Source organism: Malania oleifera, chromosome 8, assembly GCF_029873635.1.
Source record: "Malania oleifera isolate guangnan ecotype guangnan chromosome 8, ASM2987363v1, whole genome shotgun sequence".
Taxonomy (NCBI): Eukaryota; Viridiplantae; Streptophyta; class Magnoliopsida; order Santalales; family Ximeniaceae; genus Malania; species Malania oleifera.
In genome coordinates this window covers 83731505-83875683 of record NC_080424.1, presented here as the reverse complement: position 1 = coordinate 83875683, position 144179 = coordinate 83731505, and the positions used below count along the sequence as shown (strand labels likewise).

The 144179-nt window shown below is 35.8% G+C and overlaps 3 protein-coding genes and 1 long non-coding RNA gene across 7 annotated transcripts; 2 read left to right on the top strand and 2 right to left on the bottom strand.

Annotated features, from left to right (window-relative positions):
• Positions 1 to 34645: 34645 nt before the first annotated feature.
• On the top strand, positions 34646 to 82389 carry LOC131161884 (uncharacterized). Of its 3 annotated transcripts, none has more exons than XR_009138637.1 (4): positions 34646 to 34937; positions 39348 to 39424; positions 57860 to 58077; positions 81719 to 82389. It is a non-coding gene; the product is annotated as an uncharacterized LOC131161884 (long non-coding RNA). The 3 variants fall into 3 exon arrangements; XR_009138638.1 differs by lacking the exon at positions 34646 to 34937 and adding an exon at positions 36894 to 37236; XR_009138636.1 differs by lacking the exon at positions 81719 to 82389 and having other exon boundaries at positions 57860 to 58260.
• On the bottom strand, positions 73827 to 74943 carry LOC131161883 (ethylene-responsive transcription factor RAP2-1-like). The gene has a single exon (XM_058117898.1). The coding sequence runs from the start codon at positions 74703 to 74705 to the stop codon at positions 74265 to 74267; it is 441 nt and encodes a 146-aa protein (XP_057973881.1). The 5' UTR covers positions 74706 to 74943; the 3' UTR covers positions 73827 to 74264.
• Positions 82390 to 92767: 10378 nt separating the features above from the next.
• Positions 92768 to 116948, bottom strand: LOC131162500 (uncharacterized). 2 transcript variants are annotated; one of them, XM_058119057.1, is made up of 3 exons: positions 115186 to 116948; positions 105981 to 106062; positions 92768 to 93048 (listed from the first exon to the last, which is right to left on the bottom strand). In XM_058119057.1, exon 1 carries the CDS (start codon positions 116809 to 116811, stop codon positions 115546 to 115548), a length of 1266 nt encoding a protein of 421 aa, XP_057975040.1. In that variant the 5' UTR covers positions 116812 to 116948; the 3' UTR covers positions 92768 to 93048; positions 105981 to 106062; positions 115186 to 115545. The 2 variants fall into 2 exon arrangements, with proteins under 2 accessions (XP_057975040.1, XP_057975039.1); XM_058119056.1 differs by lacking the exon at positions 105981 to 106062.
• LOC131162781 (uncharacterized mitochondrial protein AtMg01250-like) lies at positions 108150 to 108515 on the top strand. Its single transcript, XM_058119382.1, has one exon. The coding sequence runs from the start codon at positions 108150 to 108152 to the stop codon at positions 108513 to 108515; it is 366 nt and encodes a 121-aa protein (XP_057975365.1).
• Positions 116949 to 144179: the final 27231 nt, after the last annotated feature.

Sequence of the window (144179 nt, the reverse complement as noted above, 5' to 3'; positions counted from 1 at the left end):
GTTATTTTTGCAATCAGAATCTGTAAACATGTAGTTTACGATTGTATGTATGTTTTGGTTACTTATTTGGGAAAATCTATCAGGTGAAAATGCGGGATTTTTGGGTTACAGTTTTGGGGAAAATTGGGGGTTTCGGGTATCATCTCTATTTTTATTGAAAAATCGTATGTTGTATAAAACTATAGTAATGAGATGATCATACCTGTATTTGTATCAAATTGTATTCTCGAATTGAAAACGATATGATTGTTGTATACTCAAATAAGTGTGGAATAAACTATTGTATGTAAAACGTTCCCAGTTTTGTAAAATAGTTATGGCGGCTAATTACCGTAAGCTAATGGGTATAGGAACATGAGTTCCAAAATTGTTCCAGGTTTTGTGAAATTTACCACATCTTAGCTAATTACCATGGGCAAACGTCATGTCTCAGCTAAATATCATGGGTGAGAGTGTCCAACTCTATATCTGAGGGTGTGAAATATCGCATGTTTGTTTCAAATAGTCACCGATGGGTGTGAGTGGACATCGTATTAGCACAATATCGCCGTGAGGGTTTGGTTATTACAGGGCATCAGGTGCTTGAGATACTTACCGTATGTTTGGTATCTGTTGACCTTATTGGTCATATCCCATTTTGATTATGACAAATACTCTGGTATTTAATGGTTGATGAGTTTGTGTGCAGGACCAATCAAAAGTATCATATGGTGCACGCACATGGCATATGAAGTGAAAACCTAAAGACCCTGAAAATTATTTCATGTTGTATTGTAATTTAATCTTGTATTTGGGTCTGTAATAGTAACATAGGAACATGATCTATAATAATTAATGTCTTACCTACATGGTAGGATGGATAAGCTCAAGACTATGGATGGACCTTTGGGAACACCCTTCGGTCGACCGATGCCAGATTTTTTGGCTTAATTCTCAAATACCTTAGACTGACCTTAGGACCCAAAAATCTGCATGAAAAAATTCCCTATTGCATTAAAAATAAACATCATATGAATAAGGTTAAGGTATAAGGGACTTAGAACCGAAATGCATTAAAGATGCATGTTCAGTTGACCATACTTTCATAGTGTAAATCTATCGGTCGACTGAACCGGTCACCAGGTCAATAGTTTGACCATAGCACGGTCGACCAACCAGTAAAGTACTTCAATGCCTTGGTCGACCGAAGGTCCTCGGGAGATGCCACAACTGCCCGGTCGACCGAACCACTTAGTTCAAAATCACCTTGTCAACCGAACCGCATAGAAATGGAAAAATCACCTTAAGACCCTTAGTTTGGTCGACCGAACTCTTAGTTCAAATTCTCCTGGTCAACCGAACTCGGTCACTTGGTCAACCGAACCTCACGTCCGGTTGACCGGTGCTATCAGGTTGGACAATTATTTTTACCGCGGTTAAATTTTTTAAAAAGTGTTAATAGTGTTAAAATGTTTTTAAACAATCCTAAAATACCCTAGATGTCTTGAACGGTTATATTTTTGGGGAACTCTATATATATCCCTTCATTTGTAAAAATTAGCATGAGATTAACAATAATAATTAGCAAATATCTTTTGATTTTCAAAAAGTCAAAATCTCATATTCAAGTCATATACTACTCCTCTTACTTTTTCATTTTGCAAATACTCCTTTGTAAGAGTATTCTTGTATTTTATATCATCAAGTTTAAACTCTCTCTTGCCTGTTCTGATTGAGATTTATTTTTTATAGAGAGTAAGCTTCTAATTTTTCTAAGGGGCTTCATAAATAAGCCTTCCGTAGAAAAGCTTCTTAAAGCTTCTGAGTTTTGCATTTTCATTGCAATACTCAACAGTTCATATTGTATTTTGGTTGTGAAATAATATTTTACAAATCGATTTCAAATATCTTTTGTGGTTTATTTTGAGAAAAATATTTGTTGAAGGTATTTGAAGTGTGCTTCAAGATAAGCACTATTTTACAAACTAATTTCAAATATCTCTTGTGATTTATCTTTAGAAAAATATTTTGAGATATTTGTTAGTCCGCTAAAGATCTTTGTTGCTATAATTTTTGATTGATATTATCATCTTGATACAAAGATCAAATAAATTTTTGCAAACCCTTTTTGAATATCTCTTGTGGTTTATATTGAGAAAAATTATTTGTTGAGATATTTAAAGTGTGCTTGTGATCTTTGTTTGTGCATTGTGATTGAAATCATTATTTGACAAAAGATCATATCATTTACACTCTTACGCACTGATTGCAATATTTGCATAAATAATTGAGAGTAGACACTTAGACTACACTGAGCTTATCAAATCCTATCTTTTGGTAGTGTATTGATTATACTGTGCGTATTATAGTACATATCTGCTTGTGAAGAAGCGTATTTCCATGTACAAAAATTTCATATCATTTGTTGTATTCCAGGCGTGGGCCTAAAGAGAGAGACTAGCCCTGTTGAATAGTCTCGGACTGGTTTAAACCCGGTTAGGAAAGCTAGGTGCGCCATCCTGGTAAAAGCGTGTTGGTTGAGGTCAGCCCCTTTAATTGACCTGGTTATAATCGGTGTCGCTCCACTCGTTTAAGTGAGCCGTAGTGGAATCCTTGTGCTGGTGTAGCCAAGGCAAGGACGTAGGCACTTTGGCCGAACCTCAATAATATATTGCGTGTATTGTTTACTTTTTCCGCACTTTACTTTACTGCACGTGTATGTTTATTTATTGATTGCATTGACATACCCTAGGTTGTGTAACACTATTGTTAAACCAATTGACCTAGGCGATAATTTTTAAATACCCAATTTACCCCACCTCTTGGGATTGCACCAAAACTAATAGTATCGTATGTACTGGAACTGGATTGTGAAAATACTGGAACTGTATCGTGTTATGTTTTATGTCGAAATAACACTTGTATGCCACACACTGATATAACCTATTTTCTTCCTTGCTGAGAGGTGTCTCACCCCAAATATACAAATGTTTTCCAAGTCCTTCGAGTAGCCGAAACTAGCATCCTAGTGTTCGGGAGCGTGGGTGTCAATTAGCTACGTTTAGTACTTAAGTACTGATTTTGTAACTGGGTTGTCATTGTTGGGTTTTGTAGACACTCGGGGTATGTACCGTATTTTGGAGTGTAGACTCTAGTCATATATAGACTCTGGTATAGTACGTCATATATGTTAGAAAGAATATTTTCGCTGTGTATTTGATGTGTATGTATGTGTATGTGATTGTGTATAGGGTTTACGTGTACCCCACAGGGTCGGACCCTCATTCAGTATAATATCATGTACGTTTTAATTGATACAGAGATGGGTTAGATTACTAAATTCACACCTGGGGCCCATCTAAGGGCTCGGGGCATGACAGACTCCACTAGACTTGTTGATATTCGCTCCTTGATCCTTGTGGTAACTTATAATCGTTGAAATGGGCAATGATCGGAGATGGATCGAAGAGAGAGAGAGAGAGAGAGAGAGAGAGAGAGAGAGAGAGAGAGAGAGAATGGGCGCTGGTTAGAGAGAGAGGGAGATATTTTGATTTCTTAACAATGAAGCAATTGAAAATCTATTTATACCCTTGACCCAGTCAAATTCGTCGACGAAATGGCGCCTTCATTGACGAACTACAAAAGGTCATTCGTCAATGAAAGAAGGGCTTCATTGATGAACCCAAAACCTAATATTTTCAAACGTTCTGGATCTCTTCGTCACCGATGCTCTGAATTTCGGCGACGAACTACATAAGGGTCTTCGTCGACAAGAACATGGACCTCGTCGACAAAGCCTGTTTAAATCCCCTTTTTCCTTTTCTTATTTAATTTCCTTATTTTCTTGGTTTGGGTCTCTATAGATTATAACACTAATATAATTTAAAACTTGTTCTTATGAAATGTATTTTAAATATAAGATATTTTATTTATGAAAACATACTTAAAAGCTCATTTTGATGTCTTATATGCTAAGTATGCTGGACTTTCTTAAGACTTTAGGACATAAAACATGTTTTGACAAAACTGGAACAAAGTATGTAAATGTTTATAAAACCAAGATGTTAAAAACTTGTCGCTTTGAAAACATATTTTGAGTTTAGGATTCTTTTAACAAACTCTTAAATTTAACTTTGAAAACTATGAATGTTGAGTTTGTGACTTAGGTGAGATCCTATAAACTCAAGTGTCCTCGTATTCATGCATTTGCTCAACTCTTACTTAAAAATTGTGTATGAAACAAAATCGCAAGAGTTTTAGAAATTACTACCTCAACCGCAATCCACATAACATATAATTTTTATATTATGCCTCCATGGATGTGCTTGAGTCTTTTCCGAGTGAGTGTCCTTTTGATCTTTCCTTCTTGATGTCTACTCAGTCCAATCTTTGCCTTTAATTCAGTACTTCATGAATTCATCTTTTGAACCTATACTAAACATGATCTGTAAAGATGGAATGCACTAGGAACAACATATAAGTTAATATCATCAAAACATATAAACATGATTATGTCGCCCCCAAGGCTAACATTCAATCTTTCAATTTGGGGGGGGGGGGGTGTTCCAACTTCCAATGCTGATAATGCCATTGCCATATAATGCTGAACAAGAATTAATTTGGTGTTTTAATAGGCATTCTAACTAGACCTGTTAAAACAGATCAAGTCAAATAATACATGGTGGATTATATGGGTTATCGGGTGAGGATATTACAATCCATATTTGACTCAATTAAGTGGCAGATTTGTGATGGTTTAGATCGGATAATCCATGGTGGATGACGAATAATTCGTCATTCTAATTCCTAGTATAATTTTTTTTACCATTCAATGAAGAATTTGTTTGGTAACATAATAATTGAAGCTATTTTTAAAATTATAATTTGGTAATTGTTAAACATTTAATTAATTTAATGACTGTTTATATCATCGTGGTCTCTTTGATTTAGCAAACACGAGCTATTGTATGTCATGGTGCAATCGCCATGAAGGGGTGGCTCATAGTTGGGCTAAGCTTGATCGACTTCTTATTAATAATGCTTTTTCCAACCTATATGGTTTGGATGAATTCAAATATCTGAGTCGGAAGTCCTCAGATCATAGTCTTATGGTGGTGTTACGAGTACATCATTCTCTTTGTATGACCCTACCCCATTTTGGTTCCTTAATATGTGGAGTTCACATGGTTTGTTTTTGTTGTGCGTTAAATATGCCTAGATCAGGAATGACTCGGCCTTGTGTCTTTTGAAACTTGCTATTCATCTTAAGAAAACTAAAGTTGCGTTACGTGCATGGAATAAAAATGTCTTTGGAAGAGTGGGAGAAAACCTACAAGCTCTAAAGGAAAGGATGGAATCTCTAGAAAATTAGATGCAATTAGGTTTTTCTAAGGAGTTCGAAGCCGATTACTTGACTACTAAGTTGGAGATTCAGGTGTGGGAGAATAGGGAAGCATCTCGCCTAGGACAAATTGTGAAAAAAAAAATAGTTGATTGAGGGGGATCAAAACTCTAAATTCTTCCATGTAGTTATCAATCAGAGACGGAATAAGGGCCGTATAGACCGCATGGTTCTAAATGACGGGAGGATTTTGGATGGTGTAGAAGGAATACATAATGAAACTGCAGCTTTTTTTTAGAATTTTCTCTCATAGGCTTCAGTATTTGAACCTTGTGATCTCTCCGAGTTAATTCAAAGGCAGATTTTAGATGCTGATAATAATTTTCTCTACGATAATCCAACGAAAGAAGAAGTTAAAACAGTGGTGTTCTCTATTCCCAAAGAAAGCAATTCGGGACCAAATGGATTTGGCTCTGAATTTTATATTTCTTGCTGGGACATTGTTAAAAAAGATGTCTTGGATGCAGTAAAGAATTTTTATCAGGGCACTCCTCTTTCTAGGTTCTTTTCCTCTTTGTTTATTGTTTTAATTCCAAAGGTGGACAATCCTTCTAGCTTTGATAAATTCTAGCCTATTAGTTTGTGCTTTGTGGTTTACAAAATTTTTTCCAAGATTATTGTTTTTAGGCTAACTGAAATTGTTTTTAAGTTGGTCTCACATGAGCAAGGTGCTTTTATTCCCGGGTGAAGTATTTTTGAGAATACTACGCTTGCACAGGAAATGGTTCATTCTTTAAACAAAAAAATGGTTGGTGGCAATGTGATGGTAAAACTGGATATGGCTATGGCTTATGACAGAGTGAATTGGAATTTTCTTCTGGAGGTCCTTAAGGCTTTTGGATTCTCTAAGAAGTTTTGCAAGCTCATAAAAAATTGTGTGGAGTCTTCGTGGTTTTCCGTTATGATGAATGGAACTTTTAAAGGGGCTTTTCAATCGACTAAAGGCGGCAAGGTGTAACGACCCAAAAAATTTTATTTATTTAAAATAATAAGAAAGAAAATAAAAGGAAAAGGGGAAATAGAAGAAAAGAAAAAGAAAATGTAAAAGGATATAAAATAGGTTCTCGTCGACAAGCAGGATTTTCTTGTCAACGAGAGATCTACAGAAACTTGTAGTCGAGTATGTATGTCTCGTCAACGAGGATTAACCAAGAGGGTTTGAGATGCTCTGAAACTCGTCGACGAGCTCACGGCCTTATCGACGAGTGTTCTTCATGGGATCGTCGACAAGTCCACGTGTCTCGTCAACGAGGTCCTACCTATAAATAGAGTTTCTTTAATTTTCAGCGAGAAACTTCAGAATTTTACTCTCTCTCTCTCTCTCTCTCTCTCTCTCTCTCTCTCTCTCTAAAAAATGGATCCCCAACCTTCTTTCTTCGATTTCGGGTTGGATTTGACGATCCGGAACCACCACGAGGCTCGTAGGATCGTTCTCTACAAGACTTCGGGAGCTGATCGTTGATTTGAGAGGTTTGGGAAACATCCCAAAATCAGGGTAAGTGAGTTATTTTGGAATTTTCTTAACGAATATTGTTATTTGGAGCCTAGAAAGTATTAAATAAGTTTTTTTTTTTTTCTAAGATTTGAGTCGGTTGGGGTTTATTTAATTAAACTAGGGTTTTTAAACCAGGGTCCGGGTGAGCATCACAGGCATCAGATTGGGATACTTGTTGGTGTAGTTCGAGGATTCAAGCAAGGGGGGAATTTATATATTAAATCAGGTTTTTCATGAACTAAATAAAATGGACTATATCATATATATATATATATATATATATATATATGTATATATGTTTTTATATGGGTATAAAGTACCAACCATGTAAATTATCTTTCCTGAGCTTAGGGCTGCCTATTTAGCTATGTATATGTGCAAATAAATTGATGAAAGTGGAAAGTATTTCCAAGTTAATATGCAAGAAATGAATGTATATTTCCAGTATATAAACGTTAAAATGTTGGTTGGCTTATTATACAAGCAATGTATGAATTTTACTGCTAAAATGTGTGGCATGAGTGGATAGTAATGTTGTTTAAACGTATATAAGATGCAGGCTATGTAAGAAATGCATTGATAATGAAATGTTATAAGGACCATGTTGTTTGTGTTTAATAATGCAACCATGCATGCAATGATAGCTAAAAGGAGCTGTAGACTAATTGATGATAGCTAAAATGAGTTGTGTTAGAAGATTCTAGCGCATATCTATGTGGACTAACTGATGTACAGCTAAAAGGATCTATAGTACGAATGAATGAAATGAAAATGAATGAAATGGAAATGTGAATGAAATGGATATGAAATATGAAATGTGAACGATGTAAAATGTTAAAGGTTACGTAAAGTGAAATGCCAAGAAATGCTAAAGTTATGAATATGAACAGTTATGGACGTTTGAATAACGACAGACAGAATGATGTATTATTGTATTATCAAGTATTTATGCTAGTAGAACATGTTATGCTAGGGTGGGGCAAACTCTTCGCCTGAGGGTTTGTTGAGAAAGGCGAGTGCACTAGTAGTATCAGATATAGTAGTAGGCTGCATAACGCACTAGGGAAAAGGGAAATTACTTGTATGGGCGGGTAGATTTCCTTATTCTTGGGGGCATTCGCTGGTAAACTTTGTATGAATTGTGTGAGTACAAGATTAATCTATCACTTGAGGGCTTACTGAGTAAGGTGAGTGCTCTAGTATGCTTCTGTTGTGACCTTTGGGTTACCTATTGTATCAGAGCAGAGGGGTGCTACTTCTATAGGCGGGTAATCACCCTTATCCTTGGGTAGTCTCATGGGTAAATACTTTGCTTGTGTATGAGTAGGTTCAGGAAATGTTTTCAGGAATTTATGTTAATGATTTGAAAATGATATTAAAATGTTGATTATAATCTCATGTTGACCACACGATGTTTTAATATATATTGTTTATTTCCCTTACTGAGATGTGTCTCATCCGGTTATAAATTTTATCTTTTCAGGACCACCACATAAACGAGCTTAGAGAAGCTCGGGGTTGATAGCATTTTTGGGGTTCTAGATAAAGAAAAGGGTATAAATATTTTTTATGTTATTTGGGATGTATATAAGTTATGTTTTAAGTTTTATGTCTTAAGTTTTCTAGAATTTATGAATGATTGTAGTACATACTGATGGTGTGGATAATGAATGTTTTTGGACGTGTGTATATATGGAAATGCAAATGATGATGGGTTATTATGGATTATGGATAGAAATAGTAAACTTTGATATTATTTGTAAGATTGAGGATCATAATTATGTTTTCCGTTGCATATGTTTGAATATATTTATGGATTACTAGGATTTTAATAGGTATAACACAACGGACCGGGTTTAAGGGTTTGGGGCATTACACAAGGGGATCCATTTTCTCCTTATTTATTTATCATAATGGAGGAGGTTTTAACAAGGTTGCTTAGGAAAACTATGAGATAGGTTGTATTGGACAATTTAATCATCCGATTAGGGCCCCTTTGGTTCACATTTGCTTTATGCGGATGATATTCTTATTTTTGCAAATGGTGGGAAAAAGTCTATTAGAAATTTGGTTTACACTCTGGAGATGTATGAGAAGTGGTCGGGTCAAAAGTAAGCAAGACAAAGTTTGCGTTATTCCTTTCAAAATATTACTCCTGCTCGAAAACGTGGGTTATTGAGAATCATGGGTTTCATGGAAGGTAAATTCCCAGTTACATATTTAGGTGCTCCTTTAGTTTCTGAAAAATAGTCTTCCAAGATCTTGGAGCCTCTTGTGGAGAAGATTAGGAAGAAAATTGCAAGGTGGAAATTTAAGTTGCTCTCACAAGGTGGAAGATTGATTTTATTAAAACATGTGTTGTCTAACATGTCGATACATTTGATGTCGATTATTAATGTTTCATAGGTCACATTTTCTCGTATAAACTCTCTTCTTGCTAACTTTTTATGGGGAGAGGTGAAAGGTAAAAGGTAAAAGGTAAAAGGAAGATTCATTGGCGCTCTTGGGAGAAAATTTGTAAACCCACCTCGGAAGGGGGTATGGGCTTGAGAAATCTTAAAGAAGTCCAAAAATCACTTCTCATGAAATTTGCCTTCAGACTACTCACTTCTAACAATCTATGGTCAGGTTTTTTCAGGGCTAAATATTGCAGAAATGATCATTTATTAATAAGAAAAGGGAGACCAAATGATTCTCGATTCTTCTTTTTGTGTCAATAGGTGGCTTACATCAGGCCCGTTAGTAGTGCGCGTTGAGGATATTTCAAACAAAAAACTGTGTATTAAGGATTGCTTGCGGAATAACAACTGGAACTCAGATTTGTTAATGGAATTGGTTGGGGCCAACAGAACTATGGAAATCTTGCTTAATGTGCCAGTTGATAAAAGTGGTCAAGATATATTCATCTAGAAGTCTTCCACTGACAGCAAATTCTCTACAAAAACAGCATGGGAGGCAGTGAGGAGTAGAAGTGATAATTTTGAGTAAAATGACTTGTTTTGGCATTCTCTATTGCCTAGAAGAATCTCAATGTGTTTATGGAAAGCCTGGTTTAGATGCTTGGCAGTAAATGATAGAATTCAAGCAAAAGAAATATCGATGGCTTCGGCTTGTGATTGCTGCGTGCAGAGAAGCCAGGAAAACATTGATCACATTCTTTATTTACGCGAGGTGGCTTCAAAGGTTTGGCGTCGGGCTAGTGTGGTGTTGGGGATTCCTTTCCAATAGTTCCTTCACTGGAAAAACAGAATTGCAAAATGGTTCCACTATGATCAAAAACCATCTATTAAAGGTATTTTAATCAGTCTGATTTCGTATTTGATTACATGGTGCCTCTGGAATCGAAGATGCAAAGCGAGAATGGAAGGAGTTTACCAAAGTGCGGATCAGACGTGGAGAAGTGTTCGATACTAGGTTAGTTCTTTAACTGAGAGCTCTAATTCTTTTCGAAAATTGAAGATATTGGATATCACGATTTTGAAAGAGTTTCAAATTCAACATCAGGGAGTTTGCGCAAGGCCTGGAAAAATTATCTCGTGGGTTAAACCCCCAGTAAGGTGGATAAAAATTAATTATGATGGGAGCTGTAGGGGCAATCCGGGTACTTCAAGAGGTGGAAGAATCATTCAGGACTGTCATGGCATGGTGAAAGCGACTTTTCAAGCTATTTTGACAATGGTACGAACAATAGTGCGGAGTTAAAAGCAATCCTGGAAGGAATTCGTTTATGCAAATGACTTCATTATTTTTATGTGATTATTGAAAGTGACTCAAGAATTGTTATTGATTGGTTTCAAAAAGGTAAATGTACCTTGTGGTATCTTTAGGATTTTTGGGAGGACCTCATGGCGGAGTTAGAAGGAGTGAACTTCATGGTGATCCATCAATATAGGGAAGGCAATAGTGCGGCTGATTTTCTCGCTAGAGAAGGAGAAATGGGAAACTATATCATCTACGAAGTATAACATCTTTTACCACGTTCTCTGTAAGGTATCCTTTACATGGATAGGTTGAGTTTCACTTCCCTTCGTCATTAGTTCATCCTTTAGATTTTTGTTTGGTTGGTTTAGATTTTTTTATTTTAGTTTATTTTTTTATGTTTGTTTTTTGCTAGGCCTGTTTAGATTTGCTTCTTATTTAGCTTGGTTTGGATTTGTAGTCCTATTTTTTTTGGTTGTTGGTGTTTGTTTTTAGGGGGCCTTTAACGTCGATTTTATCTGTTGTTGACCTTATAGGTCACACCTGATTTTGATAATGACAAATACTTAGGTATTTGATGGTTTTCAAGTGTACGTGCAGGTTTAGATGAACATCTTAAGGAATGACACTTGAAGCAAGACATGAAGACCCTAAAGATTCTATTTCATATTGTAAATTGAATTTATGTAATATGGGTCTGTAATAGTAACTAGGGCTATAGTCTGGAATAATTACCTGCATGTCGTGCATATAGGATATATGGTAAGCTCAGTAAGACCCTAGTATGACTCTAGGTCCCAACACTCATGCACATATATCATAAAAATTCAGGAGTGTTAAAAATGCTTTTAATTAAATATTATTAGGGTGTTTAAGAGAGCTCGGGTAACCGAACCCCAGGAGTTCAAAACTCCTCGGGCGCCCGGACTGTTGAGAAGTCAACAGTTGACCTAAGCTCTCAGGCGACTTAACAATTTTATGCATACCTTCCACGGGCGCCCGAACCCTTTGAAAGGAACTCCTCACCAACTTAGGCTACCAAGAAATCTAGTTCAAATTAAGCCCCGGGCGACCGAACACATGCGTTCGGGCTACCGAACCTAGGATCGGGCACCCGAAATGTTTTTGACTTTTGTTCAAGCCACCGAACTAGGACTCGGGCAGCCGAAATAATTTAAAGACCTTTTATAAATGTGTCTGTTCGGGCGACCGAACCACGGTTCAGCCACCGAAACCCCGCCGAGTTAAAAATATTTTAACCGAGGTAAATACAGGTTAATATGGGGTAATTGTGTTTAAACATTTTGAAACTTTTCTAAGAATTCTCAACAAGTTCCAAACAGTTATAATTTTTACCTTGCTTATATTTATAGGCTCATTTGTGAGGATTAATAATTAATTAGCAAATTCATTAGCCAAGAATTCTCTCTTTTGTAAATACTCTTTTTGTCCAAATACTCTCAAATTTCCATTCCCTTGATACATTCTGAGATTGTAAGTGCGTATATAGTGTGCTTGTGATTGCTAGATTGTGCTAAAACACTCATTTGCTTGTGTGATTATTAATATTCTTTTTGGGGAGGTTGGCTTAATTTTATCCACTGATTTCATATTATAAATCTTTGTTGGGATAAACTAGAAAGCTTAAGGGTCTTTGCATAGTTGTTGCAAGACTTTTATAACTTTGATTTTTGTTGTGAAAAAATATTTTCAACAAACAAAAATATTTTTTAAACTAGTAGTGTGCTTATATCATTGAAGAAAATTTTCTTGAGCTAATTTGAATATCTGATTAATATCTTTAAAATCTTGATTTGCTATTGAAATTTGCTTTGCTAAATTCCAAGATATTGCTCGTATTGAACACTCTTGAGCATTCCATTGATAATACCCTATTGAGTATTGTTTGCATCACTAAGCTTATACTATTTCCATATTGTTGATGTATATGTGATTATGCGTATTGGGTACATATCTGTTTTACATGAAAGTATAATCATTATATCAGTTTGATTGAGAAAAATACTGTTGTATTCCAGGCGTGGCCTAAATGAGCAGTAATCCAGTCCGATAAGGATTGTGTGTAAATGTTGAGGTCAGATCTGTGCTAATTGACCTGATTGTTTAGATGTCACTTCACCCACTTAAGTGAGCATTATAATGGTAATTCTTGTGCTTGTTAGCCAAGGCAGGGATGTAGGCAATTTACCGAACCTCGATAACACTTCTTGGTGTCACTTACTTTTTACTGCTTTCTGGAGCATGTTTAGTTGATTAGATTGTGCTATTTAATTTCTGCCACATACTGCAATTGATTTATTTTACTTACACTAGATTGACTTTAGGGTTTTGAAAATACTACTATTAGGATATTGACCTAGTGCATCAATTTTAAAACACCAATTCACCCCCTCTCTTAAGATCACGATAAAGTTAACATCTGTAATCTCCCAATGTTTGTCTTGCAACCATAATATTCCTCCACCAAAAGTGAGGGTATATCAATAAATAATTAGAGGTGCTGCTCTCCTTTCTAAAAAATTTAAAAAAAAAAAAAAAAAAACCAATAACAAAATTAATTTTAAAATTTTTTTTATATAATTAATTTATGGGCTTTTGTTTTGATCACCAGATTGAGTATTTGGGCTTAAGCTTGTATGTAAGCATGGAGGCAGATCCAAAGGCTCATATAGTAGTGCAGGAGTTAGAATGTAGGACTAGTTCTTAGTCAACAGAGCTTATGCTAGTTGAATTGATATTTAATAAGTATGGGCATTTGAGATTATCAATAAATTTAGACATTAGTTGTTAACAGACAGGTGGATATCCTTCGAATAAAATTCAAAATCCATCAACCAACTCATTTAGGAGTAGATAAAAAGAATTTAAATCATATTCGATTTATTTAATATACGAATTCATTATGAATCAATTTAAGCAGGTCGGACGTAATTCAAATTAACAAATTTTTATCCGTTTTGGCATATATAATCTAACTTGGTACCTTGAGAGCACATGTAAGTTTTTTCCTCACAAATACCCTATCTCATACTTTAAAATCATAAATTAAACAATTAAACGTTCAACTAGGGCACCACAAGGGTGATGCTAGCCCAACATGTCTTCTTGGCGTAGTCTAACGGGCGTCTTTTACGCATAATTAAAACGTTCAAAGAAAATTGCTCAAAATTAGTCCACGTTTACAAAAAGTCCACAATGCAGACAAAATAAAATTGATTAACGTGAAATCATTATCCAATAAATGAGAATTTGTGCTTTAGTTATAAATGATTTGCTTCTCATTGGAAACTCATCTTCTGATTTTAAAGTATTAGTATGACCCATCGCTGCACTTGATTGATTTCATTGAAAATTTTATTTGTGGGCTTGTCCTCAATTTTTTTTTTTTTTTAAATAAAATTAAAGATGGATGCTTATATATATACATGATTGGACCTAAAATTCAATAGATTTAAACTTTTGAATCAAACTGGTGCTGATTCATATATATCATGCTCATCTATGGACTCTTCAAGTCCTAACAAATATTGTATTTACAGTTAATACTGTAATAAAAAGAAGTTACAATTTGAAGATTTGTTGTTGAAATTATATTCATCGTAAAAATAAAAAGCATTTTTACAATTAATTATAATTGCTCTTCTAATTATATTTAAATGCATTCCAACTCCTATTCATTTTCTTTATAATTTTAAAAAAAAAAGTCGAGGAGCTCATCGAGTGCATACTACAGCTAATTTTAATTAAAAGAAGTTGCAACTTGCAAATTTTGTGAACTGCTGATTTTTATGACTTTGTTAGCTTTTTTTTTTTTTTTTTGGGTCACTTTATACAATAAGAAGTAATCCATTCCACATTCCATAGTTCCTCTCATAATTTTAATGATTCAAAGTTGGGACCTGGAAAAAAATTTTAACTCTTAATTGTTGGGATGTCCCATAAAAAGAATATTTTATATATATATATATATATATATTAGCTTTTGACAACCCTAAATTAAAAAAGTTGGACCATCACAAAATATTTTTTTTAAATATAATTTAACCGATAAAATCATGAAATGCCTAAACTAATTAAATATTGAAAATATTGTGAAATCATACCCTAAAACTATGTGCACACACACAATAATTATGAAAAATAGAGAATATCAAAAGAAAGAAGAACAAGAACGAATTTTACATGGTTTAGCAATGTCTTACGTCCATGGAATTCCTATGTAATTTTCACCATCATCAACGAAAACTATGTTAAGATTTCAACTCTTAGATATTTTATTGCACTGGGAATACAACACTCACATTTGGGACTCTTTTCTTCAAATCTTAAATTTGAGATGGGTAATAACATAATCAATTACTTAATTGCTTTCAAGTTGGAAGTTATCTACCCTCAAAGGCAACCGCAAGAAAATTAAGTTTGTTATGCTTGCAGTAATGTGTTGGGAGATATGGAACGAGAGGAATAACAGGGTCTTCAATGATGTTGCTGCTACTATTTCAATAATATTCTGGAAACTCCTCTCAAATTCTTTTTTTTCGGTTGTCGTAACTATTCGGAGTTTGTAGTAGCAGATTGGAATACATGCTTGAAGTTATGTCATTCATTGTGGTCGGCCCCTTCCCCGGATCCCGCATACATGGGAGCTTTGTCCACCGAATATATGCTTGTTTAGGCTGATCTACCAAGCTCTTTGCTTGGTCTTCAACCGTTAGTTTAATAATATATTTATCTTAAAAAAAAAAAAAAAAATTTAACTCTTGGTTATAATATGTATATATAACTTGATATAAAAAATTTCAAAATACCCTCATATGATAGTACAATTATATTACACTCTAACTCAAATATACTACACCATATCATGGAGGGCAAACACTGAACTTAGTTGAAGTAGACAGAGAGATTTCGCACATCCTCCCATTTGTATCAAGTTTCAAGTAGATATCCCCTCTAACTTGGCTAATAACTCACTAGAAAATAACCCTCCATCTCGTTTGCAAAATGAAATTGAAGTAGGAAAGGAATTGAGAAAAAATGGAACCAAGCAGGAATGGAATTACTTTTGGAATGTAATTACTGGATTTGGTTAGTATCATGAAATAATTGCAGGAATCCAACTTCAATTTCTTACCAGCATTTGGTATTCTTCAATGATTTCTATAGTGAAATGAAAAATTAGTCATCTTTTTTTATAAAAACCTCGAATACATAATTATTTTATTTTATATTTTCATTTTATTTAATATTAGTGAATTTTTATTAGTGTTACTAGTATTTTTTATTGTTTTTATTATTATTTTTTTGTTGTTTATACTAATTATTATCCTAAAATAATAATAATAATTTTTTGCTTTTATTATAACTATTTTTTTGTTATTATTATTTTTTATAGTAATAAATATTATTGCCATTGTAATTAGTATTAGTTGTTATTATATTTTGTTATTATCTTAATAATAATTATTGTCCTTAAAATAATAATAATTTTTTCCTTTTTTATTACCATTATCGTCCTTTTTGTTGTTATTATTTTTATAGTAATAAATATTATTGTCATTGTAAGAATAGTATTTATTAGTTATTTTTTAATTGTTTTTATAATAATTATTATCCTAAAAATGATAATTATTATAGTTTTTACCTTTTTTATTACTATTGTTCTTGTTGGAATTAGTGTGTTCTCAAGTTGGGGGGTGAAATTTGGGTATTAAAAAATTGTCAAGGTTTATCCAAATCAGCAGTAATAATACACAACGTAGGATCTGTTTATATAAACGTAAACCCAATCAATACATGTACAACATATAATGAATCAGACATATAACATATGTGTTAAAATGAAGGTGTAGAAAATAAATTATGGAAATATAAAGTACACATATGATATGTTATCGGGGTTTCGCTAATACTGCTTGTGATGACCCAAAAATATATATACGATTAAAACATAATAATAATAATAATAATAATAATAATAGTCATTAAATTAATATCAATACAGAAGTATTTTTCTGAAAGATCTTTGATTCCATATTTGATACCTAAGAAATACCTTATCTTAACGAGTGCTCAAAGACCATTGCGGTTCAATCGCTCCTTGGAGGTCAGCCCGGTCAAAATGAAATTTCATAGGATAAACATCATAAACATTATTTGTATACGTAAATAAGTACATATACATAAAATAGTATTTTGAAAGACATAATTTGTAGAAATATACGGTATAATAATTATAATAATAATAATAATATAGGTATTCTATGTAGGGCTTACAAGACTGTGTGGAGTCCACATGAGGTCCGAAGTCGTGTGGGGTCCACATGAGTCACGAAGTTATATAGGACTTATAAAATCGTGTGAGAACTAATGGAGTTACGTAAGACCCACTTGAGTCTCGAAGTTGTGTGAGGCCCAAAAGACCATGTGGGGCCTTCATAAGTTTTCAAAATTTGAATTTAATTTTTTTTTAAAAAAATACTAAAACATAGTTTAAAATAATAATAATAATAATAATAATAATAATAATTTTAAAAAATTTAAAAATAAAATAATTAATTAATTAAAAAATAATTAAATGGGAGTGGTGACAAGCACTCGCACATGACCTCCATCCCTATCCTATACCTAACCCATGCCTAACTCATCCCATGTCCATTCATTAATTTTTAAAATTATAATTTCACCACTCTCCCCATACTTTTATAAATTCAATTTTCTTTTCCAAAATTTTCCTATAAATAGGAAGTTCTCAACATTCATTTTTTAAAAAAATTTCCAAAGTAAGAGAAGGATTAGTGAGTGAAAAAATTAGTGGTGGAGAGAAAATTTTTACTATAATTAAAATTCTCACTCACTCACTCTTTTCGATCTCATTTTTTTGAGATAGTCATTATGTTCGTTGCATAAGGTAAAGGAAGAGGTAAGTAAATTTGATTATGTTAGGATTTTTATTTAAAATTTATACCCGAATTTATTTGTAAGTTAATTTGATTATGTTATATTTTTATTTAAAATTCATACCTAATTTTATTGTAAATAAATTTGATTATGTTAGATTTTTATTTAAAATTCATACCCGAGTTTATTTGTAAGTAAATTTCGATTATGTTAGTTAATTTCATAAAATTCTCTTGAATTTATTTTTACACATATTTAATTATACTAATTTTATCTTTAATATACTTGCATTTATTTTTTGAGTTAAAAAATATTCTAAATCTCTCAGGTATTTTACATCATTAATTTCTATTTAAAAAATATTTTTAACACGAAAATTGTGTGGCATGAGTTTATTTATACGTTGCATATTTCAAGAAAATATGAGTAAAGATTACATGAGTTAAAATTTTTTATGTTGCGTATTTCACGAAAATATGAGTAAAAATGATATTTTCATGATATTATTTTAATTGTACAATTTATATAATACGCAGTCATGGGGGTAAACATGACTTACGATTAACAGATCTAAAAGTGATTTTTACAGTATATGTATATACATATTTAATAATGTATACAGAGTTATTGATGATTTGAAGGTAAAGTATAAGTTTATATGAACATGACCATTATTATGCCTAAATGATGATTTAAAGGAAACGTATAAGAAAAAATATATATATATATATGTATATAATTAAAAATTATAATTACAGTTTTTAAAGTTAAAAGTTTAATTTAATAGTTATAGTATATAATTATAAAATTTTACTGTTGTAATTTATGGTAAAAGTTTTTATACAAAAATTTTTAAATATATATTTTTTTAAAAGCATTTTTTTTTTAAGTTATAGTATTAAATATTATTTTACAAAATTATGAAAGTTCATTTTGACCACACACTAATAATAATCTTATTAACTTACTGAGCGTCATCTCACTCCAATCATTATTTTACATTTCAGATCATTTTGAGAAGCGTACCAGAAATCTAAAGTAACAAGCGCGTGGGTGGGAGTAGAAAGAGTAGAGTAGAAAAAAAAAGTTAGCATAATACAATTTAGAATATATTTGTATATTTTAGAATTTAAGAATTTTGCATTTTAATAGTTGAGACATATATTTGTAATAAAACTAATTAGTGCTCTGGTAATAAAAATAATTTAGATTTATTTGCGTTAACTGAAAAATTTATATGTAGAAACTCACTCTGATTCGGGTCCTTACAATTGGTATCAGAGAATAGAATAAAAGTTCTGCATACTCTAACATATAAATTTTATCAGAGCTTATGCATAAAACATGATTTGGGTAGGATTTGGTAGTTTAGAATATTTATTTTAGTTTGTTCTACATTATTAATAGATTTATTATTTAAATATAACATTTGATTATTATTTAATAATGGATCCTAAAGATAGTAATATTTGAGGAAATAAGATTAACATGAAAACTCCCAAAGACAGGTAACAATCTTATATTCTCAAAGAAAAATGGTAATATTATTGAAGACACGTTAATGTTATTTATATTTGTAGAAACACATACCCATATTGATGACTCATAATTAATTGTCAAATCATATGCATTATAATATAATAATATCCAAGATTTATTTATTTTCGATGTTATTATTTTCACTAAAAATATAAGAAGTAGCATATTAGGGTCTATTAGGTTTAGAGGTGTTACACATACAAATAGATATGAATAAATGGTTTATTCTGAAATCTGAATTTACCCAAAATTTCTTTGCATGTGCAAGTTGGATATGAATATGTATTTTTACGTTGCATATTCAGTTCTTATCAAAATATTCAAGCTTAATTTAGGAATATATATTTTGACAAAATCTTTATTTTTAATTTTGTATTAGTTTATAAGAAATTAAATACCATTTAAATGTTACTATATTATATTTAACTTCAAAAAAAAAATCTCTTAGCATGTGCAAGTTAAATATATATATATATATATATATATATATATATATACATTGCATATTCAATTCTCATCAAGTATCCAAGTTTGATTTATGAGTACAAATTTTGACGGAATCTTTAATTTTTATTTTGTATAAATTTATAAAAGTAAATACGACTTAAATTTTTCTATATTATAAAAAAAATCCATTAATAAAAGCAATATAAAAATTAATTAATCTTCTTCAAATAACTAAACAATGTCAAATCATCGATCGGTCAAACATAACCAATATATATTTGATCTAATATAGTAATAATAATGATAATATTGGAATATAAATATGTATATATAATGGGTACTCTCGCAGTAAAAAAAAAATAGCCTCATGGGTAAAAATCATCAGCTATAGCTCACTTTCCCCTGAAGTAAGGCCAAGGCATGAGACCACTTGGGCATAGTGATGAATGAACCAACGATCACATGAATGCACGGTCGGTTCCTTACCACTAAGTCACTTACCCAAGTGGTAACCTAAGGATGAGATTAATTATAGTTAAAGCATTAATAAAGATGTAAAAACATAAACAGATCCTTAAGTCCGCAAATTTTGCTATACGCGTCACTCGCTCAATTTTCGCAGCATGCGTCACTTTCTCTTAATTTCCGTGACACATATCGCTCTCCCTCGATTTTTGCATAGCGTGTCACTCAAGGCACATGTCGCTCTTTCTCAATTTTTGCGACACACATCAATTTTCCTCTATTTTTACAAAACACGTAGCTCGATATCGGTGACACATGTCGCTCTCTCTTTATTCTCGCAGCACACGTCGCTCTCCCTCGATTTTTGCAAAACGCGTCGCTCAATTTCCATGACATGCGTTGCTCTCTCTCAATTCTCACAACACATGTCGCTCTTCCTCAATTTTTACAAAAATGCGTCGCTCGATATCTGTGACATGCGTCGCTCTCTCTCGATTCTCGCGACACATGTCGCTTTCTCTCAACAGGTGGCTATTCTCTTATAAAAAGGGTTTGCCTCCTCGAACTCTAAGTATCACAGCTTTCTATCATCTTGAACAATCACATTTCAATTTGTAGAGATTAGCTCTTCCCAACTTTTCTCTTGGTTGTCTCATTACTTGAAAATGTTGTTAAATCACCCAACTCCCCAAGTTGCTGAGAGCAGCACTAGATCGCCAATCTAAATATGGAAACCCAGCAAGGCACAACTGGAGATTTTACAGGAGGCCTTCCGCAGCAGTCGAGGGGAACTCCCTTCTGTGGAGCAGGTTATCTTGCTTGCAGCACGACTTTGACGGTATGGTCTAATCGAGCCGAGAAATGTACACTTTTAGTTTGAGAACCGTAGGCGTAAGCCGGGATCAGTTGAAGAAGCCACTATTTCAACTACTGCCCCGCCAATTATCCATCTTACCTCCTCCGCCACTACCGCCCCTAGCATTGCCTCTGTCATTTTCCCAACCACTTGTACTCTCGTCCCTATCGATAATATTCCATCTATGAAACTCACAACTAACATCACACCAATGAGCCATATCCCTTACAATGGCAGCATCGCAGTCACTACACTAAGGGTTTGTGACAATGCTGGCCTATTCCACCATTGCAAACAGATCCAAAACACATTGAGACTCATGTACGAGCCACCGATGGCTCAATATGAGCATCCCCACCAAAGGCCACAAGGGGAAGAGGGCAGCTCTTCCTCCCTTGCCAAACAAACGAGTGTTCTCTCCCTTTTTCCGACCCAAGTCGGTGACATTACAAGAGGTCAACTCTACCAAGAAATAACCTAGACTGTTAGTAGTGACACCGTTAACACTTCGATAGATGTTGACGTTGAGCTAAGACTTTAAAGACTAGATTTTGTTTCATTTTGTTATATATATATATATATATATATATTTAATTTATAGGACATGTATAATATATATATAAAATTATCCTTTTCCACATCTTCTCAATTTTTTTTTCATTTCAACCCCTATTAGATCGATGATTCACACTTCAGTTTTCAAAATAAGATATTTCGCCCAATTGACCCTCAATCTATTATAAGACTTAGTCAAATCGTTCATCAATTTATTCTTTCAAATAGTACAACCAATTGTACAACACTTATTTTAAATTAACAAATTTCGATGACGAAATTTTTATAAGGAGGGGAGAATGTGATGATCCAAAAATATATATATGATTAAAGCATATTAATAATAATAATAATAATATAATAAAAATGGTCATTAAATTAATATCAATACAAAAATGTTTTTCTGTAGGATCTTTGATTTCATGTTTGATGCCTAAAAAAGACCTTATCTTAGGGAGTGCTCAAAGATCATTGCGGTTCAGTCGCTCCTTGGAGGTCGATCTGGTCAAAATGAATTTTTATAGGATAAATAGCATAGACACTATTTGTACACGTAAATAAGTACATATACATAAAATAGTATTTTGACAGACATAATTTGTAGAAATACATGGTAAAATAATAATAATAATAATAATAATAATAATACAGGTATCTTATGTGGGGCCCACATGAGTTCCGAAATCGTGTAGGGTCCATATGAGTCCCGAAACTATATAGGGCTCGTAAAATCTTGTGAGGACTAATTGAATTACGTAGGACCCACTTGGGTCTCGAAATTGTGTGGGGCCCACAAGACTATGTGAGGTCCACATAAGTTTTCGAAATTCAAATTTAATTTTTTTTAAAAAAAATATTAAAACATTGTTTAAAAATAATAATAATATTAATAATGATGATGATGATGATGATTTAAAAAAAATTAAAAATAATAAAATAATTAATTAATTAATTAGCTAAAAATTAATTAAATGGGAGTGGTGGCAAGCTCTCCCACATGATATCCATCCCTATCCCATACCTAACTCATGCCTAACCTATCTCATGCCCATTCCTTAATTTTTAAAATTATAATTTCACGCCTCTCCCCACACTTTTACAAATTCAATTTTCTTTCCCAAAATTTTCCTATAAATAGGAAGTTCTCAACATTCATTTTTCACTAAAATTTCCAAAGGAAGAGAAGGATTAGTGAGTGAAAAAATTAGTGGTGGAGAGAGAATTTTTGTTATAATTAAAATTCCCATGCACCCACTCTTTCTGATCTCATTTTTTTGAGATATTCGTTGTATTCGTAGCATAAGGTAAAGAAAGAGGTAAGTAAATTTGATTATATTAGAATTTTTATTTAAAATTTATACATGAATTTATTTGTAAGTAAATTTGATTTTGTTAGATTTTTATTTAAAATTTTCATACCCGAGTTTATTTGTAAATAAATTTCGATTATGTTAGTTAATTTCATAAAATTCTCTTGAATTTATTTTTATGCATATTTAATTATACTAATTTTATCTTTAATATACTTGCATTTATTTTTTGAGTTAAGAAATATTCTAAATCTCTCAGGTATTTTACATCATTAATTCTATTTAAAAAAATATTTTTAGCACAAAAATTGTGTGGCATGAGTTTATTTATACATTGCATATTTCACGAAAATATGAATAAAGATTACATGTGTAGTGACCCGAAGAATAATAGCATTTTAATAATAATAAGAGGGAGGAAAATGGAACAGAAATAGAAGGAGGTCGTAGATTTCGTTGACGAACGCTTGGTGTTCATCAACGACATTGCATTTTTGGGGATAATTTTAATTTTAGGAAATTGCCAGGACTCGTCGACGAATACAAGGGTTCGTCAACAAGTGCAGAAGAAAATTCATTGACGAATACAGGGCTTTGTCGACGAGAAAATACCGAGAGACGGTTTAGGCTGCTCTAAATTTTGTCGACAAATACAGGGCTTTGTCGACGAATTTACTGAAAGATTTGTCGACGAAGTGACGTGTCTCGTCGACGAATCTGACCCTATAAATAGATAAAAATCATATTTTTATTCATTTCTCGCACCGCTCTCTCTCTCCTCTCTTTCTCCTATGAATCCTCTCACTTCTCTCTTCGATTCTGGCCCCGCTAATCACCGGATCAAAGATTTGAGGCTACCACGATGCTCCTGACGAAGTTCTCTACACGTCTGCCGGAGCAGATCGCTGGGGAAACGAAGTTGGAATTCATCCCAAATTCAAGGTAAGACCTTTTAGTCCGTTTTTAGCCTTATGTCAGTTATAGGAAATAATATAGGCAGAAAAATACTGATATTTTGTTTTGGCACATGTTGGTTTCAGGGTATTGTGTAGGAGGCCCTGCGGGTGTTGGGCTAGTATTCCATAGGGACTTTCTAGTAGTCATGTAAGGGAAATATGCTATACTACGTATTTTTAAAACATTATATAGTTTATTAAATGATGAAAATTATGTATTATAGTATCGTGTGGCTTGTGAATATGATTACAGTACGGAGTTATATTTTATGATATTTCAGTATTCTGATTTAATGATATTTCAGTATTCTGATTTTACGATATTTTAGTACCATGATTTTATGAATCCCAGTACCATGATTACACAAATATCAGTATCATGATTATGCAGTTTTAGTATTATGGTTATGCAGATGACAGTGTTATGATTATACAGTTTTCAGTATTATGTATGAACTACAGTTACAGTTTATGCAGCATCATGGTTATTTCAGTACTTCAGAATCATGATAAATCAGATAGATATGTATAAAAATATATTATACGATATCAGACCCTATTGGACTTGCAGCTACAGAGCACGGTACCGTTGCTACAGACATTATGTTACTTTATGAGTGCAACCACCTATTTAGATAATACGTGATAAGGTCGATCACCTAGGCCCTTGAAGAGGTTAGGCTCCCCATCCAGATATGGGTTGAGGTGGGCAGATCGACAAACGGAGTATAGTGATTTATTCCTGGTTGGCTAGTCAAGGTAAATCCAGCCTATGGGCCGCACAACCCTGTCATGAGAGGGTAAGTCATGACGCACAGATAGCCACAGGAAACATTTTCAGTTATTATTACGTATGTATAGATTTGCAGAAACAGGGAACATACTTACATATACTAGAAGTACTTTGAATTATAACCCATAATACTGATATGTTAAGCAACATGGAAAGGGGTGATGTATTTTATTACTTGTAATGTATCTTTGCATCTAGTTATTCATGATTATATGAAAATGGATTTTCATAGTATAGTAGCTCATTTGCCACACACTAGTAATAACATATTTCGTCTTACTAAGCGTTGGCTCATCCCAGTTTTGAAATATTTTTTTCAGGTGATCCAGGTAAACGAGCAGATCAAGCTCACAGATAGAGGGGCTTCAGTGGTGCCCTATCAGAGAGTGAGTACATTTTGGGAATGATTTTGTACACCCTAGCTAGTTGAGGGTGTTTTTTTTTTTTTTGGAATAGTGATATGTGTATATTCTGGGAAAAACATATAGTACTCTTGTATTGTATTGAGTGGTATTGGTTTTTATATTGTATATATTTACATATGGATATGTTTATTCAATTTCTGCTTCTTGCTACTTAGGTTTATGATTGGGTTTACCCCCAGTATGGTATTAGTGCATGTAGAATATTATTGTATAAAAAAATATCGAGTTTATTAAGCAGGTCGTTACAACATGAGTTGAAATTTTTTATGTTGCGTATTTCACGAAAATATGAATAAAAATGAGATTTTCATGATATTATTTTAATTGTACAAACTATATAATAAAAATATTTTTAAAACCCCTTATGGCTCAAACGATATAGAAAATTATGAATGCTCGGTACTACAACTTAAAATTTAAAGGGATCAGAGTGCACCCACACTGTTTGTAAAGTGGTTTTATATGACAGTGGATTTCTCCTGAGTGCACACCTGGGTCGGACCAGGATTTAATAGGGAAAATCTCACTCAATGATGATGTACATTGATTTAGTTTGACCGGCCAGTCAGCTAAATCCAATTTTCGGATCGCATAACCCAGTCATGAGGGTAAACATGACTTACAATTAACAGGCCTAAGGGTGATTTTTACAGTAGATGTATATACATATCTAATTATGTGTATAGAGTTATTGATGATTTGAAGGTAAAATATAAGTTTATATGAACATGGTCATTATTGTGCCTAAATGATGATTTAAAGGAAACATATAACGAAAAGTATATATATGTATATAATTAAAAATTATAATTACAGTTTTTAAAGTTAAAAGTTTAATTTAACAGTTATAGTATATGATTATAAAAATTTTATTGTTGTAGTTGATGGTAAAAGTTTTTATGCAAAAATTTTTAAATTTACATTTTTTTAAAAAGCATTTTTTTTAAGTTATAGTATTAAATATTATTTTATGAAATTATGAAAACTCATTTTGACCACACACTAATAATAATTTATTTACTTACTGAGCGTCATCTCACCCCAATCATTATTTCATATTTCATATCATTTTGAGGAGCATACTAGAAATCTAAAGTAGCAAGTGTGTGGGCGGTAGTAGAAAGAGTAGAGTAGAAAAAAAAAAAAAAGTTAGCATAATACAATTTAGAATATATTTGTGTATTTTAGAATTTTAGAATTTTACATTTTAATAGTTGAGACATATATTTGTAATAAAAATAATTTAGACTTATTTGCGTCCGCTGAAAAATTTATATGTAGGAACCCACTCAAGTTCGGGTCCTTACACTGCCTACGTCCCCGTCTCAGCTTGTAAGCCCAATGATTCCACTAATGTTCACTTAATAGGTGGAGCAGCACCAGTTACAACCAGATCAAATTTTCGACGCTGACATCAACCTTTACAAGCTCTCATTGCGGGGCGGAGAAGACCCTAACAACTGATCCTTAGGGGCTAGATCAATACCCCCTCAGGCCACGCTTGGAATACAATCAATGAATATGAAATTTAGTTACAAATAAAGATGCTTCTCCAATAAGCAGATTTGTACTAATACGCACACGCACTAATCAATGCACCTCAAATAGATATGAACTATAAGCTCAGGGCAAACAATGTGTAATACTACTTTAGGTAATGTCAATACTCAATCAAGTGTAAGAGTGTATTACCAATCCATCTTTGAAAACAATATGTAAATATATTTCAATCACAAGTAGGGTTTCAAAGATTTCTAATAGTATGATCAAATATCTCAAAAATGATTTTCAAAAATATTAAGCATAAAAGATATTTTGTAAACCAATATTGTCAAAAGATATTTACTTCACAACACAAGATAAGCTTAAGAGTCTTGTAATCAAAATGCAAAGACTCACAAGTTAAAGAAGGTTTCCCTAAAAATGAATTTATAGATTAAATCCCAGGGAAAACGTTTTGGCCTAACTCTCAACAAAATCAACAATTAATCAGGTCAATAAGAGTATAAGCAATGTAAGGTCTCTTAAGATACACTCACTCAAAATGGTTTTGCAATGAAATGAGTAAAAGTGAGGAGTATTTTGGCTTTGAGCAAAAAGAGGGGCTCTTAAAAATTCAAAGAAAATTTTAGCTAATTAAATCCCTAATCTCCTTTTAATTTTGCAAATGAGAACCTATATATAGAAATGCCCAAAATTTTTACCGTTGGGGACATAAGGGTAATTCTTAAAAATATTTTAAACATGTTTAAGTAAAATAACCCTAATTTACCCTTAATTATTCGTGGTAAAAATTGACCAACCTAAGAGTTTTGGTCGACCGAGCCATAGGTTCGATCGCCCGAACAAACACATAAGCAAAAAGGTGCTTTTGAAGTTCTGGCACTCGTGAACAGGTTTGGGTGGCTGAACTAGGCGATTTTTCAACCTGCTCGAGGTTCAGTCGCCTAATCAGAAGTTCGTTCTGCCGAACTTTAACATTCGGTCGCCCGACCTCAAAATGAACTTGAAGTTCGGGCGCTCAAGAACGTTGGGAAAAGTTAAGGCTTGGGTTCGGTCGATCGTGGACGTTTATTTCAAATAAGTTCGGTCGCCCAAGCCACAGTCAACATTTTGACTTTTCACCTGTTCTGTCGATTGAGGCATTTTCAACGCCATGGTTTGGTCGCCCGAATCCTTTATCATTTTATGACCTAAGTTAAATTTGTACCCCTGATTGCATAGATGATAGTAGACACTTATTCTAAGTGTCTGTGTAAGGTCCTAGAGTCTTTCTAAAGTCTTTTTACCTAGACCCAAAAACCCAGTGTCGGTCGACCGAAAAGGTCATTCAACTGTCTTGAGCTTATAGTTTCTTACATGCATGATATGCATCAATTATTACAGACCGTTGGAATTTAAATAATATTACAGACCCGAATTAAAAATACAAAGAAATTAAACACTTTGGGTCTTCTTTTTCTTCAAGTCAATATGTGCCGCCATATGATTTTGTCAATTTGATCCTACACAAAAACTCGGCAAACATTAAAAACCTTGTATTTGTCATTATAAAAAACAATATAAGACTCAAAAAGTCAACAATCTCCCCCTTTTTGATAGTGACAAATATAAATGTAAAAATGGGTAAAGCCAAATAAAACCCCCCTAATAATAGACATACCAATTTTTGCAAGTGTGTTTCTCTCCCTTTTGACATCAACAAAAAGGGTTAAGTAAAACATATTGAACATTTTGAAAAAATATTAGCTTAAGAGAGCATCCCCTATTTAAAAGAGTTTTCGGCATATGAAAAAAATAGTTTTTGAAAAGAATGACAAATGAGCACACAAATAGTATAACTGGTCATTTAAAGATTTAAATGACATGAAAACATAGTCAAACCAGAAATATTCTCAAACCATTACAATTTAAGCACTTCATAAGACCCGTAGAAAATTGGAATTTGAAGACATGTGACATATATAAAAAAATAGGTTTGAGCATAAACATGATCTAACAAGTTCGCATGCATTTCATGTGAAGTTACCGAACTAGTTATGCAATTTAAATATATAATAATAATAATAATAATAATAATAATAATAATAATAATAATAATAATAATAAATATATCCCCCTTTGATGTTTGAAAAAAGGTACTGGGGGTTGCTTGCTGAAGAAGAAACTTTAAAGATCAAGCAAGCACAAATTTTCTGGTTTGTCAATTAAGTACATATTAAAATATAACCATAAAACCACAACCATAATCATCCTAAAGATTTAACAATCACATGCAAGATCATATGGCAAACGCAAACAACATGAGGTAAAACAATATATATCAACTTAAGATTTTCACAAAGATCATTTCATTTAAGCACATGCCACAATGAATTCACAATATCTAAGCTAAAAATATTTGTGAGCAAAACAAAATAGGAATTTATGTTTAGATGCTCCCCCTTTTAATTAGAATTATACCTTAGATGAAATAAACTACTTATACTCATCAAGATTGATTTCACAAAGTATGTTAAGAGTATAAGCCATTCATTTTAAATCTCTTAAAATAAATATACTGGTAAAGATTAATTTACTCTTCTATGCAACCAGTATAGCTTTCCCTATGGATTACACATGCATACGAAAAGATATATTAAGGCATGATTTTGTGTTCACAACCAAGAACAATCTATATCTAATTATATAGCTTTAAAAGTGGGATACGATGTTCAAGGTTCTTAGAAGAGCCTCAATATTCAAAAAGTAAAGCATGATGCACATGAGTTCTTTATGCTCTTTCTCTAGGGATGGAACTGAGCTCTTCTAACTATTCAATGATTATGCTAGGATGAAAGTTAATATTTAATTAATTTTCACACATCCTTTCAAAAATATTTTATCATTTATTTTAACATAATCATCTTTAGCACAAGGTTTTATTTTGGGAAAATTTTACGAAATTTTGACAGCGTGTTGTCTGTAAATTAGACATTTTACCATAAAACATGTACTTGATAGATGGTTGTTCTCAACAAAATATTCATATAAGGCAAGGGACAACATATAATCCACTACCAGCATGTAATTCACATCCACTACATCCGTCATGCAGGAGACATTTTAAACTAAGCATGCAATTAGGTAATAGTTATTAATTAAATAAAAATAATCTATCCATCAAAGAATATAAATAGTAAAGAGCAGTGGATAGATTTGCATTCAATACAATGTTGATATTCATTAAGGCATATAAAATATGATCATGAGAGCATTTTAATTTAATAGTCATTAAAGATGAATGCTCCCCCTGAGTTATGCACTCGATTCATTTTATGCCTTTCTTTCATCTCCAAGTTCAATAACTAAGAGTTATAATATTTTTAGTGATTTTAGCTTGGCTTTGAGTTCTTAGGGTTATGGGACCAAAAAGTCATAAACAATACTTCTTTAGGGTCATAAGCCAACACACGCCTCTTTTCTTATGAATTTCAATATGTAAGAGGCTCAAGTTCAAATGGCTTTTCAATTTTAAAATTCATTCATAGGTTTCTCAGTCATTTGCGTTTCTATAGATGTTGAAACTTATAGCAATTATATTAGTCATTTAACTTAGTTCACAAAGATGAAGTTCTAAATGATTTTATATAAAGTTTGAGAGCCAGTGAAGCGAATTAAAATAAATACTCTTAAAGTTTTAATCTCTATTATATTTGGAAAAGTATTTTGGTAGTAGCAAGACATTGTACAAGATAAGCATTCTAAAGAATATGTCCTAACTTATTCTGACAATGAGCGTTGTGGAGGATATGAATAACTAGTAACCGATGCTCTTTGGTGATTGGAATGTATCCTTTAGTTATGATTACAATTTTGGAGCAAGGATACAAACCAATGAGAGGATGGATCTTTACCTGATGTGATCGTGGTATGGTAAAGGGTCCTATGAATGGGATGATTAACCAAAATAGAGGATTTTTATATTTTGAACTCAAAGGGAACAATCCCCAGTGGATGCCTCTAATTTTGATTATGAGAAGGATGTCTTTTAATAAGCACTCGTAGAATAGGAATTTATGATTATTAGTGCTTAAGCCTAGAGTAATGACTGCTACTCGTTTAAGGCTTTCAAGACAAACAAGAGAGTTTAGGACTAAATGATATATAGTGTAAGATGGATCCCCTAAACTGAAAACTTGTGTGATGGACAAAACGTGCTTAACTTAAGGTGTTATATTTAAGCATGGGTTAGGCATTTGAAATTAATTACTTGGAAAAGATGTCATATCCAATTGGAAGTGGATTCAAATACTAGGATTATATATCTTAACCCCGAACCACTCCCTAAGCCTACAGTAATCACAACCCCTAAATCGAGGAACTAAGGGAAGAGTAAAATATTTAGGTAATTTCTATTGGAATTTGACCTTCCTTAGATCTTATGAGGTTTGCCTTCATGATCACCCACATCATTTCCTTGTTAAAGCCCTTGACATCTTTAAGTGGATAACTATATTTAATGTGTCATTTCTTTCCAATGTATAAGCAAGTTTTATATGCTCGTGAAAGATTATATTTATTTATTCTGCTTTTACTCATTGAGACATTACTATGGGTTTGATAAATAAACATGAACCCTTTTTGAGAATATTTTTCTTTTTAACTGCGAAAGGTTTATCAAAGTAGTCTTTTGCATTTGTGGATTTGAAAATCATTCCAAAATAATTTTCAGTTTTTCTTTGTAGACAGAGGATTTTCAAAACCTTCACAACCTTTTTCTTTTCAAGGATATAATGATAGTCTTTTAGTTCTTCTAATTGTGTTACTACCCTTTTTTTTTTTCATTTTTAAAAAATGTTTTCTGTTTATTCATCCTAACTAGAAGCTTATGCATTTTCGATAAAGCATTTTCTAATTTTTCATTCAAAAACATGCTTCCATCAATAAATTCATTTGTGATTCAATACATAATTTAACACAATAATTATCATATGAATCACTGCATGAATTATCAATCAAAACATCACTTGAGTTATCAGATGATTCATCACTAGATATGTCACAACATTTGTTACAAGAATTATCGCATGCATCATCAATAGATTTATCATTAGATTCAGTATATGTTATATAGCAGCATTCACAACAGGAATCATCAAAAGAGATAGAGTGAGAATCATATATCTCACTGACTGCAAATGCTACATGCTCATGATATGCCACTACCTGATCGTTTGATCTTGGAGCTTCTAGAGTGACAATCTCCTTTCCATGGGTCTCTCCATATTTCTTTTTCCAGTTCAACCCAGATATCCCTCACAAAATCACATGTCATAATCTCAAAAAAATATTAGAACTTAAAGCACAGTATAACATGTCCATGACATATGAATTCACATGCATTAACTTAATATCATTTTCATCTAAGGGCATACGAATTCCATTAACAATCACCCGCCAAGCCATCAAATCCATTGATTTTATAAATACGCTCATTCTAATTTTCTAGGCGGTGTAATCGACACCACAAAATACAGGAGGCTTAGAAGGTGATTGTCCCTCTCCGAATGGGGATACACCAATGTGAGCCATTGCGATCTTTTGCAAAAACTTTTAAGTCAATACAATGAGGCTCTGATGCCAATTGTTGGAATTGGTGTGTTTCTTAGAGGGGGGTGAATTGGATACTAAAAAATTGTTCCTAGGTTTATCCAAATCAGTAGCAGTAATACACAACCTAGGGTCTATTTATATAAACGTAAACCCAATTAACACACGTACAACATATAATGAATCAGACATAAAACTTACATGTGCTAAAAATGTAAGTATAGAAAATAAATTGCGGAAATATAAAATACACACACAATATGTTATCGGGGTTCAGCCAATACTGCCTACATCCCCGCCTCAGTTCGCAAGCCTGAGGATTCCACTAATGCTCACTTAATGGGTGGAGCGGCACCGATTACAACTTGGTCAAATTTCCAAGGCTAACCTTAACCTTTACAAACTTTCCTTGCGAGGCGGAGAAGACCTTAACAACTGATCCTTATGGGGTAGATCAATACCCTCTCAGGCTACGCCTAGAATACAATCGATGAATATGAAATTTGTGTACAAATAAAGATGCTTCTCCAATAAGCAGATTTATACCAATATGCACACGCACTAATCAATGCACCTCAAATAGATAGGAACTATAAGCTCAGTTTAAACAATGTGTAATAGCATTCTAGGTAATGTTAATAATCAATCAAGTGCAAGAGTGTATTACCAATTTTTATTTGAAAACAATATGTAAATATATTTCAATCACAAGTAGGGTTTCAAAGATTTCTAATAGTATGATCAAATATCTTAAAAATGATTTTCGAAAATATTAAGAACAAGAGATATTTTGTAAACCAAGCTTGTCAAAAGATGTTTACTTCACAACACAAGACAAGCTTAAGAATCTTGTAATCAAAATGCAATAACTCACAAGCTAAAGAATGTTTCCCCAAAAATGAATTTATAGATTAAATTCCTGGAGAAAACCTTTTGGCCTAACTCTCAACAAAATCAACAATCAATCAAGCCAATGAGAGTATAAGCAATGTAGGATCTCTCAAGATACACTCATTCAAAATGATTTTACAATGGAATGAGTAAAAGTGAGGAGTATTTTGGCTTTGAGTAAGAAGAGGGGCTCTAAAAAATTTAGAGAAAATTTTACCTAATTAAATCCCTAATCTTCTCTTAATTTTGCAAATGAGAACTTATATATATAGAGATACCCAAAATTTTTACCGTTGGGGACATAAGGGCAATTCTTAAAATTGTATAAAACATGTTTAAATAAAATAACCCAAATTTACCCTTAATTATTCGTGGTAAAAATTGGCCAATCTGAGAGTCTCGATCGACTGAGCCATCAGTTCGATCACCCAAACATACACATAAGCAAAAAGGCGTTTTTGAAGTTCGTGTGTCCGTGGACAGGTTCAGTGGCTGAAATAGGCGATTTTTCAACTTGCTCGAGGTTCAGTCACCTGATCAAAAGTTCGGTCTGCCGAACTTCAACATTTGGTCGCCTGAGCTCAAAATGAACTTGAAGTTTGGGCACCCGAGCATGTTGGGAAAAGTCAAGGCTTGGGTTAGGTCGACCATGGACGTTTAGTTCAAATAAGTTTGGTCGCCCAAATCACAGTCAACATTTTGACTTTTCACTTGTTCGGTCGACTGAGGCGTTTTCAAAGCCACGGTTCGGTTGTCCGAATCTTTTATCATTTTAGGATCTAAGTTAAATTTGTACCCTTGATTGCATAGATGATAGTGGACACTTATTCTAAGTGTTTGTGCAAGGTCCTAGGGTCTTTCTAAGGTTTTTTTACCTAGACCCAAAAGTCTGGTGTTCGTCGACCAAAAAGGTCATTCAACGGTTTTGAGCTTATACGTTCCTACATGCATGATATGCATCAATTATTACAAGCCGTTGGAATTTAAATAATATTACAGACCCAAATTAAAAATATAAAGAAATTAAACACTTTGGGTCTTCTTTTTCTTCAAGTCAAATATGTGCCGTCATATGATTTTGCCAATTTGATACTGTACACAAATTCGACAAATATTAAATACCTTATATTTGTCAATATAAAAAATGAGATACGATTCAAAAAGTTAATAGTTCTTGTTGTTATTATTATTATTTTACAATAATAAATATTATTTTTATTGTAATTATTTGTTATTATTTTTATAATGCATTATCCTTGAAATAATTATATAATTATTTTGACATTTTTTATTAATATTTTATTCATTATTATTTTTATAATAATAAATATTATTATTGCAATTTTTGTTATTTATTATTATTTTTACTATTATAGTAATAATGATTTGCATTATTGGTATTCCTTGTTTCTAGAATATTTTTTTACTCCAACTATATGTACAGGAATCATGATTCCTCCTTTATAAGAATTGTATTCGGACGGAAATTCGATTCCACACCTAATTCCGCATATCAAATATAAGAATATAATTTTATTACTGATATTTAATTCCATTCTAGTTCTCATTTTACAAACCGTAATACTCAAACGGGCCCTTTAAAATATAACTACTCAAATTTCTTGAGTTACGAATGAATTGTTATATTAAAAGTCGGATAATATTATTAGCAACCGAACCCGTAAGTATTTTGAGTTCAGGTGAGGGACACAGAAGAATACTGCAACTCTTTATTTCTTTCTCTTCTGTTGTCGTGGGCCCGGTAATGTCATGAGCCCGGAATCCCAAGTCCAAGCTTTTATTTTCAAGCCTGAAGCTATGGGTCGTGTACCACCCTAATACCCTGGATTTTGTCAGGGGCCCCGATTTCTGTTTATCCGAACCCGCCCTCATTGTGATTCGGGTCGGGGGCATTCGAATCCAACTCGGTGTTCCCCCCTAGCAAGATTTCAAGTTCAAACCACGCTGTTCTCAGTCGCCTAGCCTTCGTAGGCACTTCTCCAACAATTCAAAAGAGAGCACTGCTCTACGATGAAGGCTTCCACCCTCTCCCGTTCATGACTCTTCGTTCCTTGCCGGAGTGGCGCTTCGACGGTCGATGTCGCTCCGGCCAGTTATATCCTCCATTTTTTCTCAGTTATTACTGTTTTGTTCGATCGCAGTTAGTTTTGTGCGGATTATTTTATTGTTATGTCATATTGTTATAAGATATTATACGGCGATTAAAGTTCCTTCGTTCGCTTAAATCAATTGTGTTTATGTAGAATTCTTGAGGCAGTTCGAAGAATTTTTTTGATCAAACCCTATTTGTGAGATGTTGGAGTCTTTGAAGTTATGACTGTCTTTTTATTGCTATTGACGGGATAATCATCTTTATAATGTGTGTGACGTGATGTATTAGCATGTTCCTGGTATTATGCATGCTTAGTCAATGCCGTAATCTAATGGCTGGATAGGTTTATTTTCTATGCGAGGAACTGTCTAACATGTGCGTTGAGCATTGGTTTCAATATGGAGCCAATGGAAATGTACAATATAACTTTGTCAAATATGCTGTCATCATCGTATTTTTTTTGGATTTCTCTGGAAGCGAATTATGCTAGAATGTGGATCAGTTGAAGGATCCTGTCTAATCTACCATCGCTGAATTTACTTGCACTTTTAGCTGCCTTAATTTGTATAATTTTGGTAATTTCATCCCTCAGATGAGTTATCATATTGCAAAAAAGTTGTGATTCTGTGCATCTCTACAGCATGGTGCATGGTTGTCGGCACACTCTGGTTAGAGTGACTTCATATCCTGCTAACATCATATTGTTTTCACTGCTACTACAGTCTTCTGTATCCGATCTAATTCTTTGTTTGGGATGTTGGATTTGAGGGCTTGTTAATATGGAGGCCCCAACTCCAGGTCCATGGTTTGGGACCGCAAATTGAGAATGGTATTGATTCCAAATGAAATTTTATGGTGTCCAAATCCACAAAACTAATTCTAACACTTGGGTGGCATTTTATAAATCTAAATCCATGTGATCTCAAATAATCTAATCCTTCCCTTACCCTACGTTTGGGAGCTTGAATTTTGGGCCATGGATTTGGATTTGTCCGACTTGGACAAAACACAGTACAAAATTGTATTGCATTTCATCCAAATCCGCATAAATCCATATCCAAGGCCCAAAAACTATACTCCCAAACACTACCTTAATGATTTTTAAATGTTATGCCATGCATTTATAAATTTTATATTGGTAAAATCATGGTCTATGTTTTATTGTGAGTTCTTGTTGAGATGTGGTTATTTTCCTCAGATATTGAGTTGATATAGGCTGATGATGAACATAGTGGATGCTTTTATTATGCTTGTTTTTTTAATTATGTCAACCATGAGAAACATCTTGTTTTATGCTTTAATATTTATATAAATATTTTGTTCATTTCCAGAAGGTAATGTTCAAATTCACAATTACTTTTTTTTTTTTTGAGGATTATTGATGAGCTGATATTTAGAGTGTATGGATGATTAAACACCCTCCCACTGTGTAGATATAAGATGATCATTGGCTTCGTAAACCATTGATGAATTTTGTTGTTGGTTGGATTTATTGCAGTTGTCTAGGATCTTGTGTGTCTTACTTTTTGTGCCATGGAAACTAAGGATGTAGGATATGTTAGATTGGCAGTTGTAGACACCTCATTTTGTCCGGGGCACTATATAGCAAAATTTGGGTTTTTCTTGTTTAAATTTTAGTGCCCTCTTGGGTCTTTTCTTAGGTATGATCTTTCATTCAATTCCAATTTGTATATTGTTTTGTAAATATTCATTAATACAATAAAAAATGAATAAAAAATACATGAAAAATAAAAAATAAAAATATAAAAGATAAAAAATCTGGTGGGCCAGCTCCTCCATCCTTGCACTTGCACACACATCACAAGAGAAATTTTAGTTAGTAGTAAATTGGTGATTGCAAATCAAAATAAAAAAAAAAAAAAATCAACCAATCAATCTTAAATTTGATTGATCAATCAGAGTTAATTGGTGCCTTTCCCCTTGGCCTATAAATAGTGATCTTCAAAGAGTTGAGGGGAGAAAAATTTGGAGACGAAAAAGAATGAGATAGAAAAGGTTGAGAGATTGAGAAATTGAAATTTGAACAATAAAGATATGGTTGAAAATTTGAGAGTGAAGGAAGCCAAATTTCAACAATTGGGAGCGGCCGAGAAGCAACAAAGGAAAGAGGAGCAGCTGGAAATTATTGTAAAGAAAAGGAGGCAATAGGAGCCAAATTTCAGCAATTGGGAGTGGTTGAGAAGCAACAAAGGAAAGAGGAGCAGCTGGAAATTATTGAAAAGCAAAGGAAGCAAGAGGAGACAGCATCAGAAACAGTGAGGACGAAGGTGTTGGAGAGGTAGACATCCTACATTTTGTCTCATTTTGATGCATGACTTGTTTTGAAAAGTTCAATTAACAGGGAATGGTAAAATGTGGAATTGGGTAAGTTTGCTGAATTTTTCGATGTCATTGATCATTTCAGAGGGTTTAATTCCAAAATTAAAGTATCCAAATAGAATTCTCTCAGTCTCCCTAAATAGTGTTTTAAATGACCCATATCTGAATACCCATACCCTAATACCTCAGACCTGTCCCTAAGACCTGGGTCAACTTGACTTGGGTTCAAGTCAATTGACTTGAAAACCCAACCTCGATCTGAATTGAACTGAAGACCTAGCTCTACTTTGACTTGGGTCCACTGACCCTAGACTCTGACACAAACCCATTTACCCTGAACCAACCCAAGTCCTAACTAGCCTAAAACTAACTTAGCCCTTTAAATCAAAACTTAGGCCCACTTACAACCTTTACCCAATTTCACTTAAGCTCACACAGCTTAAACCTCAAGGTCCGATTGGGCATAACCCAAATGCAGCTGGCTCAAATTTAGCCCGATTCGCCTAGGCCCAAATAAAGCCCAGAACTCAAATCAAAGCCCAAACTAAGCCTAACCTAACTCGAGCCCTTGACCAAACCCTAACCTCGGGTCAAAGTGACCTGTCTCCTATTTGGTTCATGAGAAAATGAGGGAAATGCAAGGAAAGAGAAAGAAATTGAAATAAAAGAAAAGAAAATAAAAGGAAAAGGGTGTGAGAGATCAGAGCTTACCTTGCATCTGGGTGTGAATAAGAGAGAGGTTGTTGAGAATTCAGAATCCATTGTTCCTATGACCATTTAATCAGATCCTGCAAAAGAGAGTGAAAATCAAGAAGAGGAAGAGGGAAAGAAATCAATGAGAGGAGAGAGAGAGAGAGAGAGCTATGAGTGAGAGGGAGCGAGATGAGAGCTGATTCTTGAAATGAGAAGCACATCTCATTTGTTCTATTTTTTTTATTAAAAAAAATCCTCTTACAAAAATAATTACGATATCACTTTTGGTGACAACAACAACACTTTTTTTCCCCATTATAATGATTGAAGTGACATGCATTTGTGTTGTGTAATGGAAAGTGTGCACAGTGTCAATGCCTGCCCATGCCCAATAAAATAAAAAATAAAAAATAAAACAGAGACCCAACTCCGTTAGCACCAGCCCTTCATAATTTTGATTCATTTTTTAATTTTATGCAAGGAAAAGGAAAGGAAAAGGAAAAGCACCAACTTCCCAAATCACCTTTCCATGAATTTTGAATGTAGTACAAACTTGTCTTTTACACAGCTAGTTGGATTCCTTTGTTGGCCTAGAAAAAAAAAAAAAAAAAAACTTTCAAATTGTAACTACAAATGTGCCACTAGTTCTTTTCTTTCCAAATTAAATATGATGAGACAGTTCCAAAATCTTATACATTAATTTTGTGAAATGTTAAGAGTGGTTATAATAAGAGTTTTGATCATTTGAAAAAGGAAAATAGATTTTCATAAAAAATAACAATGCAATATTTTTAGTTAACTATTAAATCACAACATAAAATAAACAATTAATGATTATTCTCAAATTTAACTCAAAGAATGTCTAGGCCTAATGTTTTTTATATTGAATAAAACATTACAACTTTTTATTTTGGTAGCATTCTTATCAATTATTAGTATTATAATTATAAGGACAGGAGGTTTGACAAAGATTGCTGACGTGACAGCGATTTGGCTGTCCATAGAAAACACAATTTGGATGGCCAATATTGCGCTACGTCGCCCTCAAAAGGCGCGGTCTTGGTTGTGCCACGTGTCACCATTTGTATGGTGACACTTGTCCCTCTAACTTTTTTTTTTTGAAGATATATATTTTTGTTTTTCTTTTCTTTTTCTCTTCATTTCTCTTCGAACCCTCTCGAACTCTCTTTTAGCTCCTCTCTGTTCTCCCTCTCTCTCTCTCTTTATAACCCTTTTTCTCACAATTCTCTCTCTCTCTGTCTCTCAGCTCTCATCTCACTCCCTCTCCCTCTCACTCACAGCTCTCTCTCTCTCTCTCCCCCCCTCCTCTCATTGATTTCTTTCTCTCTAACTCTTGATTTTCCCTCTCTTTTGCAGGATCTGATTGAATGGTCATAGGAGCAATGGATTTTGAGTTCGCAACAACCTCTCTCTCATTCACACCCAGATCCGAGGTAAGCTTTGATCTCTCACACCCTTTTCCTTTCATTTTTTTATTTTATTTTTTTATTTCAATTTCTTTCTCTTTCCTTGCATTTCCCTCATTTTCTTGTGAACCAAACAAGGGACATGTCACTTTGACCTACGGTCCCAGGGTTAGGGTGGTTAGGGGCTTAGGTTAGGTTAGGCTTGGTTTGGGCTTTGATTTAAGTTTTGGATTTATTTGGGCCTAGGCAGATTGGGCTAAATTCGAGCTAGTTGTGTTTGGGTTAAGCCCAATTGGGCCTTAGGGTTTAGCTGTGTGAAATTAGGCTGAGGTTTTAAGTGGGCCTAAGTTTGATTTAATGGGCTAAGTTAGTCTTGGGTTAGTTAGGACTTTCGGGGATGGTTCAAGGTAAATGGGTTTGGGCCAAAGTCTAGGGTCAATGGACCTGTGTCAAAGTTGACCTAGGTCTTGGGTTCAATTCAGATCCAAGTTGGGTCTTTGAGTCAATTGACTTGGACCCAGGTCAAGTTGATCGAGGTCCTCGGGTCGAGTTTGGGGCATTCGGATATGTGTATTCGGATCTAAATTTTCGGATCCGATCAAACACGTGGGTCTGTTTAGGGCATTTTTGAAGAATTTTTGAGTTTTAATTGGTCATTTAAAAACACTGTTTGGGAAGTTTGATAGAATCCTATTTGGACGCTTTAATTTTGAGTGAATTAGAACCTCTGAAATGATCAATGACATCTAAAGATTCTGCAAAATTACCCAATTCCACATTTTACCATTCCTTCTTAATTGAACTTTTCAAAACAAGTCATGCATCAAAATGAGACAAAATATAGGATGCCTACCTCTTCAATTCCTTCTTCCTTACTATTTTTGATGCTGCCTCCTTTTGCTTCCTTTACTTTTCAACAATTCCGAGCTGCTCCTCTTTTCTTTGCTACTTCTTAGTCACTCCCAATTGCTGAACTTTGGCTTCTTTCACTCTCAAATTTTCAATCTTTTCTTTATTCTTCAAATTTCAATGCTCAATCTCTCAGCCTCTTTAATTTCACTCTTTTTCTTCTCCAAATTTTTCCCCTCTTCAACTCTTTGAAGATCACTATTCATAGGCCAAAGGGAAAGTAACCAATTAATTCTGATTGATCAATCAATCAAATTTAAAATAGGTTGGTTGATTTTTTTATTTTGATTTGCAATTACCAATTTATTACTAACTAAAATTTCTCTTGTGATGTGTGTATGTAGGTGTAAGGGGGGAGGAGCTGGCCCACCTGATTTTTTATTTTAATTTTTCTATTTTTTATTTTCCATATATTTTTATTCATTTTTTATTGTATTAATGAATATTTACTAAACAATATACAAATTGGAATTGAATGAGAGATCATACCTAGGAAAAGACCTAATAGGGTGCTAAAATCAAAACAAGAAAAACTCAAATTTTGCTATATAGTGCCCTGGACGAAATGGGGTGTCTATAGTAGTGAGCCAAAGATGTTGGGAATGGTGAGTGATGTGCTCATTCCAAAGGCATTGTAATATTATTTGGAAATTTTTGAAGTCGTCATTGTGCTCATTTCACCCCCACCTAAAAAAGAAAAAGAAAAAGAAAAATGAACCAACTACACTTTCCAAACACTAGTACTAAGAATTAAATGGAACTAGGTTGTCAATACTTACTCTTAGAGACGTAAATTAATGCTATGAAGTGAAGTGTTGCAAAATTTGATGGTAAGTAGATAATGAAGCCAAAGTACCAAGTCTAGCAAAACACAAAGTTATTTTGGTTAAAGAGAGATTTGTGTATGAGTATTGGAAGAAAGGAGACTTGACTCGTTATTTATACCTCCTCTACATAGATACGAGTGATTAAGGTTTTGAGGGACATATCATTTTGCTTGTGGGGCCTACTATTTTGGAATTCTCTCCATGATGGGGGCAATTTTCAAAATTTGGGCCACAACAAGATTGTCTTTAATCTTGATGCCTTTGAATGTAACTTTCACCATTGTCATTTGGAAATCTTAAGCTTGCTTCATAATTGATTTTTTGTCCACCATTTTGATAATGGAAAAATTGGTTAGCTGCATATTTCTTTACACCTACCTACTCAATATCATAATTTGCAAATCCTCCCAAATTTTCTTTGTCGAAGCATACATAGTATTGTAATAATCACAAAGGTGATTGACAAGACAATTTAAAAGGCAGTATTGACAATTATGCTCATCTTTTTCATATTGCTCAATCTTCTCATGGTGGTTGGCGAATTCATCCTCAAATGCTTTTTGGCGAGGACATAGGCAATCTTGAAGAGATTGAGGTAAAAAAGGTACTTTACCTTTCCATCTCTTAAGTGGACTCCTTTGAATTGAAAGGGCTTGTTGAAATATCCAACATTTTCATGGTGCTTTTCAACTTAGGCCCCATATTTTAAATTCTACTTAAAATTGTTGGGATTTTGGTGCAACTATAAAAATAAACAAAGTACATACATGATTCACAATTTTGTTGAGGCACAAAAATCTCTCTTTTTAAGGAGATTCACGCCCTCTGTAGTTTTGGCTTATCCTAAGAACCGGTGCAGCACAATAGTAGAGCTCCTTTTGACTTTGTTTCCCCTAGAACCCAATTTGAATTGTATGACTCTTTCAATTCTGCACAAATGATTCTAAGAAGCACCTTTAATTGGTTAACTCTTAGCACTTAGATTGTGAATGATTGAATTGGGATGATAATGGTGTGTAGTGCCGATAACTAAAAGGGTCTACATGGGCACAAACTTCATTATACATGAACTTGATAAGTATAAGATGTATTTAAAATAAGTAGATACATGTGTAAGCTCAAAGTACTCTCTATTAATTAATATTATGAATTTATGAAATTCATGAGTCAATGACTCAATTAATTATAAATGCATATCCCTTTCCAAGGTATATATATCCTTTTCCCAAGATATTTTCACCAATATTTATAAATTATATAATAGTAAAACGCACTTACAATTTCTTTAGCAAACCCCAAAAGGTTGGTGTTAAATAATTGGGTGAAACAAAAGACCATATCATAATGATAGGTCTCTCCCTCTATTTATCATATATGTCAAAGTACATACCAGTGACCATAATACCCTTACTGGTTCTCACTTATTAACATACAAACACACTAATAATGCTAAATGACTACGATAACCATCAAAGCTCCCCCTTAAGTTGGAGCAGATATATTCATATGCTCCTAGCTTGTTACAAATGAATTTAACACGAGCACCCACCCCCACACCCCCCCCCCCCCGGGGGCGCCAAGGCTTTAGTAAATAAATTATCAAGTTGCAAATCAGACTTCACATGAGTGGTGATAACAAGCTTCTACACAAGTTTCTCATGAACAAAGTGGCAATCAACTTCAATGTGTTTTGTCTGCTTATGGAAGACCGGGTTGGAGGCAATATGAATGCCAGCTTGATTATCACACATAAACTCCATAGACTAAGAATGTGGAAAACCCAGTTCTTCCAACATGTTCTTCAGTTGAACAATTGACATGTAGTATGAGCCATGGTCCTATACTCTTGACTCAACACTTGATTTGGCTACCATAATTTGTTTCTTACTCCTTTAAGAAACCAAATTTCTACCAACAAAAATATAAATACCAGTTGTGGATCTTCTGTTGAAAGGTACCTGGTCTAATCTGTATCAGTATACCCTTGAATATGAGTGTGACCTCGATCCTGATATAAGAGACCTATCCTAGGTGCACCTTTGAGATATATCAAGATGTGAATTACTGCTTGACAGTGACTTGTTCTTGGAGATCAAGAAACTGAATCACAACACTTATTGTGAAGGATATATCTAGTCGAGTGAGCATGAGATAATTAATCTTTTTGACAAGTCTCTGATATCGTCGTTGGTTGGCGACAAATCACCTATATTTGGCACTAGCTTGCTGATAGGAACCATAGGTGTTTCAATGGGTTTGGATCCCAACAATATAGACTTCTAGCCTTATCTAAAACATCAAGAACATAATTCCTTTATGACAAAATAGGTCTCGTACGAGATCTTGATACTTCTATACCCAAGAAGTACTTCAATGGTTCCAAATCCTTTGTTTGAAACTTAGTCTACAGGAAATGCTTTAGGCTCTGGGTACCTTGATCAACATCACCAGTAATCACAATATCATCCACATACACACGAAGCATAATCCTTCCTGATGGAGTATGATGATAAAATACAGAATGATCTATTGGACATCGTTGAAGGCCAAACTCAAGTACTAGAACACTAAATCGACCAAACCATGCCCTCGGAGACTATTTTAAACCATGTAGTGACTTCTTGAGCTGACACACTAAGTTTGACTCCCCTTTGAGCAACAAACCTAGGTGGTTGCTCCATATAGACTTCTCTTGAAGATCACCATGTAGGAAAGCATTCTTCATGTCTAACTGGTGTAATGACTAGTGATAGAAGGTGGCTAAGGAGATGAACAAACATACTGAGGCAAGTTTGGTGACATGTGCAATAGTCTCTGAATAGTCCAAGTGATACACGTGATTATACTCTTAGAAACAAGGTGGGCCTTCAATCGAGCCACAAAACCATCTTAATTGACCTTCATAGTGTACACCTAATGGCACCAACAAAAGAATCATCATATGAAAAGGGTACCCACTCCCAAGTATCATTATCCTGTAACGCATGCATCTCTTCTATCATTACATTCCTCCAACCAAAATGGACAAGACTTTAGAAATAGACTTTGGAAAAGCAATAGAAGATGGAGTACTAACAAGGCAGTAGTATGAGAGTGATAAGAAACCATAAGAAACAAAACTAGAGATTTGATGTTGGGTACAAGTGCATTTACCTTTTCAAACAGAAATAGGAGGATCAACCACTTGGCCAAGAGAATCATTTGATGAGGGAACTAGAGACATAGAAGTGAAAGCTGGAGGAGGCTCTCCCCCTTTGAGTTGTGGTGTTTACACTTGTAGATCTAGACGATCCAAGTGACAAGAAGGACTCAAATTGAATGAAGATTTAGGAAGGCTGGACGAAGGAAATAAGTTAGGATTAGGAAGGCTAGGCAAAGGAAGGGGCTCATCAAGGTCAACAGAACTTGAGGAATTAGTATGGTGTAAACTCAAAAAAGGTGACATCAGTTGAGACAAATAATTGATGTAAAGTGGGCTATAATATTGATATCCTTTTTGAGTGTAGGAATAACTTAGAAAAATACATTTGATAGCATAAGGATCCAATTTATCCTTTTTTGGATTTAACTGATGAATGAAGGACACACAATAGAATATTCAAGGAGGAAGGGAGAACAAAGGAGCCTTAGGCAAGATAATTGAATATAAGATTTTACCACCTAGGACAAAAGATGGTATTTTATTGATGATAGAGCAAGTAGTGAGCATAACATCACTCCAAAAAGCATTGGGGACATTCATTTAATACAATAGGGTTTGAGTGACTTCAAAAATATGTTTATTTTTTCGCTCTGCAACTCCATTTTGTTTTGGAGTGTGGGCACAAGATGATTGATGGATCATACCAGAGTTAGTCATATAGGTCATGAATTGAGTACTGAAGTACTCCTTAGCATTATCATTACGAATTATACAACTAGCATTTCAAACTGAGTCCTTATTTAAGGACAGAAGAAACAAAAGATATTAGACAACTCAGAATGATTTTTCATTAAATACAACTAAGTTATTCTTGGGTGCTCATCGACAAATGTAACAAAATATCGAATCCTCAACTTTGACGTGACATGACTAGGACTCCAAACATCGGAATGGACTAACATGAAAGGGCTAATGAATTTTTTTATTGACTTGAGAGACAAAGGGAACATGATGATGCTTTCCTAATTGACAAGACCCATAGTCAAGGTTAGACACAAAACTCAAAGTAGGAACTAATTGTTTTAACTTGTCTAATGATGGATGACCAAGGTGATAGTGGAGTTGATGTGGTGTGGTAGCGGCACTATTAGGCAATAGAAGAAGAGAGCGACCCAAAGTAGTAAAGTACACTAGCCTCACGTCCTGAACCAATCATCTTCCTCATCTTCAGATCCCGAGTAAGAACATAATTAGGAAAGAAGGTTATGTAGCAATTTAGTGACTTTGTAATTTCACTGACAAACATGAGATTAAAGGGGGATTTAGGAATGTAGAGATTAGAAGAAAGAGAGATGGAGGGAGTGGGATTTACTGTTCCTATTCCCTTAATAACAATAGTGGACCCATTAGCAAGGGTAACTTGAGGTAGATTTTTAGAATATTGGAGAGTAGAAAAGAAGTTGTTGACGCCTATCATATGGTTAGTGGCGGCAAAGTTGATAACCAAAGGACTAGTGGGAGAGATACCAAACATATAGACGGTATGATTACTTCTATGCGCAAAAAATGTAATGTGATGAGATGCATGTTGGGATGCTTGATACTGTAGGAACCTCGAATACTCCTCCTTTTAGATAGTTATTGTACCTTGTTGACGAAGGGGCCACACTTTAGGGATTTGGGAACTCCATCCCAGTACACATATGACCTTGATAGAGTAGCAGATTGAAAATATATAGTAGACAAAATGTTTTTCAAATTTATCAACTCAATCCCAACAAACACAACCTTCAACAACTCATGCAAACCACAAGCCCACAACGTATGAATAAAAAAACACACAAATATCACTGTTTCATGCCCAATAAACTCGATAAACACCGACAAACAGCTTCAGGAAGCATCAAACAACCATTCCTTGGGTGCACATGAGCAACTAAAAATGGTGAGATATTATATTTATAGAGGGGTTCGAGCTCTGCTGGATGAATTTAGGCCAAAACCATGCCTTCGATTGGTGCATGAGGGTGCGTGGGGGACTGCCTGGAGATGGGATTTCAATTGGGGGGGGGGGGGGGAATCGGCAGTGTCTGTGGTGTTGCTTTTGCAAAATCTATAGTGGATTTTGTTTTCTTGAACTGGCAGTGTTGCCCAGAAAAATTTCCGGCGACTGCTCTGACTTCCAGCAGCTGCTGGCTGTTTTCTTGGGGCTATATTGTTGGTGGTGTCAACAAAATAGCAAACAGCAAAGCAAAAGATTTCTTTCCTTTACTTTTGCCCGCATTTGTTTCCTTATATTTCAATTCATTATTTTGTACAGCTAGCATATATTTAGTTTACATGTATAGGGCTTGACAGATTATAGTTTACTTGTATAGGGCTAGAATCATGCTAGACCTTATTTACTTTCCATGTATAGCGTTCTTGTAAAGTCTTTATATAATATACAAAGTTCAAGGCCAATTCATTCGGCCATTCACAAAATATTTGACATGGTATCAGAGCCAGTCGACTGCTAGTTTTATTTTAATTTTTATTTTTATTTTATTTTTTGTCTTCACGGTTTCGTGGCTGTTGTGGTTTTGTTTTCTCTTCTGGAATTTTTCTCTGTTCTTTTGGTACTTCTGTGGCTGCGTGGTTGTCAGCACAGCAGGTTTTTGTGTTGCCATTTATTCCTCCAGTTTATGTCCTTGTGATTCTCGACAAGCAGGCAGCAGTTTTTTGTTGTTGTTTGTGACTTTCGGCAAGCAGGCACAGCAGGTTTCTGGTTTGCCACTCATTTCTCCAGTTTCTTTTGTTTTTGATTCTCGGCAAGCAGGCTTGTGACTTTCGGCAAGTAGGCACAACAGGTTTCTGGTTTGCCACTTATTTCTCTAGCTTCTGTTGCTGTTTGTGACTCTCAGCAAGCAGGCAACAGCTTTCTGTTGCTGTTTCTGGCACTTATCTTCTTGGCACAGCAGGTTTTTGGTTCAAGATTTAATTTTTAGTGCAGTTTTTTGGTTTAAGATTTAATTTTTTAGTGCAGGGAGGTTGTTCTTGGTTTTTCTTTGTACCTGCGTTATTTATTTTGGGCTTCTAGATTTTTTGGTGGTCTGTTTCTTTCAGCACAGTCAGTTTTTTTTTTTGGGATTCTCGATTTTCTCTATTATTTTAGCATGGACTCCGCACGTGTGTGTGCCAAGTTTACGGGCAAGAATTATTCTACGTGGGCTTTTCAGTTTGAACTTTTCTTGAAGGGAAAAGATCTTTGAGGTCATATTGATGACTCAGATTGTGCACCTAATCCTAATAAATCCAAGGAGTCCGCAACTTGTCCTTCATGGGCTGTGCTTGATGCTCGGATTATGTCTTGGCTTCTTGGTTCGGTTGAGCCACATATTGTCCCCAACTTGCAACCTTATCACACCACTCAATTCATGTGAACTTATTTTAAAAACAGTATATCATCGACATAATGGTGCCCGTCGTTTTTAGTTAGAGCATGCGATTGCCATGTTTCAACATGACAATTGTTCCATCCAAGACTATTATTTAGGGTTTCTGACTCTTCGGAATGAATATTCTGATCTGGTTATTGCGAATGTTCTTGTGGCTTCTCTCCCCATTATTCAACGTTTTCACGGGACTAGTTGTCGTGATCAGTTTCTTATGAAACTCTGTCCCAAATATGAATTTGTTCGCTCATCTCTGCTAAATCGCTCTTATGTTCCTTCTCTGGATGTTTGTTTCGGTGAGTTACTTCGTGAAGAACAACGGCTTAGTACTCAAGTTACTATGGCACAATCTCATGGTAGTTTTGGGTCTGTCCCTGTGGCTTATGTTGCCCAACGACGAGGACCACCTACACATTCTAGCACTTTGTAGTGTTTTTGCTGCAAAGAATTTGGACATATCGCTACTAATTGTTCCAAGAAATTATGCTCTTATTGCAAGAAGAAGGGTCACATTAACAAAAAATTTCGTATCCACCCGCAAAATCATTAGGCTCAGGCATTCCAGACTTCTGTTAGTGTACCCCCCACAGTGACTTTTGCGGCCCCTTGCTCTTCTTTAGGTGACTTCTTTGTTCCTACACCTCCTCCAGCGAATTACTGCACACCCGAAATGGTGCAACATATGCTAGTTTAAGCATTATTAGCAATGGGGCTCCAATGTAACAATTCTACTAGTATGTGGACCTTGGTGCCTCTAATCACATGACGAATAATCTCACTACCTTGTGTCATGTTTGGCCCTATGCTGGTCAATTTGCTATTCAAACTGCCAATGGTAGTTCTTTGCCAATAGTTGCTGTCAGAGATGCCTTTTCTAAGTTCACTAATGTGTTTCTTGCTCCTTAGCTTTCCACGAATTTTATTTCTATTGGTCAATTAGTTGATAACAATTGTGCTGTTAATTTTTCTAGTAATGGTTGTGTTGTGTAAAACTAGGTAACGGGGGAGTTGATCGCGAAGGGACCTAAAGTGGGGCGCTTGTTTCCACTAATTTTTGCCTGTTCTAGCACATTCTCCAATTTCTTCTATTAAGTCTTTTTCTTGTAATAATGTTTCATATCTTAGTATGGTGTGGCATCATCGTTTAGGCCATCCCAATACTCAAATCTTATCTCATATATTGAACTTTGGTTTACTTGGTAATAAAGAACGTTCTTCTTTATCTCTTGAGTGTGCCTCTTGCAAACTTGGTAAAAGCAAAACCCTTCCCTTCCCTTTGCATGCTAGTAGAGCTTCTCAGTGTTTTGAGCTTATCCATAGTGATGTTTGGGGACCTTCCTCGGTTAGTTCACATGAAAAATTTAAATACTATGTGACTTTCATTGATGATCATAGCAGATTTACTTGGGTCTACTTTCTTCGCTCTAAATCCAAGGTTTTTCGTACTTTCGCTGAGTTTTTAGTGTATGTTGACAATCAATTTTCTGCTTCTATTAAGAAATTACGCACAGATTCTCGTGGTGAATATTTGTCTATTGAGTTTCAGGCATTTTTGGCTTCTAAAGGCATTATTCATCAACCTTCATGTCCTGCTACACCCCAACAGAATGGAGTAGCCGAACGGAAAAATTGTCATCTCCTAGATGTGGTCCGTACTCTTTTGCTGGAATCCTTTGTTCCATCCTTGTTATGGGTTGAGGCTCTGAAAACTGCTACTTGATTAATCGTTTACCTTGTCAAGTCCTACTCATGGAGTCTCCCTATTTTCGTTTATTTGCTAAGCAACCTAGTTATGATAACCTCCGTACCTTTGGTTGTGTATGTTTTATTCATTTACCTCCTCATGAGCAACATAAATTATCTGCTCAATCTGTTTGATGTGCATTCTTGTGACACAATGTGTGTCAAAAGGGATTTGTTTGCTATAATCCTACATTACGTCGTACAAGCATTTTTAGGAATGTTATTTTCTTTGAAAATCAACATTTATTTCCTGTGTCCTCTGTACCTTCCTCTCCTATTGTGATTCTCCCCTCCTTTGAGGAGCAGTTCTCGGATACTCATCCAGTCAATTCTCATTTTAAATCAGGTATTGTGTATACGAGGTGCCCCCGCCCACAGTCTCTTCTGGTAGCTCATCTGATAATTGATCCTACCACGCTCCAGATTCAATCAGTTGCAGAACCTCCAGAGCCTTTGGTACGTCGCTCTTCGTGAGTGTTTGTACCCCCGGATAGGTATGGGTTTCCCTCTTCAAGTTCTGGTACTCTGTTTCAACTCTTACTGTTGCATTTTTCAATTTAGATGTTCCTACTTCCTACTCACACATTGCCAAGCATGATTGTTGGCGACAAGCTATGCAGGAAGAAATTGCCGCTCTAGAGGCCAATCACACCTAGGACATTGAGTCTTGTCCTCCCACCATTGTTCCTCTGGGTTGTAAATGGGTTTACTTAGTCAAGGTACGATTTGATGGAAGTTTGGATCGTTACAAAGCTCGCCTTGTTGCACTTGGGAATAATCAGGAATATGGTGTCAATTATGAAGAGACCTTTGCTCCTGTGGCTAAGATGACTACCGTTCGTACGATTCTGGCTATCGTTGCTTCCAGTGAGTGGCCACTACATCAGATGGATGTCAAGAATGCTTTTCTTCACAGGGATTTTAAAGAGTGTATTTATATGAAGCCACCCCCGGGCTTGCTTCCCTCTCCGACTACACATGTGTGTAAGCTTCGCCATTCTCTTTATGGTCTCAAACAAGCTCTGAGGGCTTGGTTTGATAAATTCCGCACCACTTTATTACAATTTTCATTCAAGCAGAGCAAGTATGACACTTCATTGTTTCTTCGGAAATCAGACATGGGTATTGTTGTTCTTTTGGTTTATGTTGATGATATTGTGATTACTGGTTCTGATTCTGCTTTACTTGCTCAGCTTAAGACTCATCTCTTAGAGTCCTTTCATATGAAAATCTTGGGGCTGCCACATATTTTCTTGGTCTTGAGGTGAATCGTAGTCCCTCAGGTATTTCACTCAATCAACATAAGTATGCTAGTGAAGACATTTTTAGTGCATTTTAATATTGTATGAGTAATATTATTTCTAGTACTAGAAAGGGGGTTCCCTTTCTTGATCTGGTTTTTAAATTATCCAAAACACCCGTATAACTATTGACAATTGTCATAAAACACCCCATAACCACCCATAATTAGTGCAAAATGCGCTTGTAATTAATCATAACTGCTCTTGTAATGAAGTTTAAATACCGTACAATTACTCCTTCAAAACAAATAAAAAAATTTAGAAAAGCTGCCTATGGCTAGTATAATTTATTAATATTAGATGTTGGTATTTTGGGAAAACAATATTTACCTTGGAAAAGGATATGCATCTATAATTAATTGAGGCATTGATTCATGAATTTCATAAATTCATAATATAAATTAGTTCAGTGTACTTTGAACTTATATATGTATCTATTTATTTCAAATACATCTTAGACTTATTAAGTTCATCTATAATGAAGGGTCATGTGTGCCTATAAGTAGACCCTTTGGCATTGGCACTACAAACCATTCTCTTTCCAGCTCATTCACAATCTAAGTCTTAGAAAGTTTGACAACCAAAGAAAGGTGTTTTATTGTGATCTTTGAACTCTTCCATTGTGCGGAATTAGTAAGGGTCATATGGTTCAAATTGGGTTCTTGTTTCTTGGGGGAGACAAGGCAAGAGGAATTCTGTTGTACCGACTTATGGGCTAAGAAAAAATTGTAGAGGCTTGAATCTCCTTAAAGAGAGTCATATTTTCTTGCCTTAGCCTAATGTGAATCGTGTTTTACTTTATTTATATTTTGTTTATTTTTGTATATGTACTAAATCCCAACAATTTTAAGAAGAATTCGACATATGGAGCCTGTAGTTGAAAAACCAAAAAAAAATGTTGGAAGTCTCAACAAGCCCTTTTAGTTAAAGTAGATCACTTCAAGAGATGGAAAGGTAAGGTCATTTTTTACCTTGATCTCCGCAAGGTTGCCCATGTCCTCGCCAAGAGGCATCTTAACAAAGTTAAAACTGACACATGAATGAGGATGAATTGATCGAGCACCATGAGAAGATTGAACAATATGGAAAAGATGAGTATAACTACTCGTATTACCATTGAAATTCTCTTGCCTATAACATTTGTGATTTTTATTATATTAACTCTTTAGCAATGGAAATTTGGAAGGCTTTGCAAAATAAGTATGATACCTAGGAGGCAGGTGCAAAGAAATGTGTAGCTAGCTATCAAGTGGTGGACAAAAAATTGGTTGTGGAGCAAGGATGGATTTGAGCTCAAAGAGAATGATATGCTGGGTGTAGATGATGGTGAATCTGATCTTAGACATGCTGTAGGTGATTTTCCATCATTCTCTTCTTCAGCTGGTTTTCAAATTTCTCCTCGACTCTTGCTGAATCCCATTACTTTATCTCATCTTGACTGACAAATATTTTGTAGGTTTTTAAATTGGATAGCCTGTACCTTTGTTCTTGTGCTATGACCCACAAAATGCCCCTCTCACTAGCTTCATCAAGCTTGTACCTCTTCTCCTTTGGGTTTAAGCCATAGCTAAGACAACCAAATATTTTTAGGGCTTCATGGATGGAGTTTGGTTCCACATGACCTTTTCTGGGTTTCTGTCTAGTATGTTTTATTTACTTCTTCAGCCCAAAAAATGTTTGGGCAGGCATTTTTCATGCAACACATTAGTTCCATCGTAGTTGATTCTTCCTTGTGGATACCCATTTTGTTGGGGAGGAGCAGACAGTGAGCTGCTTTTCCATGCCTTCATCTTCTTCAAAATTGATCAAATTCATTTGTACATTCTTTTCCTCTGACTTGCCAAGATCTTTGTGTTATTCTACTTTGCTCATCAGCCAGACATTTTAAACTTCTTTAAAATAGTGAAAACTTCTGATATTTTTCTCATCAATGTACTCAAGTCATTCTTGTCATCAATGAAGAAATTAAAATGTCTACTCTAAGAGCAAGATGGAGTCCTCAATGGGCCATGCACATCAGAGTGGACTAAATCCAACACTTCTTTAGCTCCCCAAGCACTTTCTGCAAATGGCTACTGATTATGCTTTCCAAGTAGACAGTCTTCAGAAACATCATGCTTTTCTAAGATGTTAGAAATTACATAGACCATGCCTTTTGGTAAAGCAACTTGCGACTATGGAAATTTTAAGTGGCAAAATCTACCAAGCCACAATCGTGACTCCACTCCAACTTAAAATCTCAATGTAATATTTTTGCATAATTGAATGTTAGTGGAAATATCCTGTTTTCATTCCAACTTGAACAATTAGTTTCACCTTTTTCTGATCCTAAATTCTCCAGCCAATCTTTAAAAAGAAGTGAGTAACCATGGTCTAAAATACCAAATTCGTAAATCTGTTCAAGTTCAACATTAAGCAAACTTCTTCCCTCTACCTTCTCTAATTGGTTCTTATTTGTAATTTGGTTCTTCAAATGGTGGTTTCCTTTCAAGAACTTGAGCCTTTGTCAAGCCTAGGCTGGAATGAGCTCTCAACCTCTGAAAATCTTTTTTTACAGGATTTCAAGGAGCCCTCCAACTCTTGAACACTTACCTTGGAAATATCCCTAGTTTCTTCAACAGCAACTATAGCATCAAAATTTTCAGGCATGCTAATTAAAAATTTCTCTGCTATTCTATGGTCATTTTGTCTTTACTCTTCACCATAGCTCTTCAAGGTCCACTGAAAAACTCAATTAACATCCTCCATATTCATATTTTCTAGACTTCTCCTAAGAGATTAAAGTTTGGCATCAGTTTGGGTTTCCTCGAAGCTCCTGCTATAGAATATCCCAAGGTTGCTTGGATTTTGTAGCCCTTGTGGTACTTGGAAAAATAGATTCAGATACAACTTTTTGAATCAAGGAGATCTTGAATCACTGTGCCTATTCTCCTTTAAACTCTGTTGAGCTTCTTTCAATGTTTATGTAGATTCCTCTTCACAAAAGCATGCAGAGAAAAATGATACTTTGCCCATTTGTTCTTGACCTTTTGTATTTTTCAGTGGTATATCAGGGATGAGAATAAAGTTTGGTACCTTGTAGGCAGATTTTAAGCATGTTCCTGTCCTCAAGCAATATTTTGGTGAGCCACCATGCTTCAAAATCTGGTACCCTGTATCTGATGTAGAACCAAGGGAGGACATCCTGAGTTCTTTTCAATCCTTAATTTTTCCCCCTTGCGAACAAATCTTCAATTTTGGCCATTCAAATTTGTTTTCTGATGTTCATGGTTGCCCTAATGAGGCTACAAGTCTTGTTAGTTTGACTGCATAAGGTCATATTCATTACCATTTTTTAATAAGTTCTTCATTTATCATTAAAATGCACATTTGGGAAAGTTACTAGCATTTAAATATTAGCTTAACCTGTTGATATCAGTTTTCATTCATACTCTGAGCTCCCCTTCCCCCCACTAGAAAAAAGAAAACACAGAAAGCTAAACAATCCTGCCTTTTGCCAATGTATAGAACGACAAATGAATGTTGAGTTTTTTTTTTGGGGCTGACAATCTCCTTTCACATCTTTTGCATTCTTCTAAGTGTATAATAATATAATCCCTCTCCTCTTCTCCATTTGGAGTTGCATTGTACTTTTATTTTTCCAATGGTAGCTGTATTTTGCACCGACTATTTTGCAAAAAAGCATCATGCTATCCACAGGCTGTGAATTTATAACAACTGCATCATGAAACACTGCATTTTCTGACTGTAAGGGGAGGAATGGTTGGATTTGGTGGGTAGATTGATCTTATAATTGTTCTATACAATACATTTTTTTATTTTTTGTGCTAATTTTCATCATGCTCTTTTTCATTCCCAATTCTCTATAGTTTCGTTGCCAACAGTTTCTCCTGTGGTGCCTTACAGTAAACAATCAGATGAGGAAGAATGATACATCAATTAATAAACAATCATACCTGTGTAATTGCAATTCTGCTAGATTCTAATGAATGCCTTTAACACTGATTATTTGCCATCACTACTTTTATATTATATCCATTATATATATGGGAACTGTGTGCGCCTCTGCTTTATCCATTCTACTGTAGAAACGGAATAGCTTTTGTTCTCTTCCTTTTGTTTTTTCTATAATATTTGTTATAAAAATTTCAGTGGATGCCCCTCTTAATAACTTAAGTGGAACTTGGGTTAAATGCTCAATATTGATTTAAGCTCTGAATCAGTGAACCGAATTCATAACCAAGTTAAGCAACCATGTTCATTAAAATTGCAATCTGGATCATAGGATTGTATGATTCTACTTTTTCCAAATGATCTTGATCCCATATTGAATTGCAAGTTAGTAGGATCATACAAGGATTTTAGGATCCTCTGCTGCTTGGATTGGTAGGACCTTAAAAACCAATGCATTATTTTTTTTTTTCTTTTAAATTTATGTTCAATTATTGGCACTATAGGCTTGGTATTTGTCCAGTATAACTTGTACAAGGAATGGACAGCTTCGGAAGTTCTTTGGTTTGGTATGCACTCAAAAATATAGATTTAGATTGATGATCATTAAGTGGTTCAAACTTCAATATCTAGGTTGAACATGTAAGCTGACGTTTAATACACTAATGCATTTGATGATAATAATGATGATGCTGAGTTGCTGACAATAATCCTAATGATGGGCTTGATGAAGTCTCTCATGATCATCTTGGTGATGCTAATGAACCAAGTAGTCGCCTGAATGTTGACACAAACATAAATGAGCTAGCTTGATAGTTTGGCTTTGTTATTTGTTTTCTTTTTAAAATAAGATTTTAGATGTTCATATTCTATAGTTGACTACTTTGTGTTAAAATATGTTTTTCTTTTAATTTTTTTTTAGCGAATGTGTTTCTTCCTTTCTCATTATAAGCTGGTTCAATTGATTTGAGAATGCCACACTTCAAACACTTGATCTCTTTGTTACATGAAGACTTTACCATATAAGCTGCTTTACTTGTCATTTACCTAGTCTTGAACACTTGCTGGACAATTTTTTAGGTTTATATTATTTAAAATTTTTAAGAATCACACTTAAAATTATTTTTGTTGCTATGTTATATTGTTAGTGGAATTCTATGATCCTCTCAGTGACCCTTCTAGTAATCCCATGTAGGATCTAGGTTTTAACAACTTTGTCCAGAACAACTAAAGATTAATTGTTTAGAGTTTTGGTTAATGGTATATTTAAACATCAAAATGTGCACATCAATTTAAACTTCATTGAAGTCTGATGGTACACGCTCCTTGATAAAAACCCTACCATTCCATAATGCTCTGCAGTGAACACTCCCAAATCTGAAAATGCTAACCAAACCTTCAATGGTAAAGGAAGTATGCCAGTCGGCGAACTTGTGACTCTTTAAAAATTGGGAGTTCATTTGGATCTCTGACAACATAAAATTTATGAAAAAATACAAAAAAATTGCCATATATTTTCCATAATAGAAAACAATTTTTTTCATGTAAAAAATATTGCCTAGTTTCATAGATAACACTATAACAGAAGAAATTTTGCCATCACAAAATAACAGAAATTTACATCACAATAGCAATCCCGATTGCTAAAAAAAATTAAAAAAAACTAAGCACAATGATTTACAATACAACAAGGAAAACTCAAGAGGAGCAAGCAAAGAGATCTGAGGATGGGGCTTTCTGTGGGAGAGGAGAGGAGGCATAGGTCATGGAAGGAAATGAAGGAGTGAGATTCGTGTCAGGTGCTCATGGAGCACTAAATGATTTTAAGATACAGTTCTCTGTCTGATCAAATATTAGGACTTTAGAGAGAATTAAGAGAGGCAACCAAACATGACATGATCATTTAATAACGAACCAATTATGAACTGTCTTCTAAATAGAGGCTATTAAGTGTAAACAAAAGCCCTTACCAACTACCACTCTTAACCACTTAAGGGGGCCAAGGAGTAAATTTTACTCTTACTGCTTAAAACTACTTATATCACTGAGCATGTACTTCCCTTCCACTTTATTTGAGATTGTCTAGTGTGTTATGTATGCATACATGTCTGCTTTAGCTCCAGAATTTATAATCATTTTCCACTTCTTGCTTTTGGTCAGAAATAAAACGCAAATGTTTGGGTATTCTCTCCCCTCTCCACAACCAAAATGATATAAAATATTGACACCTGCCGCTGGAAATGATTAATACACCCACTAGGACTTCCAAGGCGCAACAATACTGCCTTGCCTGAGAGCAATGTTATAAATTATACACAATGTTTTAAAAGGTGTGAGATAGGCTTGCCCAAAGATGAGGCATGCATGCATGCCCAAAACACCTCGAGGCATAATCTGAAATACATAACTGTAGAAAGGGAAACACATTATGCAAGTCAGCTAACACAGATGTACAATAGCACACTTTTGCACCTATTTTGTTGAGGGTTAAGCATTTTAAATGTATGAATTTTCAGTTAGTAAGTTAACAAAGAAGAATTGTCCTGATTTGATTTGATCTGCAAGACTCTTAAACCTAAATTTTCCCAAACATTGAGAGTTGCATCTTAAAATAGTAGTTTGAACTCTGTAATACTATAGTTATCTCCTGGCATGGGTTAATGAATGAATTCGAGTTGGTTTACTTAGATTGACCAACTAATAGTTTATAAATTATATTTAATTTTCTTTTAAAATTTTAATTTGTAATTTTCTCAAATTTTATTTATTTTAAAAATATTTGTAATTTCTTTACCTTTTTTTTTTGGTCAAAACATAAAGTTCTCTAAAAGACATGCTCTTCAATGCTTTAATGCATAAAATGCCTCACCTCATGTTTTAATTTTTCATCTTTCAAAACATCGATTGCACGTGCAGAAGCACATTCTGATTTTTAAATATATAGATTATAGCATATGGCGTGTCATCACTCATCGTTGTGTTGACTTTCTTTACGAATTTCTCTTACTAAAGATCATCAGTGATTCAGTAGTTTTGATCAGTGGCATGTTTCTAAGAACTTTATATAGACATCTTGACTAGATACCATATTTTTATGCTTGTTAAAGCTTTCACTCTTGACACTAATGGTTATCTTGGAGTTGCCCTCTATGCAGATGTACAATGTTCTTTTGATTTTCCATACTATTGCAACCAGAGTGTTTGCTTTCACGGTGCTCATCATGGGACGTAGTGCATAGGCTGAGGAACAAGTAAATCACCAGAATTTGCGCCTCATGCTACTCTGGTGATATGATGTAACTGCACTTTCCAGCATGATGCAGTGTGCTTATTCATTAACGGGCTATTGATTGTTGCATTTAGATAAAACATGGTAAGACCCCTTCCTCTCCATGCATGTGCACATATGATTAGTTTGAGTAATTTTTTGGAGCAGTCTCTGGGCGTGTTGTGCTTAAGAGGAGGCCTCTAATGCTTGAAACTGTAAGTATTATATTCCTTCATTGTGGCTTTCTTACCAAACTTAAATAGCAATAAATATCAAATTCCTAGCAACAAATATGAAAAAGCACTATATTGCTGAAAAAAAAGCTTACATTTTGTCTTTTATTTTCAAATATTTGTCGTATTTTAATTTTAGAAGAAAACATTCTTGATCAGATGAATTGATGGAAAATAATTCATGTAGCCGACCTCATTTAGTGGGACTTAAGGCTCGTTGTTATTTGTTATTTGTTATTTTCATTTTATAGGTTGTATTTTAATCATTATGAGTGCTTCACCATTTTAATCAAAATTTGTGGTGTTATTTATGGTGTAGGAACTCAAACCCAGAAAATAAAATAAAATAATAAATAAATAAATATAATAAGAAATATCTTGGAGGAGATATTTTTAGATATTTATATATAAATATTTTGGAGGAGATATTTTAGTTACTTAAGAGTTAAGTTATGTATTTTTTTATATATAACTCTCTCTCTCTCTCTAATCTTTTGCCGATCGTTGCCCAGTTCAACGATCAAAAGTTACCACGAGAATTAAGGAGTGAATATTTACAAGTTTAGTGGAGCAAATTCTCGAACTTAGGAAAAAGTTAGGGTTCGGTTTTCGAGCGTCTCAGGTTGTTTTTCAAGAAATAGGTAAGGAGATTTGTTTACATCAGTTATTTTAGAAAACTAAATCGATAGAACTGTTGCTTATGTTTATATGTACGTTATGATTGTTTATTTAGAAAATTCTACCAGGTAAAATGGTTGTTTTTACGATTTTACAGTTTTGGTAAAAACTAGGGTTTTGGCCTATGATCTCCAAACTTCTCAAAACTCTTTTATTTGCATTAAACTTAAAGTTGGAGATGCTTGAAACCCTTGTTTGCAACTTAAATGATATTTTATGAACCATTTTACTATATATTGTATACTTAATCAAATGAGTGTGACATATGATATGAAATAGGAATGTATTAAAATGAAAAGCATGTTTATGAAATATGGGAATTGGAGTTCCCAATTATTATCAGGAAATGTAGAAAAGAGATGTCGGTTAGATACCGAGCGCTATGTATGCAAGGGTTAAACCGAGAGTGCGTGTGCTGGTTTATACCACAGAATGAATGTATATAAGAATGTATGAATGAGTTTGTGAAAAATATTGGAATTGCTTAGATGATTTATGGAATGAAATAGGTTAATAAGCTTTTATTATAAATTGTATATATGATGTTGAAACCATTTTATAAAACTTGTTACTAATAAAGGTTTAGATAAGCCTATTATCAGAGAGTCTTAAAAAACTCGTTATTATGAGTAAGTGCGGTGTTGTTGCTAAAATAGGAAGTACAGTGCAACCACACGACAGTTTCTTTGGTGTGGGTATCGAGATAGTCAATTGGTACGAAGGGCCACTGGTCGACTTAAGGGTCAGAGTGGTGATGGCCAAATCGGACCGGAGAAAACATGATGTCTGACAATGCCTGCATGAACAGGATTAGATCAGAGCTTTATTATCACACAACCTTTGCCATAGGGGCAGTAGATGACTTAGTTATGATGTTTCAAAGTTGGAATGAGTTTATATGCATATACATGATTAAAAAGCTAAAATGGATAAAGTCACAGGGTTGAGTACCGAGCGGAGGGATTGTACAGTGTATGGGCCTGTACCCTACCCTAATCTCGGGAACTCTTACTTGTAATGATGCTAAATTATATATTAGAATTATATATATATATATATATATATATATATATATATATATTTCCTATATTACAGGATTGAGAATGTTTTAAATGTTTAACTGCTTTTATTGAAATAAACTTATGTTGTCACACACTAATGTAATATGATCTGCCTTACTGAGAAGTGTCTCACCCCAATATACAACATTTGTTTTAGGTCCTATAGGAAATCGGTCCTAGATTTCTAGAGGGACTTTGGAGCGTAGTGTTGTTTTAGTTTATGTAAGTTTTGTATATATAGAGACCCGAACCAGTAAATAAGGAAAATAAATAAGAAAAGGGTAAAAGAGAATTTGAGTAGGGTTCGTCAATGAAGCCAGTATATTCGTCGACTAAGTCCCTTCAGTTCTTCGTCGCCAAAATTTCAGAGTGTTGTCGATGAAAAAATACCGAGCGAACCAAGAAAATATCCGGATGGGGTTCGTTGACGAAGGAAAAGCTTCGTCCACGAACAGTCCAGGTGGTTCGTTGACGAAGGCGCCGTTTCGTCGACGAATTTGACTCTGTCAAAGGCTTTATAAATATCATTTTTGGTTGTTTAAGAGGTAAGAAAGTTCAAAAGCTCTCTCTCTCTCTCTATGATCATTCACCGTTCGTCGTTTGTTTCTACAATCGGAAGTTTTTGCGTGGATCAGGGAAGGAAACTCTACAGTTATAGCAAATCAGATCGTCATTTTGAATATTTTTGAGATTTTCCCTAAAATCGAGGTAAGCATTTGAATTCGTTTTTGTTTCTGTATATCTGTAGTAGATTGAATAATATTAAACTATTGTTCTTCAGTTTTTAGGTTTTGAGGATCCCATGTTATAGTTTCAAATTAATAAGCTCGTGTTTTAGTTTTCGGGATAAAGGTAAGGGGATTTGTTTACCTCAGTATATTTTTAGAAAAAGAAACTACAGAATATATAGCTTATGTTTATATGTACTTATTGACTGCTTATTTGTAAAGTTTTATCAGGTATAAATGCCGATTCTTTCGATTTTCACGATTTTACGATTTCGGCAAAAATGGGGTTTTTGGCATATGTTCTCTAAATTTCTCAAAGTACTTTATTTGCATTAAAACTAAAGTAGGAGTTGCTTGAAACTCTTAAATTGCAGTAGAAATGATATTTTATGAAGTCGTTTATATGAAATGTATAGCTAATCAAATAAGTGTGACGTATGATATGAATTGAATCTATATTGACTTGAGATGTATGTATATGAACTATGGGGACTAAGGTTCCAAGTGATTATTAGAAAATGCAAAAAATAGGTTCCGGTTAGACACCGTACTATGTATGAGAAAAGGGTAAAACTGAGAGGTTACGAGCTTATTTTTACCATAGTATGAATGAAAGTATGCATGAATGAGATTGTGAAAATACTGGAATTGCACAGGTTATTATGTTTTAATGTAAATTATATATATGATATTGGGACTGCGACTTGTCTTAATAGTATATGAAGTCTTAAAAAGCTTATATTATGTAGGCTCGGTACCGTTGCCAAAATAGAGGTATAGTGCAACCACACGCAGTTATTTTTCAGTGTGGGTACCTAGTAGTAGGCTTGGTAAGAAGGACCACTGATCAAAAGGGATCAGGGTGGTGATGGCTAAGTCGAACTGTAATATGTTATGATGCATGACAATGCCTGCACGAACAGAGTTCGATCAGTGCTTTCTTATTTTACAACCCTTGCCACGGGGAGTTACTGACATAGTTATGATAGTTTCAAGTTGGACGGTGTTCTAAATATGCATATACATGATTTAAAAGCTTTAATAGGTAAAGTCATGGGTCTGAGTACCGGGCGGAGGGATTGTACAGTGTATGGGCCTGTACCCTACCCTAACCTCGGGAACTCTCATTTGTAATGATGTTGGGTTATACATTATTAGAAATTTATGGATGTACATATATATATATATATATATATATATATATATATATATTACAATATTGAGAATATGTAATCTATGTAACCGTTTTCAAATAATAATATAACTGTACAGTCACACACTGATGTAATATCTTCCTCCTTACTAAGAAGTGTCTCACCCCAATCTTACAACCTTTGTTTCATGAGTTACAGGAAATTGGTCATAGTCTTTTAGAAAGACTTTGGAGTGTAGAGTTTGGTTAGTTGACGTAAGTTTTGTATGAGTTTTGGGTTGTTTAGCCAGAATGAGTTTCTTTTTGGGAATGTAATGCAATTTATGTTTTATGTATGAATGAATGTATGTAAGGACTAGTTAGATTCTTTGGTATGTCTATTAGAATCCATATGAATGTTTATATTTTCTGCAATATATAAGAGTACAGATCATTATGAAATACCCGTATGTTTCTGTTTAGGGTGGGTAGATATGTATGTTATCAGGATTTGTACAAATTATGTATGCATAGTAGCACTTTGGGGCTGTATAAAGGGTCAGGACGTTATAGTTTGGTATTAGAGCTCATAGCCAACCGAAAGTGTGATGTGAATTGCACTGCCTGGTTATGGATATGCTCAGTGCTTAGGTTGCTAGATTCTGTAGATTAGACTATACCAGAGTTTGGGATGTGAGTATGATTTTCGAGTTTAGCTTAGGGGGGGAGGGGACAGAAATCCATTGACAGACTTTTGTGTTTTTCTGGATCATTCGAAGGGTTTAGAAAATCATCACAATCTATTGGTGGATTTGTTTCTAAGTGGAAGGGCGGAACTCGAGTTAGAGTGAGAATGTGAGTCATTAGAGTATGTCGGTATTATGAATGTTATTATGGGAAGTGAGTTTATAGTATTGCAGTATTAGTTGGTTAAGCTTCTAATTGATTTCTTCAATTATTTTTCAGGATGGAATCTAAGGATATTACTGCCAATGTTGGAGGCAATAGTAGTAAAGGTGCTGGCCATAAGGCTGGCAGTAACTCTACTAGTGTGCTACGGGACTTCGCTCAGCAGCTTATGGCTGAGGTTGTTCGGACGAATAAGGGTCAGGATCATCCCCTTGCTGAGTTGGGATGCACCATTGACCAGTTCACAAGACTGAAACCTCCTCTTTTCGTGGGGAGTGCGGATCAGATTCGGGCTGAGAATTGGATCTGGGTCTTGCAGGTTACTACCGTCATTTTGTAGAAGGGTTCTCTAGTTTAGTAGATCCATTGACGCGACTCACGAGGAAGAACATGAGGTATGATTGCTTCCAGGAGCTGAAACGACGACTTGTTACTGCTCCAGTTCTAACCATTCCATCCGGAGATGGTGGATTTGTTATCTACAGTGACGCCTCTAAGAAGGGTCTCAGTTGTGTTCTTATGCAATAGGGAAGAGTGGTTGTTTACGCTTCTCGTCAACTTAAAGAGTATGAGAAGAATTACTAGACATATGATATGGAATTGGTAGCTGTAATGTTTGCATTGAAAATCTGGGGCACTAGCTGTATGGTGAAAGGTGCGAGATTTTTTTACTAATCACAAGAGTTTTAAGTACATTTTTACCCAGAAAGAACTGAATATGAGACAACGTAGGTGGTTTGAGTTGATAAAAGACTACGATTGTACTATTAGCTACTACCCAGAAAAGTAAATGTGGTAACTGATGTTCTGAGTCGGAAGTCTGTGGATGCGTCAGTCTCTGTAGTGGGAATTCAGCATCAGATCTGTATGGACCTAGAAAGGTTGTGCTTAGAAGTGGTGGAAGAAAATCACCAGGTTATTCTTGCTAGTTTGGTGGTACAGCTGACCTTACAGGAGAAGATCTGAACAGTTCAGAAGAAAGATCCAGAGTTGGTTGAAGTTATGGGAGGAGTCCAGAGTGGCTTAAAGCCGGATTTCAGTATTTTCGGTGATGGGATTTTAAGATTCCATAATAGGGTTTGTATACCAGATGACGTCGAAATTAAACGGGTCATTTTAGAGGAGGCACACCGTTTGCTCTACACCGTACATTCTGGTAATATGAAGATGTACCAGAATCTGAGGGAATCTTTTTGGTGGTCGAACATGAAAAGAGAGATCGCCCAATTCGTAGAGCGGTGCCTAACGTGTTAGCAGGTCAAGGCAAAGCACCAGAGGCCAGCAAGACCACTTCAGCTACTTGCAATCCCCAAGTGGAAGTGAGAGCACATTTCGATAGATTTTGTGACAGGATTACCTGCAGCAATGCATAGATAGAATGCTATGGGGGTTGTAGTTGATCGGCTTGTAGTTGATCGGCTGACGAAGACTGCACATTTCATTCCAATCAGAGTCAGCTATTCTTTGAATTGGTTGGCAGAGTTATATATGTAGGAGATTGTACGACTCCATGGTGTCCCTGTTTGTGTTGTTTCGGATCGAGATTTACGTTTTACGTCTCGTTTCTGGAGGAGTCTACAAGATGCCTTGAGATCACAACTGACATTCAATATGTCTTTTCACTCGCAGACGGATAGACAGTCTGAGAGGACTATTCAGACGTTAGAGGATATGTTGCGGGCTTGTGTAATGGACTTTGGTGATAGTTGGATACGATATCTACCGTTTGTTGAGTTTGCGTATGATAACAGTTACTTGGCTAGCATAAAGATGACACCTTAAGAGGCATTGTATGGTCGTCGGTGTCGATTTCTGTTGTACTGAGATGAAGTAGGTGAGCAACAGATATTAGGATCAGAACTGATTCAGCAGACCTCCTCAAAGGTCGAGCTGATCAGGGAGAGGAGTAGGACAGCATAGAATATGCAAATACTCGCCGACGAGAGCTAGAGTTTGAGGTAAAAGATATGATATTCCTGAAGATTGCTCCAATGAAGGTAGTGAAGAGGTTTGGGAAGAAGGGGAAGTTAAGTCCTCGATATATTGGGTCATTCGAGATCCTAGAAAGGATAGGCCTGGTTGCTTATCAAGTGACATTACCTTAAGCACTATTCAGAGTTCATGACGTGTTTCATATGTCAGTGCTGAGGAAGTACTTGCTAGATCCTTCGCACGTGCTAAGTTATGAACCCTTAGAGTTAGGGGATGTTTTGACTTACGGGGAGGTACCAATCCAGATTCTGGATCAGAAGGTACAGAAGCTGCATACGAAGGAAATACCTTTAGCGAGGGTACTGTGGTGTAATCATGCGATCGAGGAGGCTTCGTGGGAACTAGAAACAGAAATACGCCAGAAGTACCCACAACTTTTCAGTGATGATCAGGGTTAGATAGACCGGTACGGTTGATTAGGTAAGCGTTTGTTATATGCATGTTAGGTAAGGTAAGTATGTTTAGTTGTTAGTTGTGTATGAGTTTATGTATGGATGGTCTTTAGGAGTTTTATGTATGGTATTGTTAACTCCCGAGACATTATGTTGTAAGCACGGTATTCCTCCACCATAAGTGAGGCAAGTAATAAATTTGGGATGAGGCTGCTATGTGGGTAGTTGCCGACTCTTCTTAGTGTCAGAACAGTATCAGACAAGATGATGGGTTAAGAAACGATTAGCGAATTTGGAGGATGAAATTCTTATAAGGGGAGATTGTAGGAATTCGAACCCAAAAAATAAAATAAAATAATAAATAAATAAATATAATAATAAATATCTTGGAGGAGATATTTTTAGATATTTTTTTAGATATTTATATATAAATATCTTGGAGGAGATATTTTAGTTATTTAAGAGTTATGTATTTTTTTATATATAACTCTCTCTCTCTCTCTCTCTCTCTCTCTCTCTCTCTCTCTCTCTCTCTCTCTTCCGTCTTTTGTCGATCGTTGCCCGGTGTCACGGTCCGCCTCTTTTCACACCGTTGTGAAGGGGCCGTGCAGCGCTAGTTAAAGCACTCTTGCTTAACAAGCCAGCCTATCGTTTACCAACATTCATCCACGAAGCACTTTCAGTTGACATGTTGTACTTAGCGAGGGAGGCAAGTAGGCTAAGCACGTTGACAATTGCTAGTGAGTTTTACAATGACTGATGAACACTCACCCTCCCCTAAAGAGGTTTTTATGTAATTTTCATCCTGGCACTAGGAAACATCAAAGTGACCGAGGAGTCATACTGCCTTATTTGGCTTACAAAGACTCTACTAGCAAAAAATAACCCTATACAAGTATTTACATGATGAAAACCCATCCTAAGCACACGAGATAAGCGGTCACAGGCAAACATAATGCCCTGAACAAGCTTAGCTCGTGACATTCTCCCCCACTTATGCGGTCGACGTCCTCGTAGACTTTTGGCGGTAGGTACACTTCAACTTTGTCCATGAAGGGCTTCAAATCTTCCGCAGAAATCCAGTTGATTTCTTTGTCATCAAGGCACTTCCATTTCACTAGGAACTTCTGCCGCTTCTTCCTTAAGGATATGAACTTTTGGTCTACAAGGATCTCTTCAACATCATATCTGTTAGGTTGCACTGTCTTCAACTCTGCGCTGTTTGACTGACTTCTGCTCAGGTTGTTGGTGTTGGTGTTGAATGGCTTGAGGCAGTTGACATGAAACTACGGTCTTCTCTCCTGATCTGCCCACTTCTTCATCTGCTTAGAAGCTTTCTCTAGATAGGCTTAGGCAAACTTTGCATTTTGTCTCCCTTCACTGGTGAAGATGTAGGCCCTAGGACTCTTTCATCTGTACGACTCGCCCACCGTGTGAGGTAACAGCGGCAGCTGACCTGTAACAAGCTCAAAAGGGCTCTTGTTGGTTGTTGAGCGCCTTTGGGCATTGCCACAGAATGAAGCCACATCAAGTAGTTGCACGCCATTCTTCTGGTTGTCGTTGACACAATGGCACAAGTACTCATCTAGTAGCTCTTTGAATCTCTTCATCTGTCCGTCTGTCTGTCGGTGATAACTCGAAGAGATGTCAAGATGTGACCTGAATATCCTGAAAAACTCTGTCAAGAAGTTGTCAGTGAACATTAAATCTTGGTCACAAATAATAACTTGGGGAAAACCCCAAAGTTTCACAACATTCACAAGGAACAATTGTGTTGTCCCCTCTGCTGAACAGTACTTTGGTGCGGCCATGAAAGTACCATACTTCTTCCGTTTCCCTTTGTCTTGTTGGCAAGTGAGACAAGTTTTGGTATAATCAACCACATCATCCCGCATGTGTGGCCAATAATACCTTCCCAATAGTCCAGTCATTGGAGTCATTCTCCGCGAATACCCCTCAACGAACTTCCTGCAATATCTAGTAAGGCCAAGAAAGGAACGCAACTCCTTCACTATCGTGGGGATCTTCCGTTCTTGAATCATCTTTACCTTTTCCATACCCCTCCGGATACGACCTTGTTCAACGACTTGACCAAGGAATTTGTTGCTCCGCCGAGCGAAACAGAAATTCTCCTCCTTCAAATCCAGATTGTTTCCCCTCAGCCTGTCGAACACCTTTCGTAGATGCTTTCATGTTTCGTCTGAAATGACACCGATGCTCCCAACGGCATTTTGGAAGGGCGAACACATCCCGCTTCCACTTCATCAAGCTGTTTCCCTAACTCTACTATCTCAAGAGGCGCAATCCGACATAGGCCTTTAGCGAGTGGTTTCACTCCTGATAACAACTCGATCTCTTGCTCCACAGTTCGTCGTGAAGGCAAATTTTGAGGCAGCTTATCCGGCAACACCTCCTTATCCTCATCCAACACCGCTTGGATGGTCGTACGCTCCAACTCTTGGCCTACTTCTTTGTCTACCACCACTGTGGCTAGACGTGTCTGCTCACCCTGATCCAATCCTTCATTGAGTTGTATGGCTGAAAAGGACTTCCCGTCGTCTCCTTTCGTTGCAACGACTTGTACCATGCACGAGTGATCTCCCATCAGACACAGGGAACCAGCCAAAGGCATCAGCACTGCCCTCGTCCTCATTAGGAACTCCATTCCTAGAATGACTGGATAGTCATCCAATGGCACCGCTGTGAAATTGGCATGACCTTCCCACTGTCCAAGCTTTATAGCCACTTGCTTGGCTACTCCCAAAGTAGGCTAGGCTACAGAGTTAACTGCTTTCATGCATCCTGAATCCTTCTCTAAGGATAAGTTGAGTCTCTCTGCTTCCAACTGCGAAACAAAATTATGAGTAGCTCCCGTATCCACCATAGCGCGAGTACTCTTCCCGTTTATCCTCAAGTCCACAAACATTAACCCTTTTGCTCGTGTAACTTTCGGTGTCTTTGCCTGCTTTTCCAATGCGTTTACCAACTGCACTGAACCCACCCTCGAGGAATCATCCTCTTCCCCATCGCCTTCCACTGCCTGTTCTGCAATGGAAGCCTGTAAAACATTAAGTGATGCTTTGTGAGGGCACTTAAAAACTCTATGAGGACCTCAACACAATAAACACTCAATCTTACTCTTCCCCTTTCCATTGGGTGTGTTGAACCCTTGAGACGACGAAACTTCCTGTGAGGTTGATGATTTAGAGTCGGCTCCCCCACCCTTGGTTTTGCCATTTTTGAAAGACTTTCCGCTGTTTCCCTCTCCGCCAAATCGTTTGGACGAAGTAGTCTCATCACCAGCGTAGTCTGTCAAGCGTTCTGCAGCCGCTTGTGCGGTAGACAAGTCTTGAACTCTTTGTCTATGAAGTTCAGTCCTTGCCCATGGTTTCATCCCCTCTAGAAAATAGAACAACTTGTCCTTCTCCGACATATCCCGAATATCCAACATTAAAGCAGAAAATTGTTTCACATATTCGCTGATTGACCCCGTATGCTTGAGATCTTTCAGTTTTCTCCTTGCATTATACTTAACGTTCTCTGGAAAGAATTGGGCCTTGAGCTCTCCTCAAGTCTGCCCAACTATCAATTACACAGTTTGCATTTTCAATTTCTCTGTACTTGGTACGCCACCATAGTTTGGCATCACCAACCAAGTACATGGTTGCAGTATCCACCTTTGCCTGTTCTGAGGCCATCCTCACAACGCGAAAGTACTGTTCCACATCAAATAAGAAGTTCTTTAACTCCTTGGCATCTCGGGCACCCCCATACGTCCTGGGTTCTGACACCTTGGTCTTGCTAACTCCCGGAGTGTTAGAGTTCCCCATAGCAAGAACCATCACATTTACCTTTGCATCCAGATATGCCATCCGGGCTTGCAAAGTTTCCACAGTGTGGCGAAAGTCCTCTGACAAGTCGCCTAGCAAACTTGTTTGATGTTTTTGTGATCTCATCACTTCATCAACAAGTTCTCTCATCTGGGCCACCACCGCTGCCATAGTGTTGGTTGTTTCCTCAACCTGTGCTTCCAGCTAGCTGATCCTCTCGGTATTGTGTGGTGCCATGGTCACTTACCAAAGCTTCCCAAATCCAACAACGAAGGCAATCGAATTCACGTAGCAACTCAACCTTGGGCTCTCACCAAGTGTCACCGACTTGGGCTCTGATACCAAATGTCACGGTCTGCCTCTTTTCACTCTATTGTGAAGGGGCCGTGCGGCGCTAGCTAAAGCACTCTTGCTTAACTAGCCAGCCTATCGTTTACCAACATTCATCCACGAAGCACTTTCATTAACATTCAATCAGATGGTAGCGGAAATAGTAATCAATTCATGAAAGCCATGGCAACCAAGCAGTAAACATTGAAGCAAACGTAATTCATTAACAAATCCTCCGTTGACATGTTGTACTTAGCGAGGGAGGCAAGTAGGCTAAGTACGTTGACAATTGCTAGTGAATTTTACAATGACTGATGAACACTCACCCTCCCCTAAAGAGGTTTTTATGTAATTTTCATCCTAGCACTAGGAAACATCAAAGTGACCGAGGAGTCATACTGCCTTATTTGGCTTATAAAGACTCTACTAGTAGAAAATAACCCTACACTAGTATTTACATGATGGAAACCCATCCTAAGCACACGAGATAAGCGGTCACAGGCAAGCATAATGCCCTGAACAAGCTTAGCTCGTGACACCTGGTTCAACGATCGAAAGTTATCACGAGAATCAAAAAGTGAATATCTACGAGTCTAGTGGAGCGAATTCTCGAACTCGGGAAAAAGCTAAGGTTCGATTTTCGAGCATTTCAGGTTGTTTTACAGGAAATAGGTAAGGAGATTTGTTTACATCAGTTATTTTAGAAAACTAAATCGGTAGAACTGTAGCTTATGTTTATATGTACGTTATGATTGTTCATTTGGAAAATTCTACCGGGTAAAATGGTCATTTTTATGATTTTACGGTCTTGGTAAAAACTAGGGTTTTGGCGTATGTCCTCCAAACTTCTCAAAACTCTTTTTTTTTTTTTTTTGCATTAAATTTAAAGTAAGAGATGCTTGAAACCCTTGTTTGCAGTTTAAATGATATTTTACAAACCATTTTACTATGTATTGTATACTTAACCAAATGAGTGTGACATATGATATGAAGTAGGAATGTATTGAAATGAAAAACATGTTTATGAAATGTGGGAACTGGAGTTTCAAATGATTATCAGGAAATACAGAAAAGAGATGTTGATTAGATACCGAGTGCTATGTATGCAAGGGTTAAATCGAGAGTACGTGTGCTGGTTTATACCACATAATGAATGTATGAAAGAATGTATGAATGAGTTTGTGAAAAATACTGAAATTGCTTAGATGATTTATGGAATGAAACAGGTTAATATGCTTTTATTTTAAATTGTATATATGATGTTGGAACCGCCTTAGAAAGCTCGTTACTAATAAAGCTTTATATATGCTTATTATCAAAGAGCCTTAAAAAGCTCATTATTATCAGTAAACGTGGTACGGTTGCTAGAATATGAGGTACAATGCAACCACAGGACAGTTTCTTTGGTACGGGTATCGAGATAGTCGATTGGTATTAAGGGCCACTGGTTGACTTAAGGGCTAGGGTGGTGATGGCCAAATTGGACTGGAGAGAACATGATGTCTGACAATGTCTGCATGAACAAGGATAGATCAGAGCTTTATTATCGCACAACCCTTGCCATAGGGGCAGTAGATGGTTTAGTTATGATATTTCAAGGTTGTGACGAGTTCTATATACATATATATTATTTAAAAACTAAAATAGGTAAAGTCACAGGGTTGAGTACCGAGCGGAGGGATTGTACAGTGTATGAGTCTATATCCTACCCTAACCTCGGGAACTCTTGCTTGTAATGATGCTGAATTATCTATTGCAGGAATTTTATATATATATATCTCCTATATTACAAGATTGAGAATGTTTTAAATATTTAACTGCTTCTACTGAAATAAACTTATGTTGTCACACACTAATGTAATATGATCTATCTTACTGAGAAGTGTCTCACTCCAATATACAACCTTTGTTTCAGGTCCTATAGGAAACCAATCCTAGATTTCTAGAGGGACTTTGGAGTGTAGTGTTGTTTTAGTTTATGTAAGTTTTGTATATGTACTGGATTTTTGGCGAGGATGTCTTTAGGGGATTGTAATAGCAAATTATGTTTTAGTACATATGAATGTATTTAAGAAACAGTTAGATACTCTGGTAATCTATCAGAAGATGTATGAATGTGCATGAGAATATAGATCAGTATGGTACACTCGTATGTCCCTTATTAGGGTGGATAGTTTGTGTTTATTATTAGAGATATGCACGTTATATATGTTAGTAGCACTCCGGGGCCACCTAGAAGGCCGAGGCGTTACATATGGGCTTTTGCTTTGCTTTTGGATTAGGAGACATTCATTCTCCCATTACATTTATTTAACCATTTCCACCATTTGCCCCTTCTGTTCAATTGAAGTTGGCGGCTAACATTAATTCTCTCTTTACATTTATTTTCTCATTTTTACCTCTTTATTTCGTGACTGACATTGTGCTAATTATTAGGTTAAGCATTTCTCTTGTCAGCATAACCTATTTGTTAGCGCGGCATTTTTTGCATTAAACTGTGTATTCCATGGGAAGTCTAATCATGGAAGGACATGTTGTCCCCATTATCTATGCCTTTATGTCCACATTATCTATATCTACACTATTGAGGAAAACTCTATTCATATACAGCTTCAATCATTATTCTTCTCAAAATATTTCAAAATTTCTAACATTGACTTTCTTTTAAATTTGTAGGTCTAGTTAAAAAAAGAAAGAAATGAATTTAATATCAAATTAAAAAAAAAATTGAAATTGCCAATAACCTTTCACTCTTTTCACCTCTCCTAATCACCTGCCATTTAGAAGTAATTATTTGTGCATACCATTCTCAAAAATGCTATGGATTGGTTTATGTAGCTTGAAATTTTAGTCTACCAAATTTGAATATATTTTATTTGGTCAAGCTAGTAGCCCTAAATGTTGGGAGTACCAAGTCATGCTGGAAGTTTGATCCTATGATTTCACATTGTGTTTGGACTTTTTTTGTTAACATGTTGCAATTTGTCTTAAAAGTTCACATCATTCCACATTGTTTCATATGATTGGAGAAGAAAAATAGAAGCAATGGAGAAATGGAATGGGGATAGAAGATTCATGTTTCCAATCCCATGAAAAGGGAATTGTTTCCCTTCAAACACTATCATCTATCTGGAGACAATGGTAGACATACGACTTATGGTTAGTTGGAGCGATTGCATTGCATAATGCACATTAAGACATTTTTCTGGGCATTTTAGTATAAAATTTTTAAAAGCATTTGCTTACCATCAGAGAAAGCTTAGGCTGTTTTCCACGACACTATACTTTGCCGCCTTTTTTTTTTTTTTTTTGTATAATTACTTTTTATTTACAAATTGGAAACATGGCTATTAATATTTATTCTATAAACTTAAGAGCTCATATTTGCAAACTTTGGGTGCTCAAGTTTATATGTATAAATGTAGTATTCGTGTATAGAGGAATGGTTTTTTTTTTTTTTTTTTTTCAAATTTCATTGAGTGCTCCACCCTGGAGCCCATTGTTTGATTCTTCAGAAAAACAAGTTTGAATATCCACAGCGACGCTTCTTCCTAGATAGAATCTGCTTTAGCATTGAAGATAATAAATTTTCGCAAGCATGGAAGAGTTGTTTTGGTTTATTATTATTATTATTTTTAGTCGTTGAGCTAAAATCAACCTCAACAACAGAACCCCCACTCATAATTCATTTTATTTTCTTGTTTTTGTCAGTTGTCACACTCACATTCATTTCATCTGCTTATTTTTCACCTGGTCTGGCGATCACTCGAGCATGATCATGATAGAGCATTAAAAAAACCCATTTATTGCCGACCAAAAAATTATTTATGTTCAAAAAACTAATTATTTGATTGTGGCAGGCTGCCTAAAAGAAAAGAGTTAGGAATCAATTTAAAATATTCTTAAATGCAACTAATAATTACTATTCAAATGCTGTGCCTACTTTTTTTTTTTTCACCAAAAATCTTCTACCACAAGCTGGTATAAAAATGCGACTATGGCTTATCTTGTTTTTAAAATATTAAAAAAATAAAAAGTCAAAATATGATTGGAATATAGTACAACAGCCATACCTTTTGTAATTATTTTTTTCACGCATAAATTAACCACAAAATAGGAACCGTCCAAAAGGTTGAAGGACTGAGGATAAAGGGCAAGTTCTACCTCGTTAATTGTTTTGTTTGGTCGCCAGTCGCCACGGATAACAGGCTAGGCCACGTGTATAATGTCATTTGACAACATAAGAAATTACCCCAATTAAAAATTATAGAAAAAAGGAGCCATCACCGCCCAGCCACCACTCATCCGCCGGCGAACCAGCTTTCCACCATGCCGTGACGGCGACTCCCTCGCTGTGTCAGGACTTCTCTCTCTCTCTGGGTTGAGGTGTCCACAAGGCCGTTATAGGAGACGGCTGTGATGCCCAACTCTACCTTATCACCATATCTACTCTGTTTGCAACTGCGGTGGGCCATCGCTGTTCCTTCATGACCCTTTCCATTTCAGAAGCACCGCGGGTCCGCCGCTGTTCTTCCTCTTCACATTCCCAAAACAAACAAATACAAAGGATGACAAAAATCATAGACAAATAAATAAACGCATGAAAAAGGAAGTTACACCGCTAGTTAACCGTAGCCGTTTAAGCCTTCGCTTAATTTGTTACAAATCTGAAACTGAACACATATGATTTAGCTCTAAAAAAAAAAAAAAAAAAAACACGGCAACAGCAGCAGCAGCAGCAGCAGCAGCTTCGCCCATCGCCCATGCATCTGTCCGTAACAGCAGATCGAAACATTTCAGCTGAAATTTTATATCCCTCACCCTCTGTATATTACAAGACTCTTCTTCCTTTTCTTCTTCTTCTCCTTTCTTCGTCCATCAGATGTTTGTTTTTCCAGTGGAACGTTAGCAAAGGAAGTTGCAGAAGAGAGAGCAAGGAAATTAATTAATGAAGGATTTCGATCGATCGAGATGGTGCAAGTTTGAGCTCTCAAATCAATCAATCAATCAATCCTCGTCCGAGCTTTCCGGGTTTGGGTACTCGTTCAGGTCGGGCTTCTGGTGGGGGGGTCGGATAGAGCTGTGTGGTGATGCGTGGAGGGTGGCTTGGATGGCATCAACCCTGGCCCCAACCTCAGCTGCTTTCTTGCGTATGGAGGCAGCGGACATGTCGTGAAGCTCGTCTTCTTCGATTGCTAATTCCGGGAAGTTGAGGCGGGCAGAAGGGCCGCGGAGGTAGAAGACGGCGGTGTCGTAAGCACGGGCGGCGGCCATAGGAGTGGTGTAGGAACCCAGCCATATCCTTGACCTCTTGTTGGGTTCTCTAATCTCAGCCACCCACTTTCCCCACTTCCTCATCCTTATCCCCCTGTATGGCTTCTCCTGCGCCTGATGCTGCCTCTGCTTCGGTTTCTCTGTGCTTGAACAGCACTCCCCTCCACCTTCCATTTTTACGTGCACCCTACCCTTATCCAACCAACACCACCCAATTAAGAGAGAGAGAGAGAGAGAGAGAGAGAGACACACAAAACCCAAAACCAAAAGCAACCCCCAAGTAGGTTGAGATTCTATTCCCAGAAAACACTCTCCTCTGTGGGAGATTGATGTTATTTATGCATACATGTACGTGTATTATATACATAGAATGGCAGAGAGAGCACGCTTCAGTTTCCTAGTTGGCTGCTAGTCTGTCCTTTGCGGGCGGCAGCCACGTTGATCTCCCTTAAAAGATAAATCCAAAACTGGCCGACATAATCCATCGCCCCATCCCTCTCATCTCTCTCTCTCTTTTAATTTTAATATTTTATTCCAAGCAGTCATGGTGAGTCTGAAAGGGCGTTTGTAGTTTTTCCGATCCACGTAGCGGCTGGTGGGGGATGCGGGGCGGGTAGGCCGCTGCCGACGTGGGTGGTTCCGCTTCCATTACGCAAACACAGGCCACCGCTTTTTGTCCAACAAGAAAATGTGTAGAAAATAAAACTTTATTATTTTCGTAGGATAAAATGTGTATGTGCATATGAGAGGATGACGACGGTGTGTGCGGCTTCTGGCCAAGTGGATGCAGCCTACATGTACAGAGAAGGGATGTCCAGCCGGCGTATGGTCTGGTCTAGAGTTTCTTATCCATGCATGAAAATGTGTAGAGAGAGGTGGGGGTGGTTAGGTCGGTGGTGGGGGGTCCTTGAGAGTGACTTTCCGTCCACGCAATGGTTATCCTCCTGGTGGGGTGGTGAAGTGGCAATAGCAATTGAAGGCAGAGTTAGTGCCCCGGGGGGTGGGATTCTGTCTATGATGGCATTACGCCATTAATTAATTTTAAGAGGCAGGGAGGAGGGGCGGACTCATTAATTATTAATATATAATGTATGTTCCATGGCTCCGCAGGACCACCCTAGCTGTGGAAATGTGTGAATGTGATTAAGGCTTGTGATTGGGAATTTTATTTGTAAATTTTCACTATTTTAAAAAAAAATTAAATGATATATATATATAGTTCAATGTAAAATTAATAAATTTGAGGTTTTAGGTTAAGTTGGTATTTACTTCATATACCAAGTACTTATGAGGCCTTTATTAACACTAACAGTTTATTAAAGAGATATTGGCCGTGTGACTGTTGTTGGGTTATTTCCTTCCATGTGGAGGAAAGCTCAAGTGGGCTTTTAGTTTGAAAAATCTAAAGGAAGTTATAAAAAGAGAGGGGAGAAGAGAGGAGTCGTCACTTCTCAAAAGAAAGAGAGAAAAACGTGATTTTTCTCATGCTGCCTAGATTTCATTAAAACTCTGATTCTGCTTCATCTGTGGTCTGATCGAGCTGAAATTTGAAGGAGAGGTTCACGACTCAAGGAGCTACAATCTAAACGGTGGAGATCGGATTTGGAGCTCGGGAGTTGGGGTTTTTGCCCGTGAACAATAACCGCGAATTTGGTATATTCTCTCCAATTCTCTTTATATTTGTCAAGATTGTTGGTATCTTGATGAGAGATATTTGTATCCTCTAATTACGATTAGAGAAGACTTTGTGTACCCAATATTTGATTGATAGTGGAGATTTTAACTGGACTAGGTCCCGTGGTTTTTCTTCCTCACACTAGGGAAGTTTTCCACTTAAAAAATTGCTTGTGTTATTGTGGCTTAGTGTGATTGATTATTTTTCTTATTATTTCCAGCACGTATAAAAGTAAAGATACACTATATTCGCTTGCATATAGGGAGAAGATTTATTCCGCTGTAGTTGTTTATTGATATCTCTCCCATTAAAGTGGTATCAGAGCCAGGTTCACAGATTGTCAGGTTGGCAGTTTGAATTATAGAAGCAAATACTAATAGAATGATTAATCTCAATGGTTCAAATTATCACATATGGAAAGGAAAAATGGAGGATCTTCTTTATGTGAAAGATTATTACCTACCGGTATTTAGTGCTGAAAAACCAGAAAAAAAAGTCTGATGTGGAATGGACTTTATTACATCGACAGGTGTGTGGGTATATTAGGCAATGGGTAGATGATAATGTTTTGAACCATATTAGTGGAGAAACAAATGCACGTTCTCTATGGAATAAGCTCGAACAGTTATATGCTAGAAATAGTGAAGATAATAAGTTGTTTCTGATTAAACAAATGATGGCTTTGAGGTACCAGGACGGGACTCCTTTATCTGATCACCTGAATACATTTTAAGGAATTATTAATCAGTTGACTGGAATGGGTATTAAGTTTGATGATGAGATACAAGGGCTATGGTTGTTTGGTTCATTACCGGACTCATGGGAGACGTTTATAACTCCATTGTCTAATTCCGCTCCAAAAGGTGTAATCACAATGGATATGACCAAGAGCTGTTTGCTAAATAAAGAGATGAGAAGAAAAACACAGGGATCCTCTTCATAGTCAGAGATCTTGGTTATAGAAAAGAGGGGGAGAAGTAGGAGCAGAGGTCCGAAGAACAGAGATAAGAGCAGAAGCAAGTCTAACAAGTTTGTAAATGTTGAGTGTCATCATTGTGGGAAAAATGGACACATCAACAAATATTGCAGGCAATTGAAGAAAAAAAACAAGAATGAGAAAGGGAAGGGAACGAAGAATGGAGATGACAAAGATGGTGATGATATAGTTGCTACCACCACTCCTGCATAATTCCTCATTGTTTATGATGATGAGATGATAAATGTTGCATATCATGAGACTAGTTGGGTGATTGACAGTGGTGCCCCCATTCATGCTACATCTCGGAAGGATCTCTTTACATCCTATTGATCTGATGACTTTGGAACAGTAAAGATGGGCAATGATGACTTGGTTAAAGTCATTGGAATTGAGGATGTGTATCTGAAGACAAATAATGGCACGAGTTTAGCTCTTAGAGATGTGAATCATATTCTTGACATTCGTTTGAATTTGATTTCTGTCGGTAAACTTGATGGCGAAAGGTATTGCAACACTTTCAGTGATGGCCAGTGGAAGCTCACCAGGGGTGCTATGGTTGTGGCTCATGGCATGAAGCACTCTGCATTGTACATTCTGCAAGCAAAGATCTCCAACGACATAGTTAATGCGATGGAGGATAATGGTACAACAGAGTTGTGGCACAAGAGACTGGCTCATATAAGTGAGAAAGGATTAGCTCTACTGGGGAAGAAAAGTCTACTATATGGACTGAAAAGTACACTTCTGAAAAGGTGTACCCATTGTTTGTCAGGGAAGAAGAGCAGAGTTTCCTTCAAGAATTCCCCTCATTCGAGAAAGTCAGAAATATTAGATTTGGTACATTCATATGTGTGTGGCCCTATGAAGACGAGAACACTTTGTGGCTCCAAATACTTTGTGACCTTCATAGATGATCATTCAAGGAAGTTGTGGGTATATATCTTGAAGTCAAAAGACCAAGTGTTGGTTAAGTTCAAGAAATTTCAAGCCCTAGTTGAGAGACAGACTGGGAAGAAGCTGAGGTGCATCCGAACTGATAACAGTGGAGAGTATTCTAGTTCGTTTGAGTATTGCAGACAGCAGGGTATTCGACATCAAAAGACTCATTCGAAAACTCCTCAATTGAATGGCATCAGAAATGACGAACATAACTCTAGTTGATAGAGTGAGATGTTTGATTTCATAAGCCCGGTTGCCAAAATCCTTTTGGGGGGAGGCATTGAGCACTGTTGTTCATGTATTGAATCTTACACCCTGTGTTCCTCTACAGTTTGATGTGTCAGACCGAGTTTGGATAGGTAAGGATGTTTCTTATAATCATTTGCGTGTTTTTGGGTGCAAAGCATTTGTGCATATTCCAAAAATGAAAGGTTCAAACTTGATGAGAAAACGCGACATTGTATATTCCTTGGCTACGCTCAAGATGAGTTTGGATACACGCTTTATGATCCAGTTGAGAAGAAAATTGTGAGAAGTAGAGATGTCGTGTTTGTAGAAGATTAGACGATTTAGGATATTGAGAAGGTAGAGAAATCTATGTCTCAACAAGGTGATAGTTTGATTGATGTGGATTCAATTCCTTTGAAGAATTTTTCATCTCAGGTTGAGAATGATGTTCAGGATGACCACTAGGGTAGAGGTGATATGGATGTTCCCTTACAGGTTCAGGGAGATGTTGAGACTGATGAACAGTTGATAGTGCCAGAGATTCAATCTAGGATGTCAGCTAGAGACCGACATCCTTCCACTCAGTATTCAGCAGAACAATATGTGTTATTGACTAACGGGGGAGAGCCCCAGTGTTTTGCAAAAGCCATGGAAGATGAACACAAGACAGAGTGGGTTGAGGCCATGCAAGATGAGACGCAGTCATTGTATGATAACCATGCCTTTGAGTTAGTGAAGCTGCCTGAAGGAAAAAGAGCTTTGGAGAACAAGTGGATTTACAAGAAGAAGCCAAATGAGTTCTCTTCACGACCATGGTACAAAGTTAGATTGGTTGTCAAAGGGTTCGGTTAGAATAAGGTTTTGATTTTGATGAGATTTTCTCTCCAATTATAAAGATGTCATCGATCTGTACAGTACTCGGTTTAGCAACTAGTCTTGACTTGGAAGTTGAGCAGATGGATGTGAAAATTGCCTTTCTTCACGGTGATTTGGAGGAAGAGATTTATATGAAACAGCCAGAGAGCTTCAGAGTGAAAGGGAAAGAGGATTATGTGTGCAAGTTGAAAAAAAACCTATATGGTTTAAAACAAGCACCGAGACAGTGATATAAGAAGTTTGAGTTTGTTATTGGGGAGCAAGGCTACAAGAAGACGACTTCAAATCACTGTATATTTGTTCAAAAATTCTCTGATGATGATTTTATTTTCTTACTGCTTTATATGGATGACATGCTAATTGTTGGCAGGAATGCTTCAAGTATTGACCAGTTGAAGAAGCAATTGAGTAAGTCATTTTCTATGAAGGATTTGTGGCTAGCAAATAAAATTCTTGGCATAAGAATCAGTCGTGACAGGAGTGCTAAGAAGTTATATTTGTCACAGGAGGAGTACATTGAGAAAGTGCTTCGGAGATTCAATATGGACAAAGCTAAAGTGGTTAGCTCTCCTCTTGCTACCCACTTCAGACTAAGTATAAAGGAATGTCCTTCTACATATAAGGAAAAGGAAGACACGGAAAGAGTTCCTTACGCCTCAGCAGTAGGAAGTTTGATGTATGCAATGGTTTACACAAGACCAGATATAGCCTATGCAGTTGGTGTAGTTAGCCGATTCTTGTCAAATCTGGGAAGAGAGCACTGGAGTGCAGTGAATTGGATCATGAGGTATCTTCAAGGCACTTCTAGTTTGAGACTTGGTTTGGGGAACAGACAACCATTGTTTGTTGGCTACACAAATGTAGATATGGCTGGGGATGTGGACACTCGTAAGTCTACTTCGGGTTATTTGATAACTTTTGCAGGTGGGGCTATAGCTTGGCAATCGAGATTTCAGAAGTGCATTGCTCTTTCTACGACATAGGTAGAGTTCATTGTAGCAATGGAAGCGACTAAAGAGTTGTTATGGGAAAAGAAGTTCTTGAGAGAACTTGGTTTTGAGCAGTAGAGGTATGTGTTATTTTGTGATAATCAGAGTGCTATTCATCTTACTAAGAATTCCAATTGCCATGCAAGATCGAAACACATTGATGTACGATACCATTGGATCAAAGATGCGTTGAACGATAAGTTATTGGAACTTGAGAAGGTTCACACTGATGATAATGGATCTGATATGTTGACAAAGACACTACCAAGGGAGAAGCTTGAAGTTTGTTGTTCGATCGTTGGGATGGCGATTCCCTCCACATAGTTGGAAAGGGGGAGATTTGTTAGATTATTTCCTTTAATGTGGAGGAAAGCCCAAGTGGGCTTTATTAAAAACCCAAAGCCTAGCCCTTTTAGTGTGAAAAACCTAAAGGAAGTTATAAAAAGAGAGGGGAGAAGAGAGGAGCCGTTACTTCTCAAAAGAAAGAGAGAAAAACGTGATTTTTCTCATTCTGCCCAAATTTCATCAAGATTCCGATTCTGCTTCGTCTGTGGTTCAATCGAGCTAAAATTTGGAGGAGATGTTCACAACTCAAGGAGTTACAATCTGAACGGTGGAGATCGGATTTGGAGTTCAAGAGTTGGGGTTTTTTCCCGTGAACAGTAACCACGAATTTGGTATATTCTCTCCAATTCTCTTTGGATTTGCCAAGATTGTTGATATCTTGATGAGAGATATTTGTATTCTCTAATTACGATTAGAGAAGACTTTGTGTACTTATTATTTGAATTGCTAGCGGAGATTTTAACTGGACTAGGTCCCGTGGTTTTTCTTCCTCACACGAGGGAAGTTTTCTACGTAAAAAATTATTTGTGTTCTTGTGGTTTGGTGTGATTGATTATTTTTCTTATTATTTCCAGCATGTATAAAAGTAGAGATACACTATATTTGCTTACATATAATATCTCTCCCATCAACTGTTGCAATAGTCATGAAATTAAATATTTTGTTGATAAATAGCATCACTTCTTGAGGTTGCTTTTGTTGCTAGTACGTGGCTGAATTACACCCTTTGAATTCGTGATGGTCACGGTGGGTGGTGCTAGGATTGAGAGTTTCATGAGTGTGATGTAGGAGGACGAATATAATTTTGACTAAAAAGTTTGAACTATCATCTTTTGAGTCCATTTATGTATTAAAGCAACTCATTCTCTACTCAATGTTTTGACATAAGAAAAACTCATCGGCAGAATTAATATTTCTAGTTTACTAGATTCACATCTATAGAATCTATGTTCTTCCACGAGGTCTGCATTCACAGGTTCACGCACATGCATAAATGCTCGAGCCTTAGCTCTAATGTTACGTTTGCTTGATATTGCTAATTTGATCTAAATGTTTTAGTATTAGCCAAGTGAAAAAGGAAAAAAAAAAAAAATGTTTTCATCTAGCACCCATTTATGTATATAATAACTCGTCCACCATTCATTTTTTGGTGCAGGATAAACCCGGCCACTTAGTAAAATTTCTGAACAGGTGTCTGGCATATATGGTTATCCCATTTGATGAGAGGAGCATCCTGCATACAATTTTCTTTTTGATGTAAGAAAAACTCCCAAGTGAAATTTCTGAGCAGGTGTCTCATGTAGCACCCCACTCCGGAGGGTAACAGCGTAATGGATTACTTCAAAGTTCAAACGTCCAGCATTCTCTTTGTTCCAACCGTCCCCGGAGACTTTTCCTGCCATGCAAAGAACTTGGGCATATAATATGATGGATGAGGTCACGATTTTGGTACCTAAAATTGGTGACTCATTCTTGGGGAAGGGCCGCCGACCCCTGCAGCTGTTTTGTTTTCATTTTTTATCTATTAAAATTATGAAAACCCACTTGGTAGGTGCCAAATTACTGCTTGCCTGTTCGCAATCACAGGACTTCATGAATTTGCACTATGGAGTTCCCTAAAATCCAAGTGTACTTGGCTGATCCAAATGGGAATAGTTATATTTGATAAGCTTAATTATATACACTCTGAAGTTGTGTGTGTATGGATGGTTTTGTTTGGAAGCCCACTCCTAGAAAATGGGTCAGTAGGTTTTAAGATTAGAAGCCTAATAGGGTCAGGTTTACGTTTTAGATGAATCTTTTTAATTATAGAGTTTATTTAACAAAGACCTACTTGTAAATTCTTTAATTGCATTTCTCCTATGAATCATTATTGTCAATTAGGGTTGTCTAGGCTTGGATTATTTTGAGTTGAATTGGATTATGGATTTTTCCCTACTCTCTCTCTCTCTCTCCCCCCTCCCCCCCCTCTTTTATTGGTGGTGGGAACATGCCAGTCGGTATTAGAACCAAACCAATGTCTCTTTTTTGCTGCTTTACAACTCCTATCTACACTTTCTCTTGATGTTTCTTTCCCTTTCCCTTCATGGATGCCAAGAATCTGGCCCAAGCTCTGCTTGTATTGCTTACCTAGAGTCAATTTTTAGGGCTACTAGGAAGCTCAAAGTGTGTTTCTTATAGAGAGCTTTCTATGTCATCCTTGCTTTGGTTGCAGGGACCATTTGTATGTTTGATGAGTCATACTGCACTTGATTACCAAAATGTTCCTTGCAGGCCTGTGTAGAAATTCTATTAGGTCACATTATTGACCAAGAAAAGTGAATGACACTTCCAAAATTCATCCATTTGTGCTCCATTCCATCGTGGTCCTCTTGTGTTATTTTCAGTTCTCTATAAAACATCAATTTAAAGAAGGCAATTAGGTGGCGGATTACTTGACTTGTCAAGATGAGGGAGGCAACACAAGGAAATATTTTGTAAGTGATGTGCAACTGAGTAAAATGAGAAGTCTCATTCGTGTGGATAAGATGAATATTTCAAGCCTTCGTCTTTAATTGTGATAATTTGGTCCTCTGTTTTCCTCTAATTTTTGTTTGTAGGTAATTGACATCAGTTTGCAGATATTTTGTTTTTGTTCGTGTTTGTTTGTTTTGATTACATTTTGGCATGTTTAGATTGTTTTAGTTGGATAATGGTACGAGTTTTGATAGGTTTGTATTGGTTTTGATGCCTAAGATGGTTTTGATAGTTTATTTGTAAATCTCATGTGTCATGTTTGTAATCATGATATTCTTTCACTATAAATGAGGACTATCAATAAAATTGGGATTTTCATAAAAAAAAATAAAAAAAAAAACATAAAAAATAAAAAATAATTAAAACTTAGACATATTCGTGTGCACAATATATTGTGCAAAGAAGACACTACTTGAGAAAAAAAAAAATGTTTGGTATAGTTTGGTTACGACTTTTAAGTTATAATATACCTATATTTTGACAATTTCATTCTTATTTCACTTTGCTAACCAAAAGCAACTTTACTTTTGGAGTTCATGACTTTATATTCGAACATATTTTTTTACTTTTTTACATAGGGTTAACCGCACATGGTAGTGTAACAATCTTAAGCTAATGCTTAATGACATAATATATATATTGTAGTATGTTTAAACAACATTCATATGAAATGTTTTAATTACGTATTTTTTTATTGAGTGCATGTAGAATTTTATATATAAAAGTTCAATTTAATTATTAAATACCTAAACCATTAACCTAATTCATTAACCATCCATTTGATCTATTTATAACATGGCTTATTTATAGTTTAATTACAATTTAATTTATGTAATTCTTTTAATTTCGAATTGTAGAAAGTCAATTTGATTTCAATTTTATAGTAAAATATTGATTAAAATCAACTCATGCCCAAATTTTAAATTTTGCTAACATCATGACCTACAAAACCTAGTGTGGTTGGCTTGGACCAGGTTTTGGGTTGGGTGCACATCCTATTTTTGCATCCCAATTCAAATGAAAAACATAAGCGCATTAGGGAGATTTTAGACTTATAAAGTAGGTTTAAATTATGTGAAGTTTCTATATAAGATAAAATTGTAAGACTTGTGGGCCAAAGTGGACATACCTTATTAATCTTGGGATCGAAATTATAACATTTGGTATTAGAGTCATCATAAGGATATTATCATTTGAGTAAATCCTATATAAAAGTGTGAACTATTTTGACGAGGCCATAGCGATTGGATAGGAAACATATCACAGTCACGCATAGATGTGTACTATTTTTATAAGACAAAATCTTCAAGTCATAAGTTAAAAGTTAGACAGTATCTTATCGGAAAGGGTTGTAACTATTAGACTTTGCATATTTGTTCTTGCTCGTTTCCTTTTTATATCATATTATTTTATGCAATTTTAAATTTAGTATTTGAATTCCTCAGCCACAAGCACAACGTGTGACTTTAATAAAATAACATAAAATAAAACAAAATAAATTGAAATCCTCTAACCACTGTTGTGGATAATTGATTTGTATGACAACTAAGGTTACTTTAATTGACCTGAGAATTAAAATTAATCATGTTAGACATGCACTCTGCTTTCCAAGTCTTGCTTATTGTGCGGTGGTCTGTTTTTCATGGGCACATTGTATTGTTCTTATTTTTGTTACTATTTTAGTTTGTCAACTTTTCCCCCTATTTTTATCAACTTAACACCAATTGAATACTTCAGTACATATTGGAAGCCTAAGATAACATTTTTGTTCACCAAATACCTTTTTTTTAGGAGTAGGATGGATGAAATAGAACAAAAAATGCGATGAAAATTATATATGAATGTAATAACTTAGAAAGAAGTCATCGGTATAAATATTTTTTGTTATTCTATCCAATTTAAAATAAGGAGTAGGCATTTTTATGGTGAAATTATCTCTTATTTTATTTCTTATTATAACTTTTTGCATTATTATTTATTTTATGATTATATATATATATATATATATATTTGTGTAAATTGTTAAATTCTTCAATTATAGCTATTATATTTCTAGGGAATGCATTTTTTATGGTTCACAGAATATCTATTCTTAGGAATAGAATGGGGCGCAATGAAAATATAAGTTAAATCATGGAATATGTATTCCTAGTAACTCGTGCAAAAATTTGTATTATTACATCCAATGTAAAGTAGAAAAGAAATTTCAATAATAGAAAAAATTTGTGAATATTGTTATGGAGTCATAAAAGTTTTTATATTGTTATTTGTTTTATAATAATAACATTTTTTTTTTTATAAACCATCAAAATTTTCTATGATAACTACTTTATTCTTCAAAATAAAAATTTTCAAGGGCAAAAGACACAAGTTTCTTTATAGGTTAGGCGAAAAGACGTGAACTGCTCTTGAGGTTTTAAACATTTTACAAACCTTTGCCAAATTTTGACAAATAGGACAATTATATCTCTTAAAAAGTTTGTTCTTTTGTCAAACATTAGAAGAATATTGTGTCTTTTGGTAAACTTCAGTGGAGGTTTTTGAAATTTTTGAAACTTTAGGGAAGGTTCATGTTTTTTGGCTAAACATTAAAAAAAAAAAAAAAAAGTCAATGTCTTTTACCTTATTTTTAACTAGAATCACACTCAATTTGTAACTTGTGACACGTGGACGATCACCCGAAGTCCACCATTGGATGTGAACTTTATTTGTAGCAATTGAAACTTTTCTTAAAAGTTAGCTTGGAAAGAGGATGACAACTTGTAAGTCAAAGAATCTTGTTTTTTTTTTCAAGAAGCATTTCTTTCATTTTAAGTTCCTAAACTCTACTATCATAATTATTCTAGTTCCTAGGCACTTATTTCTTATAACAAACTATTTCTTAGGAACCTCATTACCTATGTTTTAAATGTTTTTTTTTTTTTTTTACTTTTGTATTTTCTTTAATCTTTTAAGAAGTCATGTGCATGTAAGGCTAAAAATACGCCATCACTTATACTGTAAAAGGGATCATTGCATTATCAATTAAAAAAAAAGGAAGTCTTTGCTTGATCTTGTGAATCTTGTTCCTTTCCTTGTGAGTGAGTAGTGTGAGGCTACGTTCCGTCTCCCCAGAGATTAGGTGGTGAGAGACCTCGACAACATCAACGTCATCATCAACACTACCCAATCACTCCTCTTTCATAGCTCACAACCACAACCTTCCTCAAGCTTCATCATTGTCTCAAGATTCCTAAGGATCAACAAGCTTGTTCGTGGTGCGATCGAGTACTTGTGTGTGTCTTGGTGTTTGTCATTCCGAACCTTTAGGTAAGCTCGATTCAATTCTTTGTTTGTGACCGTCTAAAATAGTCCCTAAAGGCACCTTGTAAGCCTTGAAACTCTACCTGAATCCTTGATTGAAAAAATCTTGTTCATTCTCTTTGAATCTTCCTAGATTTTCAACATGAAAATGCTTGTTAGTACCATGCTTAGGGATATTTAATTTGTACGCTAGGACTTGTGATTTAAGACTTCTAATATAACATATTTTAAAGTGAACTTCATTACATGAATGAAATGATCAACTAAGGGTTTTTAAACCAAATCATATACGTTTTCAAAATCTCAACAACTTGTGATCATTAGAATATGTTTGCGATGTTCATAATTGGTTAATTCAATTCTTCCCATAGATTGTGATATCGTGTGTGTGCTACAAAGAAGGTCAACCATAGGACTAGGGCTACTTAGAACCATCCTACATCTTATAGACAACTCATTGAATTGACTCATGTATTCTAACATGGTCATGCTACCATGATGCAAACTGTAGCGTTGATTCATAGGGTGCTCTTTATAGCTAAGGGGTACATACTTTTCCCTTAACCAATCCTTCTTAGGTCCCAATACTCAATGGACCTATGATCTAACCTCACTTCTTGCCTCTATACATTTAACCAATGGAGCTTGGCTTGCCTCGTCAACCTCATTTTTGCAAACTTAACCCAACAAGGGTCAGTCATGCTATACTAGTCAAAATAGGAATCAATCTCATTCAACCAATCTTGGAAGACTTTAGGGTTCATCTGTCCATCATAGGTGGGGGCCTCTATCTTCACTTGTCTCATCACATCCTCATAAGGATCACGATGGTCCCTACGGTAAGGTCTCCTACCTTGAAAGTCATCAATGTCATATTCCTCATCACCCCAATGTTGGGCATAGGACTCATGACATGGGGGTCTCCTAACAAAGTCATCTTGGCGATTCACTCACCTTTGTGGAGGAAGAGAAGGTCTTTCTCTAGGAGGCATACGTGGCTCTCTAGGTTGTTCATCATCATCGCCTCGCTCAAAGGACAACTATAAATTTTCTTGGGATGGGTTATGGACTAGTTGGTCTTCCAACCTATCTAGTCTTTGGAGAGTCTCAACTAGCTCTTAATTTAAGTCACGGACTTGATCTTGAAGCTCATCTATTGAGGCATCCCTCTCAACATCAATCTTACGACCTCGATAAGGATTCCCGACTCGAGTAGACATCCTAGGGGTTGGGGAAGGATTTGGCCAATAAGATGTAGGATGGATCTAAGTAGCACTAGTCCTATGATTGACCCTTTTTGTAGCACACACACAATATCACAATCTATGGGAAGAATTGAATTAACCAATCATGAACATCACAAACATATTCTAATGATCAAAAGTTGTTAATATTTTGAAAACGTATATGATTTGCTTTGAAAGCCCTTAGTTGATCATTTCATTCAAGTAATAAAGTTCACTTTAAGAAATGTAATATTAGAAGTCTTAGATCCCAAGTCCTAGCGTACAAATCAAATATCCTTAAGCATGATACTATCAAGCATGTTCATGCTAAAAATTTAGGAAGATTCAAAGAGAATGAACAAGGTTTTTCAATCAAGGATTCAGGTAGAGTTTCAAGGCTTACAAGGTACTTTTAGGGGTTGTTTTATATGGTCACAAAAAAAAAAAAAATTGAAATGAGCTTTGTTGGAATTGATGTATTCCCAAGAGGAGGGTGAATTGGAATTTTAAAAACTTCTTCATAGATCTAACCAGATATTAGTAATACACAACTTAGGGTCTCTTAAATCATATACCAGTTGCACAAATAATGATATGTGGAAATTAAATCATACGCAACATTCACAATATATTAAATATAACATACATGTGCAGGAATATAAAGTGTTGGAAATTAAAGTAGACACATGATATGTTATCGGGGTTCGGCCAATACTGCCTACGTCCTCGCCTTAGCTCGCAAGCTCTAGGATTCCATTAATGCTCACTTAACGGGTCAAGCGGTACCGGTTACAATACCAAGTCAAATTACCAAGGCTGACCTCAACCTTTACAACCTGATCTCTACGGGCTAGATCAACACCCCCTCAAGCCACGCCTAGAACACAACAGATCAATATAAATTATTGCGTACAAATAAATATGCTTCTAACACAAGAAGATTTGTACCGATACGCATAAGCACTAACCAATGCACTTCAATATGATAGGAAATATAAGCTCGGTGAAGATATATGTAACTACTCTCAGTATAATGTCAATATGCAATCAAAGTGTGAGAGTGAGTTAGCAAAGTTTCTTTGAAACAATATATATAAATATATCAACCATAAATAAGGTTTCAAAGATTTCCAAGAGTATAATTAAATATCTCAAAAATGATTTCCAAAAGATTAAGTACAAGATATATTTAGCAAACAAGCTTGTTAAAAATATTTTCTATAAAACATAAGACAAGCTCAAGAGTCTTGTAATAAAGATGCAAAGACTCACAAGTTTAAGAAGGTTTCCCCAAAAATGAATTTATGATTAAATCACTGGGGAAGACCTTTTGACTTACTCTCACAAAAATCAACAATCAATTCACGTATTTGAGAGTATAAGCACATAAAAACAATATGGGGTATCTCACAATACTCTCACCTAAGATGTTTTAGCAAAGGAATGAGGATGGGTGGAGTGTATGGGCTTGTATGGAAATGAAGGCTCAAGAAATTTCAGAGTAATTTTTGGCTAATGATTTTCCTAATCTATGCTTAATCTTTCCAAATGATGGAGTATATATAGACATACTCAAAATTATAACCGTTGGAGACTCATTCAGTATTTTTGAAAAAGTTTAAGTATGGTTAATAAAAAATAACCCCTGTTTTACCTCGGTAAAACTTGGGCAACCCAAGAGTTTCGGTCGATCGTACTGAGGGTTCAGTCGACCACTTTAGGAGTTTTAATCAACTGTGGTGTTTTTCAACTGAGAATATGGTCGACTGTATTCGGGTGATTTTGAACCGTTTAAGGTTCGGTTGACCAACAAAGAGGATAATCGGCTACTTATACAGTTTGGACGATCGTGGCCAAAGAGAACTAAAAATTTGGTTGACTGAGTGTACGGGTGTCAGGCACGTGGCAGTTCAGTCGACCGAGGACACCGTGTTCAAAACTGTATGGTCAACCGTACGAAGTCAAAATGCTGACTTTCATACGGTTTGGTCGATCGTAGCATTCATAATGCACAAGTCCGGTCGATCGAGGCTTAATTTTCTCAGCCAACAGTGGTTCGGTCGACTCAGCGTAGTATAACTAGACTGGTCCGGTCGATGGAGACCCTTTCAATGGTCATTTTAGGTCCTGATTTTTATTTGAAGTCACCCTAGTTCACATAAGTATAAATTCTGAGTTATAAGGGATTTGTCATGTGGTGTGTAGGGACCTATGGTTAGTTTACGGCCTAAACTTTTTAATTTAGCCTAAAAAACCTAGAGTCGGTCGACCAAAGGTTGACTGAAGTCTTTTTTATGGTCATTTGAGCTTATAGTCCTATCATGCATGTCATGCATTAATTATTACAGACCAAGAATTAATACAGACCCAAAAAAAAAAAAGTAGAATGAAATACAATACAACTTGAAACAAACAAGAAACTTCATGCTTTGCTCCTTTGCAATTTCATGGATTGCGTCAAATGGTGTGCGCATTCAAATACTTTTCGGCTTCCATTTCTCATTTGACATCCGTGCTTAGAAAGTTAAACTTGTTCATACACTTAACACACAGATGAGATAATGTGGTTTGTCATAATCAAAACAGGAGACGGACTCAAAAAGTCAACAATTTCCCCCTTTTTGATGATGACAAACATAGGTGCAAAATTTGGGTTCGCCTGACAAGGCTCCCCTTAACAATATGCATTAAAATAATGATATTCAATCAAGTTCACATACAAGCATGAAGACTTCAGAATTTTTCAAGTTGTGCATTTAAATACAGTTATCATTTTCCATTTTGAGTAACAAAAGTTCAGGGAGAAGGACTTAATTTTGCTCTTATAAAACAACTCCCCCTTTTGTCATAAGCAAAAGGGCATGAAAAAGAATGTGACTGTTTTTGAAAAGATAAAGCAATTGAGTACACAAGACAGTACAACTGGTCTTTAAAAAATTTAAATGACATGAAAAACATAGTCAAACCAGAAATATCCTCAAACCATTGCAATTTAAGCATTTCATAAAACCCGCAGATAATTAGAATTTAAAGACATGCGGTATATATAAAAAATAGGTTTGAGCATAAACATGATAACTAGTTCGCATGCATTTTCATATGTAGTTACCGAACCAGTTATGTAATTTAAAAACATATATGTATACAATAATAATAATAATAATAATAATAATAAGGCAAGAGAAAAAAAGTTTTAGTTTTGAAATTAGATCTTGCCATAAATAAAAAGTCTATATAAATAAATATATATGTATATATAAATATAATTCCTCCTTATGATGTTGTCAAGAGATACTAGGGGTGCTTGCTGAAAAAGAAACTTTAATTTAATGCAAGTAAGCAACATTTTTCTGGTTTGTCAATTAAGCACATACTTAAAATATAACCAGAAAACACAACCATAATGATCCTAAAGATGTCAGATAATTTAAAGTAAGGATCTTATGGTTACACAAATGATTGTCGCTACACAAAAGTTTGTGAGCATAATGAGATAGGTATTTTAAGTTTTTTATGCTCCCCCTATCGATTTGAATTCTAACTTAGATACAATAAACTGCTTATACCAGTTAAAGACTAATTTCAATATGCCTAGTAGTAGTATAAGTCATCATTTTAAATTTCTTAAAATAAATATACTGGTAAAGATTAATATACTCCTTTATGCGGCCAGTATAGCTATCCCTATGGAATACACATGCAGCAAAAAAGATATATTAAGACATGATTTTGTGTTCACAACCAAGAACAATCCATATCTAATTATATAACTTTAAGAGCGGGATATGATGTTCAGGTTTTCTAAAGAGCCTCAATATTCGAAAAGCGAATTGATGCACATGAGTTCTTTAAGCCTTTCTATAGGAATGGAGCTGAGGTCCCCTTAAGTATATGATAATTATGTAAAGATGAAATTTAATTATCTATTTGAGTTTTCACTCATCCTTTTAAAAATATTTTAATATTCATTTTATCATAACCATCTTTGTATACGATTTTAATTTGGAAAAATTTTAATAAAATTTCGGCAGTATGCCGTCTGTAAATTGGACATTGCCCATAAAATTGACTATGAAATTAAATTGGCTAAAGAACAAGGTAAAAAATAAAAGTGTTTATTTTAACATTCACATCAATAGAGCTAATATGTGAGAATCTTATTTATGTTGTTATAAATTCAATTTTTTTATGAGAAGTGAAAATATAGTAAAGTTTGATTGTCACTTTATTGGAATATATATATATATAGCAAAACCTCATTAAAATCTTATATGAAATTTGAATATCAATGGACTAATTTGTTCACCAAATTTTGAGTGTCTAATGAAGTAAAATTATAAAGTAGGTGAAAGGCCTAATTATTTTGAAGGTTCCTGGTTTTATATATATATCTTCAAAAATTCATAAATTTTCGATTAAAAGTATTTTGATTTTATCATTATGAATGAGCGCTTGTAAGGAGTATAAGATTACGAACTAAAAGAACTTATTTAACTAGAATGTCTAACCATATCACATTTTAAATACTCGTTCACATTTGTAAACTATTGTCAAGTTTTTGAAACGTTCATTATTCGTTTCAACCAAACTGTCTCATAAACACCTTAATAAACTAACTAATTTGACTGTGTATAATGCAAATTAAATATCTGTATGAACACTTACAAAAACATTAATGTACTATTTTTCCTTTGATGTTAGGGGCGTTGACGGAATTGCTCAATCCATTCCAAACAACCCATAAAAATGATTTTAGAAATGTTTGGCTTAGATAGTAGATTGAAATTCCATTTTATGTTACAAATTGTAGGTTACGTTTGCTATGGGAACCACCCCACCCAATCCAACCTAAAAATAGCAACAAAAATGTTTTAACAATTCTTTTTTGACCTTAAAGCCATGGACCTCCTGGATCTAAAGAGTTCTACCGACAATTTATGTTTTGCAAATATCAAAAAAGATTTATATTTTGTTGCCTAAACTCTTGTAATTTCTAAAATCTTAAGACGTGCCTGCATTTTCTACGCAATCACAAAGGAGGCATTAATTTTTTTTAAAATTTTCCAAGTAAGTTTTTTATCTTTTTACAAAGTCTCAGGAGATAACATTTTCAACCTATTAAAAACGAGCATGCCCTGTACGCAGAGATAATCTAGTGGTCATGCAGTAGAGAACTCGTATCTCTGCCCGAATTGGAAGAAACTTTGTATGGGTCATAATCATAATACAGACAAGTGACTAATTGTATATAAATATAGACAATATGGCTAAGGATTATTTTTTTAATCCTTATCAACACGAGCAAAGGGACTCTCAAGAAACATAAGGGAAACATCTAGACTGCGGCCTTGGCTAAAATATTCACGCACCCATTAGCTTGAATTGATTCCTTGTAGGTGCGAGTAAACAGCCCGGCCTCCCAACTGCATTATGTGCTTACCTGCAATCAAGAATCAGGGCACTTTTAGAATATGATACTGGGCATTATAGTTCAAGTGGCTAATCGCAGCACAAACATCCATCTCTAACACAGTACTGCTACGACTAGAATCACAGGCAATTGAAAGGTGTCATCAAGCAAGGCTCAAAATTCAGCTGAAAAAGGAACATTGCTACTCTTAAGAATGGAGAATCAGCAAGGAAAATGCATCTTCCAAGATACATGACAGCAACAACAGAGGGAAAGGAACGCCACCAGCAAGCAAACGAACCACCAGGAAATACAAGATGACGGATAACAAATTAATGGGGCAAGACTGCAGATGAAAAACAAATCTGGCTTGATGGATGTCCTTCCTAATGTTTTACTCGGAAACTACCGATGTTGCTGCCTACGAACAGACTAGATCCCATGCCTAGGTCCAAAACCTACCATCACACTTCATGTTTCATCTCGCTCTTTGAAGAGCACTGAAAATAAAGGCAAACCATTCGAAGGTGCAAACATGTCGGTCACCACTCCCAGCTCAGCTCACTCTTCTTTCATAGTGGGGGAAAAAGGAGGTAAACACAAGCCTGCCCTCAGGCTTGTCAAAAAAGCAGAAGCCCTCCTTTTAACAATTCAACAATTGTTTCTAAAGAGAGGGGAAAATTCCAACAATTACAATGACTTTCCTTCATGATGACCCAAAAAAAAAAAAAAAAAACAAGCAACATCAACAAATGATGACAGAAATAATTCAAAAAAATTTATAAGGGTAAAAAATATACTTTTAAAAAAAAAAGAAGCAGTGGCATCATCACATTCTGTTTTAAGTTTTCAACAGTCGACTAATGATATGGAGTAATAAGTGGTACCAAACTTAAATGTTGTGGGAGATCGGTGCACTTTTTGGAAAGAAACAAATGTCTGTCTTTTTGGCAATCCTCAGCATATACTGTTATACTTTACCTCAAAAAAGGGGTGGAATAAAAAGCTAAACGAAAAATCCATTTTTCTTAAGGAAATAAATGACCTTTTCTACTCATTCCAAAATAAGTACCTCCAAAAGAGGAAGGAAAATGGGTGAAAAAGACTAAACTACTAGGCTATTACTACAAGTGATCACTCATTCCCCACCCGATTCTCCTTCAACTACCAAACATGGATTATTCCGTCCCTTTTTCCCTTTCCTTCCCTCTAACTGAACACAATGGAAACTTGGAAAGTCATGGATCCATGAATTTCACACACGCACACGCACACACCCATTTTCCATTTTCCCCAAAGAGCATAGAAATTTTTTTTTTAAAAATAAAAAAAATTAAACTTGCTTCACTTTTTTCAGCAAGGACTTTCGAAGCACAATAGAGCTTCTAAAGAAGTTTCCTTGTAAGCAGTAGGCTGCCTCGGGATCAATTGGAAAGCTTATCAGCAGTCTCCGTGTCATCCACAGTTGATGCAGCAAAATGCTGCCTGCCCCAAGAAAAGGGAGAAAAAGGGCGGAGAAAAAAAAAGAGGGCAGGAGTGGTAGCTTGCTGACCCCAGAGGGAGGGGGGTTTGCATGGGGTTCTATGGCAAGGTTGAAAAGGAGAACAAGTTTTAACCCACAAAACCAAGATAAAACTTTCTTTTTGTTGACTGAACAATAGGGGTACAAGTAGGGATACAACCACCCAAAATAGGTAGGGGCCAAAAGCCAGCATGAAAATTAAGAACAAGCCATATAGGCAGTAGCCAGAATCAAGAATAATCAAACTTGGAACAGAAAAAGAATTTCACTTATGAAATCTACAGTAATGTCTGCCTGGTACCATACCCTTATGGTTCTAATGCTCCAAAATAAAAGGAATCTCTCAGGAAGTCTTCATTTATGCACAATCTTAGGCAATAGTACCAATACTATTGGCATTAACAAGGAAACGAAGATGCATATGTATTTTTAATTTACAAAAAACCAGCAAAGGGTTCAATTATTAAGGTACAATTCTCTCTCTCTCTCTCTCTCTCTCTCACACACACACACAGAGGACATCTTTATTTACACATAAGATTAGGCAAGCCATAAAGGCAGTAGACAGAATAAAGAATAATCAAACTTGGAACCGAAAAAGGATTTCACATGAGACACCCACAGTATTATCTGCCTGCCACCATACCCTTATGGCTTTGATGCTCCAAAAGGAATCTCTCTCAGGAAGTCTTTATTTATACCAAATCTTAATTAATAGGATCAATATTATCAGTATTAACAAGGCAATGAAAGTGCACAAAGAGCACACAAGATAAACAAGGCGACATGTTTTTTTTGGGATAAGCAAATGTTCATGTTACTAAGAGTAAAACACTACAAAAGAGAGCCACCCAAGTACAAAAAACCTAACATCAGAAACCAAAAGCGAAGGATTCAAAATTATTAAGGTTCTCTCTCTCTATCTCTCTCTCTCTCACACACACACACATGCACACACAGAGGAAGTCTGTATTTGTTCATAAGTTTAGGCAATGATACCAAGACTATCGGTATTGACAAGGTAACAAAGATGCACAAAATTATTAAGGTACTCTCTCTCCCAAAGGAAGTATTTCTTTATGAGCAATAGTACCAATACTGTATACTGTATTGACAACACAATGAAGATACATCCAGAGCACACAAGATAACAAGACTATACTGTATTGACAACACAATGAAGATACATCCAGAGCACACAAGATAACAAGACTTAATATAAAGTCTCTGATCAAAGAATATGCATGTGATTTGAGGGGTGAAGCGGGGTACATGAGATTGCTAGCTCCTATTGCTGGACAATGGTCTTTTCTTTTACAGATGTTGCGGGATAAATGCTCTTTGAATGGGTTGTGACAGTGCCAAGGGGGGTTGATTTAAGTGGGTGCCCCAAGGTGCTCTGAGGAATGGCTATATATATTTTGTCTATCTCTGCAAAATTACCAATATTATTGGTATTGGCAAGGCAACAAAGACATTGGCTTTTGAGATAAGTAAATCCATATATTGCAAAAAGGAGTAAAAAGACTACAAAGAGGGAGTCACTCAAGTGCAGAAAAGATGAAGTCAGAAACCACGTACAAAAATGATAAATGATACTAATAACAAAACCAGCAAAGGATTCAAAATTATTAAGGTAGGAACTATTGAGCCAAAATTACATAATATCTAGCCACTTCCAATTCAAATTTTTCAATGAATTTTCCTCTCCTTTGAAAGCTCTAGCACTCCTTTCCAAAATTACATAATATCTAGCCACTTCCAATTCAGCTTTTTCAATGAATTTTCCTCTCCTTTGAAAGCTCTAGCACTCCTTTCCCACCATATGATCCAAAACAAAGCAAGAGGAATGGCATCCTATATCTCATTACCCTTCAGAGCTCCTCTAAACCTGCAACTCCAATCACACCCTGTTTGTCACCACCTAGTGTATTTCCAAAATGGTACAAGACCAAGCACCACAACAATATCACCCATTTACAGTGTAAGAGAATATCATTTACTGCTACACAATCTTCCTTCCAAAAGGAGCATCTACGAAACAGCCACCAATATATATATATATTTCCTGCAGTTAACCTGAACAACCTTAGGAAATTAGCTTTTAGGAGGTTTGAAAAAAAAACAGTTGGCAGGGCGGAGAGCAGTAGAGAATCTGAGTCAGCCAGATCTCTAGCAGGTCTGGGCATATGACCTACAAATCAACTGAGGAATATATGCACTCCCTCCTGAATCCTAGAGAATATCTCAAAAAGTGACTCTGTTGCACATCATGCTTGAAACATTACAATGTTCTAGCAATGGCTGAAACACACACACACAACTCATTCAACAATTTAGCTAGCAGAACACGCTTCCAACAATAACAATTTCTTCGTCATCTGATTGATCCCTCCCAAGTTGTTTCTTATTAATTCTTTTGTATAAGTTTCTATCTAAGGTTGCCTCGTGTAACGAATATTCAGCCCATCACACCTCCTCCTGACTCTCTGCATCTCTACAATCATCTGACTGATCACACTAAGTTAATTTCTTGTCAACTCTTTTGTATAAGTTACCAGCTCAAATTGCCTATCTCCAACTGAACCTTTACATCTCCACCAGTTAGAAGTTGAATGTACTCACCAGTAAGGAAATATTTTTAAAATGATATGCACAAATTAAACTTTGGAAGGATGAAGGAAGAATAAGATATGTATATGCTTGTGGATGAAAAAAAAAGAAAAAAAAAAATACATCACTAAGTTCTATCTGAGAAAGAAAGAGAAAAAGAAAGATGATCCCAATTTTTCATACTAAAAGCATGGTTTTTAAAGTTGTAACAGAATCATAACTTCCACAATTGATTCAACTTCTATAGTTACTTAATTTGATTAAATCAAAATTCTGAAAGTTGATAGGAATTTCATAGAGGAATTTATTCAATATTTTTTATAGGCATCAAAATTAAGGTTACTCCTTTGTGACCGGTTGGTCATAGGTTCGAGTCCAAGGAAACAGCCTCTCTGTATAAATATAAGGGTAAGGCTGCATACACTGTCACAGCTCTCCCCCTACCTTTGCAAAGCGAGGAGCCTTGTGGTCCAAGCACACCTTTTTTTTTATAATGGGCATCACTCTTATGATTTCATTAAAGAAGGGAATTTATGACTGTAGCATATGGTATGCTTTTCAATTAATAATAACCTTCACAACTACTTCACATTCTTAGCTCTTGAAGTTATCAAAACTGTTCCTGTAATGCATCATGAAGAGCAGACAATGAGAGAATCTGGAAGTTAGAAAGGACTTCCTTTCATGATAAGGAATAAAAAATGTCTAACTCGATATGCTTTTCAAATAATAAGAACCTTCACAATAACTTCACATTCTTCGCGCTTGAAGACTTGAAGTTATCAAAACCATTCCTGTTATACATCATGATGATGAGATAATGAGATAAATGCGGAAGTTAGAAAGGATTTCCTTTCATAATATAAGGATTAAAAAATGTCTACTGGACAATTGGAACAAAAACTAAGGAATTCAGAAGGAATAATCTATACTCAAAAGAAGCAGGCAAACATTGATGATTAATGTGATTTTGAGAATTCAATCTCAGAGACTCACACGGGTTCAAATCACTGCAAGGTCTGTCTCTATTACCCCCAATAAATATTCATAAAAATCAAGACAACAGAGCCACCAAATTATGCACATTTATACTGCATAATGGAAGTTCATGTCTGGAGGTGGCTAGAGCTTATCAAACTGAAATTTCTGTTCTCCTCTCTCTCTGTCTGTGTGCATGCATGTGCGAAGTAGCAGCAGCAGAAGGCACATCTCCTTGAACTATTCCAATACTAGATAGACCCTATTCTAGGTCTCATGGTAGGTACATAACCACCTCGAGGGAATACAATAAAAGCTACTTATCAAACTACAAATAAGTGGGAATGACAAGTTTCTGATAAAACCCTTGAATAATACCATATAACACTGGGGCAGGTGTCTTACCGGCAAGGGCTTACTCACATGTGGTTTGGCAAATGAGAGATCTTGAGTTCAAATCAGAGACTAGCATGACTAGATTTTAGCTGATGATCCCTGTCAGCTAGCTATCAGTACACTGTTCAAGGGGTTGGAATTAGGCTGTGTAATGGTCTCAGGCTCAGCCAACTCCTGTGAGGTATTGTCCACTTTAACTCACCCATTAGTCCTCTGAAATTTGCCCCATAAATTGCACCTTATAAGACTGAAACATAGACACCCTTACATGTCCAAACCCTCCATGATAAGGGATTATGACAGGGTCTCCCACCTAATTAAAGATGCCCTCATCAGAGTGGCCCGCACCTCTATGAGAGATTAACTCATTTGACAATACCCCCATAGTGGCTCTTTTACCAAGTGTAACAATCTTGACCTAGCTTTGGTGGTGGTTGCTTACTTTAGCATATTAGGTTCCTCCTCATTTTGTAACATTTGTCCCATAAAAGATGCCTCATAAAGTTGGAAGTTAAATCATCCTCATATAATCAAGATCTCTCTAGTTCATGTCTAACGTGGGTTTGTGACATTATGGCTAGCATGCATCTACAACCTAGTAGTGAGCCCTAAAATAAGGTCCATGTTTAGCAAGCTTTTTCATCTAGGCCACTCTTGAAATTGTTCCTTGATACCACTCAAGTACAAAGGGAACAACAAGAGAGACATCCCTTACTAAAAAATATCAAGAAGATCAAGGATTACAAAGGGGTCCCTCCCAACCAGCCTAGAATGCCAGCTAGAGACCATTGCAATCCAATGGTCCATGACAGTCTGAATAGGAGAAACAGTTCATTCGAAGGCTCTTTTGTTCCTTTCTCTCCACACTAACCAAAAAATAGTAGGGGGAATGATGGAGAGAGATTTCCTTTCTTCGTTATTTGATATGGTCCCTTTCCAAGCCCACAAATTCACCTTCTACCCTAGCAGCAGCGATCCACTTTTGTTTTACAATGAGGATTGCTAAGTTTCACGATTTCTTGGTCCATGAGCAATGCAAAAGGCCATGATCAACTGATTCCTCCTATTCCAAGCATAAAAAGCATCTATTGACAAGAGGGAAACCTTTTTTCTACAGATTGTCCACGGTAAGGATCTTTTAAGAGTAGCTTCCCATGTGAAAAAAGCAACCTTAGTAGGGGCAGCCATTTTTCAAATAAGTTTCGAAGGAAGTTTGAGCTGCTCTCAGTTCGGGAGCTACGGTGTTTGTAGAAAGAGCTGACCCTGAAGTCCCCATCCTTGCTCAAAACCCATTTGAGCTCATCGTAATTGGCCATACATTGTTTCTTATAGACATTTCTGGAAAAAGCCTGTAAGAGTGTCAAGCTCCCAATTGGAGCATTCCTGTTCATACGAATATTCCAAACGGTACCCTACTCACGAACTCCATGTGTTGGCAAATGAGCGCATTTTTGTCACCAGCAAATCTGAAGATGGAGGGGGAAAAGGACCTGAGCTGGGATTTGCCACAGCAGATATCATGCCAAAAGAACACACCCTCCCCATTCCCCACATGTAAGTGGATAAGAGAGAAGAATTTCTCCCATCCACTTCTGATATATCTCCAACCATTATGATTGAGACCATACTTGACAGCAATAACATCCCTTGAGAAATGATTTTTTCTTTCATGAATCTCCAAAGCCATTTCCCCAAAAGGGCCTTAATAAAGCTAATAAGAGATCAAGGCTGCCTTTTTGCAAAGGTTGTTTTGTCAAAGTATTGTGTGAATGGCCGAAAGGTTTGGCCTCGAGTTCTGTATATTATATATAGACTTTACAAGAATGCTATTCATGGGAAGTAAATAAGTTCTAGCATGATTCTAGCCCTATACATGAAAACTATAATCTGTCAAGCCCTATACATGTAAACTAAATATATGCTAACTATACAAAATCATGAATTGAGAAATAAGGAAGTAATTGTGGGCTGAAATAAGGAAAGAAATCTTTTGCTTTGCTATTCGCTGTTCTGTTGACAGCCTCCCCCACCCCACCCCCCCCCCCCCCCCCAAAAAAAAAAAAATTGATGCGGGTTGATCAACAAGCATCAATTTGCTACTTAGGAAGCAATGTTGATGACGAGTGAGAGCCTTAGTGAAGATATCCGCAATTTGTAATTCAGTGGAAATATGTGGAAGAGTGATAACACGAACTTCAAATGCGTCACTGATATAGTGACAATTGACTTCAATATGCTTCATGCGCTCATGATAGACAGGATTGGCCATGATCTGGATAGCACTCGTATTATCAACATGTAGAGGTGTAGAATTGGTGTCAAAAAAATCTAGCTCCACAAGCAAACCACAAAGCCAGATAATTTCAGAACAAGCAGGAGACATCGCCCGGTATTCAGATTCTGTCGAGGACTTAGAAACTCTGTCTTGCTTCTTACTCTTCCAAGAGATCAATGCATCACCTAAGAACACACACCAACCAGTGATGGAGCGACGTGTATCCGCACAACCAGCCCAATCAGCATCTCTATAAGCAGCAAGGCAAGTAGAATTTCCTGCAAGGAAGAATAAACCACGGGCAGAAGTGTCCTGAACATAGTGTATGATCCTACGGACAGCAGCCAAATGAAGATGACGAGGAGTTTGAAGAAACTGGCTGACTCGCTGTATAGCAAAAGAAAAGTCTAGTCTAGTAATGGTGAGATAGACAAGACTACCCACCAACTTCCGGTATAAACTGGGATCAGCAAGTAAGTCACCCTCCCCTTTGCGAAGCTTGACATTTAATTCCATGGGAGTATCAACAGAAGTACCCTTCTGGGGCCAACTGTGGCCACCAAGTCACTAGCATACTTATGTTGATTGAGTGAAATACAGAGGGACTACGATTCACTTTAAGACCAAGAAAATATGTGAGAGACCCAAGATCTTTCATATGAAAGGACTCTCAGAGATGAGTCTTGAGCTGAGCAAGTAAAGCAGATTCGGAACCAGTAATCACAATATCATCAACATAAACCAAAAGAACAACAATACCCATGTCTGATTTATGAAGAAACAATGAAGTGACATACTTGCTCTGTTTGAATGAAAATTGTAATAAACTGGTGCGGAATTTATCAAACCAGACCCTCGGAGCTTGCTTAAGACCATAAAGAGAGCAACGAAGCTTACACACATGTGAAGTCGGAGAGGAAAACAAGCCCGAGGGTGGCTTCATATAAATACACTCTTTAAAATCCCAATGAATAAAAGCATTCTTGACATCCATTTGATGTAGTGGCCAATCACTGGAAGCAGCAATAGCCAGAATCGTAAGAATAGTAGTCATCTTAGCCACAGGAGCAAAGGTCTCTTCATAATTGACACCATATTCCTGATTATTCCCAAGTGCAACAAGGCGAGCTTTGTAACTAGACCTGGCAAAGTGGATCGGGTCGGATAATCCGTGGTGGATAAGGCGGATTATCGGGTGAAGAAATCATAATACATATTCGACTCATTTAAGTGACGGATTAGGCGATTTCGGGTTGAATAATTCATGGCGAATGGGCGGATAATCCGCTATTCTCAAATATAATTTTATTAATAATTTATTCTGTGTCATAATAATCTAAGTCGTATACGACAACTTGCGATTAGTTTGTGTATTAACTTTTCTAGTAACTATATCAATCATTTAATCGTTTATACTAATTAACAACTCTTGATTCATGTCAGTAAAACTGCAAACATTAAAAACTAATAATTCATCAAACCATCGACAATTACATTTGTCCACTGCAAATTCAAATGAAGAAGATCCGAGGTAAATCATCACAATAAAAACTAAGTAGCGTCAAAGATCCAAAGTCAATTGTCTGAGGATCATATATGCTAACAAATCAGATCCTATTGATTCAAAAGGAGCTTATATGTCAACAATGTATATTTTATCCCAAATCATGGGATTTATGATATCTTATTTATTATTACCTATATCGTGTAATTGTGTTTAAATACCCCTGCGTGTATCCTCTCTAAAGCATGTAGTGTTAACAGCTCAATTATTTAAATAAAAATATCATTATTCGTAAAAAAAATAAAATAAAATAAATAAATAAATAAGCAGGTTGGCGAATATCCGTTGAATAAACCTAACACGACCCGACCCGACCCGCTAAGGAGGCGGATATGAAAATGAAAAATCATATTCGACTCATTTAGCAAGCAGTGTTATAAGTCCATTAAAACGGGTCCAATGCGAGTTGGATTAATGGATTTTTATCCATTTTGCTAGGTCTATTTGTAATGATCCAGATTTCCATCAGATCGGACCTTGACTGAGTAAACCCATTTACATCCCAGAGGAACAATGGTAGGAGGAAAGGCTCAATGTCGCAAGTGTGATTGGCCTCTAGAGCGGCAATTTCCTCCTACATAGCTAGTTGCCAACAATCATGCTTGGCAGCGTGTGAGTAGGATGTGGGAATATCTAAATTGGACAATGCAACAGTAAGAACTGAAACAGAATTGCCAGAACTTGAAGAGGGAAAACCATACCTATCCAGGGGTACAAACACTCGACAAGAGCGACGTACCAAAGGCTCTAGAGGTGCTGAAACTGATTGAATCTAGAGCGTGGTAGGATCAGATATCAGATGAGCTACTGGAAGAGACTGTGGGCGAGAAATACCTGGTTTAAAACGAGAACTAACTTGATGAGGATCCAAGAACTGCTCCTCAAAGGAGGGGAGAATCATAGTAGAAGAGGAGGGTACAGAGGACACATGAAAGAAATGTTGACTTTCAAAGAAAATAACATTCCTAGAAATGCATGTACGATGTAATGTAAGATCAAAGCAAACAAATCTCTTTTGACACACATTATATCCCAAGAATGCACATCGAACAAATTGAGCAGAAAATTTATGTCGCTCATGAGGTAAATGAACAAAACATACACAACCAAAGGTACGGAGATTATCGTAACTAGGTTGTTTAGCAAATAAGCGGAAATAGGGAGACTCCATGAGTAGGACTTGAGAAGGTAAACGATTAATCAAGTAGCAGTTTTCAGAGCCTCAACCCAGAACAAGGATGGAACAGAGGATTTCAGCAAGAGAGTACGTACCACATCTAGGAGATGACGATTTTTCTGTTCATCTACTCCATTCTTTTGGGGAGTAGCGGGACATGAATGTTAATGAATCATACCTTTAGAAGCCAAAAATGCCTGAAACTCAGTAGACACATATTCACCACCAGAATCAATGCGTAATGTCTTAATAGAAGAAGAAAATTGATTGTCAACATACGCTAAAAACTTAGTGAAAGTACGAAAAACCTCAGATTTAGAGCGAAGAAAGTAGACCCAAGTAAATATGCTATGATCATCAATGGAAGTCACATAGTATTTAAATTTTTCATGTGAACTAACCAGGGAAGGTCCCCAAACATCACTATGGATAAGATTAAAGTATTGAGAAACTCTACTAGCATGCAAAGGGAAGGGAAGAGTTTTGCTTTTACCAAGTTTGCAAGAGGCACACTCAAGAGATAAAGAAGAACGTTCTTTATTACCAAGTAAACAAGAGTTCAATAAATGAGATAAGATCTGAGTATTGGGATGGCCTAAATGACGATGCCACACCATACTAAGATCCGAAACATTATTACAAGCAAAAGACTTAATAGAAGAAACTGGAGAATATGCTAGAACAGGCAAAAGTAGTGGAAACAAGCACCCCACTTTAGGTCCCTTCGCGATCGGCTCCCCCATTACCTGGTCCTGCACAACATAACCATTACCAGAAAAATTAACAACACAATTGTTATCAACTAATTGACCAACAGAAATAAGATTCGTGGAAAGCTAAGGAGCAAGAAACACATAAGTGAGCTTAGAAGAGGCATCTCCGACAGCAGCTATTGGCAAAGAACTGCCATTGGCAGTCTGAATAGCAGATTGACCAGCGTAGGGTCGAACATGACACAGGGTAGTAGGATTATTCGTCATGTGATTAGAGACACCCAAGTCCACATACCAGAGTTTAGTAGAATTGTTAACTTGGAGCCCCATTGCTGATAATGTCGAAATTAGCATTTGTTGCACCATTTCAGGTGTGTAGTAATTCGTTGTAGGAGGTGCAAGAACAGAGGAGTCACCTAAAGAAAAGCCAGGGGCTGCAAAAGTCACTGTGGGGGGTACAATAACAAAAGTTTGTAATGTCTAGGCCTGATGATTTGCGGGCGAATACGACAATCTTTGATAATGTGACTCTTCTTCTTGCAATAAGAGTAGAATTTCTTGGAACAATTAGCAGTGATATGCCCAAATTCTTTGTAGCAAAAACACTACAAGGTACTAGAATGCGCAGGCGGTCCTCGTCGTTGAGCAACATAAGCCACAGGGACAGACCCTGAACTACCATGAGATTGTGCCAAGGTAACTTGAGTACTACGTCGTTGTTCTTCACAAAGTAACTCACCAAAACAAACATCAAGAGAAGGAACAGGAGAGCGATTCAGCAGAGACGAGTGAAAATATTCACACTCGGGGCGGAGTTTCATAAGAAACTGATCACGACGACTAGTCTCATGAAGACGTTGAATAATGAGAAAAGAGGCAACAGGAACATCCGCAGTAACCAGATCAGAATATTTGTTCCAAAGAGTCAAAACCCCCAAATAAAAGTCTTGGATGAAACGATCGTCAAGTTGAAACATGGCAATCGCATGCTCTAACTGAAAACGGCGGGCACCATTATCTCGATGATATACTGTTTTTAAATAAGTCCACATGGATTTAGCAGTGCAATAAGGTCGCAAGTTGGGGACAATATGTGACTCAACTGAGCCAAGAAGCCAAGACATAATCAGAGCATCAAGCACAACCCATGAAGGACAAGCCGCTGACTCCTTGGATTTATCAGGATTGGATGCACAATCCGCGCCATCAATATGACCCCAAAGATCTTTTCCCTTCAGGAAAAGTTCAAATTGAAAAGCCCACGTAGAATAATTGTTGCCCGTAAACTTGGCACATACAGGTGCGAAGTCCATGCTAAATAAAGGAGAAAATCAATAAGCCCAAAAAAAAAAGACTGTGCCCAAAGAAAAAGACTACCAGAAAATCTAGACGCCCAAAAAATAACGCAGGTACAAAGAAAACCAAGAACAACCTACCTGCACTAAAAAATGAATCTTGAACCAAAAAACCAGCTGTTCCGAGAATCACAAGGACAGATAAGCACCCAAAACAGCAACAAAGAAAACCAAGACCAACCTTCCTGCACTAAAAAATAAATCTTGAACCAAGGAACCTGCTGTGCTGAGAATCACAAGGACAGAAACCTGCTGTTCCAAGACAGAGCAGCACCAGAAACAGCAACAGAAAGTTGTTGCCTACACTAAAAGAAAATGCAAACCAGAAAACCTCCGACAAGAAGACAAAAAAAAATTCGAAGTGGAAACCTGCTGTGCCGAGAATCACAAGGACAAAAACCTGCTGTGCCGAGACAGAGAAGCACCAGAAACAGCACCAGAAAGCTGTTGCCTGCACTAAAATAAATGACAAACCAGAAAACCTGCTGGGCCGACAGCCACTCAGCCACAGAAATACCGAAAGAACAGAGAACCAAAACAAAAAAAAATTCCAGAAGAGAAAAAAAAAACCACAATAGCCACAGAAACGAGAGACACCTCCGAAACTGAGAAGACAAAAAAATTCAAAGGGGAAAAAAAAAACTTACCAGTCGGCTGGCTCTGATACCATGTCAAAGTATTGTGTGAATGGCCAAATGGTTTGGCCTTGAGTTATGTATATTATATATAGACTTTACAAGAATGCTATACATGGAAAGTAAATAAGTTCTAGCATGATTCTAGCCCTATACATGTAAACTATAATCTGTCAAGCCCCCATACATGTAAACTAAATATATGCTAACTGTACAAAATAATGAAATGAGAAATAAGGAAATAATTGTGGACTGAAGTAAGGAAAGAAATATTTTGCTTTGCTGTTCCGTTGACATGATTAACCACCCTCTTGACGTTGGTTTCTTAGCAAATAGGAACTCGTATGGTCGTGTCTAGATAGGGTTGCCATGAACAGATCACTCCCTTCATATGTGTTTCCCCCTTAATAAAGAAAAATGGGAAAAAAAAAAAAAACCAATTATTATTAATTAAAATATGTCCCATTTTCATATTTACTTTCATTGATTTCAAGAAAGCTTGGGGCTTGTTCCTTGTGGAACAATTTTCATTTCGCAATTTCAGTTTTCCAAATAAATATAGAAATGTCACCTTGGTTTCTATAAGAACTGTGAAAAGTAATAAAAATAAGTTTTCCAACTTCTATATACAGACGTTTGGAAACTAGAAAATGTGGTGGCAATATTGGAATTCTTTGGTCCTTCTATCAAATATATATATATAAGTGTGTGTATATATATATATATATATATATATTGTAATTCTTTGGAAAACTAAAAATGGAAATATAACAGCCTTCCACAAATGAACAGGTCCTTGAGTTTTACATAAAGTTTTTCATTTTTGTATGTTCTTTACTCAATTGAACATATCGTAACAAGTAACTATTGAAAAACCTATTACACCATTTAGTTTTGACTGCAGTCTCTCTTAATCATAAGCCCTCAGGTCTTCTTTTCATAGCCATGATCAACATTATTTTTACCTGTTTTTTTAACTTTCTAAAAAATCATAAGCCATCACGTCTTTTTATCTAGCCACAATCAATAATATTTAACTTTTTTTTCCTATTTATCTTTCTGTTGATGGAGGGACTCAATTGTAGCTTTAAGTCTGGACCATAAAAGTTACAGTCAAATATCAAGAGTCCAAGACTGCTTTTTCTAACATTCAAAATATCATCTCATTTTCTTAGTTCTATTATGGACAGTGGTCACCATTTTCCTATCATTAAAACTTATGCAATATTGCAAGCATAAGCACCCTTAGCACCGGATATTAAACCCTAAACATGAAAATCTTTGGACTGGAAACAAATAACTAATGGCATTTGATAGCAACAGTGAATAAAAAATAATGTAAGCAGTTAAAGAACATATACTGGAGCAGTACAATTTTAATACACAACATTCCGTGCATGAAATCAGCCCATATAAGTCTAGTTTACGCAAAATTTTTGCTTTGAATGCCAGAACCAATCAAGCAAACTGATTGAAAATCATTTAAAATTCCACACGCATTACCTCTCCCAAAAAATAAAACAAAACAAAACAAAAAAAACAAAACAAACAAACAAACCCCGTGCAAATATAAAACAAGTAATATTAAAATAACTAACAGCCATCATTAACTAATGATTGAACTTTCAGCACAAGTTCCAAATCATAGTTACCAGAAAATAACACCCTAGTGAACAACATATTGGTATGATCATTCCTAAACAAGGTACATTGTCATTATGAAACACTAAATCTAACGATCCAAAGCTTTAATTCAATATTTTTCTTAAACAATTTTTTTATTGGTTAAAAGTTGGGAATCATCACATTTCATCTCTATTTTCTATCATTATTAATCTATTTCACAGCAGAAAATCTCTTTGAGATTTAGGCACACCTCAACAACCTCTTCGAAATATGCCATATGCCTGCCATTCTCAATGATCAACTGAGAGATTGGTTCAAGGCCTCTAGGGGTCTTAGACAAGGGGATCCTTTATCCCCCTTCTTGTTCATCTTACTTGTTGATACCCTTGATAGGTTGTTTTTTCATGCTCATGCAAGGGGGGTGAACAAAGGCTTTCATGTGGGGAGGGAGGAAGAAGAGATTTCGCATCTCCAATTTGCTAATGATACTCTTCTACTCCTTGAGAACAGTTTAGTAAAGTTCAAGAAAGCTATTCTATTGCTCAAAATCTTTGAGAAGATCTTGGGTTTAAAGATCAATTTGTCCAAGAGTGGTATAGCTGGAATTAACATGGGCGGGAGGACTCTTCATATTTCAAATTGAGTGCAGGTTGCAAATCCAATCAATAGCACCTTATCTCACCCTCCCCCTTGGAAGTAACCCAAACTCTAAAGCCTTCTATGATAATGTGCTAGAAAAGGTGGCTAGGAAATTGGATGGTTGGAAGAGGGCTTATTTTTCCTTTGGGGCTCGTGCCACTCTCATCAGTGCTTATCTCTCAAATATCCTGACCTATTATCCCTCTTTTTTTGGAGTTCCCTCTAGCGTCGCCAAGTCCTTTGAGAGATTGATGCATAATTTCCTTTGATTGGGTCCCAAGGAGGGTAGGCACGACCATCTTGTCAATTGGGATATGGTTTGCAAACCTAAGTCCAAGGGACTCCTACGTATTGGGAATGTGGTATCTACGAATATCTCTTTTATAGGTAATGGCTTTGGAGGTTCCCTTTGAAAATTGAATCCTTTTGGCATAAGGTGATAAATAGTAAGTACGGGATCAAATGAAATGGGTAGGATACAATGAGCAAGAGCATCACTTCTCACTCTAGTCCCTGGAAATTTGTCTCTTAGGTAGCCAACCAATTATTTCTTCTTATTTGGTTCAAAGTGGACAATAACAAAAAGCTCTGTTTTCAGGAAGATGTGTGGTTGGGGGAGACTTCGCTGAAGCTAAAGGTCCCTTGTCTTTTAAGCTTCCATCTCTTCAAAATGCTTCTATTAGTTCTTTTATTTCTTCTAAGGGGGGGTCCTTCTTGAGATTTTCATTTTTCCAAGATTCTGAATGAAAGAGAGGTCGATGAGCTCACTAACCTTATTTCCTTGTTGGACCAACACATTCACTCTTACAGTGAGGATAAGAGAGCCTAGGAAGGGGATTCCACAAGTATATTTACTTCTAAATCCTTTCTATCCCACCACCTTTTGAAAACTCATAGTCCTAACCCTTTTCCTAGGAACCGCTTACTTTGGAGGGCTAAGGTGCTAAAGAAGATTTGGGCTTTTGTCTGGACCATAACCTTAGAAAAGACCAACACACATGATACGTTTCAATGGAAAAGACCCTATATGGCTCTTGCTGCGACGTCCCTGCAAAGCAAGGGTGCCCCGAGGCGGGCAAACTAAAAAGTGGTGGTTTTAATATTTTTGTGAAAAATGGAGGGTAGAATCGCCACTAACTTTTTAGAGTGTGGTTAGAACACTTGATTACTACCCAACTACAGATAGAATCGGTATGCGTTACCAAAGCAGGGATCCGGAGTTCGGTTACATGAGGAGAAGGTACTAGCACCCCCTACACGCCTCGTTCTATGAACGGTACCTAATTAACTAGAAAATTATCCCAAATTAAACTCAAATAGTCTTTATTTATTCCTTTAGAAAAATTACACAAACACTAATGCAAATGAAAAGCCATATGGATACTATAATTATTTCCTCAGAACTAGGGTACGGAAAGCTTAAAAAGCTCATGCCCTTTGTTGGAAATCATAGGGAAAGAAAATCGACAAAATATTTAGCAAAAATAAACTCCCCAACATTTTGAAATTTAGGATTTTTCCAAGTATGAAAATATTATTTTGGGAGGTTTTGGAACTCATTCGGGATGAAAAGTTTGCAAAAGAAACAAATTTCTGACCTCAAAAATATTTTATTGATTTTTCTCTAATTTTATGAATTTTTGTGATTTTCCTGTATTTTCTCAAATTTTCAAACAACCAAAAGACAATTGAGGAAAATAATATAAGTCAAGTCAAAAACATTTTTAGAATTTTCTCTTAATTTTCTCCGAATTTGCTGTGATTTTTCTTTTTTTTTTTATGATTTTTCTGAATTTTTGTGAAATATTAAGTAAGTAATAAATAAAGGAAATAAAGAAACCGGTTCAAGGCCAGTTCCATGGGTCAACCAGTCCGTGGGAACCGGTTCGGGTCAAAGGGGGCAGCCGGTTAAGGGTCAACCGGTTCTAGGTATGGCTGCGCGTTGCACCGCGAGAGGGGCTTGGGAAGTGGTCCGGATTCCTGACGTGGTCGGATCGTGACTGTCAGTGGGAGAAGATGATCAGACGGTTGCGGAAGAGCCACGTGAGGTGCTTAAATGAAAGGTGGGCGGAACGCCCGTGTTGATGGTTGGATGGATGTGCATATGCGAATGTGAATCAATGATGTGGCTTGATCCAAGCCACCCCAGGGAAGCAATGATCAAGTGGCCATCAAGAGGCCACTTTGCTCAACGTGTGCGGAAAATAGGTGGTCCACGTGTCAACCAGCGAGAGGTGGAAATGGGGGATGGCTCAGATCATCATCGAGGCTTAATCGTGGCCATTGCAGGGTGGCGAGGATCAAACGGTTGAGGGTGGCTTGGTTAGGATTCATGACGTCGCGAGATCACATCTGCTCACAGAAAGCATAGATCGTGCGATTGGGGAGCAGACGTACACGGATCAATGACATGGATCAATCCAGAGTGTTGCCAAAAGACACCGATCATGCGGTTCACAGGGAGCCATGTATGCCTTAGCGTATGCGGATGTGGTGGAGCCACGTGTCAAACATCGACGGCAAATTGGACACCAGGTGTCGCGATCCTACGGCATTAAGGCAGATGATACTTAAACCGAAATTTTTCCTTCTCCCCCCATTTTCATTCTCTCTTCCTCACAGCACCCTCTCTCTCCCTCTTTCTCTCGAAACACTCTCCCTCTCTTCTTCCCTATCTTCTTCCTTCTTTCTGCAACCGTGCGAGCAGATCCCGAAACCGTAGCCCCTCTGCAACTCCCTCTCACTCTCACTCACCTCCCTATCCTTTCAGTCAAAACCCTAGATCTCTCAATTCTTTCCTTCCTCTCTCTCCTTTCTCTCTGTCTCTGTTGTCTCTTCTCCAAAGTTCTCTAAAACCCTAATCCGTTCTTCCGTGCAACCTCTGTTCTATCCTCGAAGATCCTATCTTGCTCACCTTCTCTTCTCTCTTCTCTCTTCTCTCTTCTCTCTTCTCTCTTCAAAGCTTTCCCCTCTCAGAAGCTTTCCCCCTTTAGAAGCTTCACCCGAAACCCTAGCTCTCTCTAACCTCAAGCTTTCTCTAACCTCAACCTCTCACTGAAGCTTTTTATTCTTCAGATGTCTCCCCGAGAACCTTAGCTCCCCCCCAGTGATGGCTTCGGAACTCAGAGTTGGTCGATCTAAAGACCCAAAAAGGGTCCGGACCGGTTCTTGCGATGAGGGAACGTTCAAAACAAACCTTGACTGGCAGATAAGTATTTCCCCCTTCTTTTATCTTTTCGTTTTGTTTGCATGATTATGCATGTGGGTATGCTTCCTTCTGCGTGTGAATTGCTGGTCATCTACTTTGGGTGATCCTAGGGTTTCTGGTTCGAAGGATTAGGGTCTCGGGTTGAAGACGAGTTAACTCGTATCAACCAGGTGAGTAGGTATCGGGTTGACTCGCACAAGTCAACCCAGGGGGATGAGTGGACTCAGGTGGACCCGAGCAAACCACCTGGGCTCTGATACGTGTTGGGCTTGAACACGTGGGTGCTTCGGGTATATTTTAAAATGGGTTTTGGGCTTGGGTTTAAAAATGAGAAGTGGGTGTAGGTCTTTTAATATGCAAATGGGCCGAGGTTTTTAGAAATGGCTTGGCTGTTTTAAAAGGGTTGTGGGCTTTGGTTCATTTTAAAACATACGGGCCTAGGTTAGTTTTAAAAATGGGCTGGTTTGTTTTAAAAACTGAAATGGGCTTTTAGGTTTGCAAAATGGGCCTCGAGTGTTAAAAGGAGATAGGTTCAAGTCTTTTTTTTAAACCAACTGAGCTTGGGTATAACAGGTGGGCTTTGGGTAGTTTTAAAATAAATGGGCTCAAGGTTTGAAAATAGATTGGGCTTGGGGGATTTGAAAACCAATAGCTTCATATTTTTTTTAAATGGGCTTGGGTTAAGTTTTTAAAAATAGGCTTGGGGTTGATTTTTTTTTTAACAATTGGGCCTCTGAGTTGGGTTTGAGCAAGTCTAGGCTTCAGTTTTAAAATACGAGAGTTTGGCCTGGGGTCCGCTTTAAAATTGGGCTCGGGTTCTTCTTTGGGTACGAGGTCTGAGATGTTAAATGGGTCAAGGGATTAAAACCCGAGTTCGGGGTTGGTAGGGGTCCGGTGGGGGTTCGGATCTTTTGTTCGGGTTAGACGAACTAGGCTTTGGTTCAGTGGTGTCGGGTTGGGGGTTCTGGCTTAGGTCAAAGGATTCAAACCCAAGTTCGAGTTTGGGTCCTGCTCTCAACTCAGGTTCTGGGAGTTATTTGGTTCAGCTTCAGTGGTTCGATTCAAATTCGAGTGTGAACCTGGGGCTCAAATGTGAGAACCTACATTTGCAATTTTTCCAAAGTGCAGTATTTTGAATTAAAATAGGGACAGGGAGTCGGATTTGCTTGTAATCCTCCACTCCTCCGGTCTTCTTCTCCTGCCTCTGTGTCTGTCTGAGCTCGTCTACTCTGGTATTCTAAATATGTTATGTGCAATGCTATCTTGATTGCTCTCTCCGGTCTCCTTCTCCTGCCTTTGTGTCTGTCTGAGCTCATCTGCTCTGGTATTCTAAATATGTTATGTGCTCCGAATGCTATCCTGATTGCTCTGACTCTCTCCCCATTTCTTTTCTGTAGAGCTCTCTCTAAACTTGGTTTCTTTCTTTCTGACACTCTCAATTTTGCAGAGCCTTCTTTCCTCTCCAATTGCCATCTTCTATGCACTGTGCGAGACTCCCTATTTATAAGGAGTTTGAGTAGCCTGTTTGGCGCCAAAATGCTTCTCTCTAATAGAATTCCCCTCTTTATTCCCTGCGATGGCAGAGAATATTTTAACAACCTTCATCATTGTGCACTTGTGGATTTTATTTGTTTATTATTATTTTTGAATTCCAGTTAACTAACTACCTCGCTGTTCTTTTTGTGCACAGGTGGCTTAGGGAGCACTTCCAGCTGGCAAGCTGGGATTGGATCTGTTTTAATTTTCACTTTCCTTGTATTTATTTTTTTTTTTTTTTTGTAATTTTTGCATGTTTTTCTTGTATTAAATGTACCCCCGTGTTCCATTTCCCTGCAACATATCCTTGTATTTGCTTTCTTTTTCCAGTATTTTCTAGTTGCAACTTTCTATATGTGCCCTTTTTGTATTCTTTTTACGGCTAAATGTAACTTGCAATATTCCTTTGTACTCCCAATTTTGGGCACGTGTCCCTCTCCCCTTTTAATAAAATGTGACTTCATGCATGTTTAATTTTGACCAAAATCCCACATCAAAGTTGACCAAGCTTGCCCAAGAGGCAACCGGTAATAAAATGTAACTTTAGGACTCAACAAGATACCCAATCCAATTCAAAAATTGAAAGACTCAATTTAAAACCTAACAACTCAATTCAAAAATTTGAAAGAGTAAATTTTAAAAAAAAAATTCAAAGACCCAAATTAAAAATTAAGAAAAACTCAATTTCCAAATGAAAAGAACAAAGGAACTTAATTTTTTAAGGAACTCAATTAAAAAGCTAGAAGAACTCAGTTTTAAAATTAAAATTAAAAGGACTCAAAATTTTGAAAATAATAGGACCTATTTTAAAAATAAAGAAAATTAATTTTGAAATTAAAGGACCCAACTAAAAGTAAACGGTACTAGGACTCAAAGGACTTAACTTTTGAAACTTGGGATCGTTTAGGACTTAAAAGTCAACCTTTATTACGCTGGGTCTTCTCAAAAAATGGCCTGATTAAAATTAGGGTGTCCACAGCTCTTAGTCTTGATATGTGTTCATTTCATGTGTTGTGAAAATAATGAGTCGAATGTCGATCTCTTTGTGAATTGCAAGGTGGCATCACAGCTTTGGAATGCCCTTTTCTCTTTGATATGGGAAGAGTGAGTGGCTCCGAGAAAGGTGAAAAAATTGCTTTTGCTAATTTCAAGAGTTTTGAAAAGCAAGAATCTCAGGCTCTATGGTGTGCAGCTGTTTTTCCATCCTTTGGACTGCGTGGATGGAAAGGAACGCTAAGATTTTCAGAAGTCAATCTACCTATTCATGGCTTTTGTGGGATAAAGTGACTTTCCTAGCCTCCTTGTGGGTGCACTTATTGGGTTTCTTTAGGGCACTTCCACTGATTGACCTGACTAGAAATTGGAAGGCAGCGCTCTTGTAATGGAGTTTGGATCGTATGCTGTTTTTTCTTATTCGGGTATTTTACACACCATTTTTTGGTCTTTTTTCAGCTTTTCTAGTTGGTTGAGGAGGACTACATGTCCTCCAATCATGTCCTCCATTTCTCAGATTTTAATAAAATTGTCTTCTTTTTCTATCCAAAAAGCATCCTCTCCGAAATATACAAGTTCCCTTAAACCCCTTTTTTACCAATATATCTATTTAAGTATACCCCTAAAGTACCACATTTTAGAGTATGTGTTGTACGACGATCCCATTCCCATTCTGTTCCATGAATTGGAACATTCCACATTCTAGATAACATTGTTCGAAATATGTATGCTAAGCACCATATGAATGGTGTGATTGACAAAAAACACAAGAAACATTATGGCAATCCTTGAAGAAAAGAAGAGGTCTTTTGCCATGGCAATGCTATAACAATTCTCATGGTTAAATATAGATTATGGATCACATTCAAGCTGCTGCTAATTATTAACTCCGCAGTGAAAGAACTGAACCAAAATAATTTGTCGGGAAGAGACAAACCTTTGCCATTTGCACACACAAATAACAAGCGCATTAAACTTCACAATGATAAGTTGCAAACGAAATGCATTGATTGTCCATGAAAATCCAGATTTGAAAACTTCGGATGCAGATAAACAAGCAGATGAATCGAGTCATAAGCGCGGGTAAATTCAATGAAGCGTCCAAACTGCCAACACTGTACATGCCTAAAGCAGTCAATTTCATCATTTATATGAACTACACAATTCCACTTCCATAGTTCAATCCTTTCTAATCCATCCCATTCATAGTTGTTAACATTTGAATGCTATAACAACTCACAAACTCATCACATGTGCATTGTAACTACTGATGCTTCTCTTATCAAAAGTGCCCATATTACTCAATTTCCTCATCCTCACTATCCCAAAATAAATCACCAGGGTCATCATCATAATCAACTTCTTCTTCTTCACCTTCAGAAAAGGCTGAAATTCTTAAACTATTAATGTCAGACCTCATGGCAGCAAGCTCACTCACCACATTATCCAAATTTGTCCCGTAACTCATATCTTCATCAAAATGCGTAGCCGAAAAATATCCATCATCGTTGTCTAAGGGCTCGCCCCTCTTATTACCATTGGGCATCAAATCCTTCGCTGCAATCTCCCCACTTTCAACTTCAATCCAAGGAACCCAAAAATCTGCATGCCGCCCCAACGCTCTGTCCCGATCACCCACAACTACAGTCCCCAAATTTGACTCTCTCGCCCGCCTCAGCATATCTGAGAAATCTGAATCATCCGAAACCAAGAACAACCAGTCGACCCCTCTGCTCACTGAATGCTGCATTTGCCTCTTCAACGCCCAATCTGCCGCCTGGGGTTTATCCTCCACCGTCTTCACAAAAACCCCAGCTCGCCTCAGCTCAGAAGCCAGTCCGTAACCAACCTTTGGAGTGACCAAAGCCTTAGCTGCGTCCACGTATTTTTGGTTCCCGGTGATGAACCTTTCTTTAAAACGCTGTCGTTTCTTGCCTTTGAGCGACCTCATGCGGCTCAGCTTCTTCTGACGCTCTCTCTCGTGAAGCTGCTTGAAATGCTTCTTGAGATCGAGATGGGTTCGACACTTTCGACCGCACACGCCACAAACATAGGGCTCCGACGGCATCGAGAGTCCCTTCCGTTCCAGGACGTCCATCGTTCGCCTTTCGCGGCGTTCTTCGCGTACCCAGCTGGGGAGATGGACAAAGGCGTGGCGATTCGCATAGGCGGACATGCTTATTACATCACCGAACCGCTCCGCCACCTGCTTCAAAGCCACCGCCGCCTGGTACGGTGGCCCACGAGGAGGCTTGTTGTCAAGATCCCATAAAACCACCACCTTATTTTGTTTTGGGGCATAGACGCCTTCCTTGTTTCTGACCATGTCGATTTCGGACATTGCAGCCGAGGCGGCTTGGTCGTCGGCGCTGGCATTGATCTTCCATCGGCACAGGTTAAGATTTGGTGATGGGGGTTTTAGCAGTAGGGAAATTCTGGGTTTAATATCGAGCACAGAATGAAAGGAAAGATTAAGTTTAGTTTGGCGGAGGGTGAAAGTAGAACTCAAAAGGGGTGAAGGTTCGAGTGCGAGAAGATTAGTCCAATTGCAGAGGATATTCATTATATACTATACACTTACTGAAGGTCAAGTGGGTTGAGACAGGAGGGGTTTTCAGTTCATTTGGGCGTGTCGTCTAAAACCCCCACTCCAGATCCCCGCCTCTTGGGATAAGGAAGCTGTAACGTGACGTTTGGAATGGAGCTTCCGTTTCCCCTCCCATTTTTTGTGCTATGTGACAATCGAAAATTTGGCAAAATAATTTTTCGAATGACTTATTTTTTTTTTCCAAAATTTTGAAAATTTATTGATATTTTTATTAAAAGTATATTTTAAACTCATGCCATTATTTGATTTTAAATTTAATCAAAATTTTAGAGTAAATTATTTAATTTTCAAAAAAAAAAATCAATGTCAAAATATTTTTGCAATAAGTTAACACAACAATGGAAAATTATAAAAACTAAGCTTCTCATTTTTGTCATAATTGCTAACAAAAATTTAAAAAAAAAATTATAATGAAAATAAACGCATTGTTGTAATTTACTTTTAAATTCTACAATAACTAAAATATAAAAGAAAAATAATACTAAACAAACCCTTAAATATAACCTTAACTTCTTTCTAAAATTTTGTATAATAACGTAACATTGAGGTAAGCTCCAGAAAATATCATTAGCGCTTTGTTTAGCTCACATAATCAAATGAGAAATTTATTCCCTCTTTTTTTTTCACTTATAAAGTAAGATATGAAGGTAACTTTTTCATTTAATACATTAGAAAATAAAAAAGAACGCAAACATCTTTTTTATTGTACCAACAACACCTCTGTAAAAATATTTTATTTATTTTCTTATCAAGATCCATGGAAATATAAGATCAAAATGTTTGACTTATAAAAAGTCATTTAAAAAAGATTATTGAAATACCTTTAACATGTAATGACTATAATATTAAGATCATCCTTATAACGTGTATATGTATATAAATAATTATTTATTTATAAAATTTTAATAATATATTTTTAATAACAATTATTATAATTTTTAATATATATATATATATGTGAATAAATAAATAATAACAATAACAACCAACACAACAACAATACCAATGATTTAATTGTATTAAATAAAAGGAAATAATAATATATTATTAGTGTTTTAGAAAATAACAAGCTCAATATCACAAACTAACAACTATAATTTTTAACAATAATTTTTGCAGTAATAATAATTAATAATTATTATTTTCATTATCAATTAAGGAAAGAGAAAATTGTGTTCAATCAATATTTTTCTTATTTATTATTCCTAAAATACCATTACCACTACAAGTTATTTACAAATTTTACAAAATCACATAAATAATTTTTAAAAATAATTTTAATTTTGATAATTTAAAATATCAAATAAAAGACATTAACCTCCCTTAAAATTTGACAAAAAATATATAGACTTTCCATCAAATTTCAAAAATACTTTAGACATTTCCTATAATTTGCCAAAAAGATAGAGAATGCACTATATTTGTTAAAAAGGCAAACTTTTTCCAATGATGTGTTTTAAAAATCAAATGCCATTGGAGGACTATAATTTTGAGACCTAAGAAAAAGTTTGCATCTTTTAATCAAACCTCATAAAAGAGGTTAGTATTTTTTCCCCTAAAATATTTATAAAACTCTTATTATCTCTTTTAACACCTATTTTTGTATATAACTTTCACTCTTTCCAAAAAAGGAATACAGCAAGCAGGTATAGTATGTACACACTACTAGTTATTATTAAATAATTAAAATATTAGAAATTAATAATAATAATATGTAGTCATGTAGATGAAATTATTTAAATTTACAAGTTTGTCATTGCTTATAAATATAACTTCTTATAAGTAGTTAGGTGTACTATCTATTACTTCTAAAAGACACTTCTTTTTGCTCCAAAAAAAGTAGTTTTAAAAAAAATATTTTTTTACAATAAGTACTTATTTGGATGCAAGTCAGATTATTTTTTTTTTTTTCCTTGTATAAGTACTTATTGTAAGTATTTTTTTAAGTGTTTCTGGGAACATAAAAGTGTGAAAAAAAAAATAAAAAATTTTTGTTTATTATAACAAGAAAAGTAGTTCATTCCTTACTTTATATCCATCATCATTATATATACAATAAAGGAACAAGAAATTCTCTCTTTGCCCAAAAAAACAACTCCAAGCTAAATTTTTAAAAAAATATTAGAATAAAAAAGTAAAATAAAATTCTTAGACCCAATCAAAAATTTTTTAGAAAATTAAAAGTAATATATTTATTACAATGATCCATAAAAGTAACATGCTTAATCCCAGCCATTCTCTAATACAAAGTATGCCCAGGTATACTTTGTAAATACTCATTTTAATCGATATAATTTACCCTTATGATAAAAAAAAAATAGATATGTATATATTAATTTTTTAATAAAAGAAACATTCATTAAATGTGTGAGTTGTGTGATGACCCCAAAAATGTATATACAAGTAGAGCATGATAATAATAATAATAAAATAATAAAAATGGTCAATATCAATACAGAGGTACTTTTTTGTAGGATTATTGATTCCATGTTTGATGTCTAAGAAAGACCTTGTCTTAACAAGTGCTGAGAGATTATTGCAGTTCAGTCGCTCACTGGAGGTCGGCCTGGTCAAAATAGAATTTCATAGGATAAACTGGGTAGACACTGTTTATACACATAAATAAGTACATATATATAAAATAATGTTTTGACTGATATAATTTGTAGAAAAATATGATATAATAATAATATAAGTATCCTATGTGGGACTCACATGACCAGGTGGGGCCTACACGAGTCTCAGACTCGAACTTGCTTCGGCATATCTACTGCGATCTTTATGCATCGAAAGTTTTCACGTAATCCATATATACTTACAAAGAGTTATGCACTAAAGTGTATTTTGAGTATATGTGCTTGTGTGAGGGTTGAACCGTAGGACATAAGTCGACCAATTCCGTCCTACATCAGTGTTCTTTTATACACTTCATAAATCTCGTAAAACAAGTAATCATTCTCATATCTAGCGCATGTGGGGCCCACAAGATCGTGTGGGGCTCACATGAATCCCAAAGCTGTGTGGGGCCCACATGAATCCCAAAGCTGTGTAGGGCCCATAAGATTGTGTGAGGACTATTAAAGTTGTGTGGGGCTCACATGAATCTCAAAGTTGTGCGGGGCCCACAAGACCACAGAGGGCCCGAAGTTGTACAGGGCCCACAAAACCGTGTGGGGCCCATATGATGTCTTGGACTCAAACTTGCTTCTTCCTTTATAATAAATAATCTATTTGATAGTGACTCTTACTGTGCTCATTCTACCGTTCATAGTTCTTCATAAATAATATGTCCAGTAAAATAATATCTTCGACCAACATACATTACAGAAATATATGATAAATATATATATAATTATTATATAGTACATTAAGCCTTCTCATGAGTATTTCCACATCCAGTGCATACGGGCTTATAAAACCATGTGAGGACTATTGGGGTTACGTAGAGCCCACATGGGTCTCGAAATTGTGCGAGACCCATATGAGTTTTTTGAACTCGAACTTTCTTCTTCTTAGAGGATGTAATGATTTAAAAAAATAATTAATTAATTAATTAAGTAAATTAATTACATGGGAGTGTCGGCAAGCACTACCTTTTTTTTTTAGTTCCCCCATATGTAGTCTCATCCTCATCTCATACCTGCCATCCCATGATCACTCCTTTATTTTTTAAAAAATTATAATTTCACCCCTCTTCCCACACTTTTATAAATTTCATTTTCTTTTCCAAATTTTGCTATAAATAGGAAGCTCTCAATCTTCATTTTTCACAAAAAAATTCTAAAAGAAAAGAATGCTTAGTGAGTGAAAGAATTAGTGGCGGAGGAAGAATTTTTATTATAATTAAATTTCTCACTCACTAACTTCTTTCGATCTCATTTTTAGAAATATTCGTTGTGACCGTCTCACAAGGTTAAGTAAGGGTAAGTAAATTTTGATTATGTTAGTTATTTTTCATAAATTTTTTTCGAGTTTATTTTTACACATATTTAATTATACTAGTTTTATCTTTAATATACTTGTATTTATTTTTGAGTTAAGAAATGTTCTAGACTCCTTGGGTATTTTACAACATTAATTTCTACTCAAAAAATATTTTTAATACAAAAATCGAGTAGCATGAGTTTATTTCTACGTTACATATTTCACGAAAATATGAGTAAAGATGACATGAGTTTATTTTTTTTACGTTGCGTATTTTATGAAAATATGAGTAAAATTGAGATCTTCATGATATTATTTTAATTGCATAAATTATATAATAAGATGTTTTCAAAACCCCTTATGTAACGCCCTATTAAATTCTACTATAACTATGCTCTGATACCATATTTGTAACGCCCCAAACCTAGTGGGGAGTGCAATACTCCATACATAATCTCTGATATCCTACATTATAGTATCTTGATTCCCCAAAATGGGGCATCAAGTACACCCGTTCATAACCCATATAATACAACATGTTGACTTAGTTGGTCATATCCTGTTTTGATAATGGCAAATACACTTAGTACTGAGGTTTGCACTAAAGCTTGCATGCAGGTTCACTCTACGCATGAATTTGAAAAGAATGCTATATCATGATGGCGTATGGTGATATTACAGAAGATTGAAGAATATTATATCTTATTTGTAATTATGTTTTTATATTCTTCATTCTGGATTATAATTAATTATAGACTGGAACACTATATGGTCTGTAATAATCTGTATCATGCATGGTAGGAAAATATGCTCCAAATAATCTTAGATAGACCTTAGGTTCCCACATTTGTGCACAAAGCCCCACTATACTTTACATGTTATCAACGGTCAAATTAAAATCAAAAGAATGGACCTTAGGTTAAATTTCATGAGGCTTCATGCGACCGAACCTGGCAAGTCAAATTGCCTCGGTCGACCGAACCATGGATCGGTCAAAAAGTTGACTAAGATTCGGGTGACCGAACTCCAAAGGACTTCACCGTCCATGGTCGATCGAACGTGTACCTTGTACTTTTCCATCATCCCCGAGCGCCCAAACTTATAGTTCATTTTACCATCGGGTAACTGAACCTGACAGTTCGGTAAGCTGAACTATAGTTTAGATGACCGAACCTTGGACAGAATGGAAATCGCCTTTTGTCAGCAAACCGAACCAAAATTCAGGCACCCAAATTTCAAAAATCACTTTTTCTGTTGTGTCTATTCGGACGATCAAACCTAAGGATAGGTGCCCGAAATTCTCAAGTTGTTTTATTTTTTACCTTAGTTAATTAGGGTAAATTAGGGTTAATTTTTCTAAATATTTTTAATAATTACCCCTATGTCCCTAACGGTCAAAATTAAGCCCTTCTCTATATATAGGGGCTCATTTGCTTGGATTAGTAATGATTGGCAATATCAATTAGCCCAAAATCCTCTATATTTTCAAGATCATATTTTTTATACTACTAATCCTATACACTCTTTGCTTCTTATTCCCTTGAGAAATCCAACTTTCTAAGAGTGTTATTGAATGATTCTTGTTGCTAAAACTCTCCTCGGTTTAAGTTGATTGTTTATTTTATTGAGAGTTCTTAGTTAGGATTTTTCCCTCGATTTAACCAATAAATCTTTGTGTGGGAAAAATCTTCATAGCTAGTGAGTCTTTGCATCTTGGTTGCAAGACTTATCAAACTTGTGATTTTTGAGTTGCAAGAATATTTTCTTCACAAGCTTACATACTTTCAAATATCTCTTGAGCTATTATTTTGTGAAAAATCTTTTTTGAGATATTTTGAATATACTTGTTGAAATACTTTGAAACTTGTGCTGATTGATTTACTTTGATTATTTGTTTCAAAGTTTGCTTAGGAATACACTCTAAATCTTGACTATATATTTACATTAGATTGAGTGTTTAGCACACATTATTAAGCACCGAGCATATTTACATCATCTGTGCTTACATTATTATCTGAATTGTACTACATATCTGCTTATTGACAAGCATATTTACGTGTACGCGAAAATTACATTTTTTGTATTCCAGGCATGGGTCTGAAGAGGGAGACTAGCCCTGTTGAATAGTCCCAAATTGGCTTAGACTCGATTAGGAAAGTTAGGTGCACCATCCTGGTAAGGTGCGGTTGTAGGTTGAGGTCAGCCCTGTGCTAATTGACCTGGTTGTATTCCGGTGCCGCTCCACCCGTTAAGTGAGCTTTAGTGTAATCTTTGTACTGGTGAGCCAAGGCGGGGACGTAGGCAATTTGCTAAACCTTGATAACACATCTGGTGTCATCTCTCCTTACAACTTTATTGTGCATGCTTAATTAGATTACTTGTGTAGTTTAATTTATGCTGAATATACATTGATTTATTTTATCTGTACTAGATTGACTTTAGGTTTGTGTGATACTACTGCTAGTTGATTGACGTAGGGGATTAATTTTTAAAATGCCAATTCACCTCCCCTCTTAAGATTGCACCAAAGTCAACACAACAAGGCGGAACAAACATATACACTCCAAATACAATACCAGAGTACTACCGTCTTCCAAAATACATACATGAATCCCAAAAAATCTATAATACATCCCGAAGTTACACAAAGTATATTCACATACATCACTACGTTTCACCAAAACTTACCTTGAACAATGCTAACTAGCCTTGCCTTGGAGCATTTTAGGTTTGGTTTCCTGGATTTCCTGAAATGTTAAAGATTATAAGAGTGAGACACATCTCAGTAAGACGGAACAGATTATCATCAGTGTGTGGCAACATGAGTTTTACTGTAATAAAAACACATCCATTAATTAACTTAACTTTAATTAAGAAAATCATGTAAAATTGTACTCATACCTATATATATATTTCAAAATACTTACTTTCTTTCCAAAACATACTCTAGCATATAAATTTCTCTGTATACGTAAATACACATATATACATAAAAGAACTTCCCTGGATGGATAAACATACAACGTAATGAATTAACCCTGCATGTTCGGGTTGTGCAATTCGAAGACTGGACTTAGCCATAACTGGTCTACCACTAGGCTAAGTCAAAATGTATCTATACCTGTAATTGTAAGAACGATTTTCCTACCCAACTGGTCCGGACTTGAGGGGGTAACTCTACTCTTCACTGGCTAAATCGAATGTATACCACCAACACTCTCACAACTATGTGGCTGCACTGGTATCTATGAAGCTACGGTACCGTGCTTAACTTTGGTCCATCAAGGTTCTTAAATCATATAATGCGATTTATAAATTAATACAATAACATGATTTCATTTTCACAATTCGGAATAAAATTGTCATACTATAATTCTGTATATAAAATATTGTAATACTGTAACCCTATATAAAACACCGTTACACTGTAGTTCTATATAGAACACTACCATTCTCTAACTCTGTATAAAATGTTGTCATACTGTAGTTCTATATAGAACATTGTAACTCTGCATAAAATGTTGTCATACTGTAGTTCTATACAGAACAATGTCATTCTATAACTCTGTATAAATCTATCTTATCATAATTCTGTGTATATAAAAAAAATACTGTCATATCATTATTCTGTATTACTCTCATGTCACATAATTTGAGTAATTCCTAATATAAAAATCTACCTAGGATAACTATATTTTCCTACTAAAAATAATGGTATAATCAACTCTAGGGTTTTACTCAAACTCATAAACCCAATTTTTCTCAAAACATACATATATCAATTCAAAGTCTCCATTTCCATAAGCTTGTGTACTCAAGAAAACATACATTTTATTTCTATAATCATATACTATAATTTAATTGGTTAAATTTCTAAAAATACTTGACATAATCTATTCCCTTTACCTTAACCCTGGAGTGGTGCCTAAGATTCCCAAATAACCAATCTGCTCCGGTTAAACTGCAGAGAATCGACGTCAGGATCCCGAAATGATGTTTATTAGTTGATTCTAGCTAAATTCGGGTATAAAATTGAAGAGAGAGAGAGAGAGAGAGGGGGGGGGAGCTGCAGCCCTAGAGAGAGAAAGTGAGGAGAGAGTGTTTTTTTCAAAAAAAAAATGACTTAAAGCCTATTTATTAGCTGCTGCCCCAGGCCAAAACCGTCGACGGTTTTCCTGAGCTTGTTAAAATTGTTGACGTTTTGGTCTTGTACCAAACCAAATTTCCCTTTTTTTTATTGCTATTTTTTTATCATTATTATTTTTCTAGGTCTCTATATCCTTCCTTCCTTATAAAAAATTTATCCTCGAAATTTGCCAACTAACGTTTACCAATATTTGGAAGTGATTTGATAACTTACCCGACCCTAGAAAGAGTCGGTGACCACTCACCTTACGGCCCTATCCCAAATTTATTAATTACCCTCACTTATGGCGTAGGAATACCGTGATTACATATAGGAGCTTTGGGAGATTACAAATAGTTAAATCAAAATTCTCCCAAAAACACTTAAGACTTAAAATGAAAGAAAAAGAAAACATAAAGATTATTACTAAACAAACTAACTATACAACTTACAATAATCAAATATTTACTCAAACCATTACATTTATCTGATTAATACTAAACCTCGCTGAATAGGTGTGGATATCTCTGACGCATTTTCTCCTCTAATTCCTATGAAGCCTCCTCAACTGCGTGATTACGACAGAGTACTTTTACCAACGAGATCTTTTTAGTGTGTAATTCCTGTTCCTTTTAATCCAAAATTTAAACTGACACTTTTTCATATGATAGGGCATCTCTAAGTTCTAATGACTCATAACTGATCACATGTGAAGGATCTGGGACGTACTTTCTTAACATAGACATGTGAAACACGACATGGATCCTAGACAGAGTCGGAGGTAATGCTAACCTGTAGGCAACTAGACCAATTCTTTCTAGTATCTCAAACGACCAAATATACTTAAGGCTTAGCTTACCCTTCTTCCCAAATCTCATCACTCCTTTCATTGGTGCAATTCTCAAGAATACATGATCCCCCACACCAAACTCTAGCTCTCAACGGCGAGTGTCAGTATAACTTTTCTGTTGATTTTGGGCTGTTTTGATTCTGTCTCGGATGAGTCTGATTTTCTTAGAAGTCTGCTGTATAATCTTTGGCCCCAAAATCTGCCTTTCATCAATCTTGTCCCAGTATAATGGAGATCGACACCTCTGAATATACAACGCTTCATACGGTGCCATCCCAATACTGGTCTAGTAGCTATTGTTATAAGCAAACTCAACCAGTGACAAATGATGGATCCAACTACCTCCAAAGTCTAGCACACAAGCTCGCAACATTTCCTCCACTATCTGAATTATCCTCTCTTTCTGTCCATCAGTCTGAAGATGAAATGTTGTATTGAATGTCAGTTGAGAACCCAAGGCTCCTTGCAAACTCTTTCAGAATTAAGATGTGAACCATGGGTCCCGATCTGATGCGATGGACACTGGCACGCCATGCAGTCTAACTATCTCCTGTATATACAATTTTGTCAATCTACTCATGGAGTAGTTAACTCTGATTGGAAGAAAATGGGCAGTCTTCATCAATCGGTCAATGACTACCCAAATGGCGTTTTGTCCATTAAGTATCGGTGGTAATCCCATACCGAAGTCCATAGAAATATGCTCCCACTTTCACTCGGGAATGTGAAGTGGTTGCAACAGTCCCGGTGGTCTCTAATGCTTAGCATTCACTTGCGGGCATGTCAAGCACTGATCTACATATCGAGCAATTTTTTCTTTATATTACTCCACCAAAAAGACTCTTGTAGATCCCTATACATCTCAGTGCTTCCTAGATGCACTATATAAAAGGAATGATGCGCTTCCTCCAAAATAGTTCTTTTAATCTCAGCATCATCACGTACATATAATCTGGTATGGAACCTCAACACTCCTTCATCTAAGACATTAAAATTTGGCCTCAGTCCACTCCGCACTTTATCCACAATTTTTACCAACTCCACATCTTTCATCTGAGCAGCCTTAATCCTTTCTTGTAAGGTGGGTTGGATTACCAGATTAGCAATGAGTGCTAGGTGATTTCCTTTTTACTAATTCCACACCAAATCTTTCTAAATCCATCCTGATCTGATGTTGAGTTATCATTACTGATACTGATGCACTACCTAACTTACAACTCAACGCATCAACTACCACATTAGCTTTCCTCGGGTGATAGCTGATAATGCAGTCATAGTCCTTAATTAGCTCAAGCCATCTTCTTTGTCTCATATTTATATCCTCCTGCGTGAAGAAGTACTTTAAGGCTTTTGTGGTATGTGAAGATCTTGCACCTACCCCCATACAAATAGTGCCTCCAAATTTTCAACGCATAAACCATTGATGCCAATTTCAAATCATATGTTGGATAACTCTTCTTGTACTCCTTGAGCTGCTGAAAAGCATAAACTACAACTTTCCCCTATTGCATCAGCACGCATCAAAGCCCTTTTTGAGATGCATCACTATAGATCACAAAACTCCCATCTCACGAAGGGATTGTCAGTTCTGGGGCAGTGATAAGTCGTTGTTTTAACTCTTGAAAGCTCTTTTCACATTCATCTGTCCATTCATATCTTACATTTTTCCTAGTCAACTTTGTTAGAGAGCCTGGTAACTTAGAAAAGCCATCAATGAATCAGTGGTAATATCCTGCCAAACCTAAGAAACACCTGACCTCGTGGACATTTTTCGGTCTTACCCAGTCGACTATTGTCTCTATCTTACTTGGGTCCACAGAAATACCACCCCTGGATATCACGTGTCTGAGGAATGTGACTCTGTTAACTTGGGTGTATTCCCAAGAGTGGGGTGAATTGGGTATTAAAAATTTCTCTCCTAGGTTAAGCTAATCCAACAATAGTATTTCACAACCTAGGGTCTTTCTATATACACATAAACCCAAATGCGCAGATAATATGTGGAAATTAATCATAATATAACATACACATGTAGAAAATAAATTACGAAAAAGTAAAGTCCATACATGATATATTATCGGGGTTCGGCCAACTGTACCCACGTCCTCGCCTCTAGCTCGCAAGCCCAAAGATTCCACTAATGCTCACTTAACGAGTGGAGCAGGAGCAGCACCGGTTACAACCAGGTCAATTAGCGGGGCTGACCTCAACCTACACCTTATCAGAATGGTGCACCTAACTTTCCTAACCGGATCTAAGCCAATCCGAGACTATTCAATAGGGCTAGTCTCCCTCTTTAGGCCCACGCCTGAAATACAACAAACAATATAATTTTGTGTACACGTAAATATGCTTCTTACACTAAGCAGATGTAACGCCCCAACCTAGGTATGCTAGGGAGCACTACGCCTCTCCTCCTCTACCTGGACCAGACAATAGGGGGCGGGCCTTATCGGACTAATGACTGGCCCCACAGATCAACACGTGTCCTTTTCAGTGTGTTTTGTCCTCACTCACACACTTCCTGAGAAAACTTCCCAGAAGGTCACCTGTGACAACCCAAATAAAATGGAATTTAAATAATAAAGAGGAAAAAGGGAATTATCAAAGGACTCGTCGACAAAGAGAGGATTCGTCGATGAGGGCATAAGAGAATTCGTCGACGAAAACTGAATTTCAACGACGAGGAAATATTGGGCGAGATTTTGAGCCGATTGAATTTTGTCAATGAGGACTGAATTTCGTCGACGAAATTATTAAAGGATTCATCAACGAATGACGTGGCTCGTCGACGAATCCCCTGTTTTATAAATATCAAAATCTGGATTTTAACTTCATTGTTAAGCAAACTTTTCTCTCTCTCTCCTCTAGTCGGCCCTTTCTATCTCTTTCATCGATTTTGGGCCAGATTTACACCGGATCGACAATCCGAAGTCACCACGATGCTCCTAGGAAAGTTCTCTCCAAATCTGCCGGAGCGGATCGTTGGTGAAAGCAAGTTGGAAATCATCCCTAAGTTGAGGTAAGACTTTTTAAGTTAAATTTGATCTTATAATAGTTATAAGAAATGATGTACACGTAGAAATACTGAAGTTTAGTATTGAGAGTTTTCATTTTCAGGGTATTGATTAGAAAATCTTACAGGTGTGAGATAAGAGTTTATATGGGCTTTCTCAGTAGTCAGGTAAGGGAATAAACTAAAACAGTTATTTTCATACAAATTATTATTATTTATGACAAAAGTTATTTTCTGAAAAGCATGTATTATATCTATAGATTACGAAGGAAATGTATTTTTGAGAAAAATATTGCTAATATGTTGAAATGTATATATATGTATGAGATGCCAGAAAGTATGATTTTAAAATGTAATGTATGGTTTTATACAGTATATGTGTGGCATGAATATTATTTTCCGTGAAAAAATATTATGATATGATAATGATATGAATGCAGTATAATTTGAGAAGTTATGAAAGTATACAGCACATTATGATTTTGACAACTATATGATTAAATGATTATTTTAAGAATGGCGTATCTATGTATGATTTCAGCGCAAAGTCGTATGTATGTATGATTTCGGCGTAAGGCTGTATTTATGTATGATTTCAGCGCAAGGGCATATCTATGAAATGTTCAGCACAAGGCCGTATTTATGAAATATTCGGCGCAAAGCCGCAATTATGAAATGTTCGGCACAAGGCTGTAATTATGAAAGATGTTATAATATCTCGTATTATATGTTATCAGAACCCGGATATTAGTTTAGTTTAGTTTCAGGAGCTCGGTACCATAGCTATATAGATCATATATCTATGTTTAGACTTGTGCTAACCACCCCACAAGGGGGTGGGAGATGGATAGTCGATGTGGCTTTCAGTGTAGAGTTGTAGACGTCCACCTGGCAGTCCCGACCAGGGTGTGGCAAGCCCATCGTACTTACAAACATAATTTTGACTCGGCAGTGGTCGGCCAGCCATTGTCAGGTCCCGCCTTCGGGCCGCACAACCCGTCATAGGGGGTAATACATGACATTAGCTAGCTATTCATCCTGGGTATGTTTTCAGTATTATCAGTTATAAAAGATGTTTTATGTACGTTATGATTTATTAATAAATATGAAAGTATATGAGAATTTAATACGTTATGATGAATGTTTACCGAAATATGGAATGTATTGTATATGTATAATTGCATTAAATGTTCATGTTGCCACACAACTGCATTTAGTTTATTTTTCCTTACTGAGATATGTCTCACCCCCAACATTAATTAATTTTTTAGGAGACGCTGAGTGATCGGCGGGTCGTGGTCACCGTTAAGTCAGTAATATTACCCCTTTAGGAGGGTAAGATTTTGTACTAGGGTCAGAGTTATTTTGTGTTTGACCTTAGAGTTATTTTGATGTTTATGAGGATGTATAAAAATACAGTTTTATGATGTTGTAGTAAACTCTGGTATTATGTTTTATAGATGGATGAATGTAGATTCTATGCTTGCTACTGCTTAGGTTTCCATTGTGATTGACAGATATCCCCATTACCCACGGGTTCGGGTTGATTTTTCCATTTATTATGTTATATTTTATATTAAGAAATTGAGGTCGTTACATCACCCATCCCAATATTGCTCCAAGCCATACATGCTTAACCGTGAAGTTCTTATGAGAAAGCTCCCGAAAAGAAAGGTGCACCTTGTTGATATGGGTAGTAACATCTAATCTTTTTAAGTCTTTCATCCATGGGATATCACAACAGATATGTACCAATATGCTCAACCAAATAATGCACTCACATATGATAGGATATTAAGCTCAAGTGAGATTTTGTTAACCATTGTGTTAATTCTCAACACAAGATATATCAATATGTGTATGTGAGAGTGAGACTTTTGATCTTAAACTAATATGTTTCTTGTGTGAATAATCAAACAACCTCTACAACCCTAAATAAATATCATAAAAATATTTCTCAAATATAAAACACAGTAGATAATAGGGTTTTAAGCTAGCTAAAAATATTTTCGTCAAAGCACAAATCGCTTATGAATCTTGCAATGAGGATGCAAGATCTTAAGCCAATCAAAGATTTTTCCCAATCAATTATTTATGAGTGAAATATTACGGAAAAAATCTTAAGCGACTCTCTAAAAATCAATACACAATCAAATATAAATAAGAGAGGATTTGAGCTTGTATGAAGATTATGTAAAAACAATCTCACTCAAAATAAATGGCTAGATGAGTATAGGAGAAGAGATTTTGGCAATGAGTATGAAAAATATGGAAGTATAAATGATTTTGGCCAAAAATATTTTTACAGGAATTTGGCTAATCTCCTCCTAATTTTTACAAATGAGGGGGTATATATAGAATTCCCCAAAATTATAACCGTTCAGGACATAGATGTCATGTTTGCAAAAGTTTAAGTGAGGTTAATAATATTTAATAGTATTTTAACCTCGGTAAATTCGGACAACCCGAGAGGACCGGTCGATCGTCTTGAGAGTTCGGTTGACCAAAGTGCTAAGTTTGGTCGACTAGGGAAAATTTTGAACTAAATGTTCGATTGGCCATTCATAAGGCGATTCCTGAACTGTAACGCCCCGAACCCTTAAACCCGAGTCCGACACATTATACCTGATAAAATCCCTGATACTCCATAATTCATAATATACGCAGCGAAAAATATAAACATAATCTCCATATAACATAATACCAGAGTTTACTAATTCTAACTATAATTCATAATAAATCATCCATCACCTGCATATCCATAAATCTACATAACTCCCAAAACATTTCAGTATTTTCACAATCATTCCTTACTCAATAGCCTTAAAATATAAAGACATAAAACATAAAATATTTACATTCCCCAAAATTAACATATAAATATACCCTTTTCTTTTTCTATTTCCCAATAATGCTATAAAAACCTCGAGCTCTCAAAGCTCGATCTCGAGGAAATCCTGAAAAAGATAAATTCATATTTGGGTGAGACACATCTCAGTAAGGGAAGAAACATACATATTAAACACAACGTGTGACTAACATGAGGTATAAAAATATCATTTTAATAACATGTGTAAAGCATTTTCATAAACTTTGAAATCATTCTCTAAATCTAAACAATCATAAGCAAATGTTTACCCACGAGATTACTCAAGGATAGGGTTGATTACCCGCCCATACAAGTAGCACCCCTCTACTCTGATACTTAGGCAACCATGAGGTCACAAATGAAGCATACTAGGGCACTCACTTTACTCAGTAAGCCCTCAAGTGTTAACTTGATCTCGTACTCACACATTCAACAATTGTTTACCGGCAAAGACCCTAAGAATAAGAAAATCTACCAGCTCATACAAGTAGGTTCCTTCTTCCATAGTACGTTATGCAGCTACTGCCACATCTAAAGTTACTAGGGCTCTCGCCTTTCTCAGTAAGCCCTCAGGTGAAGAGTACGCCCCCGCCCAAATCATAGCATGTTTTACGTACATAAATACTTCTAATATCATAATACATCATTCTTTCTGTCATTATTCAATCATACACACTTGCTCTTATTCATAACTTAAACATTACATTGCATTTCACTTTAAGTGACTCTTTCCCATTTTCATCGTTCACATTTCTCATTTCATTCCATTGCCACTTCATTGTCATTTCATTGCATAACGTTTTCATTTCATTTTTTCGTACTACAGCTGGTCTTTAACTATCGTCAGTTAGTCTATAGCTCCTTTTGACTGTCATTATTACAGCTTTTTTTAGCTGTCATCAGTTAGTCTACGTAGAAATGTGTTACATCTGCTAATATGATTGTCTTTCAGCTGTCTTACTTTTACATAGTTGCATTTAACATACACAAGTAACATAGTCCATTTCATATTTTATTCTCAATGCTTTACTTACTTAGTCTGCATCTCATACATTTAACATATATTTTCATAGAATCTCATGCCACACAATTTAATAATAAAATTCATACAAATTTCTGTAAAATAGGTCAACCCACATTTAACATTTATATGCTGAAAATACGTTTCGTTTCTTACATAATTATTCTGAAAATATTTTTCCACTTTCATCAGTTCATTTTCACATATACGTATCTAATAAATAGTCCTAAACTCGGAAAAATATAATTTAAATGGTTAGCATTTTAAACTCATATCGAGACATATACACATATATATAACACAATTTATTTTTCATTAAATTTATAAAAATTCTGGTTTAATATATATTTTTCCCCTTACTTGATTTCTTACACTACGCCAACAAGGATCCCGAAAAGATGCCTGCAGTGCTTACTCGAACCCTGATTCAAAAACCCCAGTTCCATTAAATTATTCTTAAATAAAATACTATTTAAATATTTCCTAGGGTCTTAATTTCTAAATAAATAGTTATACCCGCAAATATAACCAATTTCCCAAATTTCCCAAATTCCACTCCCACTTTGGAGTGGGGCTTAGAAAACCCCAATTGAAAATTTATCCTTGTCAAAATGACGACAATCGCTACTAGAACCACGTGGTGGTGCCCAATCGTCGATTTAACAACATATTTAAAGAGAAATTAGGAAAATGGGGAAAAGTTACCTTTCCCTAAGAGCAGTGTCTAAGTCATTCCCATGACAAATCTGCTCCAGTAGAAATGTCAATAGCGAAACCAGGAATCCAACAACACCTTCTATTTCCCGATTCGCCGCAAACTCGTCGAGAAATTGGGAAGAGAAAGGAAAGAGACGAAGGAGATAACGGAGATTTGGAGAGGAAGCTGAGAGGCGCTGGGCGAGAGGTCCAGAGAGATCAAGATTTCCAAATTAGAAATCTGATCCTCAGATTGCATTAAATGCAATCTTACCCATATTCCTTTAATATTATTATATTAATATTATATATATAATTTTTTATTTAATAAATTTAATTTAATAATATTTTATTTATTTATTTAATAAATCTAATTTAATAATGTTTAAGTAATAATTATTATTTAACTAATTATTTAATTATTTAATTTATCTTTATTTAATTTAATTTTTTTCCTTTCCATGCTATTCCTTTTATTTATTTATCTGTTATTTTATTTATTATTTTTTTCCAAATTATTTTAATCCTTTTAAATTTCCATGTCTTTACATGAACCTCTGCGGTTCAGTCGACCGTACTGGGTTCAGTTAACCGAATTGTACGAGCTTCGGTCGACCAAGTCATTTTGAACTTGTTGCTTCGGTCAACCAAGGCATTGGGACTTCCCCCGAGGTGGTTCGGTCAACTAGAGCATTGCAGCTCATTTCTGATCGGTCGACCGAAGAGTCAACTTGTTGACCCCAGGGAGGTTGATCAAAGGTCTCTATGTAACTGAGTTCGGTCAACCAAACATGCCATCCTTGGGCATTTCGGTATTTTTTCCTTTATTGAATTGTCCCTATTTATATGATGTTTATTTTCAAGACTATGGGGGACATTTTTATGCAATATTTAGGGTCCTAAAGATAATCTATGGTCTTTGTGAGTTAACCCCAAAAATCTGGCGTCGGTCGACCCCAAGGTTAACCGAAGGGTGATCCCTAAGGTCTGTTTATAGTCTTGAGCTTATCAGTTCCTATATGCATGAGGTGCATTATTACAAACATTTTCTTAATTAAAATTTACAAACCCAAATAGAAATTACAACAAATAAATATGTCGGGGTCTTTCTTTTCTTCAAGTTACCGCATGCCATCAATATGATCCAGTTAGTATGATCCTGCACACAAACTTGAAAATCATCAAATACAAAGAGTATTTGTCATTATCAAAATCGGAAATGACCTATAAGGTTAATAATCTCCCCCTTTTTTATGATGACAAATATTTGCCTACTTCTCCACATTTTGGCAATGACAAAAAGGGCCTAAATAAACATTTAAGTATATAAGCAAATAATCATCTAAATAAAAGATATGTTTGGGAAAATGTTTTTATAAACTTTAGTAGCATGCCGTTTGAAAATAGAACATTTTCCAAAAATCTCTGCATACAAGTGACCTGATTGAGTAATATATTTACAAGATATCCACAACTACTTACTCAAACAGTTCAGTATTCTCAAAACATTAATATAACTATCAATCATGTAAGAGATATGATAGTCATGCATTTCATAGCATAAATAAATTCATAGAGTATAAAGCAATGTCAGGTTTAGCAATTAAGCACACAAACTATATAATTGGTTATTAAATTGATTGAAATGACATGCAAACAAGGTTAGACCAGAATTATCCACAAACCATTTCAGTTCAAATATTTCACAAGACCCATGAAAGATTTTAGTTCAAAGCACATGACATATGAAAGCAAGTAGAAGGTTTGAGCATAAAAATAGTCTAACTAGTTCGCATGCATTTTCATGTAAAGTTACCAAACCAGTTATGCAATTTAAAACCATACGTATATGTATATATATAAATATATATCCCCCTTTGATATTTGCAAAAAAGTACTGGGGGTTTCTTGCCAAAGAATATTTTAATTTAAAGCAAGCAAGCAACTGTCATTCTGGTTTAGCATTTAAGCATAATTTCATGATATAACCAGAATGGGAAAACCATATAGATCTTTAAATAAAAAAATTAACACTCACATGCAAAATCATATTGCAAATCAAATGACTATGACAAATCAACACATTTCAAATTATGATTTTCAATAGAATATTTCATTTAATCACATGCCACACTTGATTCAATAACAGATCTAAGCTAAAAAGTTTATGAGCATAATATGACAGACATTTTAATCTTAGATGCTCCCCCTATCAATTTGAATTCTAACTTAGATGCGACAAACTACTTATACCATATAAAGAATTATTTCATTATGCCTAGTAGTATAAGCCATCAATCCAAATCTTTAAAATCAACCATACTGAGTATTTTTCAATTACATTTGTCACTCGATTAGTCTAGTTGTCCCTATAGACCATAGATGCATCAGAGAGTATATATTAAGGCATGCAATAATGTTCATGACCCGAGAACATTTCATATCAAATCATGGAACTTAAAGTGCAGGATATAATGTTCAAGGATATCGGAAGGGCCTTAATATTTTGCTAAGCGAATTGATGCATATGAGTTCTTTGAGCCTTTTCTATAGGGATGGAGTTGAGCTCCTCTAAATGTCTGATGATTATGTCAAGATGAAGTTTAATTATTTAATTGATTTTCACTCATCATTTCAAAAATATTTTAACTTTAATTTTATTATAATCATCTTTGGACAAGGTTTTATGTTGGGAAAAGTCTATAGAAATTTCAGCAGCATGTCATCTTTAAATTGGACATTTTCCCATAAAACATGTACCTAATAGATTCAAGCAAGCAATATATAATTCAATTCAAGCATGCAAGAACCTATAATCCACTACCTGCATGCAATTCACATCAACTGCATCCGCCATTTAGGAGGCATTCTAGACTAAGCATGCATTCCAGTAGTATAATCAACTCAAGATATTCAATATAGCTCAATAGTGGTTCGTGCTAGAAAAATACATAAACTATCCAAAAAAAAATTCAACCATTTATTGAAAAGTGGATAGTGCTGCAATGCTATACATATATAGGCATAAAAACATAAACGATATAAGAATATGAGAGCATTCAAATTTATATATATGAAGAATAAAAGCTCCTCCTGAGTTATGCACTCAACTCATTTAATGTCTTTTTCATTTTCAAGTTCAAAAGCCAAGAGTTATAATATTTTCAATAATTTTAGCTTGGCCTTTGATTATAGGCGTAACGGACCAAAAAGTTACAATGAATATCTTTTCTATGTGCTAAGCCTATCTTGCCTCTTCTCTTATGAAATTTCAATGTGTGAGAGGCACAAGATGGAATGACTTTCAATTTAAACTGCATGTGCATAGGTCTACTTGAATTTTTTGCACTCATCTAGATTGAGATCTAGAGACCTGCTCAACCAACTTAGCCATTCAACTCATCACTAAGGATATGAAGCTCTAAAAGATATGATTTTACGATTTGAGAGCTAGTGAGAGAAGTAAAGAATTAATACTCTTAACAGTTGAATTTATATTAAGTTCAGAAGAGTATTTAGGAGAGGTAGGATATTATTCAGAATGTATTCATGCTAGTTGATATGTCCTAACAGTTAGACCAAGAGCACCTAGGAGTATATTATTATTTATGGAACAATACTCTTGGGAGTATGGAAAGTATCCTTTAGATATGATCATGATTTTGAGCAAGGATACAGACCAAGGGATAGACAAAATCTCTACCTGATGTGATCGTGATATGGTAAAGATTTCCTATGGAAGAAATGAACCAAAATTAAAGGATTTACAATCTAAACTTAAAAGGAACACTCCCTTGGTGGATGCCGCTAATTTTGATTACAAGGAGGATGGCTTTTTATATATAAAAATGAGTTTAGGGTATAATGAAATATGATATAAGATGGATCCCTAAGACTCAATCTTGTGCAATGGACAACAATGGCTTAACTTAAGGTGTTATATTTAAGCATGGGTTGAGCATCTAGAATTATTTACCAATCAAGAATGCCTTGTCCATTTGGAAGAGGACGTGTATACTAAGCTTCTACATTTTGAACCTAAACCACCTCCCAAGCCTATTGACATTATTAACCCCTAAATCTAATCCTATAGTCTAAGGAGAAAAATAACTAGTTTGATAATTTTAATTTAAATCCATTTTTCCTGAGGTTCTATGGGGTTTGCCTTACTGATTATCCATTTCATTTCCTTTTCTAAGCCTCTGGCACCTTTAACTAAACAATTAAACTCGCTGTGCCCTTTTCTTTTATAGTGTAAGCAGGATTTGTAAATATGTGAAAAATTATGCTTACAATTCTTATTTTCACTCGATGAGGCATAAAAATCTGTTTGGGATTTATTAAGTGATTTTGAACCTTTTATGAAAAGATTTTTCTTTTTAAGGCCCGAGGGTTCATCATCTCCCATTTCTTCCTCCTGGCAGATTATTTTCAATATTTTCTTCATGTTTTTCATCTCTAAGGTGGTATGATAAGCTTTCAATTCTTTTAATTGTTTTACCACCTTTTTATTTCCATTTCTCAGGAAGATTTTATGTTTAGGTATCATACCTAGAAGCTTATATAGTTTAGATGAAGCCTTTTCTAGTTCTCTATATATGGGCATGCTTTCAACATATAATTCAGCGCATGATTCATTACATGAATTATTATAATCATTAACAAATGAATCATTGCATGCAGTAATATCACCAGAAACACTGGATGATTCATCATAAGTTATATCACAATAAACATCGCATGAATCATTTACAGTATTATCACAAAGTATGACAGATGATTCAACATACAATATATTGCAATATTTTCCATGAAAATCATCACATGCATCATTAATAGAATTATCATGAAATTCAACAGATGATTCGGCATTTGACAAATCATAGCATTCAGCAACAGAATCATCTATAGAGGCAGAGATAGAATCATATACCTCACTATCTATTAATCCAATTGCCCTATTATTTATCACTTCCTGAGTGGTGGTCTCATTCCCCTGTGATTCTCCATATTTCCTTTCAAGCTCATCCCAGATATCCTTTGCACTTGCATATGCCAAAATCTCAAACAAAATATTAGACTCTAAAGCACAGTATAATAAGTCCATGACATATGAATTTGCATGCATCACAGTAATATCATTTTTGTTTACAGACATACAACTTCCTTTGACAATCACCTACCACGCCCTCCAATCCATTGATTTTATAAATATGTTCATCCTAATTTTTCAGGTGGTGTAGTTAACACCACAAAACAATGGAGGACTAGTAGGTGACTATCCCTCTCCGAATGGGGATACACCAATGTGAGCCATCTCGATCTTTTAGTAGAAACAATTAAGGCAATGCTGCGAGACTCTGATACCAATTGTTAGCTTTGGTGTATTCCCAAGAGGAGGGTGAATTGGATATTAAAAAATTTCTCTTCTAGGTTAAGCTAATCCAACAACAGTATTTTACAACCTAGGGTCTTTCTATATACACATAAACCCAAATGCGTAGATAATATGCAAAAATTTTATCATGCGCGATATTCATAAAATAACATACACGTGTAGAAAATAAATTACGAAAAAGTAAAGTGCACACATGATATGTTATCGAGGTTCGGCTAACTGTGCCCAAGTCCCCACCTCTAGCTCGCAAGCCCAAGGATTCCACTAATGCTCACTTAATGGGTGGAGTGGCATAGGTTACAATCAGGTTAATTTGCAGGGCTGACCTCAACCTACACCTTACCGGGATGGTGCACCTAGCTTTCCTAACCGGGTTTAAGCCAATTCGAACTATTCAATAGGGTTAGTCTCCCTCTTTAGGTCCACGCCTAAAATACAACAAACAATATAATTTTGCGTACACGGAAATATGCTTCTTACACTAAGCAGATATGTACCAATATGCTCAACCAAATAATGCACTCACATATGATAGGATATTAAGCTCAAGTGGGATTTTGTTAACGATTGTGTTAACTCTCAACACAAGATATATCAATGTGTGTATGTGAGAGTGAGACTTTTGATCTTAAACTAATATGCTTCTTGTGTGAATAATCAAACAGCCTCTACAACCCTAAATAAATATCACAAAAATATTTCTCAAATATAAAGCACAGTAGATAATAGGGTTTTAAGCTTGCTAAAAATATTTTCGTCATAGCACAAATCAAGCTTATGAATCTTGCAACGAGGATGCAAGATCTTAAGTCAAGTAAAGATTTTTCCTAATCAAATATTTATAAGTGAAATATTATGGAAAAAATCTTAAGAAACTCCCTAAAAATCAATACACAATCAAATATAAATGAGAGAGGGTTTGAGCTTGTATGAAGATTATGTAAAAACAATCTCACTCAAAATAAATGGCTAGATGAGTATAGGAGAAGAGATTTTGGCAATGAGTATGAAAAATATAGAAGTATAAATGATTTTGGCCGAAAAGATTTTCAGAGGAATTTGGCTAATCTCCTCCTAATTTTTGCAAATGAGGGGGTATATATAGAATTCCCCAAAATTATAACCGTTCAGGACATAGATGTCATTTTTGCAAAAAGTTTAAGTGAGGTTAATAATATTTAACAGTATTTTAACCTCGGTAAATTCGGACAACTCGAGAAGACCGGTCGATCATCTTGAGAGTTCAGTTGACCGAAGTGCTAAGTTTGGTCGACTAGGGAAAATTTGAACTAAGTGTTCGGTTAGCCATTCATAAGGCGATTCCTGAACCTCGGAGGTTCAGTCAATCGTACTGGGTTCGATTGACCGAACTGTACGAGCTTTGGTTGACCAAGTCATTTTGAACTTCGTGGTTCGGTCAACCAGGGTGTTGGGACTTCCCCCGAGGTGGTTTAGTCGACCAGAGCATTGCAGTTCATTTTTGGTCGATCAACCGAAGAGTCAACTTGTTGACCCTTGGGAGGTTCGGTCGACTGAAGGTCTCAGTGTAACTGGGTTCGATCAATCAAACATGCCATCCTTAGGCATTTCGGTCTTTTTTCCTTTATTAAATTGTCCCTATTTATATGATGTTTATTTTCAAGATTATGGAGGACATTTTTATGCAATATTTAGGGTCCTAAAGACAATCTATGGTCTTTGTGAGTTAACCCCAAAAATCTGGCGTGATCCCTAAGGGTCTGTCTATGGTCTTGAGCTTATTAGTTCCTATATGCGTGATATGCATTATTACAGACCTTTTCTTAATTAAAATTTACAGACCTAAATAGAAATTACAACAAATAAATATGTCGGGTCTTCCTTTTCTTCAAGTTACCGCATGCCATCAATATGATCTAGTTAGTATGATCCTGCACACAAACTTGAAAGTCATCAAATATAAAGAGTATTTGTCATTATCAGAATCGGGAATGACCTATAAGGTCAACAGACTCGTTCCAACCAAAACTCATACTTCTTGAATTTGATGTACAACCTTCTTCCTCTCAACACCTAAAGAACTATCCTCAAATGATCCTCGTGCTACTCGAGACTCTTTGAATATACTAGAATGTCATCAATAAATACCACCACAAACTGATCCAGATACTAATGGAAGACCCTATTCACCAAGTCCATAAATGCAGTGGGAGCATTAGTGTAACGTCCCTCAATTTCTTAACATAAAATATCACATAATAAATAAAATGGTCAACCCGAACCCATGGGTAGCGGGGACACCTGTCAAACACAGCGGAAAACCTAGCAGCAGTAAACATAAAATCTCAAACATCCAATCATAAAGCATAATACCAGAGCATTCTATACATCCTCACATACATCCAAATATCTCTAGGGTCAAACACAAAATAACTCTGACGCTATTACAAAATCTTACCCTTCTCACAGGGTAATCTCACTAGCTCAATGGCGGCCTTGACCCGCCAGTCTCTCAGGAGCTCTTGAAAAATTAATTAAGTTTCGGGGTGAGACACTTCTCAGTAAGGGAAAATAAACTAAATAAAACTGTGTGGCAACATGAATATTTAATGCATTTGTACGTATACAGTACATTTCATAATTCTAAAAACATAATCATATCGTACTGGGTAAACATATATATTCACATCTGTTAATAAATCATATCATACATAAAATCATCTGTATAACTATAGTACTGAAAACAAACCTAGGATGACTAGCTAGCTGGTGTCATGTATTACCCCCCATGACGGGTTGTGCAGCCCGAAGGCGGGACCCGACAATAGTTGGCCGACCACTGCCGAATCAAATATATATGTAAGTACGATGAGCCCGCCACACCCTGGTCCGGACTTCTAGGTGGACGTCCACACTCTACTGAAAGCCACATCGACTATCCATCTCTCATCCCCTCGTGGGACGGTAGCACTAATAAGGCCTCGTGCCAAAATTAACCCATAGCTACGGTACCGAACTCCTGGTCTGAACTAAACTAATATCCTGGTTGTGAAAACATATAACACATGATCATACATAACATCATTACGGCCTTGTTCCAAAAACATAGATACGGCCTCGCGCCGAAATCATACATATAGCCTCGCGCCAAAATCATAGTAAATATGGCCTCACGCCAATAATATAAATACGGCCTCGTGCCGATAGCATAAAACGGCCTTATGCCGATAACATAAATACATGGCCTCGCGCCAATAACATAAATACGGCCTCGTGCCGATAACATAAATATATGGCGTCGCGCCAAAAACATAAATACGGCCTCGTGCCGATAACATAAATATATGGCCTCGCGTCAAAATTGTTTCAGGTATATATATCCTGAAAATACATCATTTATCACATAATCGTCAAAACCATCACAACATAACTCATATTTTCATAATACCTGAAATCATGCTTTGTTCGTAAAATCTTTCACATCATAATACATTTCATATAAAATAATATTCATGTCACACATATGCTGTTAAAAGTCATACTTCATATTCTAAAATCGTGAATTACTTACATCTCATACATACATATACATTTTAATCATCATAGCAGTATTTTCCCAATCGTACATTTCATTCGTAATACACAATATAACATATGCTTTTTTGAAAATAAATTTACTCATAATCAATAATAATTTGTATGGAAAATTACTGCTTTAGTTTATTCCCTTACCTGCCTACTGAGAAATTCCTTAGGACCCAAAATTTCACGCCCTTGGCGCCCGAAATTTAATTCCTGCAATTTACATTTTCCCCAGATTAATTAATTTATTTCTCCAAAATAATACTCATCTAGCCTTCCCTAAGCTCCATATATCTCAAATTAATATTTAAACTATTATTTAACATCCCCACTTAATTTTCCAAGTTTTGCCTGCGAGTCCCAAAATTAGACCCGCGGCGCTCACCCGGGCCTTAAATTCCAGAAATCTTACTTCAGTCCCAAATGCTTAATATTTTAGCATTTCTAAATTAATACTAATTAATTGAAAATAAGCCCCTTAATAATCGCCGCACCCCAAATTTGGGGTTTTGGCCCGACACCCCCACGAGAATTCCGTCCCGCTAGACTTGTAGAGAATCATCCCTAGATTCTCATGGTAGTGTCCGTTCGTCAATTGGGCTTATATTTTGCAAGAAATTAAAGAAAAAGGGGGAAATGGCTTACCCCAGGGAATACGCTTACGCCGCTCCTACCACCGATCCGCTCCGATAGAATGACGACAGCGGCGAATGGAGTCCAGTGGTATCTTCGGATTTTCGATCGGACGAAAATCCGTCACGAAATCAAGAAGAGAGGGAGAGAGAATGTGAGGAGAGAGAGAGCTGCTTTGCAGCAAATAAAGAAAAGAAATGAGAAGTACAAAGGAAGAAGAAGAAGAAGAAGAAGAATGAATGAACCTTTTTTTATAAAAAGGTCTCCTGAAGCTTCTTTAAGCTTCAGGAGATAGTTATAATAATAATAATAATAATAATAATAATATATTTAATTAATATTAATAATAATATATTTTATTAATAAAATAAAAATAAATTTTAATTAATTATTTTTTTTCTTTTAAAATCTGATTAATTAATTAATTAATAATAATATTTTTTTTTATTTTTTTTTATTTTTTTTATTTTTTATTTATTTTTTATTTTTTTGGAAATCAATCCTCTAATCTTTTATATATCTTTTTGGGGTTTTTACAATTAGTTAGTCCAAATGGCATAACTAGAAATTCATAATGGCCATACCTAGTTCGGAATGCAGTCTTTGGAACATCCTCTGTCTTGACTTTCACTTGATGGTACCCGAATCAAAGATCAATCTTAGAGAAAACCTGTGTTACCTGGAGTTGGTCAAATGGGTCATCAATATAGGGTAGTGGGTATTTATTCTTAATCGTCACTTTATTTATTTCCTTGTAGTCGATACACATTCTCATCGTCCTATATTTCTTTTTCACAAAAAACATTGGTGCTCCCCAAGGTGACACACTAGGCCTGATAAATCTCTTATCTAACAAATTTTGTAACTGTTCTTTTAATTCCTTTAACTCTGCTGGAGCCATTCTATACGGAGCTTTAGAAATCGGTGTCATTCCTGGAGATAGGTCGATAGCAAACACGACTTCACGATCGGGAGGCAACCCCGACAAACCCTTTGGAAACACATCAGGAAAATCCCTCACCATTGGAATATCTCCCAACTTTAATTCCCCCTCTAGTGCTTCCTTCACACAAGCCAAGTACCCCTAGCATCCCTCCAGAAGCAGTCTCCTTGCCTGAATAGCTGATAATATCTGTGGTGAGGAGCGTACGCACGTCCCAACAAATTTGTACTCTTGTTCCCTTAAAGGTCTGAACACTACCTCTTCCTTATAGTAGTCAATACTTGCA

Coding starts and splice junctions, on each gene's coding strand:
- LOC131161883 (XM_058117898.1), bottom strand. CDS start 74,705: ATGGAAGGTGGAGGGGAGTGCTGTTCAAGCACAGAGAAACCGAAGCAG.
- LOC131162781 (XM_058119382.1), top strand. CDS start 108,150: ATGCCTGCCATTCTCAATGATCAACTGAGAGATTGGTTCAAGGCCTCT.
- LOC131162500 (XM_058119057.1), bottom strand. CDS start 116,811: ATGAATATCCTCTGCAATTGGACTAATCTTCTCGCACTCGAACCTTCA.